The sequence below is a fragment of the Puntigrus tetrazona genome, chromosome 10, assembly GCF_018831695.1.
Source record: "Puntigrus tetrazona isolate hp1 chromosome 10, ASM1883169v1, whole genome shotgun sequence".
NCBI classification, from domain to species: domain Eukaryota; kingdom Metazoa; phylum Chordata; class Actinopteri; order Cypriniformes; family Cyprinidae; genus Puntigrus; species Puntigrus tetrazona.
This window is the reverse complement of record NC_056708.1, coordinates 14,970,780-15,114,958: the sequence shown is the minus strand read 5'-3', so window position 1 is coordinate 15,114,958 and position 144,179 is coordinate 14,970,780. Positions and strand designations below refer to the sequence as shown.

The following is a 144,179-nucleotide window of genomic DNA, read 5'->3' as shown; positions in this document are numbered from 1 at the left end:
ACAATACCAACAACGAGCGAGCAATGGGCAAGCATGGCTGTGGGATAATGAATGAGAACGGAGAAAGGCTCATTGACTTCTGCAATACCAACAACCTAGTTGTGGGAGGCACCTTGTTCCCACACCGTGACATCCATAAGCTGACTTGGTACTCACCAAACGACAGGGACAGGAACCAAATTGACCACCTGCTGATCAACGGAATGTGGAGAAGATCAATTTTGAATGTCCAGGTCAAGCGAGGAGCCGATGTTGCAAGTGATCACCAACTTGTTACAGCTATGTTGCTACTGAAACTGAGAAAAGCAGAGAACAAGACCCATACTACAAGAAGACTTGACATCCAGAAACTTAAAGATCCCCGCATAAGACACAACTTTGTTCTACAGGTCAAGAACAGATTTCAAGCACTGCAGGATCTGGAAACAGAAGTCAGAGTTGACAAGATCGACTTAACATATGAAAACATCAAGAATGTCTATCAGAAGAGTGCAGAAGAGAGTCTTGGATACAGAACCAAGAAACAGAAAAAGGATTGGATCAGACTGAGCACATGGAAAGCCATAGAGAATAGAAGGAAACTCAAGAACCAGCTGATGAACACAAAGTCAGAAAGGCTATTAGAGAGATACAAGCAGCAATACAGAGAGTCCAACAAGGAGGTGAAGAGGAAGGTATGTGCTGACCGTAGACCGTAGTTTGTTGAGGAACTTGCAGAAGAGGCGGAAAGTGCTGCAGACAGGGGAGAACAAGGCCAGCTGTACAGAATCAGCAGACAGGTGTGTGGTAAGCACCACTCTACCGCCAGTCCACCTATCAAAGACAAGCAAGGCAAGTTGCTCACAACAGAGAAAGAACAGGATGCACGCTGGGCTGAACATTTTCAGGAGATTTTAAACAGAGAACCCCCACAGGAAGCAGCAGATTTCAGAAAGAGAGACAGATCTTGAGGTTAACACTGAGCCACCAACCAAAGAGGAAATCATCTCTGTCATACAGTCTCTAAAAAACAACAAATCTCCAGGACATGACATCTTGAATGCTGAGCTATTCAAGATTGACCCAGAAACTGCAGCAGACGTGTTATAACCACTGTTCAAGACAATTTGGACTTCAGCAACTATACCTGAGGAATGGACCAAAGGTGTGATCATCAAAATTCCAAAGAAGGGCACACTCAGCGACTGCAACAACTGGCGAGGCATCACCCTTTTATCCATCCCTAGCAAGATCCTGGCCAAGGTAATCATCAAAAGGTTATCGAAAGCCGTGGACGCAGAACTGAGAAAGGAACAAGCTGGATTTAGAGCAGGGAGGAGATGCACAGAACAGATTTTCGCTCTGCGTAACATCATAGAACAGAGTGCAGAATGGTGTCTGTGAGGATTTCCAATCAGGTTTTAGACCGTACCATAGTACTGAGACTGCTCTCATTAGAGTTACTAATGACCTGCTTTTATCATCGGATCGTGGTTTTATCTCGTTATTAGTGCTATTAGATCTTAGCGCAGCATTCGATACTATCGATCACAACATTCTCTTGGATAGACTAGAAAACTATGTTGGCATTAGAGGAAGCGCCTTAGCATGGTTTAAATCATATCTATCTGACCGCTATCAGTTTGTGGCATTAAATGAGGAGGTATCATATCGATCAAAAGTGAAATATGGAGTTCCTCAAGGCTCAGTGCTAGGACCGTTACTTTTCAACCTGTACATGTTACCTCTGGGAGATATTATCAGGAGTCATGGTGTTAGTTTTCACTGCTATGCTGATGATACTCAGCTCTATATTTCAGCGCAGCCTGGTGTTACACACCAAATTGAGAATCTAACAGAATGCATAGTCGATATAAAAAGCTGGATGATGAGTAACTTCTTAATGTTAAATTCTGAAAAAACAGAGGTGCTAATAATTGGACCTAAAAACCCCACATATAATAATCTAGAACACAGCCTATCACTTGATGGCTGCTCTGTTAATTCTTCATCATCAGTTAGGAACCTAGGTGTGCTGTTTGACAGCAATCTTTCCTTTGAAAATCATGTTTCTAGAATCTGTAAAACTGCATTTTTCCATCTTAAAAATATATCTAAATTACGACCTATGCTTTCAACCTCTAATGCAGAAATATTAATTCATGCGTTTATGACCTCAAGGTTAGATTATTGCAATGCTTTATTGGGTGGTTGTTCTGCACACTTAATAAACAAACTTCAGCTAGTCCAAAACGCAGCAGCCAGAGTCCTTACTAGAACTAGGAAGTATGATCATATTAGCCCGGTTCTGTCAACACTGCACTGATCCCTATCAAACATCGAATAGATTTTAAAATCTTATTAATTACCTATAAAGCCCTGAATGGTTTAGCTCCTCAATACTTGAGCGAGCTCTTATCACATTATAGTCCTGCACGTCCGCTGCGTTCTCAAAACTCTGGCCATTTGATAATACCTAGAATATCAAAATCAACTGCGGGCGGCAGATCCTTTTCCTATCTAGCACCTAAACTCTGGAACAATCTCCCTAACTCTGTTCGGGAAGCAGACACACTCTGCCAGTTTAAATCTAGATTAAAGACACATCTTTTTAACTTAGCCTAAACATAACACACCAACACGCCTTTTATTATTCAAATCTGTTAAAGGATTTTTAGGCTGCATTACTTAGATTTGCTGGAACCGGGAACACTACTCCTACAATACGATGTACTTGTGACATCGTAAAAAGAATGGCATCTACGCTAATATTAGTCCTGTCTCTTTCTCAATCTGTTTTCACAGTTTGTATCCAGACTAGATGGTGGATCAGCACCCACAGATTATGTTCATCAGAGACCAGAACACCTAGATGCGCCCCGTGGACCAATCACCAGATCCTGATGTACACACACATACACACACACACTAAGTCATTTACACTACCTGACACAGCTGCGTTTAAAATTGAACTGGAAGTTAAGTGCTGGTCGTCCAGTCAGAGGAGAACTGACCCCAACTGAGTCTGGTTTCTCCCAAGGTTTTTTTTTTTTTCCATTCTGTATGCATGGGGTTTTGTTTCCTTGCCGCTGTCGCCTCTGGCTTGCTTGGTTGGGGACACTTAACTTCTAGTGACTATCGTTGAATTGACTACAAAGACCGTCTCTGCATTTAATAAGAAATTGGTCACTCTCGTCATTATACATCCCTGTCATTATACTGTACAGTGCTTTGATGCAACCTGTGTTGTTAAAAGCGCTATATAAATAAAAATGATTGATTGATTGATTGAGAATGGCAAAGTCAGCTTTATGTAAACTTCATTGACTTTGAAAAAGCATTTGACAGTGTGCACAGAGACAGCTTGTGGCGAATCTTGAGGGCCTATGGAATACCGTATGACATGGTAAAGCTGATCAGGAGTTTCTACAACAACTACAGCTGTTGTGTGGGAGGAAGCGACATCTGGTTTGAGGTAAAAACTGGGGTCCGTCAAGGCTGCGTGATGTCCGCTCTTCTCTTTAACTTGGTGATAGACTGGGTGATGATTTCTTTATATTTTGATTAACAAAAACTTCTTCATCCTCCACTGGCGCATGTATGTTTACTAAAAGGAAATCTTTTTCCTCATATTTGGTCTCAACTACCATACATTTCCCGTTCTTGTTTTTATGCAAAATTTTACTCACTTTAAAAACATCATCCTTCATTAAAAAAGCCACTCCTCTTCCAATCCTCCCATCTCCATTATTATGAAAAATACTTCCATCCCATCTCTTTTTATAATCATTCATCATATTTTCTTTCCAGTTTGTTTCTTGTAGTGCTATAATATCCTCCCTTTTACATTTTTCCTTTACCTTTTCAAATTTCCTCATGTATATCAACCCTCTTGCATTAAAAGTAACACAACTTAAAACCGTTAAAGGAAATAAAAATAATACTTAAAAGTTTTGATCGTTTTCTCCCTCCAAGCCCCTTAACACATCGAATCTGTTAGTCATGATCTTTTTTCTTACACTTTTCAAATTTGTTTTTACCTTTATAGCCCTCCTTCTTATTTGTCCTTTCTCCCCTCTGTCTTTGATCATGTTGTCCAGCTTTGTTTTTTCTTCACTGTCCCCTCTTTGTCCATCTCTGTCCACCTCCCCCGAAAGACTGTCTGATGTATCCATTTCCGTCCATTGAGTGCTCCATTATTTGCTCTTCATTATTACTGTTGTCCTTTTTCCTTTCTTCTTCCCCTGTGTTGCTCGCTCCTCCTTTAGTTACTTTTTGTTGTAGTCCTTCTTCCTCTTGTTCTTCATCAGTTTGTCCTTCCTCCCCATCGTTTCCTTCATGCACCTGTCCGCCCACCTGTTGCTCCCTTCCTCCTTCATTTCCCTCCATCTGGCATTCACATTTATTTAAAACATCCTGACAACCCGGGCACCTGTCAGCATTGCAATTTCGTGCATAATGTCTCCTCTCCTCACATTTGTAGCACACAAAAATTGGGCATTCTTTAAGCAGGTGATCCGGGCTCATGCACAGCCTACAAGTCTTCACCTGATGGCTGTGCATCACACGGAAATACTGTGGCCCTTCGGCTGTTTCTAGCCTTGTACTTTATGGCAAAGATGCCACTTCTTTGGGGAACCTCGCCTTTAGGAACCTTGTTCCGTATTCAGTGACAGTGCCTGGGTATCGTCTTCTTTTAATGTTTAAAATGGGATCAACACCCCAACTTTCCAATTTTTATAACATTTTGCCGTGTCCATATTGTTCTGTTACCGCTTTAACAATGTCCTCCACTTTAAAATCAAAGCCTGTATATGCATTAATGATCTAAGAAGGGATATCCAAAGGAACAAAAGGACTTCAAAAAGAGAGTAAACACCCCACCCCACCCTGTTGTGTTTATGACACCCTCTTCACCTCTGCTCTTCCTACTTCCCCTCCTTCTGCCCAAAAGACTTGGTTTAAAGTTCATTAAGAATAAGGCATTATATGGCATGTGTCTTATGAACCTATTGTTCCTCTTCAGGAACTCGAGCTGCGTCACAAATGCTTTGGGAACGCCTTCGGCGTGAGCCGTTCTGAACCACGTGTGAAATCTGTCCAATGGAGGGGAGCGACGTCATGTATGAGATGACGTCGCCGACCAGGAAATATAAACTCACGCTCTGCGATGCCGGCACCAGCTTTCTGCTGTTCAGTAAGCGCTACATGTGATATTGTCTGTCTATTTGCTGTCTGTTTGTCCAGCTTAAATATTGCATATATGGCTGATAATCAGGGGCTAAAGAGAAAATCTACGTTAAAACATTCTGGTGATCCGTCACGTTTCAAGCGGTGTGCTGATCCCTGCCCTCGTTATATCACGGGTGGGGACACACACAGCTTGTGCGTGGCGTGCCTGGGAGCGGAGCACGCGGCATCAGCCCTCGAGGGGACTGATTGCCCGCATTGTTTGCAGCTACCGCTGCGAACACTCTGCTCCCGGAGGGCTCTCTTTGAGGAGGGAGCCTTCACCGGCGTTCCCAGAGGTGTGGGACCCGCTGCCGCCGAGGCGGAGCGACGAACGCACGGCTGGGGATCGCAACTCGATCTGGCGGAGGAGATGGAGACGGGCTTGTCCTTTTCTCCGTCGGAATCCGCCAGATGGGGCGCTCAATCCCGTGTGTCCAAAGCCCGAACTTCGGCTTCTTTGGCCACGGGGGAGACGTCCACTCGCGTTCGCTCTTCCTCCGAGGAGGTTGATGTTGACGTGGTGGACGACGCGCCACTGCACACGCCCCAGTATGAGGAGCTCTTAGAGGTGGTAACTCGTGCGGTAGCTAAACTTAACATCGATTGGCCCGCCGAGCAATATGCTGAGCCTCAGAAATCTAAATTAGATGAGAGATTTCTGAGAGCAAAGCAGCCACCTCTAAGACGGAGCCTTCCGTTCTTCCCAGACCTCCACAGTGAGCTGTCGAGGGCCTGGGGAAGGCCGTACTCCGCTAGTGTTTTCTCCCCCACCGCTGTTAGTTATTATGGCAATGTGGCGGGAGTCGTGGAGTGCGGCTATAAGGCGATGCCCCGGGTAGAACAGTCTCTCGCTACCTATCTGTCCCCCGGTGCGGCATCGTCTTTGAAGGCTCCAACCTTACCATCGAAGCCGCTGAGAACAACGTCGGCTTTAGTGGCTAAGGGGTACGCGGCAGCAGGTCTGGCTGGGTCTTGCATGCACACGATGGCGGTGTTGCAGGCATACCAAGCCGACCTGCTGAAAGAGGTCGATGAGGGAGAGGGGGTCAGGTCCGATGACATCGCAGAACTGCGTCGGACTACTGACCTCTGCCTCCGCGTCACTAAGGAGACCGCCCGTGCTTTGGGACGGTCTATGTCATCCCTTGTGGCTGCGGAGAGGCATCTTTGGCTGACCCTGTCCGGTATGAAAGACCGGGACAGGGTCTGCCTATTGGACACCCCCCTGCAGCCTTCTGGCCTATTCGGCGACGCTGTCAATGAGGTCGTCGATAGGTACCAGGAGGCCCGTAAACAGGCGGCTGCGTTCAAAAGTTTCCTCCCACATCGATCTCAGGGGGCATCGGGACGAGAGATGCCCCCACCGCGTGCCAGCTCCACATACAAGCGAGTGCAGAAACAGAGCGTCGCCTCTCGTTCCCCCCCTTAAAAACAGCAGGGGGCGAAGCGGCGCTCTGGGCCGGCGACTTCCGGGTCCAAAGACCTGAGGGCCTTTTTGGACAGGAAGTCCGCGGCCAAAAAGCCCTGATATGAGTGCTCCAGGGCTTCTGAGGGCTGCCCCTCCTGGGGAGGATCAGGTTATGCCTGGTCAGACGGCACCCATTCCTCCTCAGGGCCCTCAGGGAGTAACTCCGCTATCTCTGCCCTCGTGCCAGAGTGCGGAGGCTTCCAGCACGTTTCCCCAACCGGATTCACCCGTGGGTGCGTCACGGCCAGGGAACGCGCCACCCTTGCGGGGGTTCCGTTTACAGCTAACCCGGTGTCTGCCTGCCGGTCAGCCGCTTCAGGCCACCGAGTTACCTGTATCTCACCCACCAGAGGTCAGCTTTGAGAGGCTGATTCCCTTAGTAGATTATTTAGCAGCGTGGAAACTTCTGCCAAATGTATCTCAATGGGTCATACAAACGATAGAGAAAGGCTATCGAATTCAGTTCGGTTTTGCAGCCGCTACCTCATTGTTCCGAAGAAGGACGGGGGGTTGCGTCCTATCATAGATCTGAGGGTCTTGAACCGCTCAGTCAACAGACTGAAGTTCAAAATGCTTACCATCAAGCATGTGGTGACTCAAATCAGAACCGAGGACTGGTTTGTCAACATAGATCTGAAGGACGCATACTTTCACATATCCATCCTTCCTCAACACAGGAAGTTTCTGAGGTTTGCTTTCGGGGGCGTAGCATACCAATATCGAGTACTTCCGTTCGGCCTAGCACTCTCACCCCGCACATTTACGGAGGGTATGGATGCAGCTCTGGCTCCATTGAGACTCCAGGGCATCCGCATACTCAATTATATCGACGATTGCTTGATATTAGCTCAATCCGAGCAGATGGCAGTTCAACATCGAGATGTTGTTCTGTCTCACATGGGGGAGTTGGGTTTGAGACTGAACGCCAACAAGAGTGTATTGCGTCCCGCTCAGAGGACCACATACCTAGGCGTGGTGTGGGATTCGACCACGATGTGGGCACGTTTGTCTCCTGCTCGTGTGCAGTCGATCCTCATGTCAGTCGAGAGAGTCAGGGAAGGCCAGTCATTCACTGTCAAGCAGTATCAGAGACTGCTGGGCCTGATGGCAGCTGTGTCCAACGTGATACCCTTTGGCCTGCTGTACATGAGACTCCTACAGTGGCGACTCAGGACCAAGGGGTTTTCCCCGAGGGGAAACCCACTCCGCAAAATCAAGCATCATGTCATGCCTAGACTTATGGAGTAACCTTGGTTTCTGAATCAGGGCCCAGTGTTAGGAGCTCTTTGTCGCCGCATCTTGCTTGCGACGGATGCATTCCTAACCGGTTGGGGCGCAGTGCTGAACGAGCGCCCGGCCCACGGTCTGTGGCTATCACCACCAGAAGGGTGGTATATCATGCAGCTAGGGATGTTAGCTGTATTTCGTGCTCTGAAGCACTTCCTCCCAGACCTGAGAGGTCACCATGTGTTGGTGCACACCGACAACACAGCGGTGGTCTCTTATATCAACCACCAGGGAGGTCTGTGTTCGCGCCCCTTGAACAAGCTGGTGCACCAGATCCTTGTGTGGTCCCAGGAAAAGATCCGCTCGCTGAGAGCGACTTACATTCCTGGGCATCTTAATATGGAGCCAACACCCTGTCGACACAGGGGTCAAGGCTGGGGGTATGGATGGTTCACCCTGAGCTGGTGAAGCAGATCTGGTTGAGATATTACCAGGCGGAGGTAGACCTCTTTGCTTCTCGAGGGAATGCACTAGGTCCCCTCTGGTTTTCTCTAGTTCATCCAACTCCCCTGGGACTGGATGCTATATAACAGGCGTGCCCAAGAAAGGCTTCGCCTGTACACATTTCCCCTGATTGCCCGGCTCCCAGGAGTTCTGGCGAGAGTGCGCCGGGACGGAATCAGACTACTGCTAGTAGCACCATTCTGGCTGGGCCAAGAAGGGTTTGCGGACCTGATCGGCCTAGTATACGGTCAGCCGGGGGAACCCCCCCCGAGGCCGGAGCTATTCTCTCAGGCAGGGGGAACAATAGTTCACCCTCGCCCCGGAGTTATTGAAGCTGTGGGTGTGGCCCCTTAGGGGGCACAACTCATAGCTTCTGGTCTTTCAGCTGAGGTTGTTGAGACCACCCTCCAATCCAGAGCTCCCTCTAGGAGGAGCGTGTATGCCAGGAGGTGGAAAATGTTCACTTCCTGGTGTGGAGACTGCCATTTAAACTCAGTTAACTGCCCAGTAGGCTCAGTGCTGGAGTTCCTCCACGCGACATTCTCCACTGGTTTAACCACTCCACCCTAAAGGTCTACGTGCCAGTCATATCTGCATATCATGACCCTATTGGTGGCCACTCAGTGGGCAGACACCCATTACACGATTCCTCCACGGTGTGCGGAGGCTGAGACCTCCAGTGCGGACCAGAGTCCCCCCCCTGGGATTTGGTTGTGGTGTTAGAAGCTGTATAAGGCACCCTTCGAGTCCCTCGAAGAGGTTCCCTTACCTGTCTTATTCTATAAGACAGCATTTCTCCTCGCCATCACCTCTCTTTGGAGGGTGGGAGATCTGCAGGCCCTCTCCGTGACCCCTAATTACTTGGACTTTGCCCCAGGCATGGCCAAGGTTTTTGCATACCCAAGAGTGGGTTATACACCTAAAGTGCCCTCTGTTACACCGCAACCAATCGTACTGCAGGCCTACTGTCCTCACCCCTTCCAGACCAGCTAAAGTCCAACTACAAATGCGTCCAGTGCGAGTACTGGACATGTAAGTGCAGAACTGCGTCTCTGCAGAGGTCGGGCCAGTTACTTATCTGTTTTGGTCCGACGGATAGGGGATACTCCTGGCTCCTCTGTCTTATTCTGATGGGTGGTCTGAGGACCCCCTTTTTCAGGCAGGGCCTTGGAATTATGGCAGCGTGGGCATCTCGTTCCCAAAGCGTTTGTGACGCAGCGTCTCGTTCCCTAGAGGAACCATGGTTACATTTGTAACCTGAGACGTTCTTCACTTTCATGTTTGGTCTCATTTGAAAGGTCACAGTAATCACTTATATTATGGAGAAGATTAAGAACTTAATAGAACTGTGTTCTGTTGGGAAGGAGGTGTGCCCTCCTTTTGGGTCTCTGAACGTGTTCCAGCCAGGTGTGACAATAGAGCACAGGAACCTAAACACCAAAAGGTTTATACAACTACATTTGGCATCTCTTTGTCTGGTCTGAGTATATAAGGAAAGTGACAAAACACAACAAGGCGCGATTCTGTAGCCAGATTGGCCCGTAGTGTGGTGTGTGTCCTCATTCACTACACTATGTACTTTTTAAAGACCAGGTATACTGACCTTTTAAGTTTGTTTTATTTTGTTTTGTGTTATTTTTGTACTGCTGATCAGTTGTGCAAATGTTTATCAATTATACCAATTTGGAAACTGTTCTTGCCTGGAAAAATAAATGTTAATCTTGGTTAACTTATAATATTATCTGAAATAACTTTTCTAGTAGGTTAGTGACTTCTGAGGTTTTCCGCATTGTTGGCGTGCTAGGGTTAGTCAGATCAACGATTGTTGGATGGAGCCGTCTATCGAGGAGATGGCTGCATTAAGGTAAGCGATCTACAGGGTAGCCTCTGACTAAGACCTGTACTAGCCCAGATGTGTCGTGAGTATGTTCTGGCCAAACAAGTTCTCTAAGTGACCCAGACGCCTAACGAACAATAAGTCGAAACTAGGAAATATTATAGTTAATTAATGATCCAAATTTAATCACAACTAGAGCAGTTACATTTAAGTAAATATAACTAAAATCACGAAAGATTGGATTCAGATAAAATTATATATAAGTTTAGTACTACAATTGGAAAACCAAAAGATCAATAAATATTAGTGAATTTTAACGAGATGCAAAGAAAAGTCCGAACACGCATTGACCTTCGACCAGGGCCTCTGGATTCCGTTCTGCAGGAAAAGGGGGACCCTTACAAGACGTACAGCACCTGATATTCCTAGGCAGTCTGCCATCCAAGTACTATCCAGGCCCAACTCTGCTTAGCAGCTGAGATCAGACGAGTTCAGTTGTGAACAGGGTGGTATGGCCTGAAGCAAGAGCTGCTGCAAAATACCCCCTATTTTAAGGTGAGGCACACTACATGCCATCATACTAGATAAGTAATGAAGGAAACAGAAAAAATACTTCAAAATAAGGTACATTAAAATCAAGAGCATTAGATAAGTAGGTAAAAACAGCCAAACGCTGTTTAATGATCAGCTACTTTAAAGGCAATTGAAATTAAGCAGTACGGTAAAGCCAAGAGCTGTTCAAAATTTGGCCAATCTTAGGGCCAGTGTTTTAGATAAGTGTAAGAACTTCTCTTCTTCAGTGTATGCGTCCCCCTGTGTCCGTTCATCAGCAGTACAGAACAAATTCAGGCGCCTGGAAGCAGCAGTCGAAACAAACCACACGAGTGAAATCAAATCTGGTTTATTCAGAATGCAGCTTAACACAGAGAGGAAAACCATCAGCTTATATAGCCCTTATGGGGCGTTGACCTCTATTGCATAGCTGGACATGCCTCAACTGCCCACTACGGAGAGGACAAAAGACAACTCCATATATGGGTTGAAGATTCACAAAACTAGCAGACTAGAGACAAAGCAAGTCTATATAAGGAATGAAAGACTACAGAGTTAGTAGAGTAACCTGAAACTATACCTGCAGGGTGAAAAGGGACTAGAACAATTATCATACTTTGCTCACACACACACAGTAATAGAGAATTAATTCTCTCAGTCCCCTCTTTTAGGCTGAAGAGCCTAATTTCTGGCCATCGGAGTATAACGAGGACCTGTCATACTGTCAATTGTGGCATACACACGATCCATCAAACATCTCATAATGCATGGTCCAAAAACACATACAGCAAAACCGATTATTAAAATTGGTACAAGCATAGTAAAGAAAGGAGTCATCCAGCCAAACAGGTGATGTAAAATACCCCACCCCCAGTCCTGTATCTTTTGTTCATCATCATACAAGTCTTCTGCAACCTTTTTCATTTCCTTCACAGCATGGCCCACAGCACCAGCAGGTTCGTCCTCAGCTGGGACGTACGTACAACACTGGTCACCAACCAGAGCACATACTCCGCCTTCTTTTGCTAACAACATGTCCAGGGCTAGTCGATTCTGTGTGGTCATCAGACGCAGAGCACCCAGCTCCCTCCGCGCTCCGTCTAATCCAATTGTGGTGTCATTAACAAATTTAGCCAGACGGTAGTGCAGAACTTCGGTCTGATGCCACAGATCACTGACACCATACGTGGGCACCAAAGAGGTCCAGAACCGGTGCCATTTAGTTGAGAGTTGATGTTCCTCAGGGACGTCATCAGCTACAGATCTCTTCAACCTGTGGTACTGTTTCTTATGCTGTGAGGTATGCTGGAATATCTGAACAGGGTAAGATAACTCTGAAACATTGGCCTTATCCCAAGATGTTCCTTCAGGAAAGGAACCTGTGTTGATGTCATTGAGCCGCTCCACCCATCACAGTTAACGGCAGGCTTCCAGCTATTAAGCGATCTACATACAGTTGTTATATTGTTTTGAGGCATGACAGGCATGGACACTGATACAGTTGATGACATGATTTGCTGACATACATAACATGACTCATTGGTGTGATGTCTAGCTGTCCAATTAGCATATTGCCAGAACAAATTATCAGTAGGTAGAACACAGTTCACACATTGTAATGATACAAAAATCATGAATACTAACAGAAGCTGCATTCTGATCAAATAATAATTAAATAATATAATCAAAGGATATGTGCAGTCAGTTTCTATGTCAGCAACAGCGCTGCGTGTTCAGCTCCTCTGTTGTGCAATAGCAACCAATCTACGTAAGAAGTCGTCAGGTCGTCAGTCCAGTAATGCGCACCGTCCAGCCCCTCCCGTCCCGTGACAGTAGTGATCAATGATCCTACAAGAGTGGCCCCTTGTTCAGGTGTTGACGGCTAATAACAATCTGGTCAGAAAACTATTAGACATTCATATTGCTGATTGATGCATTTTCAGCCTGGTTGCATGGATCCACTGTGGAAAAGAATCAGTTAGTACGGCGGTTCGAGTTACAGCAACAATTTTGGTAGGAGCACTATATTTTGTTTTATCCAATGGGTCTCCCATTTTTAAGAATTGTTTCACTAATACTGTGTCACCCACTTGAAAAGGGTGAGTCATGTCAATTGGCATGGGTGCTGAACTCGAATGCATTTTGCTCCAATTCTTGTGGAGAGCTTCAATTAGTAACTGCACATATTCACTCATATGGACATCACATCCCCCATCTCCCAAAACACACCCTCCCTTTCTCCAAGGCGCGGGAAAGGGCGTCCCATCACCATCTCATATGGTGATAGACCTTTGAGACCCTTATGGGGTGACATTCTCATTTCTGCCAGGACAACGGGTAGCAGTGAGGTCCAGTCTTGGTGACCGACCGTTTGCATTGCTTTTCGTAATTTATCTTTGATAGTACGATTTGCCCTTTCGACTATACCAGATGATTGAGGATGATATGGAATGTGGTGTCTCCACGTGATCTGCAATTCTTTCATTAGGTTCATTAGTACTTTAGACACAAAGGCAGGGCCCTTATCAGAGTCTATGGCGAGTGGTATACCATATCTAGGAATTATTTCTTTGAGTAGATATCGTACCACAGTGGGGCGTCTTCCTTTGGGCATGGAAACGCCTCCACCCATCTAGAAAATTTGTCCACAAACACCAATAGGTATTTGTATGGGCCCCTCTTAGGTAGATGTGTGAAATCTACTTGCCATTGTTGCAATGGGCCCTCTGGCAGAGGGAGCTGTTGATGCGACGCCAAAGGTTTAGAACAATTATTCATAGCACAAACCATGCACCTGTCTAAAGTGGAATTAACATATGTGGCTAAATGTTGGATGCACAAAAATTGGTCATTTCATCCAATACCCCTCTTCGGCCGCGGTGTGTGACACCATGAAACTCTCTTACCAAGAACGGGCACAGGAGGCTGGCACACACACACGGCCGGAAGAGTCAACCAAAATACCGTCGTCATTCTTTGACGCTCCCTCAGAGATCCAAAACACCACATCCGCTTCTGTAGCAGCCGCCTGTATAGCACAAATATCTATGTCAGGTAACATATTACTAGTCATAACAGATGTCGAAACAGCAGAGACCGACAACCATGATGGCATCAATCCAGATGCTGCAGCAGTTTTGGCTGCATGGTCAGCTAAAGTGTTACCTCTAGCCTCAAGGGTATCAAGGACAGAATGGCCCTTAGTTTTGATGATGGACAACAAACTAGGAAGACGACAGGCCTGTATTAAGTCTTCGTATGGTACAAAGGACACGAGGCCAACATCATCCTTGTGTAAGGCCCATAGCGAGTCAGGGAGAGCTGTAAGGGAAGGACAGTCAGGGCCGCTGCTGTGAACACAAGAAACATTATGAGGAACTATAAGGCCTTGGACGGCAACCAAGGGCGCTGAGGGAGAGGAAGTAGTTTCAACCACAAGCTGTGACCCTGCAAAGGATAGAGACAAACACAGTTTGGACATCAAGTCTCTACCAAGCAAATTAAAAGGAGAGTCAACCATGAACACAAAACGATGCTTAAATTTACAATTTGGATCATCCACACAAAAGACAACAAAGGGAGGAGTCATAGGACTCCTGAAGGGCACCCCATCGATTCCCACAGAGCTAACAGATGATGATGATATAGGCCCATTATACATAGACCCCAAAGAAGACAACGTAGCCCCAGTATCCAACAGAAAGGGGTACGTTTGCCCATTCACATGTAACTCAATGAGTGGCAAGTCACGCCCTGTAGGGGAAGCAAAACAAAGAGATAAAAGTGCGGAATTTACAACTTCAGTGGGGTCAGAACTCTGTGGGCTGCCCTATTCTTGAGGACGGTAGACAGGCTGCTGCGCGTAGCCCCTAGGTTGGTAAGGAGCCTGAGGCTGTTGCTGCTGACTGCTAGGCTGTGCATACATCTGCGCATACATCTGTGGGGACCCTCTCGGGGGCTGGGGTTGCCCCGCCCTTGCCTGCTCATTGGCCCTGCGCTTGTTACATTCTCTAGCCCAATGCCCAGGCTTGTTACAATAATTACACCTTCCTGGCTTTCTGCCCTTCTTAAATCCTCCTTGTGTACCTGGTGCATAGCCACCAGCTACAGACACACATACAACGTTGCGTTTTCCTACCTCAGGGAACATACCATCACTCTCTAAAGTTCTGATTTTGGCCCCCGCATCTTTAACCTTCAGGTTATGTCTGTCACACAGATGGTGCTTCAGAACATCCTTGTGGGTTGGAAGGCAGTTGGACATAAAGGTAGATATGAACATCGGGTTGGGCTCATTACTGTCCAGCTTCAGTCCGCCCACAACCTTCCACACGTCCGAAAAACGGGTGAAAAAGCATGCAACAGTCTCATCCTTGCCCTGTTTACAGTTAGTGACTTGTGACAGATCACGGTTGGAAGATTTCAAATCCAAAAGATACTTTTTTAATTGTACACTCAGTTGGCTCATCATTTCTTCCGGATCATCACGCCATGCAAATTCAATAACTGTCCTTTTCCTGCTAGTCTATCCTTGCCCGATTCCTTCTGTTAAATCCTCGCGCTTAACTACGTCAAATTTCGGTGCGAGAACAGGTACTGCCTTAATTACAGCGTTCTCATCGTAGGCTGCGCCTAATTTGCTATGCAGAATGAATCTATAATCAGCCCCAACTAATTGACAGTGGCGCGAGCATCTGATTAACATAAGGCGGCGGTTTCTCGTCACACGGTTTAGACATTGTCAATGGTTTGTCTTTATAATTTTTCTGTTTTAAAAACTGCTTTTGGAACATACGCATTCGTCTTTTCCCTCCAAACCTCTGCCATTTTATACCACACGTCATAGCCTCCTCTCATATAATTATAATCCCAATCAGGGTCGCCCTCACCTCCATATACTAAATTGTAAACTGTTTTCATATGACTTGGGTCGAAAGTGCCCTCACGCGGATAATCTCGCCACTGGGTACCCGCTGTCCATCCCGCCAAATTATCAAGATATGGAACCGTGTAGTATCCCCAACCACAACGTTCCATCCATGCTTTGGGTGTTTCAGAGGGTTCAGGTTTAGGATATGTTTGTCCCATTCTGACCACTGATGACTCGGACACGTACTATAACAAGTCAATCTAGTCTGAATTTAATCAAACACGATACAATTGACTTACGCGGATACATCTACTCAGGTAGTGAAACTATACTTTCTCTTACCTGGTCAGATGTATCCCGGACGAGCCCCCAGAACTGTAAGAACTTCTCTTCTTCAGTGTATGCGTCCCCCTGTGTCCGTTCATCAGCAGTACAGAACAAATTCAGCCGCCTGGAAGCAGCAGTCGAAACAAACCACACGAGTGAAATCAAATCTGGTTTATTCAGAATGCAGCTTAACACAGAGAGGAAAACCATCAGCTTATATAGCCCTTATGGGGCGTTGACCTCTATTGCATAGCTGGACATGCCTCAACTGCCCACTACGGAGAGGACAAAAGACAACTCCATATATGGGTTGAAGATTCACAAAACTAGCAGACTAGAGACAAAGCAAGTCTATATAAGGAATGAAAGACTACAGAGTTAGTAGAGTAACCTGAAACTATACCTGCAGGGTGAAAAGGGACTAGAACAATTATCATACTTTGCTCACACACACACAGTAATAGAGAATTAATTCTCTCAATAAGTAGTGAAGAAAACCAAAAAGCTTACAGCACCTGGTAATCTTAGGCAGTCTCCCATCCAAATACTAACCAGATCCACCTCTGTTTAGCTTCTGAGATCAGATTAGGTAAGGCGTGAACAAGGTGGTATGGCCATAAGCGAGTGCTGCTGCAAAAAGCCCCTTATTTTAAGATGAGGCACCGTGAAAGCCATCATAATAGATCATTAATGAAGGAAACACAAATAAATACTTTAAAATAAGGTACATTAAAGTCAAGAGCATTTACTTTTTGAACACAGTTGAATTAAATAAGCAGTAAGGGAAAGCAAAGAGGTGTTCAAACACTGGCCACACTAAGGGCCAGTGTTTTAGATAAGTATTGAAGAAAACCAAAAACGTAAAGCACCTGGTAATCTTAGGCAGTCTCCCATCCAAGTACTAACCAGGCCCAACTCTGCTTAGCTTCTGAGATCAGACGAGTTCAGTTGTGAACAGGGTGGTATGGCTGTGAGCTAGACTTGCTCCAAATAGCCCCCTATTTTAAGGTGAGGCACACTACATGCCATCATACTGGATAAGTAATGAAGGAAACACAAAAGCTATTTCAAAATAAGGTACATTAAAGTCAAGAGCATTAGATAAGCAGTTAAAAACAGCCAACCGCTGTTTAAACATCAGCTACTGAATTAAGGCAAATGAATTAAATAAGCAGTAAGAGAAAGCAAAGAGCTGTTTAAATTTTGGCCACTCTAAGGGCCAGTGTATTAGATAAGTAGTGAAGAAAACCAAAAAGCTTACAGCACCTGGTATTCTTAGTCAGTCTCCCATCCAAGTACTAACCAGGCCCAACATGCCTTATCATTTGAGATCAGACCATATCAGGCGCAACTAAGGTGGTATGGCAAGATTTATGTCAAAAAGCGGCCTATTTAAAGGTGAGCCACCTTTAAAGCCAGCATGCTATAGAAGTATTGAAGAAGAGACAAAAGCTATTTAAATAATAGGCACCTTAAATTCAAGTGTAAAAGATAAGTATTGTCAGGGTTAGGATTATGGTTAGGGTATAAGATAAGTAAGGTCCCTCTAAGTCTAAGGCCATGGTCCTCAGTCGGACAAGGGTGGCTTGCCCCCTTCAGGTTGTTGGGGAGCTCCTGCCTCAGGTGGAGGAGTTTAAGTATCTTGGGGTCTTGTTCACGAGTGAGGGAAGGATGGAACGAGAGATTGACTGACGGATCGGTGCAGCTTCTGCAGTAATGCGGTCGCTGTACTGGTCTGTCATGGTGAAGAAGGAGCTGAGCCACAAGGCGAAGCTCTCGATTTACCGGTTGATCTTCATTCCTACTCTCACCTATGGTCATGAGGTTTGGGTCATGACCGAAAGGATGAGATCCCGGATACAAGCGGCCGAAATGAGTTTCCTCCGTAGGGTGGCTGGGCGCTCCCTTAGAGATAGGGTGAGGAGTTCAGTCACTCGGGAGGAGCTCGGAGTAGACCCGCTGCTCCTCCACATCGAGAGAGGCCAGCTGAGGTGGCTCGGGCATCTGTTCCGGATGCCTCCCGGACGCCTCCCAAGGGAGGTGTTCCGGGCATGTCCCACCAGAAGGAGGCCCCGGGGAAGACCTAGGACACGCTGGAGGGACTATGTCTCTCGGCTGGCCTGAGAGCGCCTAGGTGTTCCCCCGGAAGAGCTGGAGGAAGTGTCTGGGGAGGGGGTAGTCTGGGCGTCCCTGCTTAGACTGTTGCCCCCACGACCCGGCCCCGGATAAGCAGAAGAAGAAGAACAAGAAGAAGAAGTATAAGATAAGTAGTGAAGAACACCTAAAGTGTATTAAAGATCAGCTTCCACTAAAGGCCAGTGTATTAGATAAGTAATGAAGAAAACCCAAATGCTATTTAAAGATCAGCTACTCTAAAGTCAGGTGTAATGTATGAGTATTGAAGGACACCAATAAGCTGCCTTAAACATAAGCTACCCTAAAATATATATTTTTAATTAGGTACTAAGGCAAAGCCAAAAGGCCAGTGTATTGGATAAGTATTGAAGAAAACCCAAAAGCTATTTAAAGGTAAGCTACCCTGAATGGCAGTGTATTAGACAAGTAATGAAGAAAATACAAAATGTATTTAAATAATAGGTACCTTAATGTCCAGTGTAAAAGAGAAATAGAGTCAGGGTTAGGGTATTAGATAAGTAGTGAAGAACACCCAAAGCTTATTAAAGATCAGCTACCATTAATAATAAAGAAAACTCAAAGCTTATTGAAGATCAGCTACCACCAAAGCTACCACCTAATACACTAGATATGTAGCAAAAAATAGCCAAATGCTTTTCAAGATCAACTACCCTAAAGACAGAGGTATTAAATAAGTACTGAAGAACATCAATAACCTACTTTAAGTATCAGCTACCCTAAAATCTCTTTGTATTAGTTATATAGTAAGGAAAAGCTAAAAGCTGTTTTTTAGCCACACTAAAGGACAGTGCATTAGATAAGTAGTGAAGAAATGGCAAAAGCTGTTTAAAGATCAGCTTACCTAAAGGCCAGTGTGAGAGATAAGTAGTGTGTAGGAGCTTAAATGCTAGTAAGCTACTTACTACATAATTTGTTTTATTTTTTATGTGTTATTGGAGATGACCCCATCTAGTGGCTCAGGTGGAGATGCTCGACCTCTAAGATAAAAGATCTGTGAAGTCACCTGAGGGTGTGGCTACACAGGAAGTGAAAGTCTTTTACCTCATGGTCTGACTCGTTTACTCAGTCTTCAGTCTGCTTTATATCTTTGTAGTCCTTTACTCTCTTGAGATTTTGTTTTTCATTTTTCCATTTAAATTTTTTTATTTTATTTTTTTTAATTTTTGCATTTAATAAATGTTACTTCTTTGAATGGATCAACTACATGGACAATGGGTTATATTGTGAGGATCATGCTTTTTCCACCAAAGTGGATACCACTACATAAGTCAAAGTCTTCTCTCCACAAGCTGAAGACCACAAAGGAAATGTGCTTGCAATTGAAAGGGATGGATATCAATGAGCACATGGCATGGACTGTTTGTTTGTACTGCATGGTATGTAGAGCTTCATGCATTTTTTTAAATTAAGCCATTGAACTTCTAGAAGAGGAAATCTACTATAAGAAGAGTAGATAATTAGAGGATCTTCACATCAGTTCTATTGTGTTGATCACAATTCCATGTGATTATCTAAAACGCAAATATGAATAATACTACTAAAGGGTTTGGTGGTAGTAGCAAAGAAAAAGTCTAGTGTAATCACTCAAGCACTGTTGTGGATCTAGATGAGAAAGGACATAAATCTAAGTAAAAAAAAATGCAAGAAAAGGAAAGCTTGCCTAGTTAACCAAAAGAAAAAAACATAATGATTGAACTCATGGAAGATACTACCTGTGTGGCAGAAGTGAAAGAAATTTTGTGCAAATTTATGCATCTATTGGAGGATTTTAAATCTCTACACGAGACTTATCAGAAAGTGTTAGCACAAGCTTTTCAAGATGAGGCTGAATGGTTTAAACCCAAAATGGCTTTAACATTTTTCTCTCTTGTGTTTCTGAATGGTTATCTGGAGTGTCTAAAGCTGTTTAACCCCATGAAATTGAAGTTGCTCTCAAGGACAGCATATCCCAAGTCTCCAGTTGTGACTCAAGCAAAAACATCAACTGGAGGATAGAGAAGCTGAGTTGGATACAGAGTGACAAACATTAAAGAAAAAATTTGAAGTTCAGGAGCTTGAAGCCTTAAAAACTTAGTTTTGATGTCAGATTGGAAGCCAGGAGAATCAGCAGGAGCAGCAGCCTCGCTTATCAAGTTATGGTCAAGATGACTTAAATGCCTATGTAGCTGAAATGTCAAAGAGTTATGCTTCAAAATTCCTTTTATAAGACAAGATCTCTAAAACCCTTTCTGAGGTACAGACCCCAAGCGTTCGACCTAAGGATGGTGTTCAACCAAATTCTGTGCCTCTGAAAATTAATTATCCAAAGTGCGGTCAGTAAGAAAACCGAAGCTGTTCTAGTCACTAGTCAGCTTAATGTACATGTTCAGACAGAGTCATCCAATATGTTGTGTGTATCTGAGAAATCTTCTGATCAGTGCATTCAGTCCAATAATGAAAGTACAAGTTCTGATACAGATCATGGCAGTTTAGTCAACATCCTCCAAAGCCGAAACAACATAACATCTCTTTTAGTAAAGCAGCATCAGCTCACAAGTCTCCCTCAGAGATATAGCCCAATCTTTGATGGTGATATACTGAAGTACAGACCATTCATAAGAGCTTGTGAGTATGGCATTGGGCTAAAAACAGACAGTAGTGCTTATCGGTTGTACTTTCTTGACCAGTACACTTGTGGTTTCCTTAGAGATCTGGTGAGGAGTTGGGACTCCAGACAAAGGATATAAAACTGCAAGAGATTTGCTTCAAAAGCATTTCGGAGATGAGTTCACTATGTGTTTTGCTTGCATGAAGAAAACTTTGGAATGGCCTGCAGTTAAAGTTGAGGACATTAAATATTTACAAGCTTTTGCAATATTTTTGAGGAGTTGTTGTAATGCAATGCAGGACATGAAATACTTGCATAAAAATTACTTGTCATTCAACTTGAAAGTCCTAGTAATAAAACTTCCCTTTAAACTGAGAGAAAGATGGAAATCATATGTGTGGGAATCTCAAGAGAACCAGAACAATAGGCCTCAATTTAAAGATCTTGTCCTATTTGTGGAAAAGCAAGTAAGGATGGCGTCAGATCCAGTATTTGCTTACTGCTTGCTAAAGTCAAACTCAAGTCTGGTGGAAATACATTTGCAACTAGTGTATCCACTACAACCTCCCAGTCTTTTAAAGGTAACCACTCACAAGCCACATGTCCTCTCTGTAGAAGCAATAATCACATGTTGGAACGCTACAAGATTAGATTAGACGTCCTTAAAGAATAGGGAATCTGTTTTGGTTGCCTGCATCAAGGTCATATTAGAAAATGCTGTAGCCAAAGACTCAACTCTACAGTGTGTTCCAAACAGCACCCAAGCGGCCAGAAGGAGACATTGAGCAAAATCCAAAAGAACATTGCATGTTGTGCACCTTTTTGGTGCTGTTTGATCTTCCAGCTGTGCAAGCTTTGCAGAAGACAACAGTCACATGAGACCACAGGTAACGATAGAGTGTTTCATAAATTTTACATCAACGGTTTCCTAGTGTCCGTGCCCACAAGATCAGATCTAGTAGATTTGTGCAACATGAGAGAATTTCAACTTACCAAATGGGTGAGCAACAGTACAACTGTCCTGTCTTCTGTTGAAGAGGAACAAAAAAGGGAAAGATATTAGGTCCTTAGACATGGACAAAGACAAACTGCCAACTGAACATGCATTAGGCCTTTAATGGAATGTAAAAGATGTAAGGAACCACACACCGGCCAAAATCCAGTGGCTGGTCGAAGTCTGGATGCGTGTAGACTCTTTCTCTGTAAAATCACATCAATTAATCTTTTATTTTCCCAATTTTAGGACTGACCTTACATGATTTGATCTGATTTTAATTTTTAATTTTGGCTGTATTAATTTTAATGTTACTGCTGATCCCTCTAATCCCCCCTAATTTGGATCATTAATTAACTATAATACTTCGTAGTTTCGACTTTTCCATTTGTTAGGACTCTGGGAGAGATGATGTTCTGTGGAGACACACTTCCAAGTCCTTTTCCTCTTTTCCTACTGAAGGAGTAATGTCCACATGGGATTTAATTCTCATTTTGACTACAAAGTTCATGAGGAATTTCACCCAATGGATTCGAGGCTGGAGCATCATTTTCTACGCACCTAGGAAAAGTCATTGGCAATAGTAAATCTGTCATAATGGGAGTTGCTGAAGTTAGGTTGCAGGAAAGCAATCCAGGAGTGCAACACTGGGAAGCTAGAGGAGCTGTAATGTTGTGGCATGTACTTCTGTTGCGTATTCCACTGGTAGGAACTTTAAATAAGGTGCATGTGTCACAGTTTGAGATGGGGTGTGCCACCCAGGGTATTCCCGGTTTTAATGAAGGTGGGTTTGGCATGAAAATGTTTTTTCCAGCAAACAAGGCGTTTCTTGACATATTCATAAATTCTAAGAATATGTTGTTTCTGGAGTCTACCGCTTGTGTGATGTCCATGATGATTACTAGAACAACAATCTTGATCATGTCGAAGGATGACTGATGTTCTCTTATGAGAGTCTCTGCGTTGTTTTTTTTTTTTTTTTTTTTTTTTTTGATAGTTGGCTCTGCAGTGGGTCTGGTTGTCTTTAAGAAGTTGTCTTCATGAGTGGGTGAGGAGGTTAGTGCGCATGGGTACACAGGCATCAAGAAATATCTGCACAGAGTAAGAAAGAAAACAAAAGATGACAGAGCAGTATTTGTTGTAAAAAAATAAATAAATAAATAATAATAATAATAATAATAACATAAAAAAAAAAACTGCAAGCACAAGGGTAGTATCCTTGGTTCCATCCGAGTCTAATATTGTTGTTCCTTCTTTCCCTATTTCTCAATTCCTGTGACACCTAAAGAACAGTGAGGTAAAGATAGACTAGAGGATGGGGAAAGCCTATAAGGGGGACTTCAGCCAGGGGTGGCCCCTGATGCCTGTTGCATTCAGTTCTTCCCTGGCCTCCTCACTAGTCTGTGTGTCCTGCAGGTGGAGGAACCACTTTACAGTGTGAAACATGAGTCCAGGTTTTCCTACCCTGACACAAAACTGCGGCTGCGGTAATCAACATAACTTGATATGATCCGTGCCACTTAGGCACTAATGGTTTGTTCCTGAAGGACTTTATCATGACCCACTGACCTGGGATGATTGTGTGTCCACTTTCTGGTGGATTCTGCCAACACGACTCAACTCTTTCTCTGGAACTCTGTACTGCCTTTGTAAGGTTTTCACAGTAAGTAATCAGGGCATCTGAGGCAATGTGCACATCTGCATTTCTAAGATCAATCACACCTGGCATCTGCATTAGTCGTCCTGTAATAATCTCATGAGGACTTAGTTCTACTGATCTGTTAGGTGATGCTCTTATGCTACACAGTACTGCTGGCAGCGCTTCAACCCATGATACTCCTTCCTGATGCATTTTGCTTAGCCTGGTTTTGATGGTTCTATTTGCACGTTCAACCTGTCCTGATGCTTGTGGCCTGTAGGGGCAGTGAAGATTCCACTTAAGGTTCAACATTTTAGACACTTCCTTGACTACCTGTCCTGTGAAGTGGGTACCTTGGTCTGAGTCAATGCAGTCAGGTAATCCCCATCTGGAAATGAAATCAGTGACAAGACATTTAGCAGTGTGTGAGGCTGTGGCACGCCCTGTTGGATAAGCTTCTATCCATCTTGAAAACTTGTCTATTACTACCAAAACGTCAGTTTTTCCTTTACAAGGCGGCAATGATGTCCATGTCCATGCTTCATACAGAGGAGCATCCTTGTACAGATCAGTGATTGATTCAGGAGGCAGAATAGTCTTCTGTGCTGTACTACCTGAGCACACCTGTACTGTTGCATAGGAACAAGCCTGTTTAGCAGCTACATCAGCCAGAGCATTACCTTTTAGCTTCCATAGTGTTAGTTTTGAGATGTGCTTTCACTATGATCACAGCTAATTTCTTTGGAAGTTTCATGGCAAACATTAGATCTTTCACTAATCCAGCATGCTTAATGGGGGATCCAGCAGAAGTTAGAAACTGTCTACTTTGCCAAATGAAACCAAAATCATGAATTACCCCAAAAGCATACCCGGAATCAGTGTAGATATTTGCAACTGATCCTGAAGCTAGCGTGCATGCTCTTGTTAAGGCCACCAGTTCTGCAGCTTGAGCTGAAAAATGATCTGGAAAACGACCTGAAGCTACCACTTCAGTGGCGGAAGTAATTGCATAACCTGCCCGTCTGTTACCTTCAATAAATTGAGCTGAGCCATCAACAAACAACTCCAATTCTGCATTGTCTATAGGAGTTTCTGCTACTTCACTTGTAGGTGCGTATGTTATTGTCATTTCTCCTTCATCCTCTAACACACCTTCAGTCATTGCAGACATCATACATGAGGATGGTTTTGTGACTGGCGCACGTTGTAAAACAATGTTCAGGGCTGTGAGGGTTGTTAACCAATTTCCCCACGAGAGGAGGTGACAAGTGACTTTTGCTTGATTCATTAGTGCGGACACCGCATGAGGGCATCTTACGTTTACAGTCTGTCCTAACACTATTCCTGATGAAGCCTGAAGAGCTAGATGAACTGCCTGTACTGCTCTAAGACATGGGCCCATACCTTGTGCGACTATGTCAAGTTTACCCGAATAATAATGAATAGGGCGTAAACTGCCCCCATGGTCTTGCATTAGACATGCAGTCATAAAGCCTAAGTGTTCATGTACATAAAGCACAAAGGGCCTATCAGATTCCTAATGCTGGTGCTTGACATAGTGCACTCTTCAAATCATTGAAAGCTTTGATATGAATTTCTTCCATTAAAAACAATATCAGAATCTTTACCCTGACGTTTCAACAAGTCATTGAGTGGCTGAGCAATTGAGGCATAGTCTTCAATCCAAGGTCTACAGTAACCTGCTGTTCCTAAAAATGACCTGAGTGTTTTAATGGTAGTAGGTGGAGGTATATTTTTGACTGACGCGGCTCGATCCTGTGTAATGGATCTATTTCCTGTACCGATTGTTTGACCCAGAAATGTGACTTGGTTTTGAGCAATTTGAGCTTTGTGAAAACTGAATTTGTGTAAGGGTCCCCCTTTTCCTGCAGAATGGAATCCAGAGGCCCTGGTCGAAGGTCAATGCGTGTTCGGTCTTTTCTTTGCGTCTCATTAAAAATCACTAATATTTATTAATCTTTTGTTTCCAAATTTAGCACTGACCTTATACATAAATTTATCTGACTCCAATCTTTCGTGATTTTATTTATATTTATTAAAAGGTAACTGTTGATCCCTCTAGTTCTGATTTAAATTTGGATCATTAATTAACTATAATAATTAATTGGTTAATCTGGGCAGAAAATAAATGCACTGTAACTGTTGCATTAAAAAAACGAACAACAATTCTCTTCCACATGTGTCACTATGAAAAGGAAACAGTGACCATTGGGAAGACCTTGGTCCTTTTGTAAAGATGTGTGTTTTTCATGAGCATTGGATGCAGACAATAGAGGGAAATGTTGAATACAACCCAATACTATCTGCATACCAAATGTGTTTTAGTGAGACACTATTTGACTGATAACACAATAACTGCCCACTGCTTTCTCACAGAGAGGGAAATTGCAACTATTCCAGCTCTAAAGGAGGTTCCAACATCTGTCTGGGCCTCCTCTAAATTTGATGTGGGACTGATAAAAAATTGTGAACCAGTCCAAATTATCCCAAAATCTGATTATCGACTGTGTAAACCTCAGTACCCCTTAAAAAGATTGAAGGAATAAAACCGGTCTTTGAAGCATTAAAAGCAGCTGGAGTGATTGTGGAGTGTGAAAACTCTCCTGTGTGTACACCGATTTTCCCTGTCAAAAAGATAAGAGATGCAGGCCAACCAACTGAATGGCGATTTTGTGCAAAATTTAGAAGCTGTAAATGAAGCGATTCAGGCATGAGCTCCAAATGTCCCGAACGCCTATACAATTTTATCACAAGTACTGGGTGATGCTAAATGGTTATCGGTTGTTGACATTTCTAATGCCGCCTTCTCTGTGCCAGTTCATAAAGAGAGCAAATTTTGGTTTGCTTTCAAAAAATTTTTAATGGCAAAGCTTATCAATTCACACGTTTGTGTCAAGGTTTTAGAGAAGCCCCTACCCTGTTTCATGAAGCAATGAGAAGTTCGGAATCTCTGCAACTGAAACCAGGCACAGCTTTGCTGCAATATGTTGATGACCTTTTTGTGGCGGCCAAAGATGAAGAAACATGCATACGAGACACTGTAAAACTTGTAAAACAATTGGCTGCAGAGGGCCACAAAGTCAGTTTGTCAAAGCTGCAGTTCGTGAAAAGAGAGGTGATATTTTTAGGCCATGTCATCAACAAACATGACTTAAAAAACGAATAGAGGCAATTCAAAAGATTCCAAAGCCTCTCACTAAAAAGCAACTAATGTAATTTTTGGGCATGTGTTCATATTGTTGGACATTCATTCCAAATTATGCTATTGAAGAGTCACCCTTAAGCGCGTTGGCTCATGGCAAGGGTTTACAGCCACATGACAAACTGGCATGGACTGCTGTAGCAGAACAGGCATTTGAGAGATTAAAAATGTTACAAATATGACCGAGTTTGGGACTCCCAGACCCCGAAAGGAATTTTGTACAAACTGTTGATGAGAAAAAAAGGATTCATGTCTTCTGTTCTGTTACAGGATCAACTTGACGCAGTAGCAGCGGGTCTGCCAAAATGTCTGAGAGCTGTAGCAGCCACAGAAAAAGGTATTTTAGTTTAAAGAGAAATTGTGGGATACTCTGATGTAACATTACTAGTGCCACATGCTGTCTCTATGATCCTGTTAGAACAAGAGACATCTCACTTGTCCACGGTGAGATGGCTCGGGTACAATACTATTCTATTGGAAATGCCAAACATCACAATAAAACGATGCACAGTGCTGAATCCTGCCACAATGCTCCCAACTGAGCAGGATGGTGAAGAACACAACTGCATCACAGCATTGGAACAGATCTGTACACCACGACCAGACTTAAAGGAAACCCCTTTAGATAATCCAGATCTAACTTTGTTTGTTGATGGTTCAGCTTCTAGAGACCCAGAGACGGGTAAAAACAGAGTAGGCTATGTTGTAACTACCGCACATGACACAGTAGTAAGTGGAGCGCTCCCCGCGCATTGCTCTGCGCAAGCGGCTGAATTAGTAGCATTGACCGAGGCTTGTAAAATTGCTGAAGGACAAACAGTTACCATTTACAGATTCTCATTATGCTTTTTCAACATGCCACGATTTTTCAGCTCTCTGGCATTGCAGAAACTTTCTAAAGTCAGATGGCAAACCAGTCCAAAATCATGACAAAATAATAGCATTGTTGGAAGCAATTTTGCTACCAAAATAAATTGCTATTTGCAAATGCATTGCACATTCCAAATAACGATTTTGTATCACTGGGGAACAATCGAGCTGATACAGCTGCTAAGATTGCAGTAAGAGGAACAAAACCTTCTTTAACATGTGTAACAGTTAACAATGATGCACTGACTCTCCCTTCTGATTCTCTCACAGCTATGCAAGCTTTTGCAACACCAGAGGAGAAGAAACAATGGGTGAAGGCCGAGTGCAAACTGGAAAACAACATTTGACTGAGCACCGAAGACAAACCTTGTCTGTCAAAACACTTCTTTTCCCATTATGGTAAACTGGTACATGGTTTAGACCATACAAGTAAACAGGGAATGTTTGACATGATAAATCAGTATTGGTTTACAAAAGGATTCACCTCATTTGCAGACAGATATTGTCAATCATGTATGAACAATGTGGGAAGAGGACAAAAAATGCCCCAAGTGGCACACCAATCTCCAAATCAACCATCTGATCACATAATGTTTGATTTTATTGAACTAACACCAAGTGAGGGCAAAATGTTTTGTCTTGGAATGATTGACATGTTTTCAAAATGGTTGGAAGCCTTCCCCACATATAAGCAAAATGCTGGTGCTGTTGCAAAAGGCACTCGTGTCTGAAATAATACCTAAATGGGGAGTACCAAAAAAGATCAGTAGTGATGATGGCACACCCTTTGCAAACGAGGCTATTGATCAGATTGGACAGTTTTTAGGTATTGACATACGTAAACATACATCATACCATCCAAAATCTGGTGGGTGTGATGAACGATGCAATGAAACATTGAAAAATAAACTGGCAAAGTGTTGCGAGCAGACAAATTTGTCTTGGGTCAAAGCACTCCCCATTGTGTTGATGTATATGAGAATGCAGAAAAGAACCAGATCTAACCTAAGCCCATTTGAGGCCAACATCGATTGGAGTGGGACCAGAATCTCAACCACTGCCCTTTACTTCTCTGTGTGAAGATGACATGCTGAACTATTGTAAAAATTTGTCTTTGGATGCCCTGCCCAAGCCGGCAGAGGAACTCTTGCACAATATCAGACCTGGAGACTTTGTGGTGATAAAGACTGTAGGAGGAAACACTGGAAGGCTAAGAGGTGGAACGGTCCGTTTCAGGTCCTACTGGCACACCGCAGTCAAGGTGGCAGAAAGGGCTACGTGGGAACATGCAAGTCATTGCAAGAAGGTTCCAGCACCACCAGAGGGCGACTCAGATCAGTAAAAGTGATTGACCAGCTGTCCCGTGCCAAGGGAGACGTCTGACTGATTGAAGTGAACAAACACACAGTGGTGTATGGGAGCTGAACACGCAGCAACATCACTGTGTGGGAGTGATCTGACATCAGTACAGGCCAACGAATGACAACAAGAAGACTGATTCTGCCCATCACTGGAGGAAACTGGTGGGCCTATCAAGATCCTGATAAGGATGTAATAAAGTTTCTGGCTGCAATAGCTGTGGCAGCAGCAGAGTTGCCCGAGAACAGCATGGAGCATTCAACTGAATGGACAACGGTCAGAACTATGAAAAGAGTGGCTGGACGGGTTGCTATAGTAAAACAAATACCTGGGAATCTGACCTGTTACCAAAATGGAGGACGCAAGTTCATGGGAAACATATCTATCAGCCATTGCAATGAGCTCAACTCAACTACTTCAATAACCAAAGAATCCGGAACACTACCATCGTATTAGGACTTATATATATTCTTTTACTTAAGAATTTCCACAACCCATCCTTGAAGCAAAGACAAATGGTTATCAAATGGTCTTTATTGGGCCACACACTCACTAGGAGACCAGAAACTCCCATCTGCATCTGTCACACTCAAAGGGAAGGAGAGGTTTATCTAAACAGGAGCCAAAAGCATGAGGAGTCGAAGGGGGAACAACCAAATTGGGCCACATATTGTTTTTACTCTTTCCCGCAGATCTTCTCGCAAGATTAAAGAGAGTTTTATTAATTTACTGTAGAGTGGAACTCTTGCTTGGTGAAATTGATCCTTACAAAGATGACACTTTTAGATTTAATATCACAGTCATGGAAAAGCCGCATACCAGTAGAGGAATTCTCTCTATGGTGAGTTCTGTGTTTGATCCTCTTGGCATTTTGGCACTCCTCACTCTTCCAGTTAAACAACTGTTACAGCAGCCGTGTAAATAAGTGTATGGATGGGAGGAGCTAAACAATGGCTAAGTTGGATTCATGACTCAGTGTACCACGCTGCCAGAAAGTCAATGAATTTGGAAAGCCACAGTCCCTCCAATTGCATCATATTGCAGATGCCAGCGAGGTTGGATATGGAACTGTAAGAATGACCAATGAGCAAGGTGACGTTCATGTATATTTTAACATTTCTTTTCCCAACCAAACATCACCACTCTGCCCCATTCCATTCCATTTTCATCCCACTCTTCAGTTAAGTCTCCAATCACACATTTACATTTCCTTAAAAACTCTTCCAATTCTTTACAATATCAAAACATGTGTAAAATCCCCTCCTCCTTTTCTTTTCTCAGTCTCATCACCTCACTACTGGAGTGCCTCAGGGCTCAGTACTTGGGTCACTGCTTTTTTCCATCTACATGACATCACTGGGTTCTGTCATTCTGAAACATGGCTTCTCATGTCACTGCTATGCTGACGACACTCCACTCCATCTCTCCTTTCAACCAGACGATTCCACTGTTTCTGCACGAATTTATGCGTGCCTAAACGACATCTCAGTCTGGATAAAGGATCATCACCTGCAGTTAAACCTCCGATCCCACCGTACAGCACAACCTATCAAATTCAGCTAGGCTCGGCTACTGTATCCTCGTCTAGGTCAGCTAGGAACCTTGGAGTGATCCTTGACGACCAGCTTTCACTGAGCGCTTTTCAAAAACTCAGGAAAATCAGACCGTACTTATCAGAACACACTACACAGATCCTCGTCCAGGCTCTAGTCCTGAGTAGATTTGATTACTGCAACGCCCTCCTTGCTGGCCTCCCAGCCTCTACAACCAGACCTCTTCAGATGGTCCAGAATGCAGCGGCAAGGGTGGTCTTCAACGAACCAAGGAGGGTCCCCTCTTCATTAGTTTACACTGGCTTCCTATAGATGCCCACATCAAATTCAAATCCCTGATGCTGGCCTACAGGACAATCACAGACTCCGCTCCCTCATACTTACACTCACTAATTGAATCATATGTTCCCTCCAGGTGCCTACGCTCTGCAAACGAAAGGCGTCTTGCAGTGCCATCACAAAAAGGTGCAAAATCACTCTTGCGCACCTTCACCTGGTCTGTTTCCCGCTGGTGGAACGATCTGCCCGTTGCCACTAAGGCAGCAGAGTCACTAGCAATCTTCAAAAACAAACTCAAAACTCATCTTTTTCGTTTACACTTGACCCAACATCGATAGCACTTTCTTCTCCTGCTCTTTCCTATCCTTTTCTTGTTAAAAAAAAAGAAAAAAAAAAGCCTTGTGTCTGCGTTAGGTAAGCCAAGACCCCACCCAGAGCACTTATGCACTACTGCCCTTTTGTTGACATTAATTGCTTCTATTGCCTACCTCATTTGTTTGTCGCTTTGGATTAAAGCGTCTGCTAAATGACTAAATGTAAATCACATCCCTTGTTTTTATTTCATCATATCCAAGTGTGATGCCTAAAATTTTGATGTTGTTTTCCTGTTCTTTAAATGGCCATTTTCTCGTTTTCCCTGTTTACTTTTGCCCCTGTTCCTCCACAGCATCTTTCAAAAATGCTCATAGCCTTTTCCACACTGTTAATGTCTTTTAAAAACAGAGTAGTGTCATCCGTGTATTGTTGTGTTTCATAATTGTCTATTGAGAAACCTTTTATTTCTTCTGCATTATTTGCCATCCCTAATGGCTCAGCAACCAACGTATATAATGTTGATAAAGGACATCCCTGTCTTATGGATCTAGATATTTCAATGAAATCGGTTAAAAATCCATTTATTTTAAAACAGCTAAAAATACGAAAAAAACATTTCATCCACCTTTATAAAATTCGTACCAAAACCAAATTGTTTAATAAGATCAAATAAATACTTGTATTTATCTCTGTGAAAGACTTTTCGTAAATCCTTCTTCACCTTTTGCTTTTATATACCAAATTATGGCTCCAATGCTTGCTACTGCGTCTGCTATATCTCTACCTAGTACACCATATGCTTGATTAGTATTTATAATATTTGCAACCACTTTTTTTTTTCTGTTTGCTAAGATTTTTGCCAATATTTTATAATCTGTGTTAAGCATACTCAACGGTCTGTAGTTTTGAAGATTATCCTTATCCCCTTTTTTTGTAAATTATTTTAATCATTCCTTTCTTCATACTCTCCCTCAGTTGTCCTTGCTTAAATATGGCAATAAAAAGATTCTTAAAAACCTTCTGCTGTTAAGCCATCTAAGCCTGGACTTTTCCCCATTACTCAGTTGTGTTATTGCTTCATCAATCTCCTCCTCAGTAATATCTCTTTCACACATTTTTTTTTCATCATCCTCATTCACTTTTCTTTAATCATTTCTGCTTTTCCTCTTCTTTTCTCCAGATCAAGGAAAAACTTTGTGCACTTCTCCCTCTCCACTGTATATTTTGCTTTACTACTTAATCCAGTCCACTCTAAAAATATAAAAACTTGTTATTGCTAAAACTTCTCTTCATAATCTTTTCTATAAAATTCTCCATATTTCTTGTACATAAAATGAAATCAATTCTTGTTGCACACACAAACTGGCCCACTATTTGCCTCCTAGAATTTTTTTTCTTTTCATTTCTTTCTCTCCACACATCGATCATAATATTCTCTTCCATTAATGCTTTTAATTCTTTTCTCCCCATGTCAGTTTTAAACACCATTCCTTCTGCCATGTCTTTAAACTAAAAACTGTTAAAGTCCCCCATCATTATTATTTCCGTATTTGTTTACAATATTCCTTAAAACATTTAAAAAATCTTTTTCTTTCTCTTCTGTTGGCGCATGTATATTCACTAAAATCAGTTCCCATCCTTCACAATCCACTTTCACAACCATACATTTCCCCATTTTATCTTTATACACTACTTTGCTTGCGTTAAGAACCTCTTTTCCCATTAAAAATGCCACTCCTCTCCCAGGCCTTCCATCCCCATTATTATACAAAATATCCCCTCCCCACATCTTTTTATAGTCCATCATCACACTCTCTTTCCAGTTTGTTTCCTGCAAAGCAATAACATCATCTCCTTTACCTTTTTTCTTTCACTCTTTCAAGTTTTCCCATGTCCATCAGTCCCCTTGCATTAAAAGCAACACATCTTAAAACCATGAAAAGGAAAAAGTACATAAAAAAACATTACTCTCCATATTCTCCCTCCAGCCCTCTTAACACTTCATAACAGTTAACACTTTTCACTTCGTCCCATGTCATTATTTTTTTCCTTGCATGTCCAAAATTTGGTTTTACCTTTTAGAGCTCTCCTTCTTATTTGTCCTTTCCCCCCTCTGTCTTTTTCTTTATTGTCCTTCCTTGTTTCTTCTTCCGTGTCCGTTTCTTTGTTTTGATCTTTCATTTCTTGTTCATCTTTCTCCACGTTATCCGGAAATCTTTTAAAACTGCCCGATATTTTCAATTCTGTCCCTTGAGTGTCCTGTTCTCGGGTCGGTTCCTTTCTCCTTTTCATTCTTTTATTCCTTCTCTTTCCTCTCTGTTGCTCATTCTCTGTTGTTTCTTTTGGTTGTAGTCCTTGTTGTTCTTGTCCTTCATCAAATTCTCTGTCCCTGTTTCCTTCATGCACCTGTCCGTGGACAACACAAACACAAAACACAAAAAACTAACATAAAAGTCCGAAAAAAAGCTCACAAACAAACAGAAAAAAACAAAATGGAGGAGAGCTTTCCTCTCCCTACTGCAGCCAAAAACGTCCTATGTGCTCTCTAGCGCCAACAGGGTGGTATGGCCGTAAGCGAGAGCTGTTGCAATAAGCCCCATATTTTAAGGTGAGGCACCGTAAAGGCCATTATACTAGATAAGTAATGAAGGAAACACAAAAGCTACTTCAAAATAAGGTACATTAAAGATAAGAGCATTAGGTAAGTAGTTAAAAACAGTCAAACGCTATTTAAAGATCAGCTACTTTAAACGCAATTTCATTAAATTAAATAAGCAGTAAGGGAAAGTAAAGAGCTGGTCAAACTTTGGCCACACTAAGGGCCAGTGTGTTAGATAAGTAGTGAAGAAAACCAAAAAACTTACAGCACCTGGTATTCCTAGGCAGTCTCCCATCCAAGTACTAACCAGGCCCAACACTGCTTAACTTCTGAGATCAGACGAGATCAGGCGTGAACAGGGTGGTATGGCCGTAAGCTAGAGCTGCTGCAAAAAGCTCCCTATTTTAAGGTGAGGCACACTAAGTGCCATCATACTAGATAAGTAATGAAATAAATACAAAAAATACTTCAAAAAAAGGTACAATAAAGATAAGAGCATTAGGTAAGTAGTTGAAAACAGTCAAACGCTGTTTAAAGATCAGCTACTTTAGGCAGTCTCCCATCCAAGTACTAACCAGGCCCAACTCTGCTTAACTTCTGAGATCAGACGAGATCAGGCATGAATATTTTATAATTTTTTTTTATTATGAAAATTTAGTCAAATGCTGTACATTAAAAAGACTTTCCTTTACATATCTGTACATCATGTCTTACATTTCCATACATTATTCAGTAAAGTTATTTGCTTCCCGGCAGTTTCCACATTAAATCTTTAATCACATTAAAAAAACACAGTAAACCTTTGGTGTAAAAACAACATGAAACACATCTATGTAAGCTTCCGTTTTCCTTTTAAGCACAGTCCAAACATCCAACACAATTTCTTCTTTCTTGGCCACATTTCTTCTTTCCCATATTTCACTTTTCATTAGCAATACCCATAGACTAATAAATTTTGTTTCGACATTTCCTTTCCCAACCAAACATCACCACTCTGCTCCATTCCATTCCATTTTCATCCCACTCCTCAGTTAAGTCTCTAATCACACATTTACATTTTCTTAAAAACCTTTCCAATTCTTTACAATATAAAAACATGTGTAAAATTCCCTCCTCCTTTTCTTGACATACGTTACACATAGCATTTTGTTGTAAACCAATTTTAAAATAACCTTAGTAAAAACAACTTTGTCTTATAAAATACTCCAAGCATTCTAATTTTGTTCCCACACATCTTCCGCTCAAATTTCTCCATATACACTCTTCTTTCAAATCTTTGAATTTTTCTAACCAATACTTATTTACAATCGGCTCTTTAAAAACACCATCTCTAAACACACAATACATTTTTTTTAACAGTACATTCGTTAAAATCACATACATTTTCCCCCAGTTCCTCTCTTTTGGATTTTCTTCCATGCACTCTACTCTTTTAATCCAATCTTTTGGTATTGCATTCTTGATGTCTTCATATTTGTTTGTTATTTCTTGTTTACTGTATTCTTCTTTTGCCATTTCCATTGTATCTATGATATATTGTGTCGGTAAAAAAACCTTCTTTAAACTCAAAATATATAAAATATTTATACAAAATATCTCTCACTCTTGTTATCCCCACTTCCATCCAGTTTTTAAAACATTTCTTTGCCTTGTTTCAAAATGTTTTTAAGAACAGAGGTTGATTTAAAATGTTTTCTCTTCCAATCAATCAATCAATCATTTTTATTTATATAGCGCTTTTAACAACACAGGTTGCATCAAAGCACAGGTTTGTTGCATCAAAGCACAGGTTGCATTTTCCATATGGATTATACTCCATTTTCATTAAAAACTTTCCCCAGGCACTAAAAATTTCTCTATAAAACTCTGGTAATCCTTCCGTCATCCACATTTTCGTTTTCATCCATAGAATTCCATCCCTTATATTAAAATCTCCACATTTGTTTAAAAAGAATCTCATAGTTTTTTACCACTCTGTTACGTTATCTTGTTGCATGGATTTCTTGACAATTTTAAATCTCAAAGCATTTTTTCGCTGTTCCACATCCATTAGCCCTAAGCCCCCCTTCTCTACCGCCCCTAAAAAATCGTGTTATGTGCAATCCTAGCTGGTTTCTCCCCCCATAAAAGTCCAGAAAACATTTCTTCAACCTCTGTTCTGTCCGTAAAGGCATTTCCGAGACGTATAAAACATAGATGTATTCCATATTTTAGAAGCCTCAAAATAATCAAATAGCTTCTCCCAATACTCTATTGCTTTAGGTTTTACAAAAACTACCTTACGTATACAACAGTAAAACGTCTTGATGTCACATTCATTAAACGGATTATTATCATCTCCTTCTTTCAAAAAAACCTGTGGTTTTTCATTCTCAGATTCTTTTTCATTATCCTCAATTGCTTTTATCCAGTGTTCTGGTATTGCTACTTTTAATTTTATATACTGATCTCCAATTTTCCCTTTGTCTTCTATATCTTCCCTTTCCTCCAGTGAATCAATTATCGCTTGTGTAGGTAGAAACCCAGGTCTCACTTCATATAATATCTTTAATTTGTCTGTAGCCTACTTCAAACCAGTTTTCGTAAAACATGTTTTTTTTCCTTTTATTATTTAGGTTTTAAAACAAAGGTTTTCGTAGGTACTGCTTTCTCCCTTCAGTCTTTACATACACATTGTTAGGGTTATGTATTGACATTTTGCAACTTTGATCCTTCAGTTTCAGCTTCCATCGGGTGTCAGGCTTTGTCAGCCTGGTGAGAACGGAATGTTGGAGTTAAATGTTGACAGTTATGCACCTGTGGTCTTTTAGTTTCAGTTTGATTCTTGGTCATAACATGGCCTCTGTAGAATACTGATAGGGCCACCGGAAGAATCTGAAGGAGTGAAGATTCTGACGCACAAGAAATGTGGCCAATTGTTTTCATTTACTGTATCTTGTCCTTTCCTCTATAAATAAAGTGACTTGCAACCTGAGCGTCGGAGGAGGCAAAGCAGGGAGGCAAAAGGGAGGTTAAGGAGAAACCTGCTTCTCTCCCGCTTGCAATCGACAGCGCAATCCTTGCAAGCTTTAAAATCCAGAAACTTGTCTTGTGTTTTACTTCGCCTTGAGTTGATCCTTCCTGGTAAAGAGCCGTTTGAGTGAAATAGTCTCAACATTTACTTGGTCCTTCGAGCCGGATCCCAACACGACAGAGCGGAGGAGGAGAGGACGAAGAGGAGCTGAGAGATAGTCTCTGGCCAGAGCCAGGCAGTAGCTGCCTGCAAAAATCCACCCGCGTGAATTCGAGGGGGGTCGGTGATTCTTCGTCTGGAAAAATCAACTTCTCCGGGCTGTCTGACGGGAGCCGTTGGAAGGACAACTCAACGCACTGATCAGGTGATATACCGGTGTTTTTTCCTTTTTATGGGTGAAGTATGTGGATGAGACTGCAGTATAATAGGTACCAGCTCGAGCGTACCCGTTGATTTGCCTGCTAAGGCGAAGGATCTGGATTGACTCGGAGCCTAGGTTACTAGCTGCTAGCTCGAGCGTACCCGTTGATTTGCCTGTTAAGGTGAAGGATCTGGATCGACTCTGAGGGCACAGTAATCAGGTTACTAGCTGCTGGCTGGAGCGTACCCGTTGATTTACCTGTTAAGGTGAAGGATCTGGATCGACTCCGCGAGCACAGTAATCTCGACAGAAGAATCTGTCGACCAATTGTCTAGGACATTGGTTTGTCGACAAAAGGTTGTTCTAAGCGCGCATTGTATGAATGGTATGAATGTGTTGTATGAACGTCATTGTGAATCACTAGGATTTGCGGTGAATAAGGTGGTTGTTGTGGTTTAGGAATAACACAACTGATATTTCTCCCCACTAGAAGGGGAGTTGTGTTGTTCAAACATAAAATTTATATTGGGTATTGAGTCAAAATTGAAAAGTTGGTTTGTTCAGACGGCTGTATCCGCAGACAAATTAGTGTCTGTAGAAGCTTGGTGCAGTGGACGATCTGATCAGACGTGTGACTAATCGGTGACTCTTACCAAAAGCAAAAATGGGTGCAGAAAATAGTAAATTGACGGGAGATCCAAAGTTTATGCATACATATTCGGCAGACAGTGTGCGATATCTCAATGAGTGGAATAAAAAATGATTTCAGTGGTAAATTAGTCAAAAGGGACTGCGCTCTCTTAATAAACAAAATAAAGGTTGATTTATCCTTAGCCAAGGGAAAAAAGGGTGATCTGTTGAAACTTCAATTGATTGAAGCGACGAAGTGGCAAGAGCAGGCTGATAAAAGACAGGTGGAAGTCGAAGAGAAAAAAAAGACAGAAACTAGAAAGATTGGTTGCAGTGCAAAAAGAAGAGGATCCAGCAGATTATGTTGGGAGACCAGAGGCATTGTATAGGCAAGAAAAGTTAAGAGTAGAGAGAGCAGCTCAGCGAGAGGAGCCGAGAGAGCAGGCAGCACAAAGCGAAGTGCGAGTAAAAGGGAAGGAGACAGAAAAACATGACCGATCCAAGATAACTGAATTCAGTCCCCCTCGTACTAGACGAAATACACCTTATGCTGAAGCAGTTGCCCTGATAGAGAGAATTAAGGAAGAAAAAGAGCATAAAAAAGACCCCTTGAACTCCTCACACCTTTCATCAGAATCAGATTTCGTTTTTCCAGCCATCCAAGTGGCAAATCCACATTACGGTGTAGAGGACGATCGCAATAGATACCTTAATGTGTATCGCCCATGGTCAGACCAAGAAATTAAAGAGGCAGCAGAGGCACTTGGTCCACTTGAAAATACCGCTGCATGGATAGAGAATTTTAACCAACTGATACGCACGTATCGTTTAAATGGCCAAGAGGTTGACAGAGTTGCGAGATTGGCTCTTAAATACAAATATGGCCTGGTTAGGGATAATTTCACGGGTCTAGATAGGAATAATGATCCGTTAGCTCATGATGGAGAGGCATTGCAAAATGCAGTAGGACAATTGACAGAAAGAATTAGAAACACCCTTGGAACGCGCCCAGATTACTCTAATATATCCCAGTGTACACAGAAAGATGGAGAAGATGTACAGGAGGAAAGCAGCACGTGGTCGAGGTAGAGAGAGAGAGTTGTCGAAACAGGCACGCGATGACCGAGAATATGATAGGTGTTTTAATTGCCACAAGGAAGGCCATTATAGCCGAGACTGCCCAGAACCGCTAAAGCCCAGAACACAGGGTAGAAGCCCCGAAGAGAGCTACAGACCAGCCCCATATAATGATCAATTATGACTAGTCGAGCCCAATAACGACCCCATAGGTGACCCAGAAAATGACTCCGATCTAGGCGAGACTGATAATGACCCCAAAACTGACCTAGACTTGCAGAGCAGTATCGAGGCTTTTTTAGCTTTGTCAGGAAATACTCGCTTACCCGAACGAGAGCTAATAGTGAATGGAACCCGAGTGAAATTTCTCTGTGACTCCGGGGCAGACAGAACAGTATTACATGACAGAATTCCAGAATTGCTGCCTAGCTATAAAAAAAAATATATATATAGATATAGATATAGATATAGATATGTATGTATGTATGTATATATATATATATATATATATATATGTATGTATGTATATGTAAAATCAGCCAATGGGCTGTTTTCTCACAGACACAAAAGTAGTGTTATGTCCAGGTTGCCCAGTAAACCTCCTGGGTAGGGACCTTATGTCCCCACTTCAAATTTCTATACACCCACTGACAAGAATCTACTAAATTTGTTACCAGAACCAACACCCCCAAAAACAGAAGTTAAAACTGACAGGGACCTACATGTGACTATGTATTACAAGCGAGACCCAGGGCCCAACCCAGACTACTATTTAGAAAGATTTTCTAGGCTAGGCCCTCAGCATGTGACATTGAGCACATTATACACAGACAGAAAAGGAAATGCTGTTTGCTCTGTGAAACTTTACAGCGAGGCACAGCGACTTTTTGAAGGTCAAGGCAGACCGCCACATTTATCTTTGTCTAAGGCAGATAAGATTGGTGGGAAGTGAATGAGAGGCGCTCTCTCTATTCCAAAACAGTGAACTAGATGTGTACACTTACCCCCAGAGCCCATTTGACTGAAAAAAAAATAGTATGACATGCTTTAGCTGCTGTTGAGATAGATCCTTTCTCAATGTAGTGCCAGGAAAATTTTGGTCAAAAGGGAAGACAGACGTAGGGTTAATGACAACAGCGACACCCGTGGTTATAAAGCCAAAAACAAACTATAGGCCCCGCATAAAGCAATATCCCCTTAAGCCAGATGCACAGGAAGGCATAAAACCAGTTATTGAAGAAATGATAAAGGCAGGTATAATAGTTGAAGCCCCCGAGGCCCACTGTAACACGCCGATTTTTCCTGTCAAGAAAGCAGACTCCCAGAGCTGGAGGATGATTCAAGATTTAAGAGCTGTAAATCAAGCTGTAAAGAGCAGGGCCCCCTGTGTGCTAGATCCACACACATTGTTGAAACCTGAAATGAAATGGTTTACGGTAGTGGATTTAAGCAATGCATTTTTCTCCATACCAGTACATAAAGACTCACAGGGGTGGTTTGGGTTTACTTACAAATGTAAAAAATACACTTACACCCGCCTTCCTCAGGGATTTGTTGATAGCCCGACAATCTTTTCATCAGAACTAATGAGCTGTCTGTCACCCCTCGCGGTTCCAACCCACAGTCAGGTTTTAGTTTATGTCGATGACGTATTGGTTGCATCAGACACACAAGAGCACAACAAAGAAGCTGCTGTAAAAGTGTTTCAGCATTTAGCAGCGACAGGGAACAAAGCTTCTTTAGCCAAACTGCAATGGGCAAAACAGGAAGTGGTATTTTTAGGTCACAAAATAACCCGCTAGGTAGAGCCCTAACTGATAGCAGAAAAGAGGCTATACAGCTAGCACCAAAACCCGAGACAAAGCAACAGATGTTGCAATTTTTAGGTTTGTGCGTAACTACTGCAGACAATGGATTGCAGACTATGCCATACTAACACAGCCCCTGTTAGACATGATTTATGGCATTCCTACAGCCATGAAAGATAAGATTAGCTGGACCCCGGAGGGGGAAAAAGCTTTCACACAACTAAAAGAGGGATTGATTCAATCCACAGTGTTGAGTTTGCCTGATTATTCTAAACCACTTAATCAGACAGTAGACTGCAAAGACAAATTTATGACGTCAGTGCTGACACAGGAGTCAGGTGGCAAGAACTAGTAGCTTACTACTCCAAGAGGTTAGATCCAGTGGCTTGTGCACTTCCACCTTGCGTGAGAGCTGTATGTGCAGCAGCCCTAGCAGTCCAGGCATCAGCTGAAGTAGTGTTGTTTCATAAACTCACACTATTGGTCCCACACTCAGTCGACGCACTATTAACTGAAACAAAAATGTCATTTCTATCACCAGCAAGACATTTAGCTGTCATGTCCACTTTAATGTCACAGCCACATCTCACCATCAAAAGATGTACGACATTAAACCCATCTTCTCTGTTGCCAACTTGTAATGACGGCACACCACACTGTTGCTTGACCAGCACAGAACAGAATTGCAAACCTAGGCCTGACTTGAGAGATGTTCCATTGACTGAGGGAGAGACACTGTTTGTAGATGGTTCATGCTCTAAAAATAGTCAAGGTGAAAATCAATGTGGTTATGCTGTTGTGTCAGAAAAAGAGATAGTGACTGCAGGGAAACTTCCCTCTCATTACTCAGCCCAGGCAGCCGAAGTTATAGTGTTAACAAAAGCGTGCCAAGTATCGCGAGAAAAAGACGTCACAATCTACACAGATAGCCAATGTGCATTTTCTACTTTACACCATTTTGCGGCACAATGGGCGCGAAGGGGCATGAAAACTGCTAGTGGTCAAAGCGTAAAACACGCAGCCCTCCTTACAGACATATTAAAAGCCATTCAGCTCCCTCGTACAATTGCAGTGTGTAAATGCGCCGCACACACAAAGGGTACTGACCCAGTTTCACTTGGCAATGCAAAGGCAGATGAAGCAGCTAAGCAAGCTGCACAAGGGAAGTTAGAGATATGTGAAATACATAAAGTAACATAATTAGAAACTCCATTAGACATGTCAGTGATATCAGACATGCAAAAGCAAGCACCAGCGTCCGAGAAGCAGATGTGGTTAACAACAGGTGCACAAAACAGCAACAATTTTGACATATGGTAAACATGTGTCAACAGGAGGGATGGTGCATAGGGTAGAACAATACGTTTATGCACCAGGGTTTAACTACTAAAAAAATGTTTTTGTGAATCTTGTTTGATCTGCTGTAAACATAACTTGCAGACCTAAGAGAGGTCAATTTCCAAAGCCAGACTACCCTTTTCAGTTTATCCACATGGATTTTATTGAACTGACACCTTGCCAACAGTACAAATACTGTATGGTAGACCGTTCAGTTTACCGCTGTGTGATGATGTGTGTGAGAAACCACAAGAGCAGCATACACTAGCAGAGTGTATGAACAAAATGTTGAAATTTAAAATGTTTGAGATGTTGTGAGAGCAAATGATCTGCCAGATATACCTCTGTCCCCACAGGTCTCAAGAGTGAAACCAGGAGACAGCATCCTGATCAAAGTTACCCTGACCACACGCACTGCAGTTAAGATCGCTGAGAGATCTACGTGGATCCACCAAAGCCATTGCAAACTGCTAACACCTTGGGAGGCGCTGAGTAAGGGTGGAAGTCGGCCGGTATCAAAACCTTTGGCTGCTGAAGAAATCAACTAATCCCTTACTCCCAGCTATAGCGCCCCCAATGGGAGCATGTGAGGGCTGGAGAGTTGCTCTGAACCTGACTGCAGCAGTGACGTCACACTGGTGGCCATAAGAGAGACGATTAAAGGGGAACTGAAACTAATTGAATTTTGACTGGTTCACAGAACAACAAGAACTAAAGACTCATTTTGATTTGAATGTGTGTATGCATGATCTGTGTTTTACCATGTTTAAGGGCAATGATTACTAAAATGATTAGCCGGACTTTTTTCAGTTTTACCATGCTTCTCCACCAAGAGAGAAATGGAGAGCTTTAAGTATCATGTGTGAAGTCTCAGTTAAAACCACAGCTGTGACATGGCTGAGTGCTGATGTTATGATACAAAAGGTACACTGATAAGCTACAGTAGCCGTGCCAAGAACAAGAGGCACTGTTTTATTTCATTCTTCCTTTTCAGTTTATTTTCACATTTTCCTCCTATGTTCAAGCTTTAAAATTTTATATTGTATACATTATGATTAAGATGCAAGCCTTACAGGTGATCGCCCATATACAATCTTGGGGGTCGGTTGGGAATTTTTCCTCAGTTACTGAGGTTTTCGCCCAACCTTGCTGTTTAAAGTAAGCATCGACTATGTAATCAAGTAATCAGTAGAGATGTAGTTCAATATGCATATGCCTTATTATGTTATTTTTCAGGTGCTAAACGTCAAACAGGAGGGATATGTTAGGGTTATGTATTTACATTTTGCAACTTTGATCCTTCAGTTTCAGCTTCCATCGGGTGTCAGGCTTTGTCAGCCTGGTGAGAACGGAATGTTGGAGTTAAATGTTGACAGTTATGCACCTGTGGCCTTTTAGTTTCAGTTTGATTCTTGGTCATAACATGGCCTCTGTAGAATACTGATAGGGCCACCGGAAGAATCTGAAGGAGTGAAGATTCTGACGCACAAGAAATGTGGCCAATTGTTTTCATTTACTGTATCTTGTCCTTTCCTCTATAAATAAAGTGACTTGCAACCTGAGCGTCGGAGGAGGCAAAGCAGGGAGGCAAAAGGGAGGTTAAGGAGAAACCTGCTTCTCTCCCGCTTGCAATCGACAGCGCAATCCTTGCAAGCTTTAAAATCCAGAAACTTGTCTTGTGTTTTACTTCGCCTTGAGTTGATCCTTCCTGGTAAAGAGCCGTTTGAGTGAAATAGTCTCAACACACATTGTCATAAAACACTTTCCAAGTTCTCAGTAGTTCTTTGTAGAACTCCGGTATATTTCCTATCATCTCATCTTTAAAAGCCATCCGTAAAAAGTCATCTCCTATTTGTCCACACTTTTCCATGGGATTTTATCTTTATTTAAAAACTTTTCACCATTTTAATCCTCATGCTTCATTCTTTTCATTCTTAGCCATGGATCTATCAGTCCTAATCCCCCATCTTCCACATTTCCAATGATTGTATTATATGCAATTTTAGATGTCTTACCATTCCAAAGAAATGTTAAAATCATAGCTTTTATTCTCTTATATACCCATATTAGTAAACTTACAACACTTAAAACGTACCACATTTTGGATAAAAAAAGAGAATTTAATAGAAGCACCTTCCCTTTTAGAAACAGTACTCTGTTTCCAAAAATGTAATCTTTTATCCATTTTGTACAGAATTTCATTCCAAATTGTTTCTCTAGTTACAATCTCATCGTATCCAAGCGTAATGCCTAAAATTTTAATATTGGTTTTTTGTTCTTTAAAACACTAATTTATTTGTGGAACTTCTACCTTTTCCCTGATTTACCTTTGCTCCCGAACCGCTACAATATTTATCAAAAATTTGCATAGCTTTCTCAACACTATTGGAATCCTTTAAAAAATAAAGTGGTCATCTGCATACTGGAAAATCTTTTGTTCTATTTCATTACCTTCTATTAAAATACCTTTTATTTTCTCCATTTATTGCTAAACCTAACGGTTCCGCGACTACAGTGTACAGTAAAGCCGATAAGGGACATCCTTGTCTTATGGATTTAGAAATTCCTATGTAATCTGTTAAAAAACCATTTATTTTAAAACAACTAATAATTTCTGTGTAAAAACATTTCATCCACTTTAAGAAATTATTCCCAAAGCCAAATTTAAGCAAATCAAATAAATATTTATGTTCCACTCTATCAAACGCCTTTTCTAAATCCATACTAAATAAAAACCCCTTACCTTTTTTCTCTTTTGTATACCAAATTAAGTCTCTAATACTTGTTACTGTATCCGCTATATCTCTTCCCAGTATGCTGTAAGCTTGATTGGTGATGATGTGTGGGATTACTCTTTTAAGTCTATTTGCAAAGATCTTTGCTAATATTTTGTAGTCTGTATTGAGCATGCTCAACGGTCTATAATTCCTCAAATCATCTTTATTTCCTTTCTTTTTATATATTATTTTAATCATACCTCTCTTCATACTCTCACTCAAATGAACATTTTGAAAAATCATTAAGAACAGATCTTTTAGAATTGGTGTTAAAACATCTTTAAAAACCTTATAAAGTTCAGATGATAAACCATCCAAGCCAGGGTTTTTCCCGTTGCTTAATTGTGTTATAGCTTCATTTATCTCTTCTTCTGCTATATCACTATCACATTTTTTTATCATCTTCTGTTACTTTTACTTTAATTTGATTTAGCAAGAATTCTTCATCTTCTTCATTAACTCCTTCTGTCCTAAATAAAACACTATAGAAATCCTGGACAGCTTTTAATATTCCTTCTTTATCTTTTATGTTTCTACCTTCTAGAGACACTTTATTAGGTCAGCTTTTTGTATAGTCTTTTCTACCTCATAAAAAAACATTGTACTTCTTTCTCCTTCTACTGTATTACTTATTTTACTTCTTATTCTAGCACCCTAACATTTGTCTTCTTCCACTTTTTTAAGTTTCTCTTCAAGCGCTACTATTTTCCTAATGTCTGTGGTTCTTTCGCTTACCTTTTTCATTTCATTTTCCCATTTTTTGATTAATTCTTTTTCTTTAGCTCTTTTTGCTTTCTGTATTTTCTTAGAAAATTCTATAGATAATCTTTTAATATCTACTTTTATATTGTCCCACCATTTGCATATTGCTTCATCGTATAGAACATCATCTACACTATTAATTATTAGGTTTTCAATTTCCATTTTATTCTACTTTGTTTTAAACTGTTTTTCACCCACTGTCTTCTTGAATATTCTCTTTTTACTCTATTTCTTTCTCTCCACACATCTACTAATTGGTGTTTATACATAATGCTTTTCAATTCTTTTCTTCCAACATCAGCTCTGTACACCATGTGATCTTCAGCATCTATTCTTTCTAAAATTGTAAAGTCCCCTATAATAATAACGCTCTTACATCCAATAATCAAATCATTCAGTTTTTTAAAAAAAGTTACTCTTTCTGTATCTTCATTTGGAGCATGTATTACATATTATTATTTCTTCTCCCTTGTCCATGATTTGTAGAATTAAAATCCTTCCATTATCATCTTTAAATAAAACTTTTGTTGATTCCACTGCTCCCCTTCTAACAAGTGTCGCCAGACCTTTTTTCTTATTTATATCGTTGTTGCACCATATTTCTCCATCCCAGCCTTTAAGATCATCCAATATTGTTTCATTCCATCCAGTCTCTTGAATACAGATAACATCACATTGCTTTGTTAAATTGATCACATTTTCAAATTTCCATTTAGATGACAATCCTCTAACATTAATCGAGACCAGACATAAATTACTCATAAAAGAAGAAAGAAGAACCAAAACAGCCATATACTTTCTCTCTTAAGAATTTATATCAACTTGTTCATCATTTTGTCTTCCTCTTACTTCTTTCCTTAACTTTTGTTTCTTTATTTATTTTGACCCCTCTTGTCATTTTACGTCTTTTGTTTATAATGTCCAGAGTTCTACTTTCAAGCTCACAGTCAAATGCAGCCGTTTTCTCATCGCTTACCTCCTCTTCAGTCCATCCGGCTGCAACTTCACTCGTTGTTGCACATTCCTTCTCTTTCGTTTGTCCTTCATTGTTATACACTGTGTCTCAGTCTCCGTTGCATGAACTTCAATTTCTTTATCTCCATTGTCCTCTCTCCTCATACGCTCCTCCTCTCCTCGTTCATGTAGATCCTCAGAAATTACATCCGCCTCCTGAATTTCATCTTTGCTTGACTCCTCCATGCACTCCTGTGCCTCGTCCTCCATTTCATTATTGTCCTCCTCCTCAGATTCACAGTTGCACCTCATCCACGTCTTTTCACAGCCTTGGCACCGCGGGGCTTGACAGTCCTGCGCAAAATGCCCCTGTTCCAGACATTCCCTGCAGGTATATTGAGGGCAGTCTTTTTTTTCATGCTCCGTGCTTGCGCAAATTCTGCAAGTCTTCAGTTGGTCATCGTGAATTACTCTGAAATATTTTGGTCCTTCCTGCGTGTCAAATCTAACATTTATATGGCAGAGTCACAATGTCCTGCGGAAATTTACTTTTATAAACCTTGTTCCATCTGCAACTGCTTTTATAATCATCATCACAGTTATTTTATCTGGATCATTAACAATCATCGTTAGAGTTGCTTCTTTCTTATAGTCTCTTTTGATATTTTTGACTGTGCAACTCAAAAAACAATACCCTTTAAGAAATTATCAAAAAGAAAGAAAAAAATAACAATAACAATAAACAAAATGGAGGAAAGCCTTCCTCTCCCAACTGCAGCCAACACTTCCTGTGTGCACTCCAGTGCCCTCAGGGTGGTATGGCCGTAAACGAGGGCTGCTGCAAAAAGCCCCCTATTTTAAGGTGAGGCACACTACAGGCCATCATACTAGATAAGTAATGAAGGAAACACAAAAAATTACTTCAAAATAAGGTACATTAAAGATAAGAGCATTAGATAAGTAGTTAAAAACAGCCAAACGCTGTTTAAAGATCAGCTACTTTAAAGGCAATTGTATTAAAAAAGCAGTAAGGGAAAACAAAGAGCTGTTCAAACTTTGGCCACATTAAGGTATTAGAAAAGTATTGCAGAAAACCAAAAGACTTACAGCACCTGGTATTCCTAGACAGTCTTCCAAGTACTACCAAATACCAAGTACAGGCCCAACTCTGCTTAGCTTCTGAGATCAGACGAGATCAGGCGTGAATTTTTTTTAATTTTTTTTATTAAAATATTTTTCAATCAAATACAATAAAAACATACTTTCTCTTGTACAGTATCTACATCACATATCTCACAATTTCATACATTATTTAATACAAATCCTTCGCTCTCCGGTAGCTCCCACAATAAATCTTTTAAAACACGATAGACATTTGGTGTAAAAACCACATAAAATGCATCCAGGATTTTTTCACTTTTAAAATACACATACAATTTTTCCATCTATACTTCAGTTTTCCTTTTAAAGACAGTCCAAACATCCAAAACAATTTGTTCCTTATTGGCCACAATTCTTTTCTCCCATATTGCACTTTTCATTAACATAACAAACAGATTAATAAAGGCTTTGTTTTGACACTTCTTTTCCCATCCAAACATCATCACTCTGTTCCATTCTATTACATTTTCATTCCATTCTTCAGTCAAGTCTTTGATTAAACATTTACATTTCTTTAAAAAAATGCCTCCAGCTCCTTACAATATAAAACCAGATATAAAGTCCCCTCTTCTTTTTCTTTGCACACTTATTTGCTACACGTATTATACGCTATTCTTGCTGGTTTTCCCTCCCATAAAAAGTCAAGAAAACATTTCTTCAATCTCTTTTCTGTCCACAAAGGCATCTCGGATACTTTTAAAACATACCACAGCTTAGAAACCATTAAAACATTCAATATTAAAACCTTCCCTTTCAAGTTTAGTGTTCTTAGTTTCCAAAAGTTTAACCTTCTCTCTATTTCTGTTACTAGTTCCTCCCACATTTCATCTCTTACTTTTCTCTCATTTTTTCCCCATTAAAATTCCTAAAATCTTAATTTGTTCCACTTCCTTGAAGTTAAAACAATCCGTTAAAATCATAGCTTTCCCAAATCTGATATATACCGCTTTCTCCTCATTTATTTTACTCCCAGATCCTTTACAAAATTCTTTTACAACATTCATAACTTCTTTGACACTATCCTTTCCTTTTACAATTATCGTTGTGTCATCAGCATATTGATAAACCTTCCCTTCAGCATTGTTTTTATCAATTTCTATACTTATTATTCCTTTTTGTTTTATAGCCAATCCCAATGGTTCTGATACAAGTGAATACAGTAAAGCAATCTTTATCTTTAGTATGTCTTTAACGCTTCATACCTGTTTGCACTTGTCATTTATTTTTTTCCTTGCATTTTCCACGTTTGGTTTTACCTTTATTGTTCTCCTTCTTATTTGTCCTCTCTCCCCTCTGTCTTTTCCCATACTGTTTGTCCTTGTCTCTTCTTCACTGTCCATTTCTTTGCTTTGAACTTCTATTCCTTGTCCATCTCTCTCCACATCATCATGAAAAGTTTTAAAACTGTCCGATATTTCCATTTCCGTCCACTGAGTGTCCTGTTCTGTTGTCTGTTCCTTGTCCTTATAATTCTCTTTTTCTCCTTCACGTTCCTCTCTGTTGTCTGATTCCTCTTGTTTCTTTTTGTTGTAGTCCTTCTTCCTCTTGTTCTTCATCAATTTGTCTTTCCTCCTTGTTGTTTCCTTCATGCACCTGTCCGCTATTTGATCTTTCCTACCTCCTTCCTCTCCCTCCATCCGACATTCACATTTATTTAAAACTCCATGACACTCCGGGCATCTGACAGCATTGCAATCTCTTGCAAAATGTCCCCTCTCCTCGCACTTATAGCACTTAAAATCTGGGCATTCTTTAAGCAGGTGTCCTGGGCTCATGCACAGCCTACAGGTCTTCACCTGATGGCTGTGCATCACCCTAAAATACTGCGGCCCTTCAGCTGTTTCCAGCTGCTATATGGCAACAATGCTACTTCTTTGGGGAATCTCACTTTTAAGAACCTTTTTCCGTCCTCAATTTCAGTGCCCGGATAGCATCTTCTTTTTACTTTTGACATGGGGTTAACTCCCCATCCTTCCAATTTTCCCAAAATTTCATTATCATCAAGATAGACGGTCAGGTGCAAGAAGGAAACAACGTAATATCTATTTTGCAATTTTTTTTATCTTGCAATTCACTCCTTTTATTAAAAGTCCATCAGTCAATTCCTCACATGCTTCCTCACATCAGTCAATTCCTTTTCCATTTTCAGTTCATATTCTTTTCCTTGCCTTGGTCTTAATGCCAAAATCTTCCCATTTCCACATTTATCCGTCACCGCTTTTATAATATCCACAGCTCTTACCTCACTTACATTCTCCACATTCACAATCACAGTCGCCTCTTTTAAACATCTCCTTCTGCCAAACTTGTCTCTTGCATCTAGGTTTTTTCTGTGTTTTTCTCGTTGTCTGTAATCCAGTCCAGTGTCATTTGCCATACGTGTCTCGCCATCCAGTCCAGTGTCGTTTGCCATGCTTGTTCCTCGTGCCAGTCCAGAGTCGTTAGCCATGCTTGTTCCTCGTGCCAGTCCAGTGTCATTTGCCATTAATCCGTCCATTGAAGAAAAGAAGAAAAAATGAAAAATAGAAAGATGTAACCACCCTCCAGCAAGCAAAAAAGCTGCTGTTGGGTGGTTTTGAAACTGAAAAAAACAACAAAAAACTAACTTAAACTAAAGAAAAAAGCAAAATACAAAGACAAAAAATTAACACAAAATGGAGGAGAGCCTTCCTCTCCCTACTGCAGCCAACAACTTCCTGTGTGCTCTCTAGTGCCAAAAGGGTGGTATGGCCGTAAGCGAGGTCTGCTTCAAAAAGCCCCCTATTTTAAGGTGAGGCACACTAAGTGCCATCATACTAGATAAGTAATGAAAAAAATACAAAATAAATACTTCAAAATAAGGTACATGAAAGATAAAAGCATTAGTTAATTAGTTCAAAATAGCCAGACGCTGTTTAAAGATCAGCTACTTTAAAGGCATTTGAATTAAATAAGCAGTAAGGGAAAGCAAACTTTGGCCACACTAAGGGCCATGGTATTAGATAAGTTGTGAAAAAAACCAAAAAAACTTACAGCACCTAGTATTCCTAGGCAGTCTCCCATCCAAGTACTAACCAGGCCCAACTCTGCTTAGCTTCTGAGATAAGGTGTGAATTTTTTTTTTTTTTTTTTTTTCATCCAGTACAGCAAGTCTCTTTCTATACATTTTGTATTTTTACATTTTCTTCAATTAAATAAAATACATTTAAATACTAAAAGGCAAAACATAATTTAAATCATTCTGTTACTGGCATTTTTAAATCAAACTTTTTACAAACATTATACATATCTGAGTCAAACACTTTGTAAAAGTCTTGCAATTTGTTTTCTTGCTTAAAATAACAATGTAAATGTTCTACATATTTCTCAAACTTCCTTTTGAAAACATTCCATACATCTATTACATTTTCCTGTTTTTTTGCCTCTGCTCTTCTTTCCCATATTGCACATTTCATTAGCATCACAATCAAATTTATCATCTTTTTGTGTTTACGCCGCTTTGTGCCTAATCAGAAACTCTAAACTTTCCAGCCGTGCATCTATCATTCTTCCTTTCATGTTATTCCAAATGTCAGCTTCCTTAAGATCTTCAAATTTCTGTACCCAATACATATTGACGACAGGTTTCTTAAAGATTCCCTCTCTAAAGAAATCATAAATCATTTTGACTGTGCATTCTTTAAAATTTGTTTTTCTCCCAACTTCACAAATACATCTTTCTCTTGCTGCTCTTCTTCCATGTTTTCTACTTGTTTTATTCACTCATTGGGTATTGCTTCTTTTATTACTTCATATTTATTTCTTATTTCTGTTTTATTAAAATCCTCTTTAGCCTCCTCCATCACATCCACAATGTACTGCATTGGTAAAAACCCCTCCTTAAATTCATATAAAACATCTCTGATTCTTGTGATCCCAACATCCCACCATTTCTTATAAAAAATCTCTTTTCCTTGGTTTAAAATGCCATTGTTTAGAAATAAAGGCTGATTTAAAATGCTCTCTCGACCTTGTGGATTAAAATTAACATTAATTAAAAATTTCCCCCAGGCGCTCATCAGTTCTTTATAAAAATCTGGCAACACTTCCACCATCCAATTCTTAGTTTTCATCCATAAAACATTGTCTCCCAAATTAAAATTGCCACATTTGTTTAAAAAATATTCCATTGTCTTTTTCTATGCTGCTTTGTTTCCCTCATCTAGATATTTTTTTATTATTTTCACTCTTAAGCTATTTTTTCTTTGTTCCACATCAATTAATCCCATCCCTCCCTTCCCTGCCTCTCCTATTAATATACTGTGTGAAATTCTTGGCGGTTTGCCATTCCATAACATTTTTTCAGCCTTTTTTCCACCCACATTGGCATTGCAGTCACATACAAAACATACCACAACTTTGACACCATTAGCACATTTAAAATTAAAACTTTTCCTTTTAAACTTAACATTCTCAATTTCCAAAAAAATAGCCTTCTTTCAATTCCTCCTAGTATTTCTTCCCACATTACTTCTTTAACATTTTTTTCGTTTTTTCCCATTAAAACACCTAAAATCTTTACTTCTTCTGTTTCTTTAAAATTAAAACAATCCGTTACACCAACCACTCCTCCAAATCTCATATATACCGTTTTCTCTTCATTTATCTTGCCTCCTGATCCCCTACAAAACGTCTGTACCACTTCCATTACTTTAACACTCTCTATATCCTTAAAAATTATCAAGTCAAGTCAAGTCAACTTTGTCAAATATGCTCTATGTACAACATACAGCACAGATGAAATTCCTTCCCTTCTAACCTTGCAATCATGCAGAATAAGAGATAAAAGAAATAAAAACTAAAGTATAATAAAGTATCTAAAATATAAATAGTGCAACATTAAACATACAGACAAGGCACTTGTTGAAATATTAAATTAAATTAAAGTGAGGTAGTGTGTTGAGGTGCAGATGTGTAGACCTTGAGCTTATGAGCTTATGTGGGGGGTGGGATCACAGTCTGAGGTCTGAGTCTGGTGCTGTTCACCCTCTCCACTACGCACCGTCGATGATCAGCAGAGCATGCTGGGTGTGCGCTCTCCTGAAGTCCACAACAATCTCCTTTGTCTTGTCCACATTCAGGTGGAGATTGTTATCTTTGCACCACATGGCCAGCCTGCTCACTTCACTCCTGTAGGGTGTCTCATCGTTGTTGTTTATAAGACCCACCACAGTCGTGTCATCCGCGAACTTGATGAAGAGGTTAGAGCTGGATGATGGAGTACAGTCAGGGGTAAGCAGAGTGAAAAGAAGGGGGCTCAGGACACATCCTTGGGGAGCCCCCGTGTTCATGATGATGGAGCTGGAGGAGTTGCTGCCAACCCGAACTGCCTGTGGTCTCCCTGTCAGGAAGTCCAGCAGCCAGTTGCACAGGGAGGTGTTGAGCCCCAGCTGGCCCAGTTTATAGATGAACTGCTGCGGGATTATGGTGTTGAATGCTGAGCTGAAGTCGATGAACAGCATTCTGACATGTGAGTCTTTGGTTTCCAGGTGGGTGAGTGCTGAGTGGAGGGCAGTGGAGACGGCATCTTCTGTTGATCGGTTAGACCGATATGCAAACTGGTAGGGGTCCAGGGCAGGGGGGAGGACAGACTTGATGTGGTTGTATCATCTGCATATTGAAATATTTTTTCATTTCTCCCACTTCCTTCAATGCTTATTCCTCTTATGTCTTCCTCTGTTTTTACTGCTAATCCTAGTGGTTCTGCTACTAGTGACACAGATAAAGTCTTAATTGTTGGCGATTTTAATATCCATGTTGATAATGAAAAAGACTCATTAGGATCAGCTTTCTTAGACATTTTGAACTCCGTTGGGGATAGACAACACGTCTCTGGACCTACTCATTGCCAAAATCATACTCTAGATCTAATACTGTCACATGGAATGGATGTTAAAATGGTTGAAGTACTGCAGCAAAGTGATGACATTTCAGATCACTATCTAGTCTTGTGTGAACTCTGTATAGTTAAACCTGTAAACTCTGCACCTTATTACAAGTATGGTAGAACCATCACTTCCACCACAAAAGAAAGCTTTCTAAATAACCTTCCTGACTTATCTCAATTCCTTAGCTCATCCAATACGACGCAAAAACTTGATGATGTAACAGAAACTATGCACTCTCTTTTTTCTAGCACTTTAGATACAGTTGCTCCTTTGCACTTAAAAAAGATAAAAGAAAACAATCTGACTCCATGGTATAATGAAAACACTCGCACCCTAAAGAGAGCAGCCCGGAAAATGGAGCGCAGGTGGAGAAAAACCAAATTAGAAGTATTTCGTATTGCCTGGCGGGAGAGTATGCTGTCATACAGAAAAGCATTAAAAATAGCAAGATCTGATTATTTTTCATCCCTTTTAGAAGAAAACAAACACAACCCCCGGTATTTATTCAGTACAGTAACTAAATTAACAAAAAATAAAGCATCAACAGGTGCTAATATTCCCCAAGAGTATAGCTGCAATGAGTTAATGAATTTCTTTACTTCTAAGATTGACACCATCAGAGATAAAATTGTAACTATGCAGCTGTCAACTACAGTTTCACATCAGATAGTGAGCTTTAGATCCCCTAAGGAAAAATTACACTCTTTCTCTATTATAGGAGAAGACTTGTACAAACTTGTTAAATCATCTAAACCAGCAACATGTATGTTAGACCCTGTTCCATCTAAACTACTAAAAGATCTGCTTCCAGAAGTCATAGATCCTATTTTGAACATTATTAATTCATCATTGTCATTAGGATATGTTCCCAAAACCTTCAAACTGGCTGTAGTTAAACCTCTCATTAAGAAACCACATCTTGATCCCAAAGACTTAGTAAATTACAGACCAATCTCTAATCTCCCTTTTCTGTCAAAGATACTAGAAAAGGTAGTATCCTCACAACTGTATTCCTTTTTAGAAAATAATGGTGTCTGTGAGGATTTCCAATCAGGTTTTAGACCGTACCATAGTACTGAGACTGCTCTCATTAGAGTTACTAATGACCTGCTTTTATCATCGGATCGTGGTTTTATCTCGTTATTAGTGCTATTAGATCTTAGCGCAGCATTTGATACTATCGATCACAACATTCTCTTGGATAGACTAGAAAACTATGTTGGCATTAGAGGAAGCGCCTTAGCATGGTTTAAATCATATCTATCTGACCGCTATCAGTTTGTGGCATTAAATGAGGAGGTATCATATCGATCAAAAGTGAAATATGGAGTTCCTCAAGGCTCAGTGCTAGGACCGTTACTTTTTTCAACCTGTACATGTTACCTCTGGGAGATATTATCAGGAGTCATGGTGTTAGTTTTCACTGCTATGCTGATGATACTCAGCTCTATATTTCAGCGCAGCCTGGTGTTACACACCAAATTGAGAATCTAACAGAATGCATAGTCGATATAAAAAGTTGGATGATGAGTAACTTCTTAATGTTAATATCTGAAAAAACAGAGGTGCTAATAATTGGACCTAAAAACCCCACATATAATAATCTAGAACACAGCCTATCACTTGATGGCTGCTCTGTTAATTCTTCATCATCAGTTAGGAACCTAGGTGTGCTGTTTGACAGCAATCTTTCCTTTGAAAATCATGTTTCTAGCATCTGTAAAACTGCATTTTTCCATCTTAAAAATATATCTAAATTACGACCTATGCTTTCAACCTCTAATGCAGAAAAATTCATGCGTTTATGACCTCAAGGTTAGATTATTGCAATGCTTTATTGGGTGGTTGTTCTGCACGCTTAATAAACAAACTTCAGCTAGTCCAAAACGCAGCAGCCAGAGTCCTTACTAGAACTAGGAAGTATGATCATATTAGCCCGGTTCTGTCAACACTGCACTGGCTCCCTATCAAACATCGAATAGATTTTAAAATCTTATTAATTACCTATAAAGCCCTGAATGGTTTAGCTCCTCAATACTTGAGCGAGCTCTTATCACATTATAGTCCTGCACATCCGCTGCGTTCTCAAAACTCTGGCCATTTGATAATACCTAGAATATCAAAATCAACTGCGGGCGGCAGATCCTTTTCCTATCTAGCACCTAAACTCTGGAACAATCTCCCTAACTCTGTTCGGGAAGCAGACACACTCTGCCAGTTTAAATCTAGATTAAAGACACATCTTTTTAACTTAGCCTAAACATAACACACCAACACGCCTTTTATTATTCAAATCCGTTAAAGGATTTTAAGGCTGCATTACTTAGATTTGCTGGAAACGGGAACACTACTCCTACAATACGATGTACTTGTGACATCGTAAAAAGAATGGCATCTACGCTACTATTAGTCCTGTCTCTTTTTCAATCTGTTTTCATAGTTTGTATCCAGACTAGATGGTGGATCAGCACCCAGAGATTATGTTCATCAGAGACCAGAACACCTAGATGCGCCCCGTGGACCAATCACCAGATCCTGATGCACACACGCACACGCACACACTAAGTCATTTACACTACCTGACACAGCTGCATTTAAAATTGAACTGGAAGTTAAGTGCTGGGCGTCCAGTCAGAGGAGAACTGACCCCAACTGAGTCTGGTTTCTCCCAAGGTTTTTTTTTTTTCTCCATTCTGTATGCATGGGGTTTTGTTTCCTTGCCGCTGTCGCCTCTGGCTTGCTTGGTTGGGGACACTTAACTTCTAGTGACTATCGTTGAATTGACTACAGAGACCGTATCTGCATTTAATAAGAAATTGGTCACTCTCGTCATTATACATCCCTGTCATTATACTGTACAGTGCTTTGATGCAACCTGTGTTGTTAAAAGCGCTATATAAATAAAAATGATTGATTGATTGATTGATTGATAGTGAATATAAAAGCGCTGATAAAGGACATCCTTGTCTTATTGACCTAGTAATTTTAAAACATTCTGTTAAAAAACCATTACATTTTATTCTTGTTTATTGCTCCCCTATATAAAATCGTAATCCACTTGACGAAATTTTCACCAAACCCATACGCTCTTAAAATTCCAAATAAATATTCATGTTCCACTCTGTCAAAAGCTTTTTCGAAATCCAAACTGATTACATATCCTTTTTTGTTTTTTTCCTTCCTATACCTTATTCTGTCTATTATGCTTATTGTTGTGTCCGCTATATCTTTCCCTTTAACTCCATACACTTGATTTGTTTCAATTATAGATGGCATTACTGTCTGTTGGCTAAAACTGTTGTTAAAATTTTCAGATCTGTATTCAGCATTGTGATCGGTCTGTAATTTAAGTCTACTTTTTCTCCTATTCTCTTATATATGAGTTTTATTAATCCCATCCCCATTCTCTGATTCATTTCCTCTTTCCTAAAGATCTCTTCATACACTTCTTTTAAAATACCGGTTAAAAAATCCTTAAATATCTTGTAAAATTCATTCCCTAACCCATCCAGGCCTGGGCTTTTCCCTTTATTCAGTTCACTTATTGCTCTTTTTATTTCTTCCTCACTTATCTCTTGCTCACACTCTTTTTTTATCCTCCTCCCCGACTTTTGTCTTAATTTTCTTTAGTAACTTGTGTTTATCTTTATCATTTACTCCTTCTGCCTTAAATAACTCATAATATTCTTTTATGGCTTTTAAAATCCCCTCATTTGTTTCCACCATATCCCCATTTTCATTTTTTAGTTCCTTGATTGTCTGCGCCACTCCCCTTCTTCTTTCTAAGTCAAAGAAAAACTTTGTACATTTCTCTCCTTCCACTGTGTACTTTGCTTTTGCTTCTTAATCTTGCCCCTTTATATTTATTTCCTTCTATTTCTTTACATTCTTCTTCCATTTCCTTAATTTTTTGCAAATCTTTTTCATTCTTATTCATTTCCTTTTCTAATTGTTCTCTTATTTCTCTTTCCTTTCTCTTTTTACATCTCTGCACCAACCCACAGTATTTTATTGTAAACTTTCTGATTTCATGTTTCACATTTTCCCACCAAATTCTTTTATCTTCTCTATACATTCCGTCGTCTTTTTCTCTTGTAATGATCTCTTGTACACTTAAAACATAATCTTAATTTTTTTTAGAATCTCAGTGTTTAAAACCCATACTCCCGGACCTCTTTTCATTACATTCCAATCTATTTGCATAAAAATAGGTTTATGATCACTTAAAGTTGTTTCTTTATACCTTATTTTCCTTAAAAACCGTTCTATATTTCTTGTACATAAAATGAAATCAATTCTTGTTTTACACATAAAATTACCCAGTCTTCTTGAGAATTATTTTTTCTTTTCATTCCTTTCCCTCCATACATCCAAAAGTTATTTTCAACAATTTTAACTCTTTTCGTCCTGTATCTGTCTTAAGTCATTCCCTCAGCCATATCCAGTTTACTAAACACAACATTAAAATCCCCCATAATAATAATTTCCTTATTTCATTATAAACTTTCGTAAAACATTGTAATACTCCCTCTTCTCTGTCTCTTTTTTTTTGGTGCATGTACATTTATAACAAGTGTTTTCCTATCTTCATATTCCATTTCACGAGTTCGCACTTACGTATAATTAATCATAGTAACGGTAAAAAGTAAGCGTGTTTGGCGAGCTGTCAGGGAGAGGGCTCGGAACTAGGTGGACTACCGAGTCCAGAGTTTTTCCTCTTGTCCGTGAAAGCGGACAGGACTCGATGTCCGACCCGATCCTGAGTGTCCCCCGAGAGGATAGTAGAACTAGGAGGAATGGAGATTGGGGTGGTGGAGGGATGCTCGGAAACGAGATATCGAGGTAAGAAGCTTGTGCGAATTTATAGTAGGCTTCTCTTGCTCTGGTTGGATAATTGCGTGATTAGGAAACGAGAAGCCAGCCGCGTTAATTATCAGTGCGTGCTCCTCCCGAAATTTGTTTATAGCTAAACATCATTTCACAAGTTCGCACTTACGTATAATTAATCATAGTAACGGTAAAAAGTAAGCGTGTTTGGCGAGCTGTCAGGGAGAGGGCTCGGAACTAGGTGGACTACCGAGTCCAGAGTTTTTCCTCTTGTCCGTGAAAGCGGACAGGACTCGGTGTCCGACCCGATCCCTGAGTGCCCCCCAAAAAGCCAATTAAGACAGCAGCCGAAAACACGTGTAAGCGGCCCCCCAAAAAAGCTACTGGCTTAGCTAGAAAGGAGGAAGAGCATGGATATGTTAGTTGAAATTGGAATGGTATTAGGATGATATTATGTAGGTGTAGGAGAGTGGGCATGAAAATGTTGTGAGCATCCGGCATATCACTCAAGATGGAAAGAAATAGAAGGTGCTATATCCCGAGATGTCCCGGTCCAGGCAGCATTGGGAGATGAGGTACTGATAAATAAATTAATAAGTATAGATAATCCTTGGTTAAATGTGTCCTTGAACATTTGGAAGAAATTAGCGAAAGGTCATTTGAAAGATTCCAGGATATTGTTGCGCTGGTGCGCCTATGATACAGAGTTTGCCCCTAACAAATTAGATATTAGTTTTAAAAGATGGACAACTAAGGGCCTAACTGCCTATTGGACATTTATGAGTAAGGGGAAGCTTCAGAGCTTTCAGATACTTAAAGAAAGACATGGACTAGAGAACCAGGACTTTTATAGATATCTCCAACTGCGTCATTATTTAGAATATGCTATAGGAAATGTATCGAAAAAAGAAGACGGGTTATTAAAAGTGTTCTTGTTAGCCTATCAATCTGACGATTGTAAAAAAGTTATTTCAAAGTTGTATAGAGGGCTACAACAAGCCAAATTGATAGATACATTATATTTAAAGGAGAGATGGGAGCAAGAAGGCAACTTCAGCCTTTCAGTAGAGGAGTGGGAAAGTGTATGTGAGTCACAATGGAAAACTACACATTCCTTGTTTTGGAGAGAGTTTGCATGGAAGGGGATTGTTAGGTTCTTCTCCACACCTGCTCAGAGTAAGCAACAGATACATAAAACCAAATGTTGGCGACAGTGTGGGGCCGATAAGGCTAATCATTTTCACATCTTTTGGAGTTGTCTTTCTATAAATCAGTACTGGCATGAAATACATAAATGTTTAGAGGATATCTTTAACATTCAAATTCCCTTTTGTTTTGAAGTGATGTACCTGGGACTGATTTCTAGCGATTTTCCAAATAAATACCTGTTTAGAATCTTAACAATTGCAAGTAAGAAAGCAATTACAAGACAGTGGCTCCATCCAAGCGTGCCAACTCAGGAAAACTGGGTAGAAATAGTACATGAAATTTTCTCAATGGAGAAGTTAACCTATGCCCTAAGACTTAAGTCTCAGTTATTTGCAGTATTATGGAAAGAGTGGATTACGTATATATCCCCTATACGACCAGATTTTGTTTAAACAAATGAAACATAGACGGTGAGTCTATACCAAGTCTATTCTTTAAAGCAGACACCCCACAAGAATCGGGTCGAAAGTGTTTTGTGGCAGACTTGTTTCCGTGTTGTTTTTTGTGTATGTCATTTATTTTTATGTTCTGTATCTTTTCGCACATTACCATCTCTATAAAGGGATTGTATAGTACATTTCTTTGACAAGTGTTTAAAAATGTAGAGTCCTTTTTCTCCCCCTCTTTTATGTTTGTTTATTTGTTTTTATGGGACTCAATATTGCGATATACTTATTGATATTACGCCTTTGATTATGTAAATAAGAAACATTGACAATGTTTGTACTTCCCTGTTGTGAATGGAAATTTCAATAAAAATAAAATATAAAAAAAAAAGAAAATGTTGTGAGCGTCACTAGCGGGAGTGGTCCACGGCGGTGGGTGCAGTACTCCGGCTAGAGCGGTCCACTGTATTAGCAGCATGTGTGAACGACCGTCTCCGGCGGGAGCTGTCCACGGCGGTGGGTGCAATGCTCCTGCCTGTGTTAGCCACTGCGGTGGCGGGTTTGTATACCATCATCTACGGCGGGAGCGGTCCACGGCGGTGGGTGCAATGCTCCTGCCTGTGTTGGCCACTGCGGTGGCAGGTTTTGTATAATGTCATTTACAGTGGGAGCGGTCCACAGCGGTGGGTGCAATGCTCCTGCCTGTGTTGGCCACTGCGGTGGCGGGTTTGTATATTGTCGTGTACAGCGGAGCGGTCCACGCGGGTGGGTGCAATGCTCCTACCTGTGTTGGCCACCGCGGTGGCGGGTTTGTATATTGTCGTATACGGCGGGAGCGGTCCACGGCGGTGGGTGCAATGCTCCTGCCTGTGTTGGCCACAGTGGTGGCGGGTTTGTATGTTGTCATGTACAGCGGGAGCGGTCCACGGCGGTGGGTGCAATGCTCCTGCTTGCAGTCTGCTGCTGAAGGCAGTGGGTGCGTGTGAGCGTCTCTAGCGGGAGTGGTCCACGGTGGTGGGTGCAGTACTCCGGCTAGAGCAGTCCACTGTAATAACAGCATGTGTGAACGACCGTCGCTGGCGGGAGCTGTCCACGGCGGTGGGTGCAAAGCTCCGGCTTTTGCGGTCTGCTGCTAAAAGCAGTGGGTGCGAGTGTGCGTCTCTAGCGGGAGCGGTCCACGGCGGTGGGTGCAATGCTCCGGCTTAGAGCAGTCCACTGTAATAGCAGCATGTGTGAACGACCGTCGCTGGCGGGAGCTGTCCACGGCGGTGGGTGCAAAGCTCCGACTTTTGCGGTCTGCTGCTAGAAGCAGTGGGTGCGAGTGTGCGTCTCTGGCGGGAGTGGACCACGGCGGTGGGTGCAATGCTCCTGCCTGTGTTGGCCACTGCGGTGGCAAGTTTGTATACCGTCATCTACGGCGGGAGCGGTCCACGGCGGTGGGTGCAATGCTCCTGCCTGTGTTGGCCACTGCGGTGGCAAGTTTGTATACCGTCATCTACGGCGGGAGCGGTCCACGGCGGTGGGTGCAATGCTCCTGCCTGTGTTGGCCACTGCGGTGGCGGGTTTGTATACCATCATCTACGGCGGAGCGGTCCACAGCGGTGGGTGCAATGCTCCTGCCTGTGTTGGCCACCGCGGTGGCGGGTTTTGTATGCCGTCATCTACGGCGGGAGCGGTCCACGGCGGTGGGTGCAATGCTCCTGCCTGTGTTGGCCACTGCGGTGGCGGGTTTTGTATACCGTCATCTACAGCGGGAGCGGTCCACGGCGGTGGGTGCAATGCTCCTGCCTGTGTTGGCCACTGCGGTGGCGGGTTTGTATATTGACGTGTACAGCGGAGCGGTCCACGGCGGTGGGTGCAATGCTCCTGCCTGTGTTGGCCACTGCGGTGGCGGGTTTTGTATACCGTCATCTACAGCGGGAGCGGTCCACGGCGGTGGGTGCAATGCTCCTGCCTGTGTTGGCCACTGCGGTGGCGGGTTTGTATATTGACGTGTACAGCGGGAGCGGTCCACGGCGGTGGGTGCAATGCTCCTGCCTGTGTTGGCCACTGTGGTGGCAGGTTTGTGTGCTATTGTGTACGGCGGGAGCGGTCCACGGCGGTGGGTGCAATGCTCCTGCCTGTGTTGGCCACTGCGGTGGCAGGTTTGTATACCATGATCTACAGCGGAGCGGTCCACGACGGTGGGTGCAATGCTCCAGCCTGTGTTGGCCACTGCGGTGGCAGGTTTTGTATACTGTCGTGAACAGCGGGAGCGGTCCATGGCGGTGGGTGCAGTACTCTAGCTAGAGTGGTCCGCTGTTAAGGCAGTGGGAGTGTATTAGCATCTACGGCGGGAGCGGTCCACGGCGGTGGGTGCAGTGCTCCTGCTTGTGTTGGCCACTGCGGTGGCAGGTTTGTATAGGGTCATCTACGCGGGAGTGGTCCATGGCGGTGGGTGCGATGCTCCTGCTTGAGCTGGCCACTGCAGTGGCGAATTTTGTATATGGTCGCTTTGCTGCGGAGCGGTCCACGGCGGTGGATGCGATGCTCCTGCTTGGCATTGCCACTCCTGTGGCAGATTTTGTATACGAACGTCTATAGCGGGAGCTGACCAGGGCGGTGGGTGCAATGTTCCTGCTTGGTATGTCCACTGTGGTGGCAGATTTTGAATATGGCTGTTTATAGCGGAGCCGCCCAGGGCGGTGGGTGCGATGTTCCTGCTTGGTGTGGCCGCTGCGGTGGCGGATTTTGTATTTGGTCGTATACAGCGAGAGCTGGCCGTTGTAGAAGGAGTGATGCCGTGCCTTGGGTGATTTCTGGGGTGGTAGGTTTGGAGTTCTGTTGGGACTGGTTAGGGTCTGGAGGGCTTTTTTGATGAGTGATTGGTCTGAACGAATGTAGCTTTTGTATGCGTTAGAAGACCAGCAGCCGAGGGTTTGGATTTGCTGTTGGGAGAGACCTTTCTCTGCTGCAGTGGTGGCTGCCCCTATTCTGAAGGAATGTGTGGAGAAATTTTTGATGGGATTCGGAGTAAGATAGGACTGATTTGAGGTGCTTTTGGAACCAGAATCGAGATACGGGGTGGTTGGAATCATCTGTGAACAGAGAGTCGAGTGGAGTTTTAGTTTGGGATTTCCTGTATTGGAGGAAAGCTAGAAGTGTTTGAAGGGGAAAAGTAGGAGTTTGGAGGTTAAAAATATATATGAAATGCCCATTTTTGGTCTGGTCCGTTTTACTTTGATGAAAAAGGATACGGTTTCGTGGTCTACGATAGATAGGTCGGAAATAGTGGGGTGAATATTTGGGTCGAATCTGGAGTTGACTGTAAATTCTGAACATCTGAGGAAACCGAAAAAGGCCAGAATAAACATTGCATCGAGAGTGCGAGCAGTATGGATAGAAGAGTAGCCTCTGGAGGGGGTGGATATGCATTTTGAGAGAATTTCGAGGGTGATGGGCATCCTTGAGTCGGATCGGGAGGGATGCCTTCTTTGGATGCCCTTGATTAAAAGTGAAGTCTGAGCATTGGTTATTTGAGGTGAGGCGATGCCGTGGATGAGTTTATGGAAAAATTGGATCCCAATCAAGTAGCCCTTAATAGAACTGACTTGCAGGTTTTTTGAGGTGTTAAGAAAGGAGATGAAAGATAGCATGATGGATAGCAGGGAAAAATCAGGGAATTGGAGGTTATACCTTGCCTGGAAAGATTTAAAGCATTTCCAAGCGGTCAGGTAAGATTGCAGGGTTCTGTGAGAAACTGCTTGTAGGATTGAGTCGAGGGAGGCTTCGAGGAGGGACCTTAAAGGATGGTTCGCTGGAATATTAGTTGTGAAAAGAGAAGCACCTGGGTTGCATAGGGTTCCGCTTCTGGTGCCAGCATCCTGGATTTCTGCAAGGATCTGTGCTTTGATGGAATTGGGGACGGGGTGGGGTCAAAAGGCGGCATTTGAGGGCATAGGAAGAGGATTAGCAGTGGATACTGAGGAAGGGTGGTGGGCGAGGGGAGAGATGGCGGGGGTAACTCATGGGAGCTACTTGTGGGGGTGGGTTGGAGCTCACGGCGGCTATGGCAGGGGGATCTAGGGGAAAAGAGTGGAAAAGATAGGGAGGTAAAGAAGAATAGGTGTGTAAAGATGATGGGGGTCTTGAACCTGGGTTCAGACTGGTAGCAGAAAAATAGGGAGGGGAGGAGGAATAGGAGGTGGTACGGCTGGGATCGTCGGTGGAGGCATCTGTGTGCCTGTGCTGGCACCTATGGCTGGCTGGGCTGTGGGAACAGAAATGGACGAGTTAGGTCCTGGAGGAATAGGAGAAACTTGAGGCTGGTAAATAACGGACAGTGGATTGGGGGCTGGTTGCCAGGCATGGTCGGGAGAGACTTGGGCAGAGTACTGTTGGTGTGGGTTCAACTGATCCAATGAACAGAGTGGGTACAGGCTAGGCTGATGGCTTGTGGGGCTGGAGCCGTGGTGCCTGCTGCGTGGGGTTGTTTGCTGGAAACTGGAGGAAGAGCTGCTGGTGTTTGGGTCCTGGGCTTTGCTAGCAGTAGCTGGGAGCCTTCTGCCGCCTCCTGGTGGGCGGAGGCTTAATACGGGTGCAGATGCTGACTTCTCGGTCTTCCCTGGGAGAATTACGGCTTCTTCTAGTTGTTTCCTTTCTTTTGGCTGGAGGAGAAATGTTTGGCGAAGCTGCGCCTGTTTGATAAGTCGAGTACAGCGAGAGAAGCTCGGCTTTGTTAGCGCGGCGGGAGAACGGAATGTTCGCGTTTGCGAGTGCTTGACGCAAAGCCGGAATTGTCCATTTTGTTGCGGATGGAGCGGAAGAAAAGGCTGCACGGTAGGGAGAAGCTGGGGAAGCTTGAGGACGTCTGGCAGGTGGAGGTGAACGTGATCTTAATCGAGTTGGCGAAAGGATAGTCACTCGCGTTAGTTTTCTGCCTCTGGGCGAAGCCGCGCGCTCGTTTGAAGTTCCGGGCGGGGCGTTAGCGTGCTTGCTCAGCGGAGTCGTGGAGGGCTCGGTGTCCTCGATTTCGTAGGTTTCTGGCGATTGGTCTTGTTCGGACATGCTGGATACCATGCTCGGAAACGAGATATCGAGGTAAGAAGCTTGTGCGAATTTATAGTAGGCTTCTCTTGCTCTGGTTGGATAATTGCGTGATTAGGAAACGAGAAGCCAGCCGCGTTAATTATCAGTGCGTGCTCCTCCCGAAATTTGTTTATAGCTAAACATCATTTCAAACGCCATACATTTTACAACTCCATCGTTATAAACAACATTACATGTTACATCATTGCTTTCTCTTATTAGTACTGCAACTCCTCTTCCAGTTCTATCATCACCATTATTATACAAAATCTTCCCATTCCATATTTTCCTTACTTCACTTATATGTACTTCTTTCCAGGTTAGTTTCTTGCAACATAATCACATCCTCATTTTTACACATCTCCTTGACATTTTCAAATTTTCTTATCCACTAACCCTCTAGCATTAAAAGCAACCATTCTTAAAACCATAACCCAAAAGACAGTTCTTAAAATGATATTCATGACAACCATTTTTTCATTCCATCTCCTTTAAGTCCTTTACCGCCTCATTTTTATACACATTTTGTTTTTTAACCAGTCTTTTTTTAGCTACTTCAATGTTTGGCATTACCTTTATTGATCTTCTCCTTTTACTTGATTTCGCTGGATTTTCCTCTTCTATTTTCTTTATCCATTTCCATATTCTGTTCGTTGTCCTTTTGTTCTGCTCTGTCCGGTACACTTTCTTGGCCTACAGTCCTGTCCATCTTTATCTCTTTCTCTTCCTTTTGACGTGTTTGTTCCAATTCTTTTTTTCCTTTGTCCATTCCTTCTTTAATGTCATTATTTTTTGTAGTTTGGCTCACCTCCATTTCTCCAATTTCTCACTCTTGATCCATTTCTGTATCTCCTTCATTCACCAGCCCGCTCACCTGCTCCTCTTCATCCTCTTCACTCTCGATCCAGCAATTACATTTGTCTAAAACCTCTCGGCAATCCGGGCACTTAACAGCATTGCAGTCCCTTGCGAAGTGGCCTCTCCCATCACATTTGTAGCACCTGAACTCTGGACAGTCCTTTACCATGTGATCCGGGCTCATGCACAGCCGACAAGTTTTCACCTGGTGACTATGCATCACCCGGAAATATTGTGGCCCTTCGGCTGTCTCCATTTTTGTGCTATATGGCAATGAGACCACCTCTCTTGGGAACCTCACCTTTGCAAAGCGAGTGCCATCCTCTATGTTAGTGCCCGGATACACCCTCCTTTTGATTAATGATAAGGGAGTTACTCCCCATTGTTCTAATTTATTTAAAATCTCCTCATCATCTATGTAAGCAGGCAGGTGCATGAAGGAAACAACATAATCTCTGTTTTGCAGCCTCTTTACCTCACAGTTCACCCCTTTTGATTAAAAGTCCGTCAGTAAACTCCTCACATATTTCCTCCTTTTCCATTGTCAGTTTTTTTCCTTGTCTTGGTCTTACCGCCAGTATTTTCCCGTTTCCACATTTGTCCGTCACTGCTTTTATAACATCCACTGCCATTACATCATTCACATTTTCCACATTCACGATAACCGTAGCCTCCTTTAAATATTTCCATGCAGTAAACCTTTGCTTCGTGTTTTGATCCGCTTTATTTTCAAATCGTAGTCGTTTATCCAGTCCAGTGTCGTTTGCCGTTCGTGTCTCTCCAGCCGGTCCAGGGTCATTGTCCATTAATCCGTCCATACTTGTGAAAAACAAAAAAAAAAACTAAAACCACCCTCCAGACAACAAAAAAGGCTACTGTTAGGTGGTTTAAACACTCACAAAAAACACACAAAAAACTAACTTAAAGTCCGAAAAAGCTTACAAACAAACACAAACAATAAACACAAAATGGAGGAGAGCCTTCCTCTCCCAACTACTGCCACGTCACTTCCTGTGTGCACTCTAGCGCCCTCAGGGTGGTATGGCCGTAAGCGAGAGCTGCTGCAAAATGCCTCCTATTTTAAGGTGAGGCACACTAAGTGCCATCATACTAGATAAGTAATGAAATAAAAATAAATAAAATAAGGTACATTAGAGAAAAGAGCATTAGTTAATTAGTTCAAAACACGCAAACACTGTTTAAAGATCAGCTACTTTAAAGGCAATTGAAATAAAAAAGCAGTAAGGAAAAGCAAAGAGCTGGTCAAACTTTGGCCACACTAAGGGCCAGTGTATTAGATAAGTAGTGAAGAAAACCAAAAAAATTACAGCACCTGGTATTCCTAGGTAGTCTCCCATCCAAGTACTAATCAGGCCCAACTCTGCTTAGCTTCTGAGATCAGACAAGATCAGAAGTAAACAGGGTGGTATGGCCATAAGTGAGAACTGCTGCAAAATGCCCCCTATTTTAAGGTGAGGCACACCAAAGCCCATCATACTAGATAAGTAATGAGGGAAACAAAAAATAGATACTTCAAAATAAGGTACATTAAAGATATGAGCATTAGGTAAGTAGTTAAAAACACCCAAACGCTGTTTAAAGATCAGCTACTTTAAAGGCAATTGAATTAAATGAGCATTAAGAGAAAGCAAAGAGCTGTTCAAGCTTTGGAGCCAGTGTAAAAAAACTTACAGCACCTGGTATTCCTAGACAGTCTCCCATCCAAGATAGTTCCAAGTACTTCTCTAATACACTGGCTCCAAAGCTTGAACAGCTCTTTGCTTTCCCTTAATGCTTATTTAATTAACCAGGCCAAACTCTGCTTAGCTTATGAGATCAGACAAGATCAGGCGTGAACAAGGTGGTATGGCCGTAAGCGAGAGCTGCTGCAAAAAGCCCCCTATTTTATGGTGAGGCACACTAAGTGCCATCATACTAGATAAGTAATGAAATAAATACAAAAAAACCCACTTCAAAATAAGGTACATTAAAGATAAGAGCATTAGTTAATTAGTTCAAAACAGGCAAACGCTGTTCAAAGATCAGCTATTTTAAAGGCAATTGAATTAAATATGTATTAAGGGAAAGTAAAGAGCGGTTCAAGCTTTGACCACACTAAGGGCCAGTGTATTAGATTAGTAGTGAAGAAAACCAAAAAACTCACAGCACCTGGTATTCTTAGGCAGTCTCCCATCCAAGTACAAACCAGGCCCAACTATGCTTAGCTTCAGAGATCAGACTAGATTTTTTTTTTTTAATTATCAAAAGTATCAAATCAATACAACTCATTAACACAGTATGACATAGCCATCCATACAATACATAAACGCAAAATCCATCATTCAAATTGTCACATCACCAAACATTTACACACATATATTCATCTTATGTTATTTAACATTACAAATATAATTCTTCATCTTTAGAAATTTAAACTCAATCCTCCTTTGTCATCCACAGATATGTCTACATCAATTAATAAATCAAATCAATTTTTAAAAACATCTTTGCTCAGATATTTCCACATTAGATAAATACTCTTTTCCGTAACAGTCCTGAACATCACAGCTACGTCCACTTTTTTCCCTTCATAATATGCCAAATTCCTCCTCGCCCATATTGCATACCTTGCATGACTTAAAATAAAGTTACACAAATTAACCTTCTTATCCTTATAATTCATACATTCACTAAATAAAAACAAATTTTGCCATTCATTTCCTGTTACATCTTTTCCCCATTCCTCCTTTTTTCAATTTGTTTTTCATGAAACACATCAAGCTCTTTGCATTCAAAAAAAGACATGCATCAAAGTTTCCGGGTCAATCTTACGTACATCACATTCTCTGTTCACATTCTTATTAATTTGATGAATTACCACCTTTGTATATATTCTATTATGTCTTAATTTGAAGTCAAAATTTTCACAGTCCAGTCCATTATATTTCACACTTAAATTCTTCCATATTGTTTTAACGTTAAATTCTGGGAACAGTTTTGGCCAAACAGCTTCTGATGCAGGCAATTTAATTTCCCTTTTCAGGAATATTTTATATATCAGCTTAGTATTTATATCAGCCAAAGGATTCTTTTTACCAAACATTTCTGGCATTCCCCAATTTCCCGGCGTAACAGTTTCCTTCTCAATCCTTTTTCACCCAGCTCCTGGGCACACGTATTTTAATGTTTTCACAAACAGAGTCCACTTTTGATTTTTCAATTTCCTCATCCCACTCTACCACATAATCATAAATGGCTCTATTTGGTAAAAAACCTTTTACATATTCATAAGCCATATCCTTTACCTGTCTTACTCCTGCTTTCATGTACAGTCTATTATAAAACATTTTCCCTTTCATCCGTATCTTTGGGTTCAAGAATATTGGCTGCTTGTGTATTTGATTTATATTTTCACACTCATACTCCACAGTCACTAAAAACTCAGCCCATGCACTCAATACTTCTTTATAAAACAAGGGCATATCTTCAATCATTGGCTTCTTTAAGGTCATGAATATCCCTTCTTCTCCACAACCACTACTTTTGTCCAGAAAATCTCTCATAAAACCCTTCCATCCATATTCCACTTTATCATAGAAGTACTTCTTTATTGTTTTCACTCTTACTGCTTTGCTTTTTACATCTAAATCAATCAGCCTCAACCCACCCTCCTTGTAATCTGCTATTAATGTTTTTGTTGATATTTTCACTCCTTTCCCCCTCCACAAAAATGTTCACAACCTCCCTCATTTCATTCAACACCTAATCCGGTAAATCAATTCCTCCCATCACATAATTACATTTAACAAGCAATAGCGAATTAACTACAACTACCTTTCCTCTTAATCTTAAATCTCTTAATCTCCAAAACTGTAAAACCTGTTTTATTTTATTTAAAATCCCAGTCCATGTAGCATCTCTCGCCTCTCAACATTTACTCCTATATTCACACCTAAAATCTTTATATATACTTTCGCTACTTTAAAAGGAATATCTTGTCCTTCTATATCTATTCCACCTACACTCATTATTTCTGATTTATCAACATTTATTTTAGCACCTAATGCTTTACCGTATGTTTCCATATGTTTCATTACCCTATTTATACTCTCTATAATGTTGTCATCTGCATACTGATGAATTATGCTCATTCCCCCATATGGAATTTGGATTCCTTTTATTTCCTTATCTTTTTTAACTAATGTTGCCAAAGGATCAGCCGTTATTGAATACAGCAATGCCGACAACGGACATCCCTGCCTAACTGACCTCTCTATAGGGAATGAATCTGTTAAAACACCATTAATCTTAACACAACTTTTTGAATTACTATACAATAACTTTATCCATCTTAAAATCCTCTCCTCGAAACCAAATTTTCTCATTACTTGCTCTATAAAACTGTGCTCTAACCTATCAAATGCATTATTTAAATCCATACATAAAATCAAACCCCCCTCCCCATCCTTTTGCCATTTTGTCCACAACATCTCTTATTGTGCACACTGTATCTGAAATATCCCTGCCTGGTATGCTATATGCTTGACTTGGTGATATTATGCTCCCCACTATTTGCCAATACTTTTATCAATATCTTATAATCTGTATTTAAAAGGCTCAAAGGCCTGTAATTTTCCAATTTAAGCCGACTACCTTTATTTTTTATACAAAATAGTGATTACCCCTAAACACAATGATTCTGGCACTTCCGCTCTCTCTTCCATAGTTTTATATAGCTTCCATAAAATGGGCGCTAAAACCTCGATGAACGTCTTATAAAACTTGTGTGTTAACCCATCCGATCCTGGGCTTTTATTTGGTTTTGTTTGTTTTATTGCTTCATTTCTTCTATGCTTATTTCTCTATCACACATATTTTTATCGCCCTCTTTTAACTTAGCACTCAACGTGTCTAAAACTTCATCTACGCACTCTTGTTTTATACCTTCTTTCTTAAACAATCCCGCATAAAATGCCTCCACCACTCCTATTATTTCCACATAATCAGTTACCTTTACACCTTTTCCATCCTCCAGTTCCATAATATGATTTCTCTTCTGCTTTCTTTTTTCTAAATTCAGAAAGAACTTTGTACTCCTCTCTCCCTTAACCGCATACTGTGCTCTACTCCTTACTTTTGCACCCTCACTTTTTTCTATTTCATACTCATCCATTTCTGTTTTTATCTGACAATAACATTCTTTGCCGTACTCAGGATTACTTTCTATTTTTTTTTGCTTCTTTCTCCAATGCCTTTTTCAGTGCTTCTATTCTACTTTTCCTCATAAAGTCCCTTTGCTTTGAATACCTAATGCTTCTTCTTTTAATTTTTTCTTTCATTACTTCCCACCACTCACACACATTTTCATCAAACAAAGGGTTTCTGATATTTTCCTTATACTGTAAGCCTCTTCAGTTAATATAGATGAATTCAAACACCACACTCCCCCTCCTCTTTCTCCCAGATTTATACCTATCTTTACTTTTATAGCTGCATGATCACTTATTCCTAAAAAACTGTATTTCACATTTTTAACAATTTAATATTTCTCTTTTAACTAAACACAAATCTATCCTGCTTTGTTTTAAGCTTCCCATTACCATTTGCCTTCTAGAAAACTCTCTCTCAAATGGGTTTTCTTCTCTCCAAACATCTACCATTTCATCACTTTGCATCCACTCATTTAGATATTTCCTAGACGCATCCGATTTGAAATTAGCAGTGCTTAAAGCATCTAATCTTGTGCACCACACATTGAAATCTCCAACCACTATACATTTACCTTTACATAATGGCTTCATTTCTTTAAAAAGTTCCTTTAAGCTTCTACATTTGGTGCATATATATTTATCAATCTAAACAATTCATTACAAAACACAAATTCTATAACTAACAATCTCCCCTTATCATCTTTATATATTTGCTTTACACATTTCAGTTTTTCTCTTTTTATCAAAATTGCAACACCACATGCTTTTTGAGTCCCATGATTAACTAAAATATCATCTTCCCATATTTTTTAAATATTTTCCATAATATCCTCTGTCCAATGTGTCTCTTGTAAACAAATTATATCTGCTTTCAACATACCAATCACCTTCTCAACCTTTTTTGATTCTCTTAGTCCATTACTATTTAAGCATGCAATGTTCATTATGCCGCACATAGTGAATATTGCAGTTAAAAGGGTTCTATAACACATTTAAATATACTCAAAATCTTACTTTTTTCCCCCTATACTCCATCTCTTTCTTCTTTCTTTTCCTCTGCATGATCTTCTCCTCACATGTGTCCATTTCCTCTCCTCCATTTGATTCTGGAGTCTCTTGCACCACATTCTCTCCCCCTTCTCCACTGACCTTCCCCCTCACCTGAAACGCCATGCCTTGACTTTTGGCATTACTACCTTCTTGGCTCGCAGTACCACTTTTTGCTGTCTCCCTCTCTTCTTCAGTCCTCGGTCCTTTCTCTTCTCTCTCCTCTCTCTGACCCGAGATCACGTCCTTTGGACAGGTCTCCTCCCCAGAGCCTCTCTGTTCTGCTGTCTTCTTTTCTGCTCCCGTTGTCCCTTCTCACCTCCTCCACAGCCACAGAATCTTCCCCCTCCTCATTCTCCTCTTCCTCTTCCACCTCATACCAATTCGTCCACTTCCCATCACTTCCCTCTTCTTCAATCTCCACCACAGTTTCGCACACACACAAAATCCAGTTCCCATCTTGCAGATCCCTTCATTAAATTCCCGTGCATAATGTCCTTGTTTGGCACACCTGAAACACTTGAAGCTCGGACAGTCTCTCACAACATGCCCAGGCTGAATGCACAAATGACACACTTTCACCTGTCTGTCATGTATTACTCGAAAATGCTCAGCACCTCCCACTGTGTCAAACTTTGTAGAATGTGGCAACGATTTGACGGTGTCTGTGAACTTAACTTTCACAAATCTTGTTCCATCCGCAATATCAGTTCCTGGCCACATTCTCCTTTTGATTCTTGAAACCGCCATCACTCCCCATTCTGTCAGCTTTTTCAATATTTCATCGTCCTGGATATATGTGGGCAGACCCAGGAACGAAACCACCAACTCAGTGCTGCTTATTTCTCTCGCCATGATTCTGTTCTTTTTTATATTTAGTCCATCCAGTAATTTCTCCTTTCCTTTCTCCTCCTGCATAGTCAGCTCATATTCTCTTGGCGTTTTATATCTGCATCCAATAACCACTCCACATTCTTCTTTTACTTTCTTCAACAATTCCATCATAGTAATTCTGTCATATCCATCTATAACCACGAGTACAGTTAGATGCTTGTCATAATTTCTCTTACTTTGTTCGCCATCGCTGACTGGCTCCTTCAAATTCCTCTTGTCCAATCTGTTTTCCTTCTCCATGTTCTCTTTCTGCATTTTCCACCTTCTCAGAAACAGAAATATTTATCCCCAAACAGCAAGAGCTGCCTGGGGATTAAAACAACCGTTCAAAGAAAAATCCCTCCTTGTTTGACGTAGTTTTCCAACAATAAAGAGTTCCAAGCTCTTCCAAACAATCAATCTCCACCTGTTCTCGCCACTGACTCATTCACTTCCTGAATTCCACAAGAGGGCGCTCAGGGTGGTATGGCCGTAAGCAAGAACTGCTGCAAAAAGGCCCCTATTTTAAGGTGAGGCACACTAAGTGCCATCCTACTAGATAAGTAATGAAAGAAATACAAAAAAAACAGTTCAAAATAAGGTACATTAAAGATACGAGCATTAGTTAATTAGACCAAACAGGCAAACACTGTTTAAAGATCAGCTATTTTAAAGGCAATTGAATTAAATAAGCAGTAAGGGAAAACAAAAAGCTGGTCAAACTTTGGCCACACTAAGGGCCAGTGTATTAGATAAGTAGTGAAGAAAACCAAAAAACTTACAGCACCTGGAATTCCTAGGCAGTCTCGCATCCAAGTACTAACCAGGCCCAACTCTGCTTAGCTTCTGAGATTAGACTAGATCAGTCATGATTTTTTTTATTTTTTTTTAATTAAAATATTTTTCAATCAAATACAATAAAAACTTACTTTCTCTTGTACAATATCCACATCACATATCTCATAATTTCATACATCATTTAAAAAAATTATTCGCTCTCCGGTAGCTCCCACATAAAATCTTTTAAAACACGATAGACATTTGGTCTAAAAACAACATAAAATACATCCAGGATTTTTTCACTTTTAAAATACACATACAATTTTTTTCATATATACTTCAGTTTTCCATTTAAAGACAATCCAAACATCCAAAACAATTTGTTCCTTTTTTTTGCCACAATTCTCCTCTTCCATATCGCACTTTTCATTAACATCACAAACAGATTAATAAAGGCTTTGTTTTGACACTTCTTTTCCCATCCAAACATCATCACTCTGTTCCATTCTATTACATTTTCATCCCATTCTTCAGTCAAGTCTTTGATTAAACATTTACATTTCCTTAAAAATGCCTCCAGTTCCTTACAATATAAAAACAGATGTAAAATCCCCTCTTCTTTTTCTTTGCACACGTTGCACATTGCATGTTGTTCCATCCCTATTTTTTGTAAAATAACTTCAGTAAAAACAACTTTGTGTCTTATAAAATACTCCAAACATTCCAACTTTGTTTCGATACACTTCCCCCTCATGTTTCTCCATATACAGTCTTCTTTTAGATTGTTGAATTTTTCCACCCAGTACTTATTTACAGTCGGCTCTTTAAAAACACCATCTCCATCAGTACATCCCTTAAAATCATACAATTTTTCCCCCAGTTTCACATTAAAATGTTTCTCTGTTTGCTCTTCTTCCATACTCTCTATTCTTTTAATCCACTCTTTAGGTATTGCTTTTTTTAAGGATTTCATATTTGTTTGTTATTTCTTGTTTGCTATATTCTTCTTTTGCTTCATCCATTGCATCCACAATATATTGTATTGGTAAAAACCCCTCTTTAAATTCATACAAGACATCTCTCACTCTTGTTATCCCCACTTCCATCCATTTCTTAAAATAGTTCTTTGTCTTGTTTTAAAATGTTGTTAAGAACAGAGGTTGATTTAAAATGTTTTCTCTTCTTTGAGGATTGTATACAATTTTACTTAAAAATTTTCCCCAGGCACTAAATATTTCTCTGTAATACTCAGGTAATCCTTCTGTCATCCAAATTTTTGTTTTCATCCATAAAATACCATCCCCCATGTTAAAATTCCCACATTTGTTTAAAAAGTATTTCATAGTTTTTTTCCACTCAAATTTGCTCTCTTCTTGTAGGTATTTCTTTACTATTTTAACTCTCAGAAAGTATAGTTTCCCTACCTGATTATTTGTATTGCCATCGTCACAGTCAACTTCTCGTGTTCGATTAAATTTGAACTGGTTGGCTCACTGACAGGTCTAATAAGAGATTTAGATTTGCTGTCTGTACGCTGGTTGATCTGTATTCATAATGGGACAGAGCTATCCAAAACCTGAACCTGTGGAGACACCCAAAGATTGGATGGAAAGATGTGGTTGGGGCTATTACACAGTGCCATTCCTAGATAATTTGTATGGATGGACTCTGGATAGCCAGTGGCGAACGTACCCAAAAGAAGGGACATTCGACCCAAGTTATTTGAAATCTGCCAATGACATGATTTATGGTGGACAGGGAGATCCATTGTGGGATTATAATTATATGAAAGGGGGATATGACACATGGTATAAAATGAGTTTTGTTTGGAATGACAAAAAGAATATTTATGTGCCGAAAGCTGTTCTAAAAACAGTTCCAAAACTGTCAAAAGATAAAGGTACCTGCTCTACTCATTTTCCGCCTCCTCCTCCTCCTTTACCCAAGAAGGGGAGCCACCCGCCGCCGTATTTTAACCCTTCGACTTCAGCCCCTGCTTGTGTTCCTCCTCCGCCTCCGCCAGAGAAGTTGTATCCATCTCTAGAACAGTATAAGAACGACAAGCCAGAAATGCAAGCTGACCCGCACGGTGATAATGTAGCTGCTGTCTGGGTTGCGAAGCCAAGGGGAATTGAGGTGCAGCCACCCTCCCCCAGTGCTTTGAAAGATTTAATGTCCATGCTTCCTAGACTTGAGAATCCTGTTGTGTTCGTAGAAATGCTTGTTCGTTGTTCACGACATTACCAATTGGTGGGTGCTGATTATCGATTTATATTAAAGCACAAATTAGGCCAAGCATATGATGAGGTGGGTCTACTCGCAGCTTGCCCGGTGTTAGATCCCAAATCAGACGTAATGGAATAGACTGAGGTGGTGGAAGATCAGGGTGATGGAAAAATCCGCAGAAAAAGGACTTTTGTTAAGTTTGAGTGGAAAGATAACTCAGCTGAGATGTTGGACAAGTTGAGAGCTCAGCTAACTAAATATTTGTTGACTATAAAATCAGCCAACCGTGATTTGTCGCAAGTTACAAACTGTAAGCAGGAAAAAGGTGAGTCTGTGTCAGTCTTTTTCACGCACTTTAGAGATACTTGGCTAACAGTGGGAGGTTTGGATCTGAAAGAGGCAGAGCCTAACCCAATGTTCTTAGCAACATTCATGAATAACTGTACGCTGAACTGCAGAGAGGTATTGAAACACCACTTGTGTGATCGTAATCAGTTGGCAATTAAAGATGCAGGTATTAAGCTGAGAACGTTGGAAGGCGATAGAATGTTTGTGGATATTAAGAAAAATGCATCTTTTGTTGTTGTGCAGGGACAGGGAAAGAGTAAGCAACGGAGGGCTCAGGGGAATAGTTGTAAACCAGGCAATTGTAATTATTGTGGTAAGCCTGGCCATTGGGCTAAAGAATGTCATAAGAGACAAAGAGATGAAGGGCACCAGTCTATGCAGACTCAAGCCCAACGCATTCCTCAGCAGCCACAGCAGGGTGGAGCTTATGCTCCTCCGCCTCATGCGCCCCCCCAGCAGTCCTCTGCTAGATTTCAGCAACAGCACAGACCCGCCTACACACAGGACTAGGGCTGCCCACAGAGCTCGACCCCCATTGATGCCTCGTTGTTGTGTTTTTCATTTGAATCTCCTCTGTCACATGACATGCCGATTGTTGAACTGCATTTGAATGGCCAAATCTATCCATTTCTGTTAGATAAAGGGGCCACAATGTCATCGGTGGGGGAGACGTATAATGGCCCAATATCGTCTAGCATCATGAGCACTGTAGGGATTGAAGGGGTTTATTTCGACAGCCCAATGACACCACCCTTGGTCACATATATGGCAGGAGACCCTTACTGTCGATTTGTACATCGCTTTGTATATATGTCGCAATGCCCATTTAATCTTCTGGGTCGAGATTTGATGTCTAAACTTTCTATGTCTTTATCGTTTTCAGGATCAAAGCTTATTGTTGATACTTCCTCTTGCAAGTCATTTGAAACGCGGAACTTGGATGGCTGCCCAGTTCCACATAATTTATCAATGGTAACTCACGCTGCTGCAGATGACAATCCAGCATTACGAGAGGTGCCTCATCACTTGTGGGCAGAGCACAAGGATGATGTGGGGTGTGTGAACTGCGCTCCCTATGAGGCTTCATTGAAGCATGGTGATCCTGTATATAGGAAACAGTATCCTCTAACAGAGGAAAAGGCTAGGGGAATTGATGAAATTCTGTCTGCTCTGTTAAAGAAGGGAGTGATTACGCCATGTCACAGCCCTTACAACACGCCTGTCAATCCTGTCAGAAAAGCAGATGGTACCTGGCGTTTTACACAAGATTTGAGAGCAATTAATGATGCTGTTTTGCCTGTTGTGCCGGATGTGCCGTCTATCATGGCTGCTATCCCAGCTGACCATGAATGTTTCTCTGTTGTTGACCTCTGCTCTGCTTTTTTTCAGCATACCTGTTGAACCAGACACTCAGCCATTGTTCGCCTTCACACATAGAGGGTCGCAGTACACGTGGACCAGACTGCCTTAAGAGTATATTGATTCACCGGCTGTTTTCTCACAAACAGTGAGGCATTGCTTAGCTGATTTGGAAATGCCAGAAAACTCTTGTTTCTTGCAATATGCTGATGATCTCTTGGTTACAGGACGGGATGTGAGCACTTGCCAACAGGCGACCCTGGCGCTACTGCACAGGTTAGCAGTCTGTGGCTTCAAAGTCTCTAGAACTAAATTGCAGTTTTGCAGGCAGAATGTTAATTATCTAGGTCACATTGTGTCCCAGGGACAGAAACAGCTGTCTCCTGAGCGGGTCAAGATTATTGTGGACACCCAAAAGCCCAACACTAAACAGGCCCTGGTGTCCTTCCTGGGTTTGGTAAATTATTGTCGTCAATGGGCTCCAGATTGTTCCCGCTATGATAAAATTTTGCGCTCTGCTTTCTCACACAGTGACCCTATGTCGTACCGCCTGGTGTGGAAAGATGACATGGAGAAGGCGTATCGCGCCCTGAAGGCTGCCCTGTGTTCAGCACCGGCTCTGGGCCTCCCCAACTATGACGTACCGTTCCACTTGTATGTGTCACACCATGGTGACACTGCTTCGGCTGTTTTGGCTCAGGAGCACGGGGGAGGTTTCAGACCATGTGCATATTTATAAGTCACTTGACACCGTAGCCAAAGGTCTACCAACATGCCTGAAAGCAATAGCCGCTGCTGCATGCATGGTTAACGATGCAGAAAAAATGGTGAGGGGTAACCCGTTGACCTTGCATTGCGCTCACCAGGTCCAGTACATGTTGAAACATTTGTCAACACAGCATTTGTCTGTACAACGTCGCTGTGGTTATGAACAGGTACTGTTGGCCACTGAAAACCTGACGGTGAAACCATCATCTTCACATGATACCATTGCTCATGCCTTACAGCGTCTGCTGCATGCCCAAGATGACTGTATACCTGATGATCATGATTGTGTAACTACTGTTATCTCTGATTGCTCCATCAGGTCTGACATGAAGAGCAGTCCAATGTCGGGCGCTCGATCACTGTTTGTGGACGGCTCGTGTTCAAAACCACATGATGGAATGTACCTGTGTGGCTATGCTGTATGTGAGCTTCCTGATATTGTTGTTGAATCCGCAGCGTTACCATTCTCATCTGCACAAGCCGCTGAATTAGTGGCTCTGACCCGTGCCTGTCGCCTGGCCACAGACCAGGATGTGAACATTTATACTGATAGTCGATATGCTTTTGGAGTAGCACACGATTTTGGTCACATATGGGCTACACGTGGCTTTGTTGCAGCAGATGGTAAGCCTATTTCTCATAGTTCTTTAGTGTTGGATTTGATTCAAGCATGCCGTCTACATAAGTCTTTATCTATTATCAAAACAAAGGGTCATTCTTTTTTGAACATGAAAGAGGCTCAAGGTAATTCTATTGCTGACAGTGCAGCTAAAGCCTCCGCCTCGTCTGGTGTGATGCCACACTGGCTTAACACTTGTGCTGTTTCTGCATCACTTTTAAGCAGTGCTATGATTCCCCCCATAGACGTGGCTGCCATCCAGTCGTCTGCCTCAGAGGAGGACAAGGTATTCTGGTCAGCAGAAGGGGCCACGGCGCTCCGTTCCTCGTCCACGAGTTTCATGGTATTACACACCACGGCCGAAGAGGGGTAATTGAGACTGTCTAAATTTTTGTGCATTCCACAATTGACAATGCATGTGAACAACACACTCGATAGGTGTATGATTTGCGCTCAAAACAATACAACAAAGCCATTGGCTGAACATCAGCAGCTGCCAATGCCTGATGGCCCACTTCAACAATGGCAGGTCGATTACACGCATTTACCTAAGAGGGGGCCATACAAATACTTATTTTCCCTGCGGGAAGGAGGATGCGAAAACGGTAGTGAAACATTTAGTGAAGGATATTATTCCAAGATATGGTATACCATGTGCCATAGACTCAGACAAAGGACCTGCATTTGTGTCCAAACTTCTCCAAACACTGATGAACGAATTACAGGTTAGTTGGGGATTCCACATTCCATACCACCCTCAATCATCTGGCATAGTAGAAAGAGTAAATAGAACAATCAAAGACAAATTGAGAAAAGCCATGCAAAGTGCTGGCCATTCTGATTGGACTACTCTATTGCCTGTTGTGTTGGCGGACATGAGAATGTCTCCACACAAGGGTTTGAATGGACTGTCACCATTTGAAATGATAATGGGACGTCCATTCCCCGCCCCGTGGCGGAAAGGTGGAGGAGCACCAGGTGATGGTGGATGCGATGTCCACATAAGTGAGTATGTGCAGCAACTAATTGACGTGTTGCAAGATAATTGGAAAAAACAGCATTCAAGCTCAGCACCTATGCCAATTGACAAAACGCACCCTTTCAAAGTGGGTGACAAAGTATTAATTAGACAATTTTTAAAGATGGGAGATGAATTTGCAAAACCTTGATATAGTCCTTCCGTTGAAATTGTTGCTGTGACTCGAACCGGCGTTCTAACAGATTATTTTCCACAGTGGATTCACTCACGACCAGGATCAAACCTGCACCTGTCGAATGAAATGAATGATTGCCTAACAGCTTTTGTTTTTCAGATCTGTTGTATCCGATGGTAACCTGTTTGTTAACAGCAGGCTCCTAGCCAGTGGCAATCAAATTGCAGTTTTGCATCAAAAGACGGGGGGGAGCTTATCGGTAGATGGACTGGAGGGCTGACTGTTAGACGACGACATTCCACTCTGATCAATTGCTATGGTATAACAGAGGAGCTGAACACGCAGCGCTGTTGATACAATAGAAATTGACAGACACATATCCTTGAGATCACCAAATTGAAACGCACATCTCATTTATGCTTTATTATTATTATTATTATTATTGAAAAAAATGAAGTTGATTATTATTATTTTGATTAGCTTGATGAGCTTTCTGTCTGTCTTCAGTTTGGGTTTGCACCCCACTGATAATCTTTTTTGGGAATATGCTAATTGGACTGCTCGCCAGCACACAAATGAATCATGTTATGTTTGCCAACAATTAATGTCATCCACCGTGTCTATTTCCCTGCCAGTTTTGAGCCAACAAAATATAACAACATCATGTATAAAGATGTATGGTGGGTGTAATTTCGCTGACCTGGATTGGTTCCCATCAACAACGACCTGTGAAACAATATGTACCCACGCTAGCAGAATAACATTGCCTTTTGTTAAAGAGCACATAAGAATTCGGCCACGATTCCCCAAGAATTTTATGTTTGCCTTTTGCTACAACAGCACTAGCACCAACAGATCTGACCCCGTGGGTAACATTCGCGAGGATCTGTGTTCAACCATCCTATCGTTACAACACAAGGAGAATGTGTCTTGGAATGGCTCCCACGTAGGGGATTTAAGACGTATTCTGTGTGTTAAAAATTGTACGTTTCGACTTGATATTGATTGGTGGTGGTATTGTGGTCGTGATGCTTTGTTTAAGGACATTCCAGGCAACTGGAGTGATCTTTGTGCCCCTATCCAACTAGGTTATCCTGTCAGAATCATCCATCACACCAGGCAGCCCACAGCCCGTGGACGACGACGACGCGAAGTTGCTGATGACGTGCGTGTAGAACACCAACTGACAACCAAATGGCACAGATTCTGGACATCCCTCTTACCTGCTTTTGGCGTTAGCGACCTGTGGCGTGAGACCGAAGTTCTGCACTACCGTCTGGCTAAGTTTGTAAATGACACCACGCTGGGATTGGGCGGAGTGCGGAGGGAGCTCAATGCTCTGCGTCTCATGACCACTCAGAATCGACTGGCATTGGATATGCTGTTGGCCAAAGAAGGAGGGGTCTGTGCTCTGGTTGGGGATCAATGCTGCACGTTCATTCCAGTGGAGGACGAACCAGCGGGCGCTGTGGGTCATGCTGTTGAGGAGATGAATAGGGTTGCCCATGAGCTCTATTCCAACGAGAACCGACAAAAAGACTGGGGATGGGGTATTTTGCATAGTTTGTTTGGTTGGCTTACACCATTTGTTTCTATGCTTGTTCCAGTTATCCTGATATTATTCGCTGTATGTATTTTCGGCCCATGTTTGCTGAGATGTCTGATGGACAGAGTGTATGCTACGATTGATGGGTTGACTAGATACGAGCAGGTGAGCGTGGTTGATAATGTTAGACATCGTCAGGCTTTTTAGCCTGAAAGAGGGGACTGAAGGAACATTATGCCTTCTCTACTATGTGTGTGTGTATGAACTCTGACCTAAATGTGACGGAGATGCCTTGTGCGTACAGAGAGCTGTTTTGACTAGATAGCAACTGGCCCTTCTACCACCTCAAGGTGACAATGTATCTTGCTTTCACAAGGTTCTCACTCCCACTGTTTTTCCCCTCTATTTGGTTTTGCTGAGCTGTTAGAACAAGTTTAACCAATATTACCATATATGTATATGTTTTCCTATGTTATGGCTTGGGTACCAAGTTCCTCCTTTTTGGGTGCACTACTATTTTTCCCGATATATATAAGCTGAAGACAGACTTGATGTTTTTGAGCATTTGTTTGAATAAACCAGATTGATTTCACTCATGTGGTTTTATCGGGCTGTGCTTCCAGCGCGCTGAACCAAGGGTACACATCCACCAGCGATACAGACAGAGGGGACTTGCTGCGGTGCAGACTGAAGTGCACGCACTATTTCATAATTTCCTACAGTACTAACCAGGGCCAACACTGCTTAACTTTTGAGATCAGACGAGATCAGGCGTGAACAGGGTGGTATTGCCGTAAGCAGGAGCTGCTGCAAAAAGGCCCCTATTTTAAGGTGAGGCACACTAAGTGCCATCATACTAGATAAGTAATGAAATAAATACAAAAAATACTTCAAAAAAAGGTACATTAAATATAAGAGCATTAGATAATTAGTTCAAAACAGTCAAACGCTGTTTAAAAATCAGCTACTTTAAAGGCAATTGAATTAAATAAGCAGTAAGGGAAAGTAAAGAGCTGGTCAAATTTTGGCCACACTAAGGGATATTAGATAAGTAGTGAAGAAAACCAAAAAACTTACAGCACCTGGTATTCCTTGGCAGTCTCCCATCCAAGTACTAACCAGGCCCAACTCTGCTTAGCTTCTGATATCAGATGAGATCAGGCGTGAACAGGGTGGCATGGCCGTAAATGAGAGCTGCCTCAAAAAGCCCCCTATTTTAAGGTGGGGCACACTAAGTGTCATCATACTAGACAGGTAATGAAAGAAATACAAAAAAAAATACTTCAAAATAAGGTACATTAAATATAAGAGCATTAGGTAAGTGGTTAAAAACAGTCAAACGCTGTTTAAAGATCAGCTACTTTAAAGTCAATTGAATTAAAAAAGCAGTAAGGGAAAACAAAGAGCTGGTCAAACTTTAGAGCCAGTGTATTAGTAGTGAAGAAAACCAAAAAACTCACAGCACCTGGTATTCCTAGGCAGTCTCCCATCCAAGTACTAACCAGTCCCAACACTGCTTAGCTTCTGAGATCAGGCGTGAATTTTTTTTTTTTTTTTTTTTTTTTTATAAAAAATATTTTACACAAAGTACAAACGAAAAACTACAATAAACCCACTGAAGGCGGAAACACTTTTACATGGGTATACATTTGTAAAATTAAACATAGAATCAACAGAATCAATAGATTCAAACTGGACTCTTTTAAAACATACATAAAATCAACCGTCGTCATCAGGCATTTTCCAGTCAAATTTTTCAAAGATCTTATATACATCATAAGTAAAAATGTGGTAGAAGTCATTGAGTTTTCCCAGGTTCTTGTAGTAACAATACAAATATTTCAGATAGTTTTCAGCTTTTTTCTTCAATATTCTTTCAATATCCAAGACAGATTTCTCTCTTTTTGCCACCACCCTTCTCTCCCATATTTCTCCTTTCATGAGCATGACAAGAAGGTTAATGATTTTGCTATTTTTACACTCCTTATATTCACCCAACATTACAATTTTATTCCATTCTGATTCCTCTTCATAATGCTCTCCTTTCAAAAGTTCAAACAGTCTTTTGCATTTAGTTTTTAAAATGTCCAGTTCTTTGCAATATAGAAACAAGTGCAGGAAGCCTTCATCCTCTTTGTTGCACACCTTACAGATTGAGCTCTGCTCCATTCCAATCTTGTGTAGAATCACGTCTGTAAAAATATCTTTGTGTCTGATTAAAAATTCCAGGTTTCCCAGTTTCGTTTCAACTATCCTTCCTTTTATCAATCAATCAATCATTTTTATTTATATAGCGCTTTTAACAACACAGGTTGCATCAAAGCACTGTACAGTATAATGACAGGGATGTATAATGACGAGAGTGACCAATTTCTTATTAAATGCAGAGACGGTCTCTGTAGTCAATTCAACGATAGTCACTAGAAGTTAAGTGTCCCCAACCAAGCAAGCCAGAGGCGACAGTGGCAAGGAAACAAAACCCCATGCATACAGAATGGAGAAAAAAAAACCTTGGGAGAACCCAGACTCGGTTGGGGTCAGTTCTCCTCTGACCGGACGCCCAGCACTTAACTTCCAGTTCAATTTTAAACGCAGCTGTGTCAGGTAGTGTAAATGACTTAGTGTGTGCGTGTGCATGTGTGCATCAGGATCTGGTGATTGGTCCACGGGGCGCATCTAGGTGTTCTGGTCTCTGATGAACATAATCTCTGGGTGCTGATCCACCATCTAGTCTGGATACAAACTGAAAACAGATTGAGAAAGAGACAGGACTAATATTAGCGTAGATGCCATTCTTTTACGATGTCACAAGTACATCGTATTTTAGGAGTAGTGTTCCCGGTTCCAGCAAATCTAAGTAATGCAGCCTAAAAATCCTATAACGGATTTGAATAATAAAAGGCGTGTTGGTGTGTTATGTGTAGGCTAAATTAAAAAGATGTGTCTTTAATCTAGATTTAAACTGGCAGAGTGTGTCTGCTTCCCGAACAGAGTTAGGAGATGGTTCCAGAGTTTAGGTGCTAGATAGGAAAATGATCTGCCGCCCGCAGTTGATTTTGATATTCTAGGTATTATCAAATGGCCAGAGTTTTGAGAACGCAGCGGACGTGCAGGACTATAATGTGATAAGAGCTCGCTCAAGTATTGAGGAGCTAAACCATTCAGGGCTTTATAGGTAATTAATAAGATTTTAAAATCTATTCGATGTTTGATAGGGAGCCAGTGCAGTGTAGACAGAACCGGGCTAATATGATCATACTTCCTAGTTCTAGTAAGGACTCTGGCTGCTGCGTTTTGGACTAGCTGAAGTTTGTTTATTAAGCGTGCAGAACAACCACCCAATAAAGCATTGCAATAATCTAACCTTGAGGTCATAAACGCATGAATTAATATTTCTGCATTAGAGGTTGAAAGCATAGGTCGTAATTTAGATATATTTTTAAGATGGAAAAACGCAGTTTTACAGATGCTAGAAACATGATTTTCAAAGGAAAGATTGCGGTCAAACAGCACACCTAGGTTCCTAACTGACGATGAAGAATTAACAGAGCAGCCTTTTATGTTACTCCATATGTTTTCTTCTTTCAAGTCTTTATATTTCTGCTTCCAATAGTCATTTGCTTTAGGTTTCTTAAAAATCGTATCTCTAAAAACACCATAAAACATTTTGACAGTACATTCCTTGAAAATATGTAGTTTCTCTCTAAAAATAGCATTCACATCTTTCTTCGGTTCACCCGGCTCCATATTTTCAATTTTTTCAATCCAGTCTTTTAGTATTGCGTTTTAAATCATGCAGTACTTATTTATGATTTCTTGTCTGGTATAGTCCTCCTTATCTTCTTCCATAGTGTCAAAAACATATTGAACTGGTAAAAGTCCCTCTTTGATCTCATACAAAACATCTCTTACTCTCGCTATCCCCACATCCCACCATTTCTTAAAAAAACTACTCTTTTCCTTGATTCACAATGTTCTTGTTTAAAAACAATGGTTGATTTAAAATGTCCTCTCGTCCCTTCGGGATGTAATGCACATGCTTTAAAAACTCTCCCCAGGCACTCAACTGTTCCTTGTAAAAATCTGGCAAATCTTTCCACATCCAGTTTTTCGTTCTCATTCATAAAATATTCTCCCCCAAATTGAAATTCCCACATTTGTTTAAAAAATACAACATAGTTTTTTTCCAAACAGTTTCAATTCTCGCATCCAGATATTTCTTCACCAGTTTAACTCTCAAACATTTCTTCCTTTGTGCAACATCAATAAGACCCAAGCCGCCTTTCTCAACAGCCCCTACAAGGGTGTCATACGCAATCCTCTGTGGCTTTCCCTCCCATAAATACTCAGTAAAACATTTTTTCAGTCTCTTTTCAACCCACAGAGGCATACTTGTAACATATAAAAAATAACAAACCTTTGAAGTCATTAAAACATTCAAAATTAAGACCTTTCCTTTCAAGCATATATTTCTTGTTTTCCACCAGTTCATCCTTCTTTCAATATCTCCTAAAATTCCTTCCCACATGACTGGGCTGCTGTTAGGTGGTTTAAAATCGAAAAAGCAAAAAAAACAAAAACAAAAACAAATATATAATAGCTCTTTAATAAACTAGACAAACAAGAAATGAAGGAGAGCCTTCCTCTCCCAACTACTGCCACGTCACTTCCTGTGTACTCTCTAGCGCCAACAGGGTGGTATGGCCGTAAGACCCCTATTTTAGGGTGAGGCACACTAAGTGTCATCATACTAGACAGGTAATGAAAGAAATACAAAAAAAAAACTTCAAAATAAGGTACATTAAATATAAGAACATTAGTTAATTAGTTCAAAACAGGGCAAACGCTGTTTAAAAATCAGCTACTTTAAAGGCAATTGAATTAAATAAGCAGTAAGGGAAAGTAAAGACCTGGTCAAACTTTGGCCACACTAAGGGCCCGTGTATTAGATAAGTAGTGAAAAAACTCAAAAACTTACAGCACCTGGTATTCCTAGGCAGTATCCCATCCAAGTACTAACTAGGCCCAACTCTGCTTAGCTTCGGAGATCAGGCGTGAACAGGGTGGTATGGCCGTAAGCTAAAGCTGCTGCAAAAAGCCCCCTATTTTAAGGTGAGGCACACTAAGTGCCATTATACTAGAGAAGTAATCAATGAAATACAAAAAAATACTTCAAAATGAGGTACATTAAAGATAAGAGCATTAGTTAAGTAGTTAAAAACAGTCAAACTCTGTTTAAAGAACAGCTACTTTAAAGGCAATTGAATTAAATAAGCAGTAAGGGAAAGCAAAGAGCTGGTCAATCTTTGGCCACACTAAGGGCCAGTGTATTAGATAAGTAGTGAAAAAACTCAAAAACTTACAGCACCTGGTATTCCTAGGCAGTCTCCCATCCAAGTACTAACTAGGCCCAACTCTGCTTAGCTTCTGAGATCAGACGAGAGCAGGCGTGAACAGGGTGGTATGGCCGTAAGCGAAAGACAAAGTTTTCCTTTGGCTTTATTTTATAATTTCTATTCCCTTATGAGTTAACTACATGTTACTTTTGTGCCCTTCTTAAACATAATGGTGTGTGCTGTTGGAAGATTGCATGCGAAGGCAGTGGGGGCTAGGTTGCATGAGAAGGCAGTGGGGTCTGTAAAACATACATCAACTGGTAAATGCAATAAGGGCATAAGCCACCAGGTTCCCATAGAAAGAAACCATAAGTAAGGGGGCCTCATGTCAAACACACGCACACAGACCCTATAGAATTGACAAGGGACTAAAACAAAAACCCTAAGATTGAATACAGATGTTCTTACCTAAAACTGATGGTATGTGGGGTGGGACGCTAGCAGGGGGTTAAAAAGAGGAGACAGAGACCAAGAGGGGAGAGGCTTGATTAAAGTTTTTTCCTGACACCTAAAATCCTGCTGTACGAGTCTCTTTGCTTGAGAAGTGAATTCGGCTCCAAATCAACAAGAAGATTCCACAACATAATTTGGCGCCCAACGTGGGGCAGGACAGAGGTTTTGAGAAGAAGAAGAGACGAAAAGATGATTGCCAAGGAGGGTCAGGAGGCTGACTACACAAACTCGGCTGGCGCCAGAAAAATAAAAGGTAAGCAGTTTTTGCTTATATGCCTCTTTGTGTAGTCTGCTGATTGACCAACCTATGGTAACTATAAAGAACCTCTCCTGCATGGAACCCAAAATACACAAAAATGTATATATAAATGGATTTTAGGTGTCAGGAAAAGGAGCAGTCATTTTGTTTTGTTTATTGGCTTAGTTATGTTTTGTTTAGCTTGTTATTTTAGTTTGTTTTAAAGTTATTTTCAGTTTAGATATTTTAGTTTTGAGTGAATGCATTGCAATGGTCACTATTAGTTGATGAGTGGGGGCTGAGAAAAAGGCAGTTCACTTACAGTTAATAGTGTGTGTGTGTGTGTAGGGGTGATGGAAGCTCTGGGGATTTTAGGGCTATCATGAAAAGTCCCTAAAAGCCTGCAGCGTGCTGTTTTTTTACTATGAGGGTAGTGGAAGAGCGAGCAGAACTTGACAGGTCACTTATGAGGAGTGTTTATGTTGTTTTTAGTTTGCGCGCCTGCAGGTATCAAGACCTGAAAGGGGTGTGGAAAAAGGTCCTAATTAGGTTAAAGTCCTCTTGTCGGGCAGAAAAAGTCCTATGTTAAAGGGAGGTGTTGGTCAGATAATTCTAGAACTCATAATGAGAGATAGAGAAACACAAAACAGTAGAAATGCAGCAATTCAACATAACAGGAAATAGCTGACCCTCAGAAAGGTAACGAAAGAAGAAAACAAAACTGATAATAAAGTGACCATGACAATATTTGAAAAGTGGTGTATAGGGCAGTTTTAGTGCCGGATATATCGATGCTGAAGATTAACAATAGGTAAAAATCCTGCAGCGTCTGTCTTTATTTTTGGCTGGCCTTGTCTTATATGTTGTATGTTATGCGTTTGCTAAAAGTTGAGTGAGAACTGTTGAAAGTGTGCTGCTGCTGCTCCCAGGCCTCTTTTGCCACGTCCAGCAGGCCTCGCGGCTGTCGGCCAAACAGCAGCTCGAATGGGGTGAAGCCGGTGGAGGCCTGGGGCACCTCTCGCACCCCGAAGAGGACGTAGGGGAGCATCTGGTCCCAGTCGCGTTTGTCCTCGGAGACAACCCTTCTCAACATTTGCTTTAGCGTCTGGTTGAAACGCTCTACAAGTCCGTCCGTCTGGGGATGGTACACTGAGGTGCGCAGCTGCTGGATCCGTAGCAGCCGGCAGAGGTCGGCCATCACACGGGACATGAACGGGGTGCCTTGGTCGGTCAATATCTGGTGGACAGGGTGAAGAGCTCCTGGGCGATTGCCTTGGCGGTGGCTTTGCGGAGTGGGATGGCTTCGGGGTACCGGGTGGCGTAGTCCATGATCACCAGGATGTGTTCGTGGCCGCGGGCAGACCTCGGCAGCGGGCCCACCAGATCCATCCCGATGCGCTCGAAGGGCACCTCGATTATGGGCAGCGGGATAAGTGGACTAGGGGGAGGTGGCCGGGGCGAGGTCTTCTGGCACTCGGGGCAGGCCTGGCAGAACAGTTTCACGTCTCCGTCGAGCCCCGGCCAGTGGAAGCGGTCCCGGATCCTCTTGATAGTGTTGGCGGCCCCGAGGTGTCCTGCCAGCGGGTGGGCGTGGGCGAGCTCCAGAATGGTGTCCACTTTCCCTCGGGGCACCACCAGGAGCCGTTTCTCCTCCCCCCTCTGCTGGGCGACACAATAGAGTAGGCCGTTCTCCACAATGAAATGTGGAAGAGGATGGGGGCCGGGCCGCGTCTCCTCTCCATCCATGAAATGCACTTGGTTCCAGCAATTCTTGAGCCGGTCATCCTCCCGCTGGGCCCGGCCGAACGAGCCCCCTCCGACTACCTATTGGAACACATCAAAGAAAACATTAGTGGTAGGAGGAGGGGACTCACCATCTCTTCCGCTGTCCGATGCTAGGAGAACAGCAGGGCGGTGGTTTCCTCCCCTCTCTCGTCTCTTCCGGCGAGGGCTTCGGGGGCTGACAGGCTGGGTCGCTGTGTGCAGCGCCTCCTCAAAGCCCGGCCAGTCCCGCCCGAGGATGACCGGTACCGGCAGGTCCTGCACGAGGCCCACCTCCAGGGGCCAGCTTCCACCTGCGGTCAGCAAGGTGATGAGGCGGGTGGAAACTTTCCTGGTGTCCCCGTGGACGCAGGTTAGTGGCAGCCGTTTCCGCGGTTCCGTGCGTGGGGGTAGGAGGCGGGACTGAACCAGGCTGATGGTACTGCCAGAGTCAAGGAGGGTGCTGAACTTCCGCCCATTCAGGCCGATGAACTTCCGCCCATTCAGGCCGATGGGGATTTCCGGTGCGGCGCGGGGAAGCTCCCAGTGGAGGCTGCAGCCTGCCAGTCACGCTCTAGGGGGGTTGGAGGCCTCTTTGGTCTGCATCGGCTCATCTATCACGGTCGGGACCGCCGCCCTCTCCATCAGTCGCTGGGTGCCCTCCGGCACGTGTCGCTCCTGGGACACCCTCCGGGAAAAAGATGGCGCTCGCTCCCCGGCCTCTCTGCGCTGGGCGGCTTCCACCAGCTCGACCGCATCAACCAACTCCAGGACGTTCTTGGGGTTTCTCATACCGACCGCCTGGCGATAACTCCGGGGGAGAGCCCGCAGGAGCCGGTCTATCACCACCCTTTCCACGATGACGGCGGGGGTTGGTGTCCCGTCCAGGAGCCAGTGTTGCGCTAACCGGGTAAGTTCGGCGGCCTGGGTCCTGGCCGGCCAGCGAGACTGGAAGACCCACTCTTGGAATCCGTGGCGAATCCGTCGTTGAGTGGCTGGTGCAGGTGTTCCGGGTTTGTTCCCAGGGCAACGCTGATGGATCCTCGGGACGCTCGTCACAATATATACGTATGTATGGATATATATATATATATATATATATATATATATGTATGTATATATATATAGTAATTTGGATTCAAACGGTATTTTGATTAAGTGGAAATTTGAAACATACGCTGGAAGTTTAATATGTATTATTATTTTGCTTGATTCTGTATGTTCCTTATTTGAAATCAGGTGGCTGCACCGAATAAGAGGAGCTGATACAGTAGAAAGATCTAACTGTTGGCAGGACTTCCTATGTGGTGCAAAGCCATTGGAGAGCAGAACACCAGGGGGCAAGTGAAAAACTTTATACTTGTTATTTTTGGAAGAATTGTATTTTATAGGAAAAAATTAAGAAGAAATAGTAATGAATTAGAATTAATTTGAGTAAATCAAGAAATTAATTTAACATAAGAACATAATACGTGAAAAGTGATAAAGAAAAGACGGAGTGGGAAGGTATAGAACAAAGAAAGGAAAAAGAAAGTAGGGGAGAGTGAGAAGGAAGGTAGGGAAAGTAAGGGGGGTTGACCTGTGACCTTGGAGTAGGCTTGTGACGGAGTGTGTGCAAAAGGAGGGAGATAGAGAAACGGGGGAGTTATAACTTACTTGGTGGTGACTTTTCATTTTGACTGAGGAAATAATTAAGATTAGAAAGCCGGAGTAAAATAAATTGAATAATAGATAAATAAAAAGGACAGTGAAGTTATTATTTGAATAGTATTAAAAAAGAGTGGTGATTGAAGTTATCAATTTAACCGATAAACTAAATAAATAATATTAGATAGTTAATCACTAAGTTGAGATTTAAGAATATTGACATAGTACTTGATTTTAATTGGTGATTAATTGTTAAGCTTTATTTTTTATTTGAATTTTTATTTGAATTCTGGGTTGAAGTTTTGACATCTAAAAAAAAAAATAAAATAAAATAAAAAAATGGCATCCTGTGAGGAAGGAACCCCTGTAGAAGTGATTGGTCATCAGCAACCTTTATGCAAAGATATAATACGTCACATATCAAAAAAATGGGAGAAGCGAACAAAGTATCTAAACACAAAATGGCCTGCAGAAGGAACATTTAATGTGATGGTGTGTAGGGAGATGGAAGGATTGATTAAAAATCACAAATCAAATGACAAATCAAAGAAAAGAGAAGAAAAGAAAGAAAGAGAATTGGGAATTCTGAATTTGTTCAAAGATTATGGAATAAAGTTAATTAAACAGGAAAGACAGAAAAAACACGAAAGAGATGAAGAAAACCCTCCACCTTATGACCCATTGTGGAGTGAACAAAAACAAATGGCTCTCAGAAAAGTCCAGTTTGAAGGCAAGATAGAAATTAAACGACAAGATAGAGAAGGAGGGAAGCACAAACAAACGTGCACAAGACTGGAAACAACCTGAATGGAAAGAGAATTGGGAGGAAACTCCAACATGTTCATACAGGGAAAGAAAGACAGCAAGTGAGGAACTAGAGAAAAATCCAGAAGGAGATCCAAGCTTGATGACCCTTTTCAGAAATGCCATAGTAGAAGACATGCCTACAGTGGTTAAAGAAAAGCTGGAAGACGTAGTGGGACTCAACTCCAAACCCCAGAAAGAGTTTTGTGATTATGTGGCACATGCAGTGGACCAATGCAGGTGCAAGATGAAATGAAGCAGAAGAACCAAGAACGAGAGCTCCTAAGAAACCTGAACCACCTTCAACTAGAGGAGTTAACAAGCAAGAAGACAAAGATTCAAGCTCCTGTTAGAGAACAAACCCAAACTAATACGATGGCGCCAGTGACTGTGACAGCTCCAGCTATTCAGCAAGCTATGATAACACCATCAGGGCAACCAACAATAAGACAAGCAAGTAATGGACATGATGGAATGACACCCAGCACAGCAGCTGCTACTATTGTAATATATTTAAAACCAGAACAACAAAACAAAAGAGGATGGACAAGATCCTTGGGAAGGGGAAGAGGACAGCAAGAGTATAATCAACACAGAATGAATAGACCACCTGGAGTGTGTTGGGGGTGTGGACAACCAGGACATTTGAGAAGAGAATGTCCAGCCATCCCAAGACAAGTACAAAAAGCCCAAGGACCTGTCAACTCATGGCGAGACCCTGCACAAGGATATTAGGGATGCCCAGAGGATCCTACGGGGAGGTATCAGCTCCCAACAATATCATGTGATGCTGATCAAGAACCAATGCTGCAAGTCCAAATTGAAGGAAAGACCACCCCTGTCCTTCTTGACACCGGCGCAGCCTTCTCCTGTCTAAGAACAGAGTATGCAGCTCACCTCCCCAAGTCTGGAAAATATGCTAAGACAGTAGGATTTTCAGGAATATCACAGCTAATACCATTGACAGTACCGGTGTCAGTAAAAGTAAAGAACAATGAAATTAAAATTCCTCTTCTGATATCAGAACATACACCAGTGAATCTTCTTGGCCATCTGTAAAATGAACTTGAAAATTTGGTGTTCTCCAGATGGAATCTACATTGAGAGTGAAGGGACCAAACAACTAACAGTGAGACAATTTCCATGCAATCATGGACAAGAAGTAAATGTCTACTGGCTAGGAGACATAAAAGAGGAAGTAAGGAAAGTCATTGACAAGTGGGGAAAATATGTAACAGTCCAGTTACAAGAACCAAGACATCCAAACACCGAATTCCATTGTACAATGGCTTATGATCCCACTCAGGATGCAAGTTTTGAAGAGCTATGGTTAAAAGAATCACAAAATAAGAAAATAGCGCTACAGTCAACAAGCATTGTAGTAGGACCAGATGAAGCAACTCTAAAAGTCGAGAAAAATGAGTTTACAGGAAAGTGGTTTCAAATGCCAGAAAAGGTACCTCACATAGCTTTATACTACAGCAAGGGAAAGTGTTCTCAAGATGTAGGAAACATGATGAAAGAAGCTGAAAAATGTGAATGGAAAAGCACTGAAAATCCATTCATTTTTGAATCATCAGACAAGACATATTTAAAAATCATGTGTGACACATCATTGACTGCAATTCCCAAGCTAATAGTGGCAACAAAAAAGGAACAGACTGAAGTAGTGCCCAAGATGAATGAACTATTGAGAGAAATGGAAGAGAAAGTGCCAAATGAGTTATGGGCTAAACATGAAGCTGATGTAGGGTTAGTTAAGTCAGCAAATCCTATAAAAGTAACAGTGAAGCCAAATGTCATACTGCCCAGGCGGATGCAATATCCTTTGAAAAAAGAGGCAGTAGATGGAATAAGACCAACGATTGAGGGATTAGTGAAGGCGGGAGTCTTGATTCAGACATCAACCTATTGCAATACACCGATTATGCCTACCCCTAAAGCAAATAAAACCAAGTGGAGGTTGGTACATGATTTGAGAGCAGTAAATGAGGTAGTTGAGGATTGGTCAGCGGAAGTTCCAAATCCACACACCTTACTGACAAATGTTCCTCCTGCAGCCAAGTATTTTACAGTGATTGATTTTTGTTCTGCTTATTTCCGTGTCCCAATAGCACCTGAAAGTCAGCACTTGTTTAGTTTCACCTATGAAGGGAGACAATACACATACACTTGACTACCACAAGGATACAAACATTCACCACATGTATTCAATCAAGTATTGAGAAGAGATTTAGAAGATCTACAATTAAAGAGTATGTTGATTCAGTATGTTGATGACTTGTTGATCTGTTCTAATAGTTTGGAACAATGTCATCAAGATTCTATTGAGGTGCTTAAAAAATTGCAAGAGCAGGCCACACAAGCTGAACAAACAATATGGCAACAGAGAGGGGCAACCAAAGATACAAATGGAATTTGGAGATCCCATGAGGGATACATAATTGCTCAAACTGCTTTGCTTAATATAATGATTCCTGATGCACATGGATTTGCTCATTGTGCACGAGGAGAAGTTATAAGAGCAATCAAAAGGCAAGGGTACTGGCCGCCTTATTTACAAGCCATGGTTGATAAGTTTTTAGCTGAATGTGAGATCTGTGCACAAAATAATGTAAGAAAAGGAACTACAACACCTTTGTCTTACATACCAACACCTGAAGGTCCGTTTAAACATCTAGTACTGGATTATGTGGACATGATTAAGTCAGTCAGAGGAAAGAGGTACATGCTAGTAATAATTGATCGTTTTAGCCGTTGGGTAGAAGCAGTGCCATCTCCAGATCAAAGCGCTCAGACAGTGATTAAATTCTTGACCAGAGAAGTGATTCCACGATTTGGAATTCCGTCACAAATCAGTTCAGACAATGGTTCGGCGTTTGTGCAACGAACGGTCAAAATGGTGTTACAACAACTCAGAATAAAACAGACGTTAGGATGTGTTTATCACCCTCAATCACAAGGAATGGTAGAAAGGGTTAATGGAACCATCAAAGCAAAAGTCAACAAAATATGTGCAGACACAAAGCTCAATTGGGTAGATGCATTGCCACTTGCACTAATGAGTTATAGAATGCAAACAAACAGGATCACCAATTTGACTCCTCATGAAATGTTGACTGACAGACCATTGCCTGTACCGTTTCTAAGAGGCCCATATGAAGGCCCTTCGTTAGAACAGCTGCAATTGGAATTACGATCGTACATGAGACAATTAACTGCGATACATAAAGCCATCTATTTACAGGAGCAGAGCAAAGTACCCATACCTGAAGAAGAGATACCCCTTCCAGTAAGACCAGGTGACCATGTGTACCTCAGAGTGTTCTGACGGAGGTGGCACGAACCACGACGGGAAGGACCATATAAAGTAACAAAAGCCACACCTACAGCAGTACAAGTAGAAGGAAGCACAACTTGGTATCACTTAAACCATTGCACCAAAGTATCTAAAGAACGACAGACTAACATAGACAATGAGAATGAGGGAGCGCATATTGATAACTCTGGTCCTGATTTACCTCCAGAACTCTCTACCTCAAGCACAGAGCAACCCACACAATAATAGTGATACAAATAGAAACCAATCATACCTCAACCTATCTCAGATAGACCTTGAAATAGGGGAAACAAATGAACAAGCTCTGATAATCACTCAGTCACCTCTAAAAAAAACAAACCATCACTAACTCTTCATTAGTTGTGAAAGGAATTAAAAGATCTACTAATACAAACCTCACCATAACTGCTATAAACCATGAAACAAGTGATGAGGAACTCCTAACTGACAGCTTCCTAGAAAAGGCAAATGAAAACGAATGGTATAGGTGGGCAAAATATACGGTGAAGGAAGCTAGTCAAAAGAGTTGTTAAAAAACTTAAAGTAGTCCCAAACCCGTTTGATTATTTTCACTGTGCAAAACATTATGCAAATCATTGTTCACCAACAATAGTACCTTTTTGCCCAGCAGAATGTTTGGGGTTTCTGGGAAACCCAAGATTTGTTAAATATTTCAAGGAAAAAATATGGGGAGATGATTGCAAACAGTTAGATGTGAGAATCAGTGACTCAAATATAGAGACATCTATATCCTTTTCTATAAACTACACACTGGAATATGAATGCTATAGTCAACCCAATGGACTAATTGATGTTGGACAGTTTGCGGGAAAATGTAAAGTAACAGTATATAGATTTCACAAAGGAGAGATGGCAGTCACTACTTTAAAAGACAATTTTACTGTAATAGAAACACTAAGATGTTTTGATAAGTCTGTAGAAGGTTGTCTTGAAAACTGTGAAAACCAAACACTAACACCGCCAGTACGAGCAATTTATGAACAGCAAACCCAAGCCATTGCTGACTTTTATTGGATATGTGCAGGAAAGAAACTGCGACCCACCTTACCCGCTAAATGGAAAGGACTATGTGTCAGAGTTAAATTAATACAAGAAACGACAATTGTTGATTGGGAAACTGATAATACAGAGAATCATCCAACAGACAAAACCCAAAGGCAGCGCAGAAATATAAAAAAATATGAACCAGACCCCCAAGTATACATAGATGGTATTGGACAACCAAGAGGCATCCCCCACCAATTTAAAGCTAGGAGTGAGGTTAAAGCCGGATTTGAGTCATTGATTTTACACATAACAGTAAACAAAAATGTTGAATAGGTCAATTATATTTACTATAATAAACAGAGATTCATCAATCATACCGATGATGCTCTAAGAGCTCTAGGAGAACAACTTGACCCCACAAGTAAAATGGCTTATCAAAATAGATTGGCATTAAATTGGCTATTGGCAGACAAAGGTGGAGTATGTGTTATGTTTGGAGATGAGTGTTGTACTTTTATTCCTAATAACACAGCACCAAATGGATCCTTCACCCGGGCAATGGAGAGACTGAGGGAACTTAGACTTGAACTTAAAGCAAACGCAGGAAGAGATCTAGCTTTTGGAAACTGGTTTGATAATCTTCTTTATAATTGGAAAAGTTGGATAACAAAATTGGGAATAATGGCTGCTATCATACTAGCTGTGTTCTCTCTATTATTATGCTGTGTCTTTCCTATTCTCAGGTCTATGATTGCGCATGCAGCGGCCAGACAGATGGTCAACATAACTGTGGGAGAAACAGCACCAAAGCCTCATGTCACTAAACAGCGTTACCCTGATGTAGAATTGGAAGAAGTAGATGGAATATGGTAAATGGGGTTGCCTTTTTGATTTGGGAATTATTTTGATGTTTTGTCATTTGAGAGAGAGGGAGAGAGTGTATACATTGTAATTGAGAAAGAAGAACTCACACTAGTATATAAAGAATTAACAAGGAATTGGGTAGTGTAGGAAGGTAGTTAGAGGGTGTTTTGTTTGTTATGTTTATGATTTGGCATATACCCCTATATTGTTGTATCAGTAAAACCTATGAATCAAATATAAGAGTAACTATAGAACCACACATCTTCTCCATACAACCCAAAACCCCTGGTACCCTTGAACACCTGGAACGGTTGGACCTCAGTGGACAAGCTGACAATCAACGAACACTGGCAACCACAGACCAACCTACTTGAACTTGAAAATCTTAAACTGACTGTTGAATGACTTATTGAATATGTAACCTGTGTATCAATGTTTGAATAGCCTGTGAAGGACTATATATGCATGTTTATATATAATTGAGTGTGTTCCCCAACGAGAGAAGAAGAATGGAGGTGTAGTCTTTTTTGACTCTACTCAGAGAAAAAAGAGGGAGTTTTTTGGCTACACTCTCTACAAGAGTATTCTTGCATAAGGTGGTCCTTTATAAAAACAGTGGCATATTCTTTACAATGACTCTCTTATGTGACAATACTCTTGAACAAGGAAGGTATGAGACTTAATAAAGTCTCAGAGAGGGGATTTGACGAAGTTTTCCTTTGGCTTTATTTTATAATTTCTATACATTTATGAGTTAACTACATGTTACTTTTGTGCCCTTCTTAAACATAATGGTGTCTGCTGTTGGAAGATTGCATGCGAAGGCAGTGGGGGCTAGGTTGCTTGCGAAGGCAATGGGGTCTGTAAAACATACATCAACTGGTAAATGCAATAAGGGCATAAGCCACCAGGTTCCCATAGAAAGAAGTAAGGGGGCCTCATGTCAAACACATGCACACAGACCCTATAGAATTGACAAGGGACTAAAACAAAAACCCTAAGATTGAATACAGATGTTCTTACCTAAAACTGATGGTATGTGGGGTGGGACGCCAGCAGGGGTTTAAAAAGAGGAGACAGGACTGCTGCTATCTCAGACTTGAATAAAGTTTTTTCCTGACACCTAAAATCCTCTCTTTGCTTGAGAAGTGAATTCGGCTCCAAATCAACAAGAAGATTCCACAACAAAAGCTGCTGCAAAAAGGCCCCTATTTTAAGGTGAGGCACACTAAGTGCCATTATACTAGATAAGTAATGAATGAAATACAAAAAAAAAAATACTTCAAAATGAGGTACATTGAAGATAAGAGCATTAGTTAAGTAGTTAAAAACAGTCAAACTCTGTTTAAAGAACAGCTACTTTAAAGGCAATTGAATTAAATAAGCAGTAAGGGAAAGCAAAGAGCTGGTCAAACTTTGGCCACACTAAGGGCCAGTGTATTAAATAAGTAGTGAAAAAACTCAAAAACTTACAGCAGCTGGTATTCCTAGGCAGTCTCCCATCCAAGTTCTATCTAGGCCCAACTCTGCTTAGCTTCTGAAATCAGACATGAACAGGGTAGTATGGCCTTAAGCAAAAGCTGCTGCAAAAAGGCCCCTATTTTAAGGTGAGGCAAACTCAGTGCCATTATACTAGATAAGTAATGAATGAAATATAAAAAAAATACTTACAGCAGCTGGTATTCCTAGGCAGTCTCCCATCCAAGTACTAACTAGGCCCAACTCTGCTTAGCTTCTGAGATCAGACGAGATCAGGCGTGAATTTTTATTTATTTATTTTTTTTAATTATTTTTTTACACAAAGTACAAACGATAAACTACAATAAACCACCTGAAGGGGGAAACCCTTTTACATGGGGGAAGTACACCTTTGTAAAATTAAACATAAAATCAACATACATAGGTTCCAACATAGATTCAAACTGGACTCTTTTAAAACATACATAAAATCAACCGTCGTCATCAGGCATCTTCCAGTCAAATTCTTCAAAGATCTTATATACATCATAAGTAAAAATGTGATAAAAGTCATTGAGTTTTCCCAAGTTCTTGTAGTAACAATACAAATATTTCAGATAGTTTTCAGCTTTTTTCTTCAATATTCTTTCAATATCCAAGACAGATTTCTCTCTTTTTGCCACCACCCTTCTCTCCCATATTGCTCCTTTCATTAGCATGACAAGAAGATTAATGATTTTGCTATTTTTACACTCCTTATATTCACCCAACATTACAATTTTATTCCATTCTGATTCTTCTTCATAGTGCTCTCCTTTCAAAAGTTCAAACAGTCTTTTGCATTTAGTTTTTAAAATGTTCAGTTCTTTGCAATATAAAAACAGGTGCAGGAAGCCTTCATCCTCTTTGTTGCACACCTTACAGATGGAGCTCTGCTCCATTCCAATCTTGTGTAAAATCACGTCTGTAAAAATAGCTTTGTGTCTGATTAAAAATTCCAGGTTTCCCAATTTCGTTTCAACTATCCTTCCTTTTATGTTACTCCATATGTTTTCTTCTTTCAAGTCTTTATATTTCTGCTTCCAATAGTCATTTGCTTTAGGTTTCTCAAAAATCGTATCTCTAAAAACACCATAAAACATTTCGACAGTACATTCCTTGAAAATATGTAGTTTCTCTCTAAAAATAGCGTTCACATCTTTCTCCGGTTCACCCGGCTCCATATTTTCAATTTTTTCAATCCAGTCTTTTGGTATTGCATTTTTAATCATGCTGTACTTATTTATGATTTCTTGTTTGGTATAGTCCTCATTAGCTTGTCAAAAACATATTGAACTGGTAAAAATCCCTCTTTGAACTCAAACAGAACATCTCTTACTCTCGCTATCCCCACATCCCACCATTTCTTAAAAAACAACTCTTTTCCTTGATTCACAATGTTCTTGTTTAAAAACAATGGTTGATTTAAAATGTCCTCTCGTCCCTTCGGGATGTAAAGCACATGCTTTAAAAACTCTCCCCAGGCACTCAACTGTTCCTTGTAAAAATCTGACAAATCTTTCCACATCCAGTTTTTCGTTCTCATCCATAAAATATTCTCCCCCATATTGACATTCCCACATTTGTTTAAAAAATACAACATAGTTTTTTTCCAAACAGTTTCAATTCTTGCATCCAGATATTTCTTCACCAGTTTAACTCTCAAACATTTCTTCCTTTGTGCAACATCAATAAGACCCAAGCCGCCTTTCTCAACAGCCCCTACAAGGGTGTCATACGCAATCCTCGGTGGCTTTCCTCCCATAAATACTCAGTAAAACATTTTTTCAATCTTTTTCAACCCACAGAGGCATACTTGTAACATATAAAAATAACAAATCTTTGAAGTCATTAAAACATTCAAAATTAAGACCTTTCCTTTCAAGCACAGATTTCTTGTTTTCCACCAGTTCATCCTTCTTTCAATATCTCCTAAAATTCCTTCCCACATGATCTCGTTTGTTTTCTTGTCATCCTCTCCCATGCTAACTCCTAAAATCTTCATTTCCTTAACTTCTTTAAAGTTAAAAGTGTCTGTTAAGGCTGGGGCTCTGCCAAATCTCATGTACATTGTTTTATCCTCATTTATTTTCCCCCCGGATTTATTACAGAATTCCTGAACTACATCCATAGCCACCTTAACACTATGTACGTCTCTTACTATTAACGTTGTGTCATCTGCATATTGGAAAATCCTGTTCTCTGATCTACCTCCTTCAATATCGATACCTCTCACATTCTTCTCTCCTCTTACTGCTAAGCTCAGAGGCTCTGCCACCAAGGAATATAAAAGCGCTGAAAGGGGACATCCCTGCCTTACAGATCTTGTGAGCTTAAATCATTTAGTTAAAAAACCATTGCATTTAATCCTCGTCACCACTCCTTTGTATAAAATCTTAATCCATCTGATAAAATTTTCCCCAAATAAAAACTGATGATCCACTCGGTCAAAGGCTTTTTCGAAATCAAGACTTACAATGTAACCTTCCAGATTTTTGTCCTTCATATAACTTATTGTGTCCCTAATACTAATTGTAGTATCTGATATATCTCTGCCTTTCACTCCATATGCTTGATTTGTCTTGATAATTTTTGGCATCACCTCCTTTAGTCTATTAGCTAAAACCTTAGATAAAATTTTTAAGTCAGTCTTCAACATCGTCAAAGGTCTGTAATTTTTCAATTCTTTTTTATCTCCTTTCTTCTTATAAATAATTTTCATTAAACCCATACCCATTCTTAAATTCATTTGTCCCTTATTAAAAATGTCATCATACACTTCCTTTAAAATGCCAATTAAAATACCCTTGAAAACAATATAAAATTCATTGCCTAGACCATCAATTCCTGGACTTTTATTCCTGTTCAATTCGTTTATGGCTCTTTCTATTTCTCCTTCATTTATTTCCATATCGCATAAGCTTCTTTGTCTTCCTTTTCAACTTTTGTTTCAATTATGTTGAACAATTCTTCACATTCATCTTGCACCCCTTCAGTTGTAAAAAGTTTCTCATAATACATTTTTATCTCTTCTAGTATTTCTTTGTTATCCTTTATTTCTTCTCCATACTCATTTTTAATAGCTGTTATCATTTCAGCTTTCCTCTTCCTCTTTTCTAGATTAAAGAAAAATTTTGTACATTTCTCTCCTTCCACTATATATCTAGCTTTACTTCTTAAACGTGCACCTTCATATTTTTCTTCTTCTAAAACTTTAAGTTTATCTTCCAGATCTTTTATTTTTGACACATTCTTCTCATTATTCTGATTAAGCTCCCTTTCTAAGTTCTCTCTTGTTTTTATTTCTGTGTACCTTTTACATCTCTCCACCGATCTACAAAACTGTATAGTATGTCTTTTAATTAGAAACTTAACGTTTTCCCACCATATCCTTTTATCTTCCACATACATTTCATTCTGTTTTTCTTTTTCTATCAATTCTTTTATGTCTTGGACATAGCTGTCTCTTTTTTAAACCTCAGCATTTAAAACCCAAACACCTGGCCCCCTTTTAATCGTGCTCCAGTCCACTTTCATAAATAGTGGCTTATGGTCACTTAAACTTGTTTCCTCATATCTCATATCTTCAATAAAACCCTCTACATTTCTTGAACACAAAATAAAATCAATTCTCGTTTGGCACATAAAATTCCCTACCATTTGCCTTCTAGAATATTGTCTTCTTTTCCCATTTCTCTTTCTCCACACATCTACCATATTATTGTTTTTCATCAACAAATTCAATTCCTTCCTTCCTGTATCGGTTTTAAAAACCATTCCATCAGCCATATCTAACTTGCTTAAAACAGTATTAAAATCCCCAATACAATAGCATACTTATATTTCATTAAAAATATCCTTAGATCCTTAAAAAAATCCCTCTTTTCCTTCTCTTAAACAGGCGCATGGACATTTACCACAATTACTTTGTTGTCATCATGTTCCATTTCTATTGCCAAACATTTCCCTACATCATCTTTGTAAACAACTTTGTAAACCACATTCGTGTTTCTTCTTATTAAAAAGGCCACCCCTCTGCCATATCTTTTATCCTCATTGCTGCATAATATATCACCATCCCATCTTTTGCTTATTTCACATTTGTGCTTTTCTCTCCAGTTTGTTTCTTGCAATACTATTACATCTACATTTTTAAACATCTCTTTCACCTTTTCAAACTTGTTAAAATCTAAGAGCCCTCTGGCATTAAATGTAGGCAGACTTAAAACCATAAAAAATGAATAAATAAAAACGTTCATAAATCCAATGTCTTTAGCTTGTGTCATCCAAACCCTTTAACAGTTCAAATCGATTCTTTAAAAAGTCTTTGTTAGCATTTCTTTTCTTTACCCCATCTAAACTGGGTTTTACCTTGATTTGACGTTTTCTTATGCTTATTTTTGATGTTCCTACTGCCATTTCTTCTGTGTCGTCTTTAACATCCTCATCTGCATCCGAAATATCCTCAAAGTCCCTAGTAATGTCGATCGGTGCCAAAATTCCTTCTTTCTGTTTTGCTTGTGCATGCTGGTCTTTTTGTTCCTCCGTGATTTTACATCGTCTGTCTTGTCATTGTCTGTCCTCCTCGTTCTTCTCTGTCTCATCAATAATGCTTTGAACTTCAGTCTTCTCCATTTGTTTCAAACGTTTATTGTCCATATGTTCTCCAACCCCCTGGCCCTCAATAATGTCTTTTCCCGCCGCTTGATTTTCTCTTTGCTGTGGTAAGCCTTCTTCTTGTTCGACTACGCTGTCCCGCTCATGCACCTGCCCACTCACAGTCTCTTGAGTCTCTTCATCCTCATACCAACAATCACACTTATTTAAAACCTTTTTACAATCCGGGCACTTAACCGCATTGCAATCCCTGGCAAAATGTCCTCTAGCCTCACACTTAAAGCGCTTAAAATCTGGGCAGTCTTTCAAGACGTGCTCAGGGCTCATGCACAGCCGACAGGTTTTAACCTGATGGCTGTGCATCACCCTAAAATACTGAAGCCCTTCAGCTGTTTCCAGCCTTGTGCTATATGGGAGAGACACTACTTCCCTTGGGAAGCGACATTTTACAAATCGTGTGCCATCTTCAACAGTTGTGCCCGGATAAACACGTCTCTTGATGTAGGGTTAACTCCCCACCCTTGCAGTTTATCTAAAAATATCTGATCGTCAATGTATGCGGGCATGTGCATGAATGAGACAACGTAGTCTCTGTTTTGCAACCTCTTTACTTCGCACAGTGTCTCTTTTATCATTAAACCTTCAACCAACAGTTCAACATAGTCGATATTCTCTAATGTCACTTCGTATTCCTTATTTTGTTTAGGTCTTACCGCCAAGACATTTCCTTTGCCGACCTTTTCCGTTACAGCTTTTATGATGTCCTCCGCCCTCGCATTCACATTACAGATGTCCACCGTCACAGTTGCTTCTTTCAGGTAATCCTACTTTGAGTTGTTTCTCATTTGTTCCTTATCTTTTGCATTCCCATCTCGTCGTTTATTTCCAGTTCCGTGTTCATTAACCAATTCTGTTTCTCCAGCCAAGTCCAAGTTCATAGCCATCTGTCCGTCCGCCATAGATGAAAGAAAGAAAGAAAAAAAAAAAAAAAAACTGAATAAAACCACCTTCCAGACAGCACTGGGCTGCTGTTAGGTGGTTTAAACACTCACAAAAAACACACAAAAAACTAAATTAAAGTCCGAAAAAGTTCACAAACAAACACTAATAATAAACACAAAATGGAGGAGAGCCTTCCTCTCCCAACTACTGCCAAGTCACTTTCTGTGTGCTCTCTAGCGCTAACAGGGTGGTATGGCCTTAAGCGAAAGCTGCTGCAAAAAGCCCCCTATTTTAAGGTGAGGCACACTAAGTGCCATTATACTAGATAAGTAATGAATGAAATACAAAAAAATACTTCAAAATGAGCTACATGAAAGATAAGAGCATTAGTTAAGTAGTTAAAAACAGTCAAACTCTGTTTAAAGAACAGCTACTTTAAAGGCAATTGAATTAAATAAGCAGTAAGGGAAAGCAAAGAGCTGGTCAAACTTTGGCCACACTAAGGGCCAGTGTATTAGATAAGTAGTGAAAAAACTCAAAACCTTACAGCACCTGGTATTCCTAGGCAGTCTCCCATCCAAGTACTAACTAGGCCCAACTCTGCTTAGCTTCTGAGATCAGACGAGATCAGGCATGAACAGGGTGGTATGACCATAAGCAAAAGCTGCTGCAAAAAGGCCCCTATTTTAAGGTGAGGCACACTAAGTGCCATTATACTAGATAAGTAATGAATGAAATACAAAAAAAAACTTCAAAATGAGCTACATTAAAGATAAGAGCATTAGTTAAGTAGTTAAAAACAGTCAAACTCTGTTTAAAGAACAGCTACTTTAAAGGCAATTGAATTAAATACGCAGTAAGGGAAAGCAAAGAGCTGGTCAAACTTTGGCCACACTAAGGGCCAGTGTAGTAGATAAGTAGTGAAAAAACTCAAAAACTTACAGCACCTGGTATTCCTAGGCAATCTCCCATCCAAGTACTAACTAGGCCCAACTCTGCTTAGCTTCTGAGATCAGACGAGATCAGGCGTGAACAGGGTGATATGGCCGTAAGCAAAAGGTGCTGCAAAAAGCCCCCTATTTTAAGGTGAGGCACACTAAGTGCCATTATACTAAAGTAATGAATGAAATACAAAAAAATACTTCAAAATGAGCTACATTAAAGATAAGAGCATTAGTTAAGTAGTTAAAAACAGTCAAACTCTGTTTAAAGAACAGCTACTTTAAAGGCAATTGAATTAAATAAGCAGTAAGGGAAAGCAAAGAGCTGGTCAAACTTTGGCCACAATAAGGGCCAGTGTATTAGATAAGTAGTGAAAAAACTCAAAAACTTACAGCACCTGGTATTCCTAGGCAATCTCCCATCCAAGTACTAACTAGGCCCAACTCTGCTTAGCTTCTGAGATCAGACGAGATCAGGCGTGAACAGGGTGATATGGCCGTAAGCAAAAGGTGCTGCAAAAAGCCCCCTATTTTAAGGTGAGGCACACTAAGTGCCATTATACTAAAGTAATGAATGAAATACAAAAAAATACTTCAAAATGAGCTACATTAAAGATAAGAGCATTAGTTAAGTAGTTAAAAACAGTCAAACTCTGTTTAAAGAACAGCTACTTTAAAGGCAATTGAATTAAATAAGCAGTAAGGGAAAGCAAAGAGCTGGTCAAACTTTGGCCACAATAAGGGCCAGTGTATTAGATAAGTAGTGAAAAAACTCAAAAACTTACAGCACCTGGTATTCCTAGGCAGTCTCCCATCCAAGTACTAACTAGGCCCAACTCTGCTTAGCTTCTGAGATCAGACGAGATCAGGCATGAACAGGGTGGTATGGCCGTGGCGAAAGCTGCTGCAAAAAGCCCCTATTTTAAGGTGAGGCACACTAAATAAGTAATGAATGAAATACAAAAAAATACTTCAAAATCAGCTACATTAAAGATAAGAGCATTAGTTAAGTAGTTAAAAACAGTCAAACTCTGTTTAAAGAACAGCTACTTTAAAGGCAATTGAATTAAATAAGCAGTAAGGGAAAGCAAAGAGCTGGTCAAACTTTGGCCACACTAAGGGCCAGTGTATTAGATAAGTAGTGAAAAAACTCAAAAACTTACAGCACCTGGTATTCCTAGGCAGTCTCCCATCCAAGTACTAACTAGGCCCAACTCTGCTTAGCTTCTGAGATCAGACGAGATCAGGCATGAACAGGGTGGTATGGCCGTAAGCGAAAGCTGCTGCAAAAAGCCCCCTATTTTAAGGTGAGGCACACTAAATAAGTAATGAATGAAATACAAAAAAATACTTCAAAATGAGCTACATTAAAGATAAGAGCATTAGTTAAGTAGTTAAAAACAGTCAAACTCTGTTTAAAGAACAGCTACTTTAAAGGCAATTGAATTAAATAAGCAGTAAGGGAAAGCAAAGAGCTGGTCAAACTTTGGCCACAATAAGGGCCAGTGTATTAGATAAGTAGTGAAAAAACTAAAAAACTTACAGCACCTGGTATTCCTAGGCAGTCTCCCATCCAAGTACTAACTAGGCCCAACTCTGCTTAGCTTCTGAGATCAGACGAGATCAGGCATGAACAGGGTGGTATGGCCGTAAGCGAAAGCTGCTGCAAAAAGCCCCCTATTTTAAGGTGAGGCACACTAAATAAGTAATGAATGAAATACAAAAAATACTTCAAAATGAGCTACATTAAAGATAAGAGCATTAGTTAAGTAGTTAAAAACAGTCAAACTCTGTTTAAAGAACAGCTACTTTAAAGGCAATTGAATTAAATAAGCAGTAAGGTAAAGCAAAGAGCTGGTCAAACTTTGGCCACACTAAGGGCCAGTGTATTAGATAAGTAGTGAAAAAACTCAAAAACTTACAGCACCTGGTATTCCTAGGCAGTCTCCCATCCAAGTACTAACTAGGCCCAACTCTGCTTAGCTTCTGAGATCAGACGAGATCAGGCGTGAACAGGGTGGTATGGCCATAAGCAAAAGCTGCTGCAAAAAGCCCCCTATTTTAAGGTGAGGCACACTAAGTGCCATTATACTAGATAAGTAATGAATGAAATACAAAAAATACTTCAAAATGAGCTACATTAAAGATAAGAGCATTAGTTAAGTAGTTAAAAACAGTCAAACTCTGTTTAAAGAACAGCTACTTTAAAGGCAATTGAATTAAATAAGCAGTAAGGGAAAGCAAAGAGCTGGTCAAACTTTGGCCACACTAAGGGCCAGTGTATTAAATAAGTAGTGAAAAAACTCAAAAACTTACAGCACCTGGTATTCCAAGGCAGTCTCCCATCCAAGTACTAACTAGGCCCAACTCTGCTTAGCTTCTGAGATCAGACGTGAACAGGGTGGTATGGCCGTAAGCAAAAGCTGCTGCAAAAAGCCCCCTATTTTAAGGTGAGGCACACTAAGTGCCATTATACTAGATAAGTAATGAATGAAATACAAAAAATACTTCAAAATGAGCTACATTAAATATAAGAGCATTAGTTAAGTAGTTAAAAACAGCCAAACTCTGTTTAAAGAACAGCTACTTTAAAGGCAATTGAATTAAATAAGCAGTAAGGGAAAGCAAAGAGCTGGTCATTATAAAAGATTTTTCACATTTACAATAAGTACAAAATAAATATCTGCATTAAATTTTCCAGCAGCCTTTCTTTTACAATTTTTCAAAAATTAAACACAAGTTCATTGAAATCTGTAACAGAAATAAACATACTTCCATCAACAAAATTCTTGCAAAAATCAACATACATATCAGTTTTTATCATCCTTATATGTTGTTTTATCAAATTCTTAAAAATACACCATACATTTTCTTTTTTTTTCAAAAGAAAGCCTTGTTTCTCCTCAAACGCACTGCATACCTTGCAAAACTTAACATAATGTTCAATAGCTGCACATTGCCTTTTACATTCTTTGCTTTCACCATACCGAACAAAAATATCTTACTCCACTCTTCATCCACAAAAGTAATCTTCCCCCAATTATTTTTAACACATTTGCTCTCGTAATACTTTTGTCAATCTGATGCAAAACCTCTTTTGTATATACTCTATTATGCCGCAAGAAGAAGTCATTTTGTTCACAATCTATTGAATTATATCTCACGTCTAGGTTCTTCCACAACATTTCCGGCTCTATCTCTGGATATACACTCCTCCAATACACTTCGGCAGCAGGCCTTCTCACCTCTTTTTCCACCATAATCCTATAGAAACATTTTAAAGGAACCTTTGACAAATCTACTTTACAACCACTCTGTATAATATACATTTCAGGAAACTTGTAGTCTTTTGTTTTAATCTCTTGATCATCCATTAAAGCACTCCAGTCTCTAGGAATACTACTCTTAATCTTACCAAAAACATTAAGAATTTCACCTTTCCTCATATTTTCGTTCTCTTCCAAAACCATGTCCAGGATTGCTTGTGCAGGCAAAAAGCCTGGAACAACTTCATAAACATAATCCTTTATCTGATATAAACCTGCTTTCATGAAACTTTTGTTTTCCAACATTCGTCCCTTATCTGTTATCTTAGGATTCAAAAACACTGGCTGATTTAGTACTAACTCAGGCATGTTACACTTATAAGACACATGTGGCAGAAATTGAACCCATGCTTGAAAAACTTCTTTATAAAATTGTGGCACATCATTTATCATGGACTCCTTTAAACACATGAAAAGATTACTTTGACTACAAGCCCCAAACCTCTCCAAACAATCCTTCATACAATATCTCCAACCATACACTTCTTTACTATATAAAAACTTCTTAACAATTTTAAGTCTTAAAGCTTTCCTCCTCACATCCAAGTCTACCAACTTTAGACCCCCCTCCTTATTATCTGCTATCAACACCCTTTTTGAGATCTGAGAGAATTAATTCTCTATTACTGTGTGTGTGTGAGCAAGGTATGACAATTGTTCTAGTCCCTTTTCGCCCTGCAGGTGTAGTTTCAGGTTACTCTACTAACTCTGTAGTCTTTCATTCCTTATATAGACTTGCTTTGTCTCTAGTCTGCTAATTTTGTGAATCTTCAACCCATATATGGAGTTGTCTTTTGTCCTCTCCGTAGTGGGCAGTTGAGGCATGTCCAGCTATGCAATAGAGGTCAACGCCCCATAAGGGCTATATAAGCTGATGTTTTACTCTCTGTGTTAAGCTGCATTCTGAATAAACCAGATTTGATTTCACTCGTGTGGTTTGTTCCGACTGTTGCTTCCAGGCGCCTGAATTTGTTCTGTACTGCTGATGAACGGACACAGGGGGACGCATACACTGAAGAAGAGAAGTTCTTACAAGATCCTCACATTTTTCCCACCCCACAAGAAATCTATTACAATAGAGTTTGCCTCTTTTAGGACCCACTCTGGCATGTCTAGCACGCTCAAGGAATGGGCAAATCTTGACATTAACAAAACATTGACCACAGCCACTTTGCCTTTCAACGTGAGACCTCTTAATTTCCAATAGTTCACAGTTCGCCTTATCTTTTGAAGAACTATAGTCCAAGATACATCTCTCGCCTTATTATCTTCCGCACCTAAATTAACCCCCAGTACTGTAATATAATCTTTAACTATTTTAAAAGGAATATCACAGTTCAATATTTTGTTTTCGCCAAACATCATAATTTCAGACTTTTCAACATTTATTTTTGCCCCTGCAGCTCTACCATAAGTATTCATATGCTCCATTATCCTCTTTATGCTGTCCATGTCTCTCACAGTAAATGTAGTATCATCAGCATATTGGTGAATTAAACTGACCCCATCTCCTGCAAAATTGATGGGCTTCAGCTCCTTATCCGTTTTTATTAATGTTGCCAAAGGCTCAACAGATATACTGTATAGCAGAGCAGACAAAGGGCAACCCTGCCTTATAGACCTCTCAATAGCAAAATCATCCGTTAACATACCGTTACACTTCACCACACTGTGTGCACTATTATACAGTAATCTTATCCATGCTCTAAATCTACCACCAAAACCAAAAGTTTCCAAGGTTTCCTCTAAAAATTGGTGCTCCACCCTATCAAAAGCTTTATTTAAATCCAAGCTTACCAGAATACCTCCTTCTTTCTTCATATAAAATATCACATCTCTAATTGTACTTATAACATCTGCAATATCCTCCCCAGGTATACTATAAGCCTGTGTTGGTGCAACAATACTCCCAACTACCTTTTTAAGCCTGTTTGCTAAAATTTTCGCCAATACTTTATAATCTGTATTTAAGAGACTGATTGGCCTATAATTTTCTAACCTTAACCTACTCCCTTTATTTTTAAATAAAATGCTTAACACACCTGCCACCATTGTCCCAGGCACTTCCTGCTTTTCCTCCATATACTGGTACAGCTGTAACAGTATTGGCCCTAGAACATCCTTGAAAACTCTATAAAACTCTCCAGTTAGGCCATCTGAGCCTGGGCTCTTATTAGTGTTCAGACCAGAGATTGCCTCATTGACTTCTTGCATAGAGATATCATTATCACAAAAAGTCCTGTCTATATTCGATAATCGAGCGCTAACTGTACTCAGTACCTTTCCCATACTCTCCAAATGCACCCCTTCTTTCCTAAATAACCCCTTATAAAAAGATTCAACGGCATCCAAAATCCCCACAAAATCACTCACCTTTTTTCCCTCTCTATCTTCTAATTCAGTAATACAGTTCCTGCTCTGCTTTTGCTTCTCCATGCCCAAAAAAAAAGATGTGCATTTCTCACCCTCTAAAGCATACTTCACCCTACTCCTTACAATAGCACCCTTACATCTATTAGTTTCAAATTTCTCTAAATCTGCTTTAATTTTTAAATAATTTGACAAATCATAATTAGGATCACTGTTTATTTGTTCCAGCTCAACAGAAATTTCATTTTGCAAATTTTTATATTTTCTCTTCTCCATGCTATTCTTTTCCTTTGCAAACTCCATACTCAAAAACTTTATTTTCTGCTTTAAACTCTCCCATCTTACACATGTGTTTTCAGAATCCTCGCTTCCCATCCATTCAGATCTTATACACTCATAGACCCTAGCTCTGTAATTTACATCATTCAATAAACTTGCATTCAAACACCAAAGCCCCCCACCTTTTTGCTGCATTCTTTGACCCACTTGGAATTCCAGGACAGCATGGTCACTGAAAGCTGTGAACTTGTAAGTTATATTATTAATATACTGATCTATGTTCTGCCTTACCAGACACAAATCAATTCTGCTTTGTTTTAGACTATTGAGCACAACTTGCCTTCTCGAATACCCTCTTCTAACAGGATTTTCTAATCTCCAGAGATCTACTAGGTTTACTCCATTCATTAGGTTTATAAGTTCAGTCCTTGAAGAGTCTGTTTTGTAACTCATGTCATTTGCAGCATCCAATCTACTACACCAAACGTTAAAATCACCAACACAGATGCAGTTATCCGTACATAGCACTCTTAATTGTTGGAATAACTCCCTTCTATCCTTTTCATTGTTTGGAGCATAAACATTAATCAACTTGAAAACACAATTCTGAAATTCAAATTTTATGATTAGAACTCTTCCTTGATTATCAGCATAAACTCCCTTAACACTTTGTACTACATCACTTTTACACAAACAAGCCACTCCACAAGCCCTTCTACTGCCATGACTAACAAAAATGTGATGAGGCCAAATCCTTCTCACCTCTCTTAATTTACTGCTATCCCAGTTTGTTTCTTGGAAACAATAAATGTCAGCCTTCACAGTTTTTAAAACCATTTCAAGTTTACACATGTTACCAAGACCATTAGCATTTAGGGATGCAATTTTAATCATAGCAGCAGTAGGTGTGACTTTGAGATAAATAGATAAACCTCATTTCTTTTTCTTTATGCCTCCTTTCTCTCCCTTGTCAGTCAGCAATCTTTTTTTCCTTACAAGCAGTTGCAGATTTTCACATACCCCCCCCTCATACAGATCATAGTCATCATCATCTTCATCATTGCCATCATCTTCATCATAATAATCATCATCATCATCCTCATCAACATCAACAACAACATTTACAGTTCCATCACACTTGAGAGCAGTCTTAACTGAGGCTGATGACTGTGGTGACTCATCTGCAATAAATGTTTTAACCACACTCCTGTCCTTTTCTTTACTGCCCACTAGACGCTGAGAGAGCCCTGATCTAGCACTCTGGAGAGAGGAGGTGCCTCGCTCAGCTTGAGTTGTGTGATCCTTCAGTCCTGGATTAAAGTCATCAAGGGTGTTCCCCATTGTGTCTCCTTGCATGGGTCTACTCCCATCCTCATTTAATCCACTGGACAAGTTCGCACCCCACAACACATCACCATAATGTACATCACTCAGTTCTTTGCATTCTCTAGCGTAGTGTCCCTGTTTACCACACTTGTAGCAAGTAAATTCAGGGCAGTCTCTCAATACATGTCCAGGCTGAATACAAATACGACACACTTTCACTTGTCTGTTATGAATCACTCGAAAGTGCTCAGCACCTTCCAATGTTTCAAACTTTGTGGAGTATGGCAAAGATTGAACAGTATCAGTGAACTTAACTCTACAGAAGCGAGTCCCATCTGCAATGTCTGTTCCCGGCCATCTCCTCCTCTTGACTGAAGATGTTGCTTTGACACCCCATCCTTCCAGTTTCTCCAGAATTTCCTCATCAGTGATATACACCGAAGATTCATGAATGAAACAACAAGTTCATCATTGCTCAGATCTCTAGCCAAAATTTGACAGTTTTTGATTTTGAATCCATCAATCAGCCTTTCTTTCCCCTTACTGTGGCTCATTGTAATCTCATATTTTTTATCTCCTTTGAACCGACATCCAATCACAGCCCCACAAACTTCATTAATTCCTCGAAGTAGCTCCATCATTGTGATTTTCTCATCTCCAACAATTTCCACACTCAAAGTTAAGCTCTTTTCAAACACCTTTTCCTCCATCCTGTCACACTTGCCTCTGTCCTTTTCGGAAATCACCTCTGTTTGTGGCACTCCATTATCTCCTTCCATGTGCTCCATTCAATGGCCGACCACAACCTCAATGGTGAAGAAAGAAAACCAAACAAAACAAAACTCCTCCCGCATGCAGCAGCTGCTGCAGGAGGAGAAAGAGATAAATGTAAAGATAAAAACTCAGAACTTTGCCAAAAAAACAAAAACAAAACAACTATTTTCAAAGATGATCACTAAACAAAATTGCAGCTCAGAAGTCCAAACTCTCCTAGAACACGCCCATCAGACGAGATCAGGGTGGTATGGCCGTAGGCGAAAGCTGCTGCAAAAAGCCCCCTATTTTAAGGTGAGGCACACTAAGTGCCATTATACTAGATAAGTAATGAATGAAATACAAAAAAATACTTCAAAATCAGCTACATTAAAGATAAGAGCATTAGTTAAGTAGTTAAAAACAGTCAAACTCTGTTTAAAGAACAGCTACTTTAAAGGCAATTGAATTAAATAAGCAGTAAGGGAAAGCAAAGAGCTGGTCAAACTTTGGCCACACTAAGGGCCAGTGTATTAGATAAGTAGTGAAAAAACTCAAAAACTTACAGCACCTGGTATTCCTAGGCAGTCTCCTATCCATGTACTAACTAGGCCCAACTCTGCTTAGCTTCTGAGATCAGGCGTGAACAGGGTGGTATGGCCGTAAGCGAAAGCTGCTGCAAAAAGCCCCCTATTTTAAGGTGAGGCACACTAAGTGCCATTATACTAGATAAGTAATGAATGAAATACAAAAAATACTTCAAAATCAGCTACATTAAAGATAAGAGCATTAGTTAAGTAGTTAAAAACAGTCAAACTCTGTTTAAAGAACAGCTACTTTAAAGGCAATTGAATTAAATAAGCAGTAAGGGAAAGCAAAGAGCTGGTCAAACTTTGGCCACACTAAGGGCCAGTGTATTAGATAAGTAGTGAAAAACTCAAAACTTACAGCACCTGGTATTCCTAGGCAGTCTCCTATCCAAGTACTAACTAGGCCCAACTCTGCTTAGCTTCTGAGATCAGACGAGATCAGGCGTGAACAGGGTGGTATGGCCGTAAGCGAAAAGCTGCTGCAAAAGCCCCTATTTTAAGGTGAGGCACACTAAGTGCCATTATACTAGATAAGTAATGAATGAAATACAAAAAAATACTTCAAAATGAGCTACATTAAAGATAAGAGCATTAGTTAAGTAGTTAAAAACAGTCAAACTCTGTTTAAAGAACAGCTACTTTAAAGGCAATTGAATTAAATAAGCAGTAAGGGAAAGCAAAGAGCTGGTCAAACTTTGGCCACACTAAGGGCCAGTGTATTAGATAAGTAGTGAAAAAACTCAAAAACTTACAGCACCTGGTATTCCTAGGCAGTCTCCCATCCAAGTACTAACTACACCCAACTCTGCTTAGCTTCTGAGATCAGACGAGATCAGGCGTGAACAGGGTGGTATGGCCGTAGGCAAAAGCTGCTGCAAAAAGCCCGCTATTTTAAGGTGAGGCACACTAAGTGCCATTATACTAGGTAAGTAATGAATGAAATACAAAAAAATACTTCAAAATGAGCTACATTAAAGATAAGAGCATTAGTTAAGTAGTTAAAAACAGTCAAACTCTGTTTAAAGAACAGTTACTTTAAAGGCAATTGAATTGAATAAGCAGTAAGGGAAAGCAAAGAGCTGGTCAAACTTTGGCCACACTAAGAGCCAGTGTATTAGATAAGTAGTGAAAAAACTCAAAAACTTACAGCACCTGGTATTCCTAGGCAGTCTCCTATCCAAGTACTAACTAGGCCCAACTCTGCTTTGCTTCTGAGATCAGACGAGATCAGGCGTGAAAAGGGTGGTATGGCCGTAAGCGAAAGCTGCTGCAAAAAGCCCCCTATTTTAAGGTGAGGCACACTAAGTGCCATTATACTAAAGTAATGAATGAAATACAAAAGAATACTTCAAAATGAGCTACATTAAAGATAAGAGCATTAGTTAGGTAGTTAAAAACAGTCAAACTCTGTTTAAAGAACAGCTACTTTAAAGGCAATTGAATTAAATAAGCAGTAAGGGAAAGCAAAGAGCTGGTCAAACTTTGGCCACACTAAGGGCCAGTGTAATAGATAAGTAGTGAAAAAACTCAAATACTTACAGCACCTGGTATTCCTAAGCAGTCTCCCATCCAAGTACTAACTAGGCCCAACTCTGCTTAGCTTCTGAGATCAGACGAGATCAGGCGTGAACAGGGTGGTATGGCCGTAAGCGAAAGCTGCTGCAAAAAGCCCCCTATTTTAAGTTGAGGCACACTAAGTGCCATTATACTAAAGTAATGAATGAAGTACAAAAAAATACTACAAAATGAGCTACATCAATGATAAGAGCATTAGTTAAGTAATTAAAATCAGTCAAACTCTGTTTAAAGAACAGCTACTTTAAAGGCAATTGAATTAAATAAGCAGTAAGGTAAAGCAAAGAGCTGGTCAAACTTTGGCCACACTAAGGGCCAGTGTATTAGATAAGTAGTGAAAAAACTCAAAAACTTACAGCACCTGGTATTCCTAGGCAGTCTCCCATCCAAGTACTAACTAGGCCCAACTCTGCTTAGCTTCTGAGATCAGACAAGATCAGGCATGAACAGGGTGGTATGGCTGTAAGCGAAAGCTGCTGCAAAAAGCCCCCTATTTTAAGGTGAGGCACACTAAATAAGTAATGAATGAAATACAAAAAAATACTTCAAAATGAGTTACAATAAAGATAAGAGCATTACTTAAGTAGTTAAAAACAGTCAAACTCTGTTTAAAGAACAGCTACTTTAAAGGCAATTGAATTAAATAAGCAGTAAGGGAAAGCAAAGAGCTGGTCAAACTTTGGCCACATTAAGGGCCAGTGTATTAGATAAGTAGTGAAAAAACTCAAAAACTTACAGCACCTGGTATTCCTAGGCAGTCTCCCATCCAAGTATTAACTAAGCCCAACTCTGCTTAGCTTCTGAGATCAGACGACATCAGGCGTTAACAGTGTGGTATGGCCATAAGCGAAAGCTGCTGTAAAAAGCCCCCTATTTTAAAGTGAGGCACACTAAGTGCCATTAAACTAGATAAGTAATGAATGAAATACAAAAAAATACTTCAAACTGAGCTACATTAAAGATAAGAGCATTACTTAAGAAGTTAAAAACAGTCAAACTCTGTTTAAAGAACAGCTACTTTAAAGGCAATTGAATTAAATAAGCAGTAAAGGAAAGCAAAGAGCTGGTCAAACTTTGGCCACACTAAGGGCCAGTGTATTAGATAAGTAGTGAAAAAACTCAAAAACTTACAGCACCTGGTATTCCTAGGCAGTCTCCTATCCAAGTACTAACTAGGCCCAACTCTGCTTTGCTTCTGAGATCAGACGAGATCAGGCGTGAAAAGGGTGGTATGGCCGTAGGCGAAAGCTGCTGCAAAAAGCCCCCTATTTTAAGGTGAGGCACACTAAGTGCCATTATACTAAAGTAATGAATGAAATACAAAAGAATACTTCAAAATGAGCTACATTAAAGATAAGAGCATTAGTTAAGTAGTTCAAAACAGTCAAACTCTGTTTAAAGAACAGCTACTTTAAAGGCAATTGAATTAAATAAGCAGTAAGGGAAAGCAAAGAGCTGGTCAAACTTTGGCCACACTAAGGGCCAGTGTATTAGATAAGTAGTGAAAAAACTCAAATACTTACAGCACCTGGTATTCCTAGGCAGTCTCCCATCCAAGTACTAACTAGGCCCAACTCTGCTTAGCTTCTGAGATCTGACGAAATCAGGCGTGAACAGGGTGGTATGGCCTTAAGCGAAAGCTGCTGCAAAAAGGCCCCTATTTTAAGTTGAAGCACACTAAGTGCCATTATACTAAAGTAATGAATGAAGTACAAAAAAATACTACAAAATGAGCTACATCAAAGATAAGAGCATTAGTTAAGTAGTTAAAATCAGTCAAACTCTGTTTAAAGAACAGCTACTTTAAAGGCAATTGAATTAAATAAGCAGTAAGGGAAAGCAAAGAGCTGGTCAAACTTTGGCCACACTAAGGGCCAGTGTATTAGATAAGTAGTGAAAAAACTCAAAAACTTACAGCACCTGGTATTCCTAGGCAGTCTCCCATCCAAGTACTAACTAGGCCCAACTCTGCTTATCTTCTGAGATCAGACGAGATCAGGCGTGAACAGGGTGGTATGGCTGTAAGCGAAAGCTGCTGCAAAAAGCCCCCTATTTTAAGGTGAGGCACACTAAATAAGTAATGAATGAAATACAAAAAAATACTTCAAAATGAGTTACAATAAAGATAAGAGCGTTACTTAAGTAGTTAAAAACAGTCAAACTCTGTTTAAAGAACAGCTACTTTAAAGGCAATTGAATTAAATAAGCAGTAAGGGAAAGCAAAGAGCTGGTCAAACTTTGGCCACATTAAGGGCCAGTGTATTAGATAAGTAGTGAAAAAACTCAAAAACTTACAGCACCTGGTATTCCTAGGCAGTCTCCCATCCAAGTATTAACTAAGCCCAACTCTGCTTAGCTTCTGAGATCAGACGACATCAGGCGTTAACAGTGTGGTATGGCCGTAAGCGAAAGCTGCTGTAAAAAGCCCCCTATTTTAAGGTGAGGCACACTAAGTGCCATTATACTAGATAAGTAATGAATGAAATACATAAAAATACTTTAAAATGAGCTACATTAAAGATAAGAGCGTTAGTTAAGTAGTTAAAAACAGTCAAACTCTGTTTAAAGAACAGCTACTTTAAAGGCAATTGAATTAAATAAGCAGTAAGGAAAAGCAAAGAGCTGGTCAAACTTTGGCCACACTAAGGGCCAGTGTAGTAGATAAGTAGTGAAGAAACTCAAAAACGTACAGCACCTGGCATTCCTAGGCAGTCTCCCATCCAAGTACTAACTAGACCCAACTCTGCTTAGCTTCTGAGATCAGACGAGATCAGGCGTGAACAGGGTGATTTGGCCGTAAGCGAAAGGTGCTGCAAAAAGCCCCCTATTTTAAGGTGAGGCACACTAAGTGCCATTATACTAAAGTAATGAATGAAATACAAAAAAATACTTCAAAATGAGCTACATTAAAGATAAGAGCATTAGTTAAGTAGTTAAAAACAGTCAAACTCTGTTTAAAGAACAGCTACTTTAAAGGCAATTGAATTAAATAAGCAGTAAGGGAAAGCAAAGAGCTGGTCAAACTTTGGCCACACAAAGGGCCAGTGTAGTAGATAAGTAGTGAAGAAACTCAAAAACTTACAGCACCTGGTATTCCTAGGCAGTCTCCCATCCAAGTACTAACTAGGCCCAACTCTGCTTAGCTTCTGAGATCAGACAAGATCAGGCTTGAACAGGGTGGTATGGCCGTAAACAAAAGCTGCTGCAAAAAGCCCCCTATTTCAAGGTGAGGCACACTAAGTGCCATTATACTAGATAAGTAATGAATGAAATACAAAAAAATACTTCAAAATGAGCTACATTAAAGATAAGAGCATTAGTTAAGTAGTTAAAACAGTCAAACTCTGTTTAAAGAACAGCTACTTTAAAGGCAACTGAATTAAATAAGCAGTAAGGGAAAGCAAAGAGCTGGTCAAACTTTGGCCACACTAAGGGCCAGTGTATTAGATAAGAAGTGAAGAAACTCAAAAACTTACAGCACCTGGTATTCCTAGGCAGTCTCCCATCCAAGTACTAACTAGGCCCAACTCTGCTTAGCTTCTGAGATCAGACGAGAGCAGGCGTAAACAGGGTGGTATGGCCGTAAGCGAAAGCTGCTGCAAAAAGCCCCCTATTTTAAGGTGAGGCACACTAAGTGCCATTATACTAGATAAGTAATGAATGAAATACAAAAAAAATACTTCAAAATGAGCTACATTAAAGATAAGAGCATTAGTTAAGTAGTTAAAAACAGTCAAACTCTGTTTAAAGAACAGCTACTTTAAAGGCAATTGAATTAAATAAGCAGTAAGGGAAAGCAAAGAGCTGGTCAAACTTTGGCCACACTAAGGGCCAGTGTATTAGATAAGTAGTGAAAAAATTTAAAAACTTACAGCACGTGGTATTCCTAGGCAGTCTCCCATCCAAGTACTAACTAGGCCCAACTCTGCTTAGCTTCTGAGATCAGACGAGAGCAGGCGTGAACAGGGTGGTATGGCCGTAAGCTTAAAGCTGCAGCAAAAGCCCCTATTTTTAAGGTGAGGCACACTAAGTGCCATTATACTAGATAATTAATGAATGAAATACAAAAAAATACTTCAAAATGAGCTACATTAAAGATAAGAGCATTAGTTAAGTAGTTAAAAACAGTCAAACTCTGTTTAAAGAACAGCTACTTTAAAGGCAATTGAATTAAATAAGCAGTAAGGGAAAGCAAAGAGCTGGTCAAACTTTGGCCACACTAAGGGCCAGTGTATTAGATAAGTAGTGAAAAAACTCAAAGACTTACAGCACCAGGTATTCCTAGGCAGTCTCCCATCCATGTACTAACTAGGCCCAACTCTGCTTAGCTTCTGAGATCAGACGAGATCAGGAGTGAACAGGGTGGTATGGCCGTAAGTGAAAGCTGCTGCAAAAAGCCCCGTATTTTAAGGTGAGGCACACTAAGTGCCATTATACTAGATAAGTAATGAATGAAATACAAAAAAATACTTCAAAATGAGCTACAGTAAAGATAAGAGCATTAGTTAAGTAGTTAAAAACAGTCAAACTCTGTTTAAACAACAGCTACTTTAAAGGCAATTGAATTAAATAAGCAGTAAGGGAAAGCAAAGAGCTGGTCAAACTTTGGCCACACTAAGAGCCAGTGTATTAGATAAGTAGTGAAAAAACTCAAAAACTTACAGCACCTGGTATTCCTAGACAGTCTCCCATCCAAGTACTAACTAGGCCCAACTCTGCTTAGCTTCTGAGATCAGACGAGATCAGGCCTGAACAGGGTGGTATGGCCTTAAGCCAAAGCTGCTGCAAAAAGCCCCCTATTTTAAGGTGAGGCACACTAAGTGCCATTATACTAGATAAGTAATGAATGAAATACAAAAAATACTTCAAAATGAGCTACATTAAAGATAAGAGCATTAGTTAAGTAGTTAAAAACAGTCAAACTCTGTTTAAAGAACAGCTACTTTAAAGGCAATTGAATTATTTAAGCAGTAAGGGAAAGCAAAGAGCTGGTCAAACTTTGGCCACACTAAGGGCCAGTGTATTAGATAAGTAGTGAAAAAACTCAAAAACTTACAGCACCTGGTATTCCTAGGCAGTCTCCCATCCAAGTACTAACTAGGCCCAACTCTGCTTAGCTTCTGAGATCAGACGAGATCTTTTTTTTTTTTTTTTTTTTTTTTTTTTTTTTTATTATTATTATTATAAAAGATTTTTCACATTTACAATAAGTACAAAATAAATATCTGCATTAAATTTTCCAGCAGCCTTTCTTTGACAATTTTTCAAAAATTAAACACAAGTTCATTGAAATCTGTAACAGAAATAAACATACTTCCATCAACAAAATTCTTGCAAAAATCAACATACATATCAGTTTTTATCATCCTTATATGTTGTTTTATCAAATTCTTAAAAATACACCATACATTTTCTTTTTTTTTCTCAAAGAAAGCCTTGTTTCTCCTCAAACGCACTGCATACCTTGCAAAACTTAACATAATGTTCAATAGCTGCACATTGCCTTTTACATTCTTTGCTTTCACCATACCGAACAAAAATGTCTTACTCCACTCTTCATCCACAAAAGTAATCTTCTCCCAATTCTTTTTAACACATTTGCTTAATAATTCATGGTACTGTTTCAAACCTTGACATTCTACGTAAAAATGCATTAAGTTTTCGACTTCCCTCCCACACACATCACACTCTCTCGTAATACTTTTGTCAATCTGATGCAAAACCTCTTTTGTATATACTCTATTATGCCGCAAGAAGAAGTCATTTTGTTCACAATCTATTGAATTATATCTCACGTCTAGGTTCTTCCACAACATTTCCGCTCTATCTCTGGATATACACTCCTCCAATACACTTCGGCAGCAGGCCTTCTCACCTCTTTTTCCACCATAATCCTATAGAAACATTTTAAAGGAACCTTTGACAAATCTACTTTACAACCACTCTGTATAATATACATTTCAGGAAACTTGTAGTCTTTTGTTTTAATCTCTTGATCATCCATTAAAGCACTCCAGTCTCTTGGAATACTACTCTTAATCTTACCAAAAACATTAAGAATTTCACCTTTCCTCATATTTTCGTTCTCTTCCAAAACCATGTCCAGGATTGCTTGTGCAGGCAAAAAGCCTGGAACAACTTCATAAACATAATCCTTTATCTGATATAAACCTGCTTTCATGAAACTTTTGTTTTCCAACATTCGTCCCTTATCTGTTATCTTAGGATTCAAAAACACTGGCTGATTTAGTACTAACTCAGGCATGTTACACTATAAGACACATGTGGCAGAAATTGAACCCATGCTTGAAAGACTTCTTTATAAAATTGTGGCACATCATTTATCATGGACTCCTTTAAACACATGAAAAGATTACTTTGACTACAAGCCCCAAACCTCTCCAAACAGTCCTTCATACAATATCTCCAACCATACACTTCTTTACTATATAAAAACTTCTTAACAATTTTAAGTCTTAAAGCTTTCCTCCTCACATCCAAGTCTACCAACTTTAGACCCCCATCCTTATTATCTGCTATCAACACCCTTTTTGAGATCCTCACATTTTTCCCACCCCACAAGAAATCTATTACAATAGAGTTTGCCTCTTTTAGGACCCACTCTGGCATGTCTAGCACGCTCAAGGAATGGGCAAATCTTGACATTAACAAAACATTGACCACAGCCACTTTGCCTTTCAACGTGAGACCTCTTAATTTCCAATAGTTCACAGTTCGCCTTATCTTTTGAAGAACTATAGTCCAAGATACATCTCTCGCCTTATTATCTTCCGCACCTAAATTAACCCCCAGTACTGTAATATAATCTTTAACTATTTTAAAAGGAATATCACAGTTCAATATTTTATTTTCGCCAAACATCATAATTTCTGACTTTTCAACATTTATTTTTGCCCCTGCAGCTCTACCATAAGTATTCATATGCTCCATTATCCTCTTTATGCTGTCCATGTCTCTCACAGTAAATGTAGTATCATCAGCATATTGGTGAATTAAACTGACCCCATCTCCTGCAAAATTGATGGGCTTCAGCTCCTTATCCGTTTTTATTAATGTTGCCAAAGGCTCAACAGATATACTGTATAGCAGAGCAGACAAAGGGCAACCCTGCCTTATAGACCTCTCAATAGCAAAATCATCCGTTAACATACCGTTACACTTCACCACACTGTGTGCACTATTATACAGTAATCTTATCCATGCTCTAAATCTACTACCAAAACCAAAAGTTTCCAAGGTTTCCTCTAAAAATTGGTGCTCCACCCTATCAAAAGCTTTATTTAAATCCAAGCTTACCAGAATACCTCCTTCTTTCTTCATATAAAATATCACATCTCTAATTGTACTTATAACATCTGCAATATCCCTCCCAGGTATACTATAAGCCTGTGTTGGTGCAACAATACTCCCAACTACCTTTTAAGCCTGTTTGCTAAAATTTTCGCCAATACTTTATAATCTGTATTTAAGAGACTGATTGGTCTATAATTTTCTAACCTTAACCTACTCCCTTTATTTTTAAATAAAATGCTTAACACACCTGCCACCATTGTCCCAGGCACTTCCTGCTTTTCCTCCATATACTGGTACAGCTGTAACAGTATTGGCCCTAGAACATCCTTGAAAACTCTATAAAACTCTCCAGTTAGGCCATCTGAGCCTGGGCTCTTATTAGTGTTCAGACCAGAGATTGCCTCATTGACTTCTTGCATAGAGATATCATTATCACAAAAAGTCCTGTCTATATTCGATAATCGAGCGCTAACTGTACTCAGTACCTTTCCCATACCCTCCAAATGCACCCCTTCTTTCCTAAATAACCCCTTATAAAAGGATTCAACGGCATCCAAAATCCCCACAAAATCACTCACCTTCTTTCCTTCTCTATCTTCTAATTCAGTAATACAGTTCCTGCTCTGCTTTTGCTTCTCCATGCCCAAAAAAAAAGATGTGCATTTCTCACCCTCTAAAGCATACTTCACCCTACTCCTTACAATAGCACCCTTACATCTATTAGTTTCAAATTTCTCTAAATCTGCTTTAATTTTTAAATAATTTGACAAATCATAATCAGGATCACTGTTTATTTGTTCCAGTTCAACAGAAATTTCATTTTGCAAATTTTTATATTTTCTCTTCTCCATACTATTCTTTTCCTTTGCAAACTCCATACTCAAAAACTTTATTTTCTGCTTTAAACTCTCCCATCTTACACATATGTTTTCAGAATCCTCGCTTCCCATCCATTCAGATCTTATACACTCATAGACCCTAGCTCTGTAATTTACATCATTCAATAAACTTGCATTCAAACACCAAAGCCCCCCACCTTTTTGCTGCATTCTTTGACCCACTTGGAATTCCAGGACAGCATGGTCACTGAAAGCTGTGAACTTGTAAGTTATATTATTAATATACTGATCTATGTTCTGCCTTACCAGACACAAATCAATTCTGCTTTGTTTTAGACTATTGAGCACAACTTGCCTTCTCGAATACCCTCTTCTAACAGGATTTTCTAATCTCCAGAGATCTACTAGGTTTACTCCATTCATTAGGTTTATAAGTTCAGTCCTTGAAGAGTCTGTTTTGTAACTCATGTCATTTGCAGCATCCAATCTACTACACCAAACGTTAAAATCACCAACACAGATGCAGTTATCCGTACATAGCACTCTTAATTGTTGGAATAACTCCCTTCTATCCTTTTCATTGTTTGGAGCATAAACATTAATCAACTTGAAAACACAATTCTGAAATTCAAATTTTATGATTAGAACTCTTCCTTGATTATCAGCATAAACTCCTTAACACTTTGTACTACATCACTTTTACACAAACAAGCCACTCCACAAGCCCTTCTACTGCCATGACTAACAAAAATGTGATGAGGCCAAATCCTTCTCACCTCTCTTAATTTACTGCTATCCCAGTTTGTTTCTTGGAAACAATAAATGTCAGCCTTCACAGTTTTTAAAACCATTTCAAGTTTACACATGTTACCAAGACCATTAGCATTTAGGGATGCAATTTTAATCATAGCAGCAGTAGGTGTGACTTTGAGATAAATAGATAAACCTCATTTCTTTTTCTTTATGCCTCCTTTCTCTCCCTTGTCAGTCAGCAATCTTTTTTTCCTTACAAACAGTTGCAGATTTTCACATACCCCCCCCTCATACAGATCATAGTCATCATCATCTTCATCATTGTCATCATCTTCATCATTATCATCATCATCCTCATCCTCATCAACATCAACAACAACATTTACAGTTCCATCACACTTGAGAGCAGTCTTAACTGAGGCTGATGACTGTGGTGACTCATCTGCAATAAATGTTTTAACCACACTCCTGTCCTTTTCTTTACTGCCCACTAGACGCTGAGAGAGCCCTGATCTAGCACTCTGGAGAGAGGAGGTGCCTCGCTTAGCTTGAGTTGTGTGATCCTTCGGTCCTGGATTAAAGTCATCAAGGGTGTTCCCCATTGTGTCTCCTTGCATGGGTCTACTCCCATCCTCATTTAATCCACTGGACAAGTTCGCACCCCACAACACATCACCATAATGTACATTACTCAGTTCTTTGCATTCTCTAGCGTAGTGTCCCTGTTTACCACACTTGTAGCAAGCAAATTCAGGGCAGTCTCTCAATACATGTCCAGGCTGAATGCAAATACGACACACTTTCACTTGTCTGTTATGAATCACTCGAAAGTGCTCAGCACCTTCCAATGTTTCAAACTTTGTGGAGTATGGCAAAGATTGAACAGTATCAGTGAACTTAACTCTACAGAAGCGGGTCCCATCTGCAATGTCTGTTCCTGGCCATCTCCTCCTCTTGACTGAAGATGTTGCTTTGACACCCCATCCCTCCAGTTTCTCCAGAATTTCCTCATCAGTGATATACACCGGAAGATTCATGAATGAAACAACAAGTTCATCATTGCTCAGATCTCTAGCCAAAATTTGACAGTTTTTGATTTTGAATCCATCAATCAGCCTTTCTTTCCCCTTACTGTGGCTCATTGTAATCTCATATTTTTTATCTCCTTTGAACCGACATCCAATCACAGCCCCACAAACTTCATTAATTCCTCGAAGTAGCTCCATCATTGTGATTTTCTCATCTCCAACAATTTCCACACTCAAAGTTAAGCTCTTTTCAAACACCTTTTCCTCCATCCTGTCACACTTGCCTCTGTCCTTTTCGGAAATCACCTCTGTTTGTAGCACTCCATTATCTCCTTCCATGTGCTCCATTCAATGGCCGACCACAACCTCAATGGTGAAGAAAGAAAACCAAACAAAACAAAACTCCTCCCATGAAAGCAGCAGCTGCTGCAGGAGGAGAAAGAGATAAATGTAAAGATAAAAACTCAGAACTTTGCCAAAAAAAAAAAAACAAAACAACTATTTTCAAAGATGATCACTAAACAAAATTGCAGCTCAGAAGTCCAAACTCTCCTAGAACACGCCCATCAGAGGTGAACAGGGTGGTATGGCCGTAAGCTAAAGCAGCTGCAAAAAGCCCCCTATTTTAAGGTGAGGCACACTAAGTGCCATTATACTAGATAAGTAATGAATGAAATACAAAAAAATACTTCAAAATGAGCTACATTAAAGATAAGAGCATTAGTTAAGTAGTTAAAAACAGTCAAACTCTGTTTAAAGAACAGCTACTTTAAAGGCAATTGAATTGAATAAGCAGTAAGGGAAAGCAAAGAGCTGGTCAAACTTTGGCCACACTAAGGGCCAGTGTATTAGATAAGTAGTGAAAAAACTCAAAAACTTACAGCACCTGGTATTCCTAGGCAGTCTCCCATCCAAGTACTAACTAGGCCCAACTCTGCTTAGCTTCTAAGATCAGACAAGATCAGGCGGATGAAGCACCTAGATATCTGGATATAATTAAAAAATTTCCGCCAGGGTGGCAGTGGTTGAATGGAGAAGAGTCCAAGAAGTAGCACCTTTCACGGCCAAGATTGGCTAGATGAAGCGCCTGGATGTTTGGCATTAAGTTTTGAATTCTTAAAAATTTTCTCCAGGGTTACCATGGTCGAGTGGAAAAGCGTCCAAGAAGTAGCACTTAACCCAGCCAAGATCGGCTGTATGAAGCGCCTAGATATCTGGACTCAGGTTTTGAAAATTAAAAAATTTCCTCCAGGGTGGCAGGGGTTGAATGGAAAAGAATCCAAGAAGTAGCACCTTTCACGGCCAAGATTGGTTAGATGAAGCCGGGATGTTTACATTAAGTTTTGAATTCTTAAAAATTTTCTCCAGGGTTAACATGGTCGAGTGGTAAAGCGTCCAAGAAGTAGCACTTAACCCAGCCAAGATCGGCTGGATGAAGCGCCTGGCCTTTTGCTTTGAAAATTAAAAAATTTCCTCCAGGGTGGCAGGGGTTGAATGGAAAAGAGTCCAAGAAGTAGCACCTTTCACGGCCAAGATTGGCTACATGAAGCCTGGATGTTTGGCATTAAGTTTTGAATTCTTAAAAATTTTCTCCAGGGTTACCATGGTCGAGTGAAAAAGCATCCAAGAAGTAGCACTTAACCCAGCCAAGATTGGCTGGATGAAGCGCCTGGACGTATGGACTTTTGCTTTGAAAATTAAAAAATTTCCTCCAGGGTGGCAGGGGTTGAAAGCGCCTGGACGTTTGGACTTTTGCTTTGAAAATTAAAAAATTTCCTCCAGGGTTACCATGGTCGAGTGGAAAAGAGTCCAAGAAGTAGCACTTAACCCAGCCAAGATCGGCTGGATGAAGCGCCTGGCCTTTTGCTTTGAAAATTAAAAAATTTCCTCCAGGGTGGCAGGGGTTGAATGGAAAAGAGTCCAAGAAGTAGCACCTTTCATGGCCAAGATTGGCTACATGAAGCCGGGATGTTTGGCATTAAGTTTTGAATTCTTAAAAATTTTCTCCAGGGTTACCATGGTCGAGTGGTAAAGCGTCCAAGAAGTAGCACCTAACCCAGCCAAGATCGGCTGGATGAAGCACCTAGATATCTGGACTCAGGTTTTGAAAATTAAAAAATTTCCTCCAGGGTGGCAGTGGTTGAATGGAGAAGAGTCCAAGAAGTAGCACCTTTCACGCCAAGATTGGCTAGATGAAGCGCCTGGATGTTTGGCATTAAGTTTTGAATTCTTAAAAATTTTCTCCAGGGTTACCATGGTCGAGTGGTAAAGCGTCCAAGAAGTAGCACTTAACCCAGCCAAGATCGGCTGGATGAAGCGCCTGGCCTTTTGCTTTGAAAATTAAAAAATTTCCTCCAGGGTGGCAGGGGTTGAATGGAAAAGAGTCCAAGAAGTAGCACCTTTCATGGCCAAGATTGGCTACATGAAGCCTGGATGTTTGGCATTAAGTTTTGAATTCTTAAAAATTTTCTCCAGGGTTACCATGGTCGAGTGAAAAAGCATCCAAGAAGTAGCACTTAACCCAGCCAAGATTGGCTGGATGAAGCGCCTGGACTTATGGACTTTTGCTTTGAAAATTAAAAATTTCCTCCAGGGTGGCAGGGAAAGAATGAAAGCGCCTGGACGTTTGGACTTTTTGCTTTGAAAATTAAAAAAATTTCCTCCAGGGTTACCATGGTCGAGTGGAAAAGAGTCCAAGAAGTAGCACTTAACCCAGCCAAGATCGGCTGGATAAAGCGCCTGGCCTTTTGCTTTGAAAATTAAAAAATTTCCTCCAGGGTGGCAGGGGTTGAATGGAAAAGAGTCCAAGAAGTAGCACCTTTCATGGCCAAGATTGGCTACATGAAGCCGGGATGTTTGGCATTAAGTTTTGAATTCTTAAAAATTTTCTCCAGGGTTACCATGGTCGAGTGGTAAAGCGTCCAAGAAGTAGCACCTAACCCAGCCAAGATCGGCTGGATGAAGCGCCTAGATATCTGGACTCAGGTTTTGAAAATTTAAAAATTTCCGCCAGGGTGGCAGTGGTTGAATGGAGAAGAGTCCAAGAAGTAGCACCTTTCACGGCCAAGATTGGCTAGAGGAAGCGCCTGGATGTTTTGCATTAAGTTTTGAATTCTTAAAAATTTTCTCCAGGGTTACCATGGTCGAGTGGAAAAGCATCCAAGAAGTAGCACTTAACCCAGCCAAGATCGGCAGGATGAAGCGCCTAGATATCTGGACTCAGGTTTTGAAAATTAAAAAATTTCCTACAGGGTGGCAGGGGTTGAATGGAAAAGAGTCCAAGAAGTAGCACCTTTCATGGCCCAGATTGGCTAGATGAAGCCTGGATGTTTGGCATTAAGTTTTGAATTCTTAAAAATTTTCTCCAGGGTTACCATGGTCGAGTGGAAAAGCATCCAAGAAGTAGCACTTAACCCAGCCAAGATCGGCTGGATGAAGCGCCTGGACGTTTGGACTTTTGCTTTGAAAATTAAAAAATTTCCTCCAGGGTGGCAGGGGTTGAAAGGAAAAGAGTCCAAGAAGTAACACCTTTCACGGCCAAGATTGGCTAGATGAAGTGCCTGGATGTTTGGCATTAAGTTTTGAATTCTTAAAAATTTTCTACAGGGTTACCATGGTCGAGTGGAAAAGCCTCCAAGAAGTAGCACTTAACCCAGCCAAGATCGGCTGGATGAAGCGCCTGGACGTTTGGACTTTTGCTTTGAAAATTAAAAAATTTCCTCCAGGGTGGCAGGGGTTGAAAGGAAAAGAGTCCAAGAAGTAACACCTTTCACGGCCAAGATTGGCTAGATGAAGTGCCTGGATGTTTGGCATTAAGTTTTGAATTCTTAAAAATTTTCTCCAGGGTTACCATGGTCGAGTGAAAAAGCATCCAAGAAGTAGCACTTAAACCAGCCAAGATCGGCTGGATGAAGCGCCTAGATATCTGGACTCAGGTTTTGAAAATTAAAAAATTTCCTCACGGGTGGCAGGGGTTGAATGGAAAAGAATCCAAGAAGTAGCACTTTTCACGGCCAAGATTGGTTAGATGAAGCGCCTGGATATTTGGCATTCGGTTTTGAATTCTTAAAAATTTTCTCCAGAGTTACCATGGTCGAGTGGAAAAGCGTCCAAGAAGTAGCACTTAACCCAGCCAAGATCGGCTGGTTGAAGTGCCTAGATATCTGGACTCAGGTTTTGAAAATTAAAAAATTTCCTCCAGGCTGGCAGGGGTTGAATGGAAAAGAATCCAAGAAGTAGCACCTTTCACGGCCAAAACTGGTTAGATGAAGCCGGGATGTTTACATTAGGTTTTGAATTCTTAAAAATTTTCTCCAGGGTTACCATGGTCGAGTGGTAAAGCGTCCAAGAAGTAGCACTTAACCCAGCCAAGATCGGCTGGATGAAGCGCCTAGATATCTGGACTCAGGTTTTGAAAATTTAAAAATTTCCTCCAGGGTGGCAGGGGTTGAACGAAAAAGAGTCCAAGAAGTAGCACCTTTCACGGCCAAGATTGGCTAGATGAAGTGCATGGATGTTTGGCATTAAGGTTTGAATTCTTAAAAATTTTCTCCAGGGTTACCATGGTCGAGTGAAAAGCGTCCAAGAAGTAGCACTTAACCCAGCCAAGAACGGCTGGATGAAGCGCCTAGATATCTGGACTCAGGTTTTGAAAATTTAAAAATTTCTCCAGAGTTACCATGGTCGAGTGGAAAAGCATCCAAGAAGTAGCACTTAACCCAGCCAAGTTCGGCTGGATGAAGCGCCTGGACTTTTGCTTTGAAAATTAAAAAATTTCCTCCAGTGTGGCAGGGGTTGAATGGAAAAGAGTCCAAGAAGAAGCACCTTTCACGGCCAAGATTGGCTAGATGAAGTGCCTGGATGTTTGGCATTAAGTTTTGAATTCTTAAAAATTTTCTCCAGGGTTACCATGGTCGAGTGGAAAAGCGTCCAAGAAGTAGTGCTTAACCCAGCCAAGATCAGCTGGATGAAGCGCCTAGATATCTGGACTCAGGTTTTGAAAATTAAAAAATTTCCTCCAGGGTGGCAGGGGTTGAATGGAAAAGAGTCCAAGAAGTAGCACATTTCACGGCCAAGATTGGCTGGATGAAGTGCCTGGATGTTTAGCACTAAGTTTTGAATTCTTAAAAATTTTCTCTAGGGTTACCATGGTCGAGTAGAAAAGCGTCCAAGAAGTAGCACTTTACCCAGCCAAAATCGGCTGGATGAAGCGCCTAGATATCTGGACTCAGGTTTTGAAAATTTAAAAATTTCCTCCAGGGTGGCAAGGGTTGAGTGGAAAAGAGTCCAAGAAGTAGCACCTTTCAAGGCCAAGATTGGCTAGATAAAGCGCCTTGATGTTTGGCATTAAGTTTTGAATTCTTAAAAATTTTCTCCAGGGTTACCATGGTCGAGTAGAAAAGCGTCCAAGAAGTAGCACTTAACCCAGCCAAGATCGGCTGGATGAAGCGCCTAGATATCTGGACTCTGGTTTTGAAAATTAAAAAATTTCCTCCAGGGTGGCAGGGGTTGAATGGAAAAGAATCCAAGAAGTAGCACCTTTCACGGCCAAAACTGGTTAGATGAAGCCGGGATGTTTACATTAAGTTTTGAATTCTTAAAAATTTTCTCCAGGGTTACCATGGTCGAGTGGTAAAGCGTCCAAGAAGTAGCACTTAACCCAGCCAAGATCGGCTGGATGAAGCGCCTAGATATCTGGACTCAGGTTTTGAAAATTTAAAAATTTCCTCCAGGGTGGCAGGGGTTGAATGGAAAAGAGTCCAAGAAGTAGCACCTTTCACGGCCAAGATTGGCTAGATGATGTGCCTGGATGTTTGGCATTAAGTTTTGAATTCTTAAAAATTTTCTCCAGGGTTACCATGGTCGAGTGAAAAGCGTCCAAGAAGTAGCACTTAACCCAGCCAAGAACGGCTGGATGAAGCGCCTAAATATCTGGACTCAGGTTCTGAAAATTTAAAAATTTCCTCCAGGGTTACCATGGTAGAGTGGAAAAGCGTCCAAGAAGTAGCACTTAACCCAGCCGAGTTCGGCTGGATGAAGCGCCTGGACTTTTGCTTTGAAAATTAAAAAATTTCCGCCAGGGTGGCAGTGGTTGAATGGAGAAGAGTCCAAGAAGTAGCACCTTTCACGGCCAAGATTGGCTAGATGAAGCGCCTGGATGTTTGGCATTAAGTTTTGAATTCTTAAAAATTTTCTCCAGGGTTACCATGGTCGAGTGGAAAAGCCTCCAAGAAGTAGCACTTAACCCAGCCAAGATCGGCTGGATGAAGCGCCTGGACGTTTGGACTTTTGCTTTGAAAATTTAAAAATTTCTCCAGAGTGGTAGGGATTGAATGGAAAAGAGTCCAAGAAGTAGCACCTTTCATGGCCCAGATTGGCTAGATGAAGCCTGAATGTTTGGCATTAAGTTTTGAATTCTTAAAAATTTTCTCCAGGGTTACCCTGGTCGAGTGAAAAAGCATCCAAGAAGTAGCACTTAACCCAGCCAAGATCGGCTGGATGAAGCGCCTAGATATCTGGACTCAGGTTTTGAAAATTAAAAATTTCTCACGGGTGGCAGGGGGTTGAATGGAAAAGAATCCAAGAAGTAGCACTTTTCACGGCCAAGATTGGTTAGATGAAGCGCCTGGATGTTTGGCATTAGGTTTTGAATTCTTAAAATTTTCTCCAGGGTTACCATGGTCGAGTGGAAAAGCGTCCAAGAAGTAGCACTTAACCCAGCCAAGATTGGCTGGTTGAAGCGCCTAGATATCTGGACTCAGGTTTTGAAAATTAAAAAATTTCCTCCTGGGTGGCTGGGGTTGAATGGAAAAGAATCCAAGAAGTAGCACCTTTCACGGCCAAAACTGGTTGGATGAAGCCGGATGTTTACATTAGGTTTTGAATTCTTAAAAATTTTCTCCAGGGTTACCATGGTCGAGTGGTAAAGCGTCCAAGAAGTAGCACTTAACCCAGCCAAGATCGGCTGGATGAAGCGCCTAGATATCTGGACTCAGGTTTTGAAAATTTAAAAATTTCTCCAGGGTGGCAGGGGTTGAATGAAAAAGAGTCCAAAAAGTAGCACCTTTCACGGCCAAGATTGGCTAGATGAAGTGCATGGATGTTTGGCATTAAGGTTTGAATTCTTAAAAATTTTCTACAGGGTTACCATGGTCGAGTTAAAAGCGTCCAAGAAGTAGCACTTAACCCAGCCAAGAACGGCTGGATGAAGCGCCTAGATATCTGGACTCAGGTTTTGAAAATTTAAAAATTTCCTCCAGAGTTACCATGGTCGAGTGGAAAAGCATCCAAGAAGTAGCACTTAACCCAGCCAAGTTCGGCTGGATGAAGCGCCTGGACTTTTGCTTTGAAAATTAAAAATTTCCTCCAGTGTGGCAGGGGTTGAATGGAAAAGAGTCCAAGAAGAAGCACCTTTCACGGCCAAGATTGGCTAGATGAAGTGCCTGGATGTTTGGCATTAAGTTTTGAATTCTTAAAAATTTTCTCCAGGGTTACCATGGTCGAGTGGAAAAGCGTCCAAGAAGTAGCGCTTAACCCAGCCAACATCAGCTGGATGAAGCGCCTAGATATCTGGACTCAGGTTTTGAAAATTAAAAACTTTCTCCAGGGTGGCAGGGGTTGAATGGAAAAGAGTCCAAGAAGTAGCACATTTCACGGCCAAGATTGGCTGGATGAAGTGCCTGGATGTTTAGCACTAAGTTTTGAATTCTTAAAAATTTTCTCTCTAGGGTTACCATGGTCGAGTAGAAAAGCGTCCAAGAAGTAGCACTTTACCCAGCCAAGATCGGCTGGATGAAGCGCCTAGATATCTGGACTCAGGTCTTGAAAATGTAAAAATTTCCTCCAGGGTTACCATGGTAGAGTGGAAAAGCGTCCAAGAAGTAGCACTTAACCCAGCCGAGTTCGGCTGGATGAAGCGCCTGGACTTTTGCTTTGAAAATTAAAAATTTCCTCCAGTGTGGCAGGGGTTGAATGGAAAAGAGTCCAAGAAGTAGCACATTTCACGGCCAAGATTGGCTGGATGAAGTGCCTGGATGTTTGGCATTAAGTTTTGAATTCTTAAAAATTTTCTCTAGGGTTACCTTGGTCGAGTGGAAAAGCGTCCAAGAAGTAGCACTTAACCCGGCCATGATCGGCTGGATGAAGCGCCTAGATATCTGGACTCAGGTTTTGAAAATTAAAAATTTCTCCAGGGTGGCAGGGGTTGAATGGAAAAGAGTCCAAGAAGTAGAACCTTTCATGGTCCAGATTGGCTAGATGAAGTGCCTGGATGTTTGGCATTAAGTCTTGAATTCTTAAAAATTTTCTCCAGGGTTACCATGGTCGAGTGGAAAAGCATCCAAGAAGTAGCACTTAACCCAGCCAAGATCGGCTGGATGAAGCGCCTAGATATCTGGACTCAGGTTTTGAAAATTAAAAAATTTCCTCAAGGGATGCAGGGGTTGAATGGAAAAGAATCCAAGAAGTAGCACTTAACCCAGCCAAGATCGGCTGGATGAAGCGCCTGGACTTTTGCTTTGAAAATTAAAAAATTTCCTCCAGGGTGGCAGGGGTTGAATGGAAAAGAGTCCAAGAAGTAGCACCTTTCATGGCCAAGATTGGCTACATGAAGCCTGGATGTTTGGCATTAAGTTTTGAATTCTTAAAAACTTTCTCCAGGGTTACCATGGTCGAGTGGAAAAGCGTCCAAGAAGTAGCACTTAACCCAGCCAAGATCGGCTGGATGAAGCGCCTAGATATCTGGACTCAGGTTTTGAAAATTAAAAAATTTCCTCCAGGGTGGCAGGGGTTGAATGGAAAAGAATCCAAGAAGTAGCACCTTTCACAGCCAAAACTAGTTAGATGAAGCCGGGATGTTTACATTAAGTTTTGAATTCTTAAAAATTTTCTCCAGGGTTACCATGGTCGAGTGGTAAAGCGTCCAAGAAGTAGCACTTAACCAAGCCAAGATCGGCTGGATGAAGCGCCTAGATATTTGGACTCAGGTTTTGAAAATTTAAAAATTTCTGCAGGGGGGCAGTGGTTGAATGGAGAAGAGTCCAAGAAGTAGCACCTTTCACGGCCAAGATTGGCTAGATGAAGCGCCTGGATGTTTGGCATTAAGTTTTGAATTCTTAAAAATGTTCTCCAGGGTTACCATGGTCGAGTGGAAAAGCATCCAAGAAGTAGAACTTAACCCAGCCAAGATCGGCTGGATGAAGCTCCTAGATATCTGGACTCAGGTTTTGAAAATTTAAAAATTTCTTCCAGGGTGGCAGTGGTTGAATGGAGAAGAGTCCAAGAAGTAGCACCTTTCACAGCCAAGATTGGCTAGACGGGGTTTTGCGCCTGGATGTTTGGCATTAAGTTTTGAATCCTTAAAAATTTTCTCCAGGGTTACCATGGTCGAGTGGAAAATCATTCAAGAAGTAGCACTTAACCCAGCCAAGATCGGCTGGATGAAGCTCCTGGATGTTTGGACTTTTGCTTTGAAAATTTAAATATTTCCTCCAGGGTGGAAGTGGTTGAATGGAGAAGAGTCCAAGAAGTAGCACCTTTCACGGCCAAGATTGGCTAGATGAAGCCGGGATGTTTGGCATTAAGTTTTGAATTCTTAAAAATTTTCTCCAGGGTTACCATGGTCGAGTGGAAAAGCGTCCAAGAAGTAGCACTTAACCCAGGCAAGATCGGCTGGATGAAGCGCCTAGATATCTGGATTCAGGTTTTGAAAATTTAAAAATTTCCTCCAGGGTGGCAGGGGTTGAATGGAAAAGAGTCCAAGAAGTAGAACCTTTCATGGTCCAGATTGGGTAGATGAAGCCTGGATGTTTGGCATTAAGTTTTGAATTCTTAAAAATTTTCTCCAGGGTTACCATGGTCGAGTGGAAAAGCGTCCAAGAAGTAGCACTTAACCCAGCCAAGAACGGCTGGATGAAGCGCCTAGATATCTGGACTCAGGTTTTGAAAATTTAAAAATTTCCTCCAGGGTTACCATGGTCGAGTGGAAAAGCGTCCAAGAAGTAGCACTTAACCCAGCCAAGATTGGCTGGATGAAGCGCCTGGACTTTTGCTTTGAAAATTAAAAAATTTCCTCCAGGGTGGCAGGGGTTGAATGGAAAATAGTCCAAGAAGTAGCACATTTCACGGCCAAGATTGGCTAGATGAAGTGCCTGGATGTTTGGCATTAAGTTTTGAATTCTTAAAAATTTTCTCCAGGGTTACCATGGTCGAGTGGATAAGCGTCCAAGAAGTAGCACTTTACCCAGCCAAGATTGGCTGGATGAAGCGCCTGGACTTTTGCTTTGAAAATTAAAAAATTTCCTCCAGGTTGGCAGGGGTTGAATGGAAAAGAGTCCAAGAAGTAGCACATTTCACGGCCAAGATTGGCTAGATGAAGTGCCTGGATGTTTGGCATTAAGTTTTGAATTCTTAAAAATTTTCTCCAGGGTTACCATGGTCGAGTGGATAAGCGTCCAAGAAGTAGCACTTTACCCAGCCAAGATCGGCTGGATGAAGCGCCTAGATATCTGGACTCAGGTTTTGAAAATTAAAAAATTTTCTCCAGGGTGGCAGGGGTTGAATGGAAAAGAGTCCAAGAAGTAGAACCTTTCATGGTCCAGATTGGGTAGATGAAGCCTGGATGTTTGGCATTAAGTTTTGAATTCTTAAAAATTTTCTCCAGGGTTACCATGGTCGAGTGGAAAAGAGTCCAAGAAGTAGCACTTAACCCAGCCAAGAACGGCTGGATGAAACGCCTAGATATCTGGACTCAGGTTTTGAAAATTAAAAAATTTCCTCCAGGGTGGCAGGGGTTGAATGGAAAAGAGTCCAAGAAGTAGAACCTTTCATGGTCCAGATTGGCTAGATGAAGTGCCTGGATGTTTGGCATTAAGTCTTGAATTCTTAAAAATTTTCTCCAGGGTTACCATGGTCGAGTGGAAAAGCATCCAAGAAGTAGCACTTAACCCAGCCAAGATCGGCTGGATGAAGCGCCTAGATATCTGGACTCAGGTTTTGAAAATTAAAAAATTTCCTCAAGGGATGCAGGGGTTGAATGGAAAAGAATCCAAGAAGTAGCACATTTCACGGCCAAGATTGGCTAGATGAAGTGCCTGGATGTTTGGCATTAAGTTTTGAATTCTTAAAAATTTTCTCCAGGGTTACCATGGTCGAGTGGATAAGCGTCCAAGAAGTAGCACTTTACCCAGCCAAGATCGGCTGGATGAAGCGCCTAGATATCTGGACTCAGGTTTTGAAAATTAAAAAATTTTCTCCAGGGTGGCAGGGGTTGAATGGAAAAGAGTCTAAGAAGTAGAACCTTTCATGGTCCAGATTGGGTAGATGAAGCCTGGATGTTTGGCATTAAGTTTTGAATTCTTAAAAATTTTCTCCAGGGTTACCATGGTTGAGTGGAAAAGCGTCCAAGAAGTAGCACTTAACCCAGCCGAGTTCGGCTGGATGAAGCGCCTGGACTTTTGCTTTGAAAATTAAAAAATTTCCGCCAGGGTGGCAGTGGTTGAATGGAGAAGAGTCCAAGAAGTAGCACCTTTCACGGCCAAGATTGGCTAGATGAAGCGCCTGGATGTTTGGCATTAAGTTTTGAATTCTTAAAAATTTTCTCCAGGGTTACCATGGTCGAGTGGAAAAGCGTCCAAGAAGTAGCACTTAACCCAGCCAAGATCGGCTGGATGAAGCGCCTGGACGTTTGGACTTTTGCTTTGAAAATTTAAAAATTTCCTCCAGAGTGGTAGGGATTGAATGGAAAAGAGTCCAAGAAGTAGCACCTTTCATGGCCCAGATTGGCTAGATGAAGCCTGAATGTTTGGCATTAAGTTTTGAATTCTTAAAAATTTTCTCCAGGGTTACCATGGTCGAGTGAAAAAGCATCCAAGAAGTAGCACTTAACCCAGCCAAGATCGGCTGGATGAAGCGCCTAGATATCTGGACTCAGGTTTTGAAAATTTAAAAATTTCCTCACGGGTGGCAGGGGTTGAATGGAAAAGAATCCAAGAAGTAGCACTTTTCACGGCCAAGATTGGTTAGATGAAGCGCCTGGATGTTTGGCATTAGGTTTTGAATTTTTAAAAATTTTCTCCAGGGTTACCATGGTCGAGTGGAAAAGCGTCCAAGAAGTAGCACTTAACCCAGCCAAGATCGGCTGGTTGAAGCGCCTAGATATCTGGACTCAGGTTTTGAAAATTAACAAAATTTCCTCCTGGGTGGCTGGGGTTGAATGGAAAAGAATCCAAGAAGTAGCACCTTTCACGGCCAAAACTGGTTAGATGAAGCCGGGATGTTTACATTAGGTTTTGAATTCTTAAAAATTTTCTCCAGGGTTACCATGGTCGAGTGGTAAAGCGTCCAAGAAGTAGCACTTAACCCAGCCAAGATCGGCTGGATGAAGCGCCTAGATATCTGGACTCAGGTTTTGAAAATTTAAAAATTTCCTCCAGGGTGGCAGGGGTTGAATGAAAAAGATTCCAAAAAGTAGCACCTTTCACGGCCAAGATTGGCTAGATGAAGTGCATGGATGTTTGGCATTAAGGTTTGAATTCTTAAAAATTTTCTACAGGGTTACCATGGTCGAGTTAAAAGCGTCCAAGAAGTAGCACTTAACCCAGCCAAGAACGGCTGGATGAAGCGCCTAGATATCTGGACTCAGGTTTTGAAAATTTAAAAATTTCCTCCAGAGTTACCATGGTCGAGTGGAAAAGCATCCAAGAAGTAGCACTTAACCCAGCCAAGTTCGGCTGGATGAAGCGCCTGGACTTTTGCTTTGAAAATTAAAAAATTTCCTCCAGTGTGGCAGGGGTTGAATGGAAAAGAGTCCAAGAAGAAGCACCTTTCACGGCCAAGATTGGCTAGATGAAGTGCCTGGATGTTTGGCATTAAGTTTTGAATTCTTAAAAATTTTCTCCAGGGTTACCATGGTCGAGTGGAAAAGCGTCCAAGAAGTAGCGCTTAACCCAGCCAAGATCAGCTGGATGAAGCGCCTAGATATCTGGACTCAGGTTTTGAAAATTAAAAACTTTCCTCCAGGGTGGCAGGGGTTGAATGGAAAAGAGTCCAAGAAGTAGCACATTTCACGGCCAAGATTGGCTGGATGAAGTGCCTGGATGTTTAGCACTAAGTTTTGAATTCTTAAAAATTTTCTCTAGGGTTACCATGGTCGAGTAGAAAAGCGTCCAAGAAGTAGCACTTTACCCAGCCAAGATCGGCTGGATGAAGCGCCTAGATATCTGGACTCAGGTCTTGAAAATGTAAAAATTTCCTCCAGGGTTACCATGGTAGAGTGGAAAAGCGTCCAAGAAGTAGCACTTAACCCAGCCGAGTTCGGCTGGATGAAGCGTCTGGACTTTTGCTTTGAAAATTAAAAAATTTCCTCCAGTGTGGCAGGGGTTGAATGGAAAAGAGTCCAAGAAGTAGCACATTTCACGGCCAAGATTGGCTGGATGAAGTGCCTGGATGTTTGGCATTAAGTTTTGAATTCTTAAAAATTTCTCTAGGGTTACCTTGGTCGAGTGGAAAAGCGTCCAAGAAGTAGCACTTAACCCGGCCATGATCGGCTGGATGAAGCGCCTAGATATCTGGACTCAGGTTTTGAAAATTAAAAAATTTCCTCCAGGGTGGCAGGGGTTGAATGGAAAAGAGTCCAAGAAGTAGAACCTTTCATGGTCCAGATTGGCTAGATGCAGTGCCTGGATGTTTGGCATTAAGTCTTGAATTCTTAAAAATTTTCTCCAGGGTTACCATGGTCGAGTGGAAAAGCATCCAAGAAGTAGCACTTAACCCAGCCAAGATCGGCTGGATGAAGCGCCTAGATATCTGGACTCAGGTTTTGAAAATTAAAAAATTTCCTCAAGGGATGCAGGGGTTGAATGGAAAAGAATCCAAGAAGTAGCACTTAACCCAGCCAAGATCGGCTGGATGAAGCGCCTGGACTTTTGCTTTGAAAATTAAAAAATTTCCTCCAGGGTGGCAGGGGTTGAATGGAAAAGAGTCCAAGAAGTAGCACCTTTCATGGCCAAGATTGGCTACATGAAGCCTGGATGTTTGGCATTAAGTTTTGAATTCTTAAAAACTTTCTCCAGGGTTACCATGGTCGAGTGGAAAAGCGTCCAAGAAGTAGCACTTAACCCAGCCAAGATCGGCTGGATGAAGCGCCTAGATATCTGGACTCAGGTTTTGAAAATTAAAAAATTTCCTCCAGGGTGGCAGGGGTTGAATGGAAAAGAATCCAAGAAGTAGCACCTTTCACGGCCAAAACTAGTTAGATGAAGCCGGGATGTTTACATTAAGTTTTGAATTCTTAAAAATTTTCTCCAGGGTTACCATGGTCGAGTGGAAAAGCGTCCAAGAAGTAGCATTTAACCCAGCCAAGATCGGCTGGATGAAGCGCCTAGATATCTGGACTCAGGTTTTGAAAATTAAAAAATTTCTCCAGGGTGGCAGGGGTGAATGGAAAAGAATCCAAGAAGTAACACCTTTCACGCCAAAACTGGTTAGATGAAGCCGGGATGTTTACATTAAGTTTTGAATTCTTAAAAATTTTCTCCAGGGTTACCATGGTCGAGTGGTAAAGCGTCCAAGAAGTAGCACTTAACCCAGCCAAGAACGACTGGATGAAGCGCCTAGATATCTGGACTCAGGTTTTGAAAATTTAAAAATTTCTCCCGGGTTACCATGGTCGAGTGGAAAAGCGTCCAAGAAGTAGCACTTAACCCAGCCAAGATTGGCTGGATGAAGCGCCTGGACTTTTGCTTTGAAAATTAAAAAATTTCCTCCAGGGTGGCAGGGGTTAAATGGAAAAGAGTCCAAGAAGTAGCACATTTCACGGCCAAGATTGGCTAGATGAAGTGCCTGGATGTTTGGCATTAAGTTTTGAATTCTTAAAAATTTTCTCCAGGGTTACCATGGTCGAGTGGAAAAGCGTCCAAGAAGTAGCACTTTACCCAGCCAAGATCGGCTGGATGAAGCGCCTAGATATCTGGACTCAGGTTTTGAAAATTAAAAAATTTCCTCCAGGGTGGCAGGGGTTGAATGGAAAAGAGTCCAAGCAGTAGAACCTTTCATGGTCCAGATTGGGTAGATGAAGCCTGGATGTTTGGCATTAAGTTTTGAATTCTTAAAAATTTTCTCCAGGGTTACCATGGTCGAGTGGAAAAGCGTCCAAGAAGTAGCACTTAACCCAGCCAAGAACGGCTGGATGAAGCGCCTAGATATCTGGACTCAGGTTTTGAAAATTTAAAAATTTCCTCCAGGGTTACCATGGTCGAGTGGAAAAGCGTCCAAGTAGCACTTAACCCAGCCAAGATTGGCTGGATGAAGCGCCTGGACTTTTGCTTTGAAAATTAAAAAATTTCTCCAGGGTGGCAGGGGTTGAATGGAAAAGAGTCCAAGAAGTAGCACATTTCACGGCCAAGATTGGCTAGAGGAAGTGCCTGGATGTTTGGCATTAAGTTTTGAATTCTTAAAAATTTTCTCCAGGGTTACCATGGTCGAGTGGATAAGCGTCCAAGAAGTAGCACTTTACCCAGCCAAGATTGGCTGGATGAAGCGCCTGGACTTTTGCTTTGAAAATTAAAAAATTTCTCCAGGTTGGCAGGGGTTGAATGGAAAAGAGTCCAAGAAGTAGCACATTTCACGGCCAAGATTGGCTAGATGAAGTGCCTGGATGTTTGGCATTAAGTTTTGAATTATTAAAAATTTTCTCCAGGGTTACCATGGTCGAGTGGATAAGCGTCCAAGAAGTAGCACTTTACCCAGCCAAGATCGGCTGGATGAAGCGCCTAGATATCTGGACTCAGGTTTTGAAAATTAAAAAATTTTCTCCAGGGTGGCAGGGGTTGAATGGAAAAGAGTCCAAGAAGTAGAACCTTTCATGGTCCAGATTGGGTAGATGAAGCCTGGATGTTTGGCATTAAGTTTTGAATTCTTAAAAATTTTCTCCAGGGTTACCATGGTCGAGTGGAAAAGAGTCCAAGAAGTAGCACTTAACCCAGCCAAGAACGGCTGGATGAAGCGCCTAGATATCTGGACTCAGGTTTTGAAAATTTAAAAATTTCCTCCAGGGTTACCATGGTCGAGTGGAAAAGCGTCAAGAAGTAGCACTTAACCCAGCCAAGATTGGCTGGTTGAAGCGCCTGGACTTTTGCTTTGAAAATTAAAAAATTTCCTCCAGGGTGGCAGGGGTTGAATGGAAAAGAGTCCAAGAAGTAGCACATTTCACGGCCAAGATTGGCTAGATGAAGTGCCTGGATGTTTGGCATTAAGTTTTGAATTCTTAAAAATTTTCTCCAGGGTTACCATGGTCGAGTGGATAAGCGTCCAAGAAGTAGCACTTTACCCAGCCAAGATCGGCTGGATGAAGCGCCTAGATATCTGGACTCAGGTTTTGAAAATTAAAAAATTTTCTCCAGGGTGGCAGGGGTTGAATGGAAAAGAGTCCAAGAAGTAGCACATTTCACGGCCAAGATTGGCTAGATGAAGTGCCTGGATGTTTGGCATTAAGTTTTGAATTCTTAAAAATTTTCTCCAGGGTTACCATGGTCGAGTGGATAAGCGTCCAAGAAGTAGCACTTTACCCAGCCAAGATCGGCTGGATGAAGCGCCTAGATATCTGGACTCAGGTTTTGAAAATTAAAAAATTTTCTCCAGGGTGGCAGGGGTTGAATGGAAAAGAGTCTAAGAAGTAGAACCTTTCATGGTCCAGATTGGGTCGATGAAGCCTGGATGTTTGGCATTAAGTTTTGAATTCTTAAAAATTTTCTCCAGGGTTACCATGGTCGAGTGGAAAAGCGTCCAAGAAGTAGCACTTAACACAGCCAAGATTGGCTGGATGAAGCGCCTGGACTTTTGCTTTGAAAATTAAAAAATTTCCTCCAGGGTGGCAGGGGTTGAATGGAAAAGAGTCCAAGAAGTAGCACATTTCACGGCCAAGATTGGCTAGATGAAGTGCCTGGATGTTTGGCATTAAGTTTTGAATTCTTAAAAATTTTCTCCAGGGTTACCATGGTCGAGTGGATAAGCGTCCAAGAAGTAGCACTTTACCCAGCCAAGATCGGCTGGATGAAGCGCCTAGATATCTGGACTCAGGTTTTGAAAATTAAAAAATTTTCTCCAGGGTGGCAGGGGTTGAATGGAAAAGAGTCCAAGAAGTAGAACCTTTCATGGTCCAGATTGGGTAGATGAAGCCTGGATGTTTGGCATTAAGTTTTGAATTCTTAAAAATTTTCTCCAGGGTTACCATGGTCGAGTGGAAAAGCGTCCAAGAAGTAGCACTTAACCCAGCCAAGAACGGCTGGATGAAGCGCCTAGATATCTGGACTCAGGTTTTGAAAATTAAAAAATTTCCTCAGGGTTACCATGGTCGAGTGGAAAAGCGTCCAAGAAGTAGCACTTAACCCAGCCAAGATTGGCTGGATGAAGCGCCTGGACTTTTGCTTTGAAAATTAAAAAAATTCTCCAGGGTGGCAGGGGTTGAATGGAAAAGAGTCCAAGAAGTAGCACATTTCACGGCCAAGATTGGCTAGATGAAGTGCCTGGATGTTTGGCATTAAGTTTTGAATTCTTAAAAATTTTCTCCAGGGTTACCATGGTCGAGTGGATAAGCGTCCAAGAAGTAGCACTTTACCCAGCCAAGATCGGCTGGATGAAGCGCCTAGATATCTGGACTCAGGTTTTGAAAATTAAAAAATTTCCTCCAGGGTGGCAGGGGTTGAATGGAAAAGAGTCCAAGAAGTAGCACATTTCACGGCCAAGATTGGCTAGATGAGGTGCCTGGATGTTTGGCATTAAGTTTTAAATTCTTAAAAATTTTCTCCAGGGTTACCATGGTCGAGTGGAAAAGCGTCCAAGAAGTAGCACTTTACCCAGCCAAGATCGGCTGGATGAAGCGCCTAGATATCTGGACTCAGGTTTTGAAAATTAAAAAATTTTCTCCAGGGTGGCAGGGGTTGAATGGAAAAGAGTCCAAGACGTAGAACCTTTCATGGTCCAGTCCAGATTGGGTAGATGAAGCCTGGATGTTTGGCATTAAGTTTTGAATTCTTAAAAATTTTCTCCAGGGTTACCATGGTCGAGTGGAAAAGCGTCCAAGAAGTAGCACTTAACCCAGCCAAGATCGGCTGGATGAAGCGCCTAGATATCTGGACTCAGGTTTTGAAAATTAAAAAATTTCCTTAAGGGTTGCAGGGGTTGAATGGAAAAGAATCCAAGAAGTAGCACTTAACCCAGCCAAGATCGGCTGGATGAAGCGCCTGGACTTTTGCTTTGAAAATTAAAAAATTTCCTCCAGGACTCAGGTTTTGAAAATTAAAAATTTCTCCAGGGTGGCAGGGGTTGAATGGAAAAGAATCCAAGAAGTAACACCTTTCACGGCCAAAACTGGTTAGATGAAGCCGGGATGTTTACATTAAGTTTTGAATTCTTAAAAATTTTCTCCAGGGTTACCATGGTCGAGTGGATAAGCGTCCAAGAAGTAGCACTTTACCCAGCCAAGATCGGCTGGATGAAGCGCCTAGATATCTGGACTCAGGTTTTGAAAATTAAAAAATTTTCTCCAGGGTGGCAGGGGTTGAATGGAAAAGAGTCCAAGAAGTAGAACCTTTCATGGTCCAGATTGGGTAGATGAAGCCTGGATGTTTGGCATTAAGTTTTGAATTCTTAAAAATTTTCTCCAGGGTTACCATGGTCGAGTGGAAAAGTGTCCAAGAAGTATCACTTAACCCAGCCAAGATCGGCTGGATGAAGCGCCTAGATATCTGGACTCAGGTTTTGAAAATTAAAAATTTCCTCAAGGTTTGCAGGGTTGAATGGAAAAGAATCCAAGAAGTAGCACTTAACCCAGCCAAGATTGGCTGGATGAAGCGCCTGGACTTTTGCTTTGAAAATTAAAAATTTTCTC

The 144,179-nt window shown here is 40.9% G+C and overlaps 1 protein-coding gene, 8 non-coding genes and 23 pseudogenes across 9 annotated transcripts in view; 1 reads left to right on the top strand and 31 right to left on the bottom strand.

The window, feature by feature from the left end:
- LOC122352450 overlaps window positions 1-3,547 on the top strand; it is a 4,037-nt gene extending 490 nt beyond the window's left edge. Inside the window, 3 exon segments of the mRNA XM_043249857.1 lie at window positions 1-674; window positions 1,096-1,379; window positions 3,283-3,547. The exon segment at window positions 1-674 is cut by the window's left edge and continues 490 nt beyond it. Of these exon segments, the coding sequence (XP_043105792.1) occupies window positions 1-674; window positions 1,096-1,379; window positions 3,283-3,547 (1,223 nt within the window).
- Window positions 3,548-16,853: 13,306 nt separating this feature from the next.
- LOC122353444 lies at window positions 16,854-16,972 on the bottom strand (annotated as a pseudogene).
- A 16,857-nt stretch (window positions 16,973-33,829) lies between these two features.
- On the bottom strand, window positions 33,830-33,948 carry LOC122353242. The gene has a single exon (XR_006251969.1). It is a non-coding gene; the product is annotated as a 5S ribosomal RNA (ribosomal RNA).
- A 33,078-nt stretch (window positions 33,949-67,026) lies between these two features.
- Window positions 67,027-67,145, bottom strand: LOC122353309 (annotated as a pseudogene).
- Window positions 67,146-82,705: 15,560 nt separating this feature from the next.
- LOC122353268 lies at window positions 82,706-82,824 on the bottom strand (annotated as a pseudogene).
- A 3,782-nt stretch (window positions 82,825-86,606) lies between these two features.
- Window positions 86,607-86,715, bottom strand: LOC122353450 (annotated as a pseudogene).
- Window positions 86,716-86,991: 276 nt separating this feature from the next.
- Window positions 86,992-87,110, bottom strand: LOC122353297 (annotated as a pseudogene).
- Window positions 87,111-104,742: 17,632 nt separating this feature from the next.
- On the bottom strand, window positions 104,743-104,861 carry LOC122353317 (annotated as a pseudogene).
- Window positions 104,862-105,137: 276 nt separating this feature from the next.
- On the bottom strand, window positions 105,138-105,256 carry LOC122353306 (annotated as a pseudogene).
- A 273-nt stretch (window positions 105,257-105,529) lies between these two features.
- On the bottom strand, window positions 105,530-105,648 carry LOC122353304 (annotated as a pseudogene).
- Window positions 105,649-105,921: 273 nt separating this feature from the next.
- Window positions 105,922-106,040, bottom strand: LOC122353414 (annotated as a pseudogene).
- A 259-nt stretch (window positions 106,041-106,299) lies between these two features.
- Window positions 106,300-106,418, bottom strand: LOC122353246. The gene has a single exon (XR_006251973.1). It is a non-coding gene; the product is annotated as a 5S ribosomal RNA (ribosomal RNA).
- Window positions 106,419-106,679: 261 nt separating this feature from the next.
- LOC122353245 lies at window positions 106,680-106,798 on the bottom strand. The gene has a single exon (XR_006251972.1). It is a non-coding gene; the product is annotated as a 5S ribosomal RNA (ribosomal RNA).
- Window positions 106,799-107,058: 260 nt separating this feature from the next.
- Window positions 107,059-107,177, bottom strand: LOC122353492. Its single transcript, XR_006252027.1, has one exon. It is a non-coding gene; the product is annotated as a 5S ribosomal RNA (ribosomal RNA).
- A 275-nt stretch (window positions 107,178-107,452) lies between these two features.
- Window positions 107,453-107,561, bottom strand: LOC122353442 (annotated as a pseudogene).
- Window positions 107,562-113,756: 6,195 nt separating this feature from the next.
- On the bottom strand, window positions 113,757-113,865 carry LOC122353438 (annotated as a pseudogene).
- A 273-nt stretch (window positions 113,866-114,138) lies between these two features.
- Window positions 114,139-114,257, bottom strand: LOC122353476. The gene has a single exon (XR_006252012.1). It is a non-coding gene; the product is annotated as a 5S ribosomal RNA (ribosomal RNA).
- Window positions 114,258-114,532: 275 nt separating this feature from the next.
- On the bottom strand, window positions 114,533-114,651 carry LOC122353390 (annotated as a pseudogene).
- A 276-nt stretch (window positions 114,652-114,927) lies between these two features.
- Window positions 114,928-115,046, bottom strand: LOC122353263 (annotated as a pseudogene).
- Window positions 115,047-115,319: 273 nt separating this feature from the next.
- On the bottom strand, window positions 115,320-115,438 carry LOC122353489. Its single transcript, XR_006252024.1, has one exon. It is a non-coding gene; the product is annotated as a 5S ribosomal RNA (ribosomal RNA).
- A 273-nt stretch (window positions 115,439-115,711) lies between these two features.
- LOC122353314 lies at window positions 115,712-115,830 on the bottom strand (annotated as a pseudogene).
- A 261-nt stretch (window positions 115,831-116,091) lies between these two features.
- On the bottom strand, window positions 116,092-116,210 carry LOC122353409 (annotated as a pseudogene).
- A 276-nt stretch (window positions 116,211-116,486) lies between these two features.
- LOC122353320 lies at window positions 116,487-116,605 on the bottom strand (annotated as a pseudogene).
- A 273-nt stretch (window positions 116,606-116,878) lies between these two features.
- On the bottom strand, window positions 116,879-116,997 carry LOC122353350 (annotated as a pseudogene).
- Window positions 116,998-117,270: 273 nt separating this feature from the next.
- LOC122353486 lies at window positions 117,271-117,389 on the bottom strand. The gene has a single exon (XR_006252021.1). It is a non-coding gene; the product is annotated as a 5S ribosomal RNA (ribosomal RNA).
- Window positions 117,390-117,650: 261 nt separating this feature from the next.
- LOC122353397 lies at window positions 117,651-117,769 on the bottom strand (annotated as a pseudogene).
- A 276-nt stretch (window positions 117,770-118,045) lies between these two features.
- On the bottom strand, window positions 118,046-118,164 carry LOC122353410 (annotated as a pseudogene).
- A 273-nt stretch (window positions 118,165-118,437) lies between these two features.
- LOC122353357 lies at window positions 118,438-118,556 on the bottom strand (annotated as a pseudogene).
- A 275-nt stretch (window positions 118,557-118,831) lies between these two features.
- On the bottom strand, window positions 118,832-118,950 carry LOC122353294 (annotated as a pseudogene).
- A 277-nt stretch (window positions 118,951-119,227) lies between these two features.
- On the bottom strand, window positions 119,228-119,346 carry LOC122353376 (annotated as a pseudogene).
- A 276-nt stretch (window positions 119,347-119,622) lies between these two features.
- LOC122353243 lies at window positions 119,623-119,741 on the bottom strand. Its single transcript, XR_006251970.1, has one exon. It is a non-coding gene; the product is annotated as a 5S ribosomal RNA (ribosomal RNA).
- Window positions 119,742-120,017: 276 nt separating this feature from the next.
- Window positions 120,018-120,136, bottom strand: LOC122353391 (annotated as a pseudogene).
- Window positions 120,137-144,179: the final 24,043 nt, after the last annotated feature.